General features: G+C 34.5%; 5 protein-coding genes, 2 non-coding genes and 7 pseudogenes across 10 annotated transcripts; 7 read left to right on the top strand and 7 right to left on the bottom strand.

The window, feature by feature from the left end:
- Window positions 1-20801: 20801 nt before the first annotated feature.
- On the bottom strand, window positions 20802-29288 carry LOC145567307 (uncharacterized). The gene is made up of 4 exons (XM_081626565.1): window positions 28896-29288; window positions 28399-28714; window positions 22917-23076; window positions 20802-21476 (listed from the first exon to the last, which is right to left on the bottom strand). The coding sequence occupies exons 1-4, from the start codon at window positions 29085-29087 to the stop codon at window positions 21023-21025; spliced, it is 1122 nt and encodes a 373-aa protein (XP_081482691.1). The 5' UTR covers window positions 29088-29288; the 3' UTR covers window positions 20802-21022.
- A 7834-nt stretch (window positions 29289-37122) lies between these two features.
- Window positions 37123-39458, top strand: LOC145567306 (large ribosomal subunit protein eL34-like). The gene is made up of 4 exons (XM_081626564.1): window positions 37123-37276; window positions 37517-37596; window positions 38995-39104; window positions 39225-39458. Exons 1-4 carry the CDS (start codon window positions 37198-37200, stop codon window positions 39313-39315), a joined length of 360 nt encoding a protein of 119 aa, XP_081482690.1. The 5' UTR covers window positions 37123-37197; the 3' UTR covers window positions 39316-39458.
- Window positions 39459-41187: 1729 nt separating this feature from the next.
- On the top strand, window positions 41188-42947 carry LOC145566201 (glutathione S-transferase U9 pseudogene; annotated as a pseudogene).
- A 1916-nt stretch (window positions 42948-44863) lies between these two features.
- On the top strand, window positions 44864-45059 carry LOC145569804 (small nucleolar RNA U3). The gene has a single exon (XR_014096333.1). It is a non-coding gene; the product is annotated as a small nucleolar RNA U3 (small nucleolar RNA).
- A 1262-nt stretch (window positions 45060-46321) lies between these two features.
- Window positions 46322-47711, top strand: LOC145567300 (glutathione S-transferase U9-like). Its single transcript, XM_081626561.1, has 2 exons — window positions 46322-46734; window positions 47139-47711. The coding sequence occupies exons 1-2, from the start codon at window positions 46417-46419 to the stop codon at window positions 47523-47525; spliced, it is 705 nt and encodes a 234-aa protein (XP_081482687.1). The 5' UTR covers window positions 46322-46416; the 3' UTR covers window positions 47526-47711.
- A 1984-nt stretch (window positions 47712-49695) lies between these two features.
- LOC145567304 (glutathione S-transferase U9-like) lies at window positions 49696-50823 on the top strand. Its single transcript, XM_081626562.1, has 2 exons — window positions 49696-50069; window positions 50272-50823. The coding sequence occupies exons 1-2, from the start codon at window positions 49752-49754 to the stop codon at window positions 50644-50646; spliced, it is 693 nt and encodes a 230-aa protein (XP_081482688.1). The 5' UTR covers window positions 49696-49751; the 3' UTR covers window positions 50647-50823.
- A 1616-nt stretch (window positions 50824-52439) lies between these two features.
- LOC145567301 (glutathione S-transferase U9-like) lies at window positions 52440-53796 on the top strand (annotated as a pseudogene). Its single transcript, XR_014095547.1, has 2 exons — window positions 52440-52861; window positions 53395-53796. The product of XR_014095547.1 is annotated as a glutathione S-transferase U9-like (transcript).
- A 2545-nt stretch (window positions 53797-56341) lies between these two features.
- On the bottom strand, window positions 56342-68712 carry LOC145566199 (glutathione S-transferase U9 pseudogene; annotated as a pseudogene).
- A 2082-nt stretch (window positions 68713-70794) lies between these two features.
- On the bottom strand, window positions 70795-73779 carry LOC145566198 (glutathione S-transferase U10 pseudogene; annotated as a pseudogene).
- A 5192-nt stretch (window positions 73780-78971) lies between these two features.
- Window positions 78972-80485, bottom strand: LOC145567305 (glutathione S-transferase U10-like). The gene is made up of 2 exons (XM_081626563.1): window positions 80145-80485; window positions 78972-79432 (listed from the first exon to the last, which is right to left on the bottom strand). Exons 1-2 carry the CDS (start codon window positions 80460-80462, stop codon window positions 79058-79060), a joined length of 693 nt encoding a protein of 230 aa, XP_081482689.1. The 5' UTR covers window positions 80463-80485; the 3' UTR covers window positions 78972-79057.
- Window positions 80486-87941: 7456 nt separating this feature from the next.
- Window positions 87942-88826, bottom strand: LOC145566197 (glutathione S-transferase U9 pseudogene; annotated as a pseudogene). The gene is made up of 2 exons (XR_014095380.1): window positions 88432-88826; window positions 87942-88309 (listed from the first exon to the last, which is right to left on the bottom strand). The product of XR_014095380.1 is annotated as a glutathione S-transferase U9 pseudogene (transcript).
- Window positions 88827-92071: 3245 nt separating this feature from the next.
- Window positions 92072-96244, bottom strand: LOC145567299 (pentatricopeptide repeat-containing protein At1g74600, chloroplastic pseudogene; annotated as a pseudogene). Its single transcript, XR_014095546.1, has 2 exons — window positions 93424-96244; window positions 92072-92342 (listed from the first exon to the last, which is right to left on the bottom strand). The product of XR_014095546.1 is annotated as a pentatricopeptide repeat-containing protein At1g74600, chloroplastic pseudogene (transcript).
- Window positions 96245-96386: 142 nt separating this feature from the next.
- On the top strand, window positions 96387-96467 carry TRNAL-CAG (transfer RNA leucine (anticodon CAG)). The gene has a single exon. It is a non-coding gene; the product is annotated as a tRNA-Leu (tRNA).
- Window positions 96468-97229: 762 nt separating this feature from the next.
- On the bottom strand, window positions 97230-101314 carry LOC145566196 (cation/H(+) symporter 13-like; annotated as a pseudogene).
- Between the last annotated feature and the right edge of the window lie 12894 nt (window positions 101315-114208).

The raw sequence follows: 114208 nt of genomic DNA, 5'->3' as shown, positions 1-114208 counted from the left end.
CATCTTTTCAAAGGCATTCAACTAGCTACAATACTACATGCTTGGGCAATTGTATTGCTTGTGTTATTTACGTTTTATTTAATTTTAATTTTATTTTTTACAACATAGGGAATCTAAAGTTAAAATCTATAAGAATAGGGGTTTTTAATTTGTTTGCGACATGTCCGACATCCTAATTTTCGAATTAAAAAAACTTTTAAAAGAAAGTATTGTATCATGAGTAATTAGGTATAATTATTATTATATTTCTGATTTTAATTTATGAAAACTCATTCAGCAAGATAAATAACTTTTTTTTTTTTTTTTTTTTTTTGATAAAAATAAAGAGCAATATTTTCATTGTTTTTCTTTTGTGAAAAAAGAAACATGTTTTCTTTACTTGCATATGTATACAATTAGAAGTACCAGTAATAAGATAAGGAGAAGATAAACCCTAGCCGCTCCTTTTCCTATCATCTTCCTTTTATCCCTCTAGCTAACAGAGTAACAGCTATATATATAGTCAAATTTCTTCGGAAATATAGCTATTATTGACCTTTTTTTTCCTTAGTAGTACAAGTAATTTTACGGATAAAGATTTATACGGAATTCAAAATGAGGTTAATATTTCAATCAAACAGATGAATATCAGACGAGAATTTCCTTTAAAGCTATAACATTTCGATAGACCCCTCGCATAAGAAAGTTGTTAATCACAACTATATGAAATAGAGCATGAAAGATTGTAAAATTTACAACAACAATTGATATACATACATGTATATAGTTGCCAATGAAAAAAAAATCCTAGATCTATCTTTGAAGCTAGGGGCTATACTCTGCTTATTCTCGCATCACTCCTTTTGATGGGTACGGCTCCTCAACCCACATTCAACATTGTTGTGCATTTCGTTTGATCGAGTTGGGTTGGATTAAGTTTTCATATATTCAATTTTGAACAACTCCAGTTCGGACTTGATCCTTAACTTTATCATCAGTTCTACTTAAATTATTACTACATCATTGGAACACAATTAAATAAAAGTATGTAGCTTCCGTAAGGAGTTTGTGCATGTTCAATCTTAAAATAAATGCATTACAACGTACATTTTGGCTCAAATGCTCGAGGTAAGATGAACCAAGTTTTCACCCTTTGTATACTTTCATACATATAGTATATGTAATACTAACTTTGGATACAAAATAATAAATTGAGTAAAAGTTTACTTCAACCTATTACTCCAATTATGCATGCAATACTTTATAAAGTTGATCTTCTCTTGTTTTGTAGCACACATTTTAGTGGCGGGTTCTATGGAGACTTGAAACAGAACTCGCGGCTATATTAAGACTATATTCTTTCACAAGTGATAGAAGACAAATTACAAGAGATGTAAAGTGTTTTTATGTTTGAATCTTATGTCACATTCATGTGACTATATCATGAAAACTTGTGAATTGCATGCTTGCACTACTCATTCACACTTTCCTCACTTCCATCGATCTTTTCCAAGGCCGATAAGATCACTATCAAACTAATAAGAATCTATTTCGAAATATTTGCACCCCTTGGATGACTTATGTATTATATACACTAATTTTAACTATTAAGGAGTCTAAAAAGTGCAAACATGATATATAATACGTATATGTGAAAAACTATTGAATTATTCTCAATATATATTTTATAATGTCTACTTTTATGATTTTATGAAAAGATTGATGATACTTACAATGAAGTTTATGAATTGGCGGCAAACTTAAAAGTTAAAGTATGCAATTATATATATCTAGAGCATTATAAGTCTAGCATATATAAGTGGAACCACAAATGATAATGATGGAGTATAAAACATATTCATGGGGTTTAACTATTAGTTTAAACTTTTAGTTGATTTGGTACTTTAACATGGTATTAAAACAACAATCTTCTTAGAGGTTGGACATTTTATTGAGCTAAATCCTTATCCAATATTGATTAAAGACCTAGTTTAGAAGAAACCTACAAACCAAGCTCTGATACCATGTTAAAAGTTTGAGATGATATGAAATGGGCCTTGGCAAACCAAATAAGGAGAGAGATAATTCGGTTTACAAACCTCTAACATGGACATAGTATCAGAGTTAACGTGACACAAATGTCGCATGTTCGAATCTCATCACCCCGGCCTTTTCAAGTGGAATATTTAGCGCTGAGTATAATGAGGCCCATGCTACATCCATACTATAAACCCAATGGGCCCTAGTGTGAGGGGGCATGATAATAGAATATGAAACATATTTCTAACTAGGCTATTTCTAATTAGGCTTCAACAATTAGCTTAATCTTGTGATTGAATTAGGGCTTTAACAGATAAAGATGTCTGTATGTATGATCCTTAAAATTATAGGCGTATTGAAGTCTTCAAATGCTCTTCACATAAGCTTTTTTTTCATGATCCCTAATCCAAATGAATTAAAAGCAAGTTGAATCGAAAAGACGATGAATGAGCCAATTAGCCTTTCATGAGTTCCCTCAATCCAATCTCTCAGATGACGCAATTGAAAGTTAGGAGAGTGGTCAAAAACGATAAGAGGATCTCCATTAAATTCCCAGTTTACCACGCTTGATAATGTACGTAGCTAGTGAACCTTAAAGCTAAGTTTTTATTTTATTTTATTTATTTATTTATTTAACACAAACCTTAAAGCTAAGTCACAGGTGTGAATCCACCACCTACAATCCTACATAAAGCAACCATAGTTTGGTTCTTTTAATATTTTATTATTTTGAGACATTGGTTATTCTAACTTAAATCTTCATGTCACAATGTAACATACTCTACTGACAAAAAACACAACAATTTTGGTATAATATATGAGTTTTCCTTCCCCATGTAACTAAAGGTAAGTTACATTTATAGAAAATAGTCCTTCTATATGACTATATATGTGAGAAACTCCTAACATAATCATATTAATACCCTTGTCAAGCTAGCCTAAAGATGGATGTATAAGATTCCTTCAACTACAAAGACCTAGATTAGATATATTTACGATGTGTTCGGATTGAAGGAGATGGAGGGAAAGGAAGTTAGGGAAGGGAAATGGAGAGATGAGGTATCATTCATTTGGATAACAAATGAGGAAAGTAGGGAAGTGGAGGGGAGAGAAATGGAGGGATTAAATTGCAAGAAATTTATCCCTCCAACAAGGGAGAGATTTGAAAAGAAAGCTCACCATTCTTGCTTCCCCTCCCTTTCCCTCCCCTCCTCTTCTCCTCCCTCCCCTTCTTTTCCTTCCCCTTTATTTATCCAAACACAGTGTTAATGAGCAATTATAGAATCTACCAATTCAATTGGGTAAAGTTTTTTTTTTTCTTTTTTTTTTTTTGAGAAGGAAAAGACCATAAAATAGTTGAAAACGTTTTGGGTGAGACTAAACTATGAGTCCATATCTACCATCATTAATAATCGAATATCTGACATTAATAATGTAATATCTAACATGAGAAATTTAATATCTGACATTAATAATCTAGTATATGACATTTATATTAGATTATTAATGTAAGATATTAAATTATTAATGTCAGATATATTGGACTCACCCCGAGTCCGACTCACCCATTTTAGTTTCGAAAAAAGTTTGGAAATGGGGCTTAGGAGCACAAACCCAGACAAGGAGTATATGAACACAATCACAAACTGTTATATGTGGCTAGCCACATGGTGTGACCACTTCACACAATCACATACAAGACAATTAATTAAGTAATAGGGGTTACGGTGATGAGCATATGGGGTTACCTTAACGCGTATGTAGGTTACGTAAATGAGAAATAGGGGTTACTCTTTTAAATAAGTAAAATTATTCTTTCATTTTTTAAAACAAAAGAATAGAGGTTACTCGAATGAACAAATGAAGTTACTTATTTCTAATTAAATTACTTGAATTCACTCGTATAATGAATTTGGGTTACTTTTTCGGACAACATGAGGTTACTCTTATGAAAAATTGAGGTTACTCATACATATAAATGAAGATTACTCTTATAAACTAATGTGGTCACACCGTGTGACTAGCCACATACAAGAGTTAGCCGAATACAATTATACAGTAGTCGATTTTAACACAATTTATGTAATAAAATGAAATTGTAGAGTTAAAAATTAAATTTAACTCTAGGTATAATATATTAATCACACTCCCTTTTTTTTTTATAGAATTTCTCAAGTTTAGAATTGGCATTGAGGGAATTCTTAGGAAAAATCAAGCAATAATGGTGATGATCATGCTATTTTTTTTTTTTTTTTGGGTGTTTAGAGAGCCACATGAATGGAGGTGAGAATCGATCTCAGGATCTCCTAGAAAAACTCTAACCACTTGAGTTATCTCTCACTCTCTATTTTTCTTTTTATTTGAATGGTTAAAAATTTGTAGCTTGATGTATTTTTTTTAGCTTCTTTTTTTGGTAGGTATAGTGAAGTATTATATTGTCGAAGTAGATTAAGTATATGAGACATGTCCCTGTATGCTGACCTAGATGTGTCTATAAGAATAAGAAAAAGAGCTGGCATGTAGTGTGATATGTTAAGGATGTATGTATCAACATATATTTCAAACGTGTCAATGTTTGGTACATGTCGTACACCCGTACATGGGACATTATTGGAACTTTGTAACTTATATGGAGAATTCGCGTAGTCTAAATTTAATTACTCCACTCACCTAGATTAATAATTAAACATTTATGGGTTTTTTCTTATTTCAATAACACTAAGAATTGTAAACAGTCGTTAATTAATTACTTCCTCCGTCCTTAAATGATAATCTCTTATGGGTAAATTTTAGTCTCAAAATGTTCACCTCATTTGCTTTTTCCAACAACCATTAATATTAATTTTTTACCAAAATTTTCTCCAATTTGCAACAATATTTGTGCAAATTTAACTTTCTCATGTAAATTTTGTTTTCCCATGTACTTTTATTACTTTCTCTTATCTACTGTTTTGCATACCCAATGTCAATTTACCTTTTCAATGTACTTTTACTATCCTTATTTATGTTTATTAATTTCCGTAAAAAATGCCCATAAGGGAGTATCAAAAGCGAAGCACTTCTTAATGAGTGAACATTTTATAAGTCGCTAATTCTAGCTACTTTTGTGTACTATATACGGAGACATAGAGTATATATGTGCTATTCATTCATTGGTTGTTATAAACACTATACCGCGATCTTACTTTTACTTAAGAAGTTTGTACGATTTAATCCGCATTTTTTTTTTCAAAGGTAAGAAAAAAAGAAAAGTGTTAGGCACCCTTCCTCACGAAGAGAGTACGATTTAATCCACATGTCATTATCATATCCATGTCATTACAAGTAGATACATACTCAAGAAGTCAAGATACTGTAGGAGTATTATAAAGTATGAACCACCAAAATTGTGTATTGGATTATACAAAAGGACGTACAGTACATTGAAACAAAGGATTGAAAAAATCGTTAGTCCTCCTCACTATCGCACGAAAATACAAATGAAAACGCACTGTCTTAAAACCAAAGTAGCTGAAACGTACACTAAATGACAATAGTTAATAAGGAGAACAATTCTGAATACTGCATTAGATGATAGTGGAAAAAGGAGTGTGACTGCAAACATAGGTCAAAAGATGTAGGCTTTTGTCAATTGTCACACAAACTTTGACATAGTTTATGACATTAACTTCTTTGATCATGACTAATCCAATTGTTACATATATCTATATTGTGAATGAGAAATCAACATAATTATATAATTATCTAAAAAATAACTAAAATATCACTTGTATTAAAATTAATAAATTTTCCTATCAAATGGTGACCATACTGTTGCGTTTCACCAAACCAATTTTTTGTTCCCCGCCTTTCAAACAAAAAAAAAAAAAAGGTTTTTCAGTGCTTATAAAACATCGTACATACCATTAGCAACTTCTTCTCATACGTTAATAACCGTTTGTTGGGCCATGGTAAGACTCGCTGCAAGAGGAGAGACAACCCACATACAAGTTAAGTAAGTAACCTACAAACCATATATATATTCTAATCATCTTTGAATCAAAATTTTGACGTGGGACTATAGTTCTTCACACATTTACGACGTGAGAAATTCTCAACAACCTTCCCTTTAAAGGAGTGATCCATCACAAATCCCCTTTAATTGTTACACCATGGCTCTCAAGTTATAGTATATATTGAGAGTTTACAACACTTCTCATGACCATCATGAGAGCTCAGCTCACCAATACAAAGCCACAAAAAGAGACTTCGCTTCTTTCTAGTACATCTCATCTTGCTAATGCACCATTCCCGAAGTCACATGCCAAGCAAACAAGTGAACAACCAACATGCATGGTTTCGATTTGTTTCATGCTTATAGATTGCAACTAGTATGTTTCACTCCTCTACCACTAGTTTTTACAATAACTAGGGTTGATCCATCGATCCTTAAGAACCATACAAACTCAATCAAATAATAATAAACCCACGCCATTTAGATCCAAGCTAATACTAGGGTAGACCAGTAGAGTATGACGTTTACATGTGTTTGCTCTCATTTCCTTGTCTAATTGTCATGTCCTTCATCAAATTTATGATCGATCACATGCTACATGCACGTGATGACAATATAGGGAATACTAAGGCAATTCATTCTTAACCAGCTCTGATACCAGTTGTTTTGCCACTATAAGTCTAGGCCCATTATAGAATGATAAGTAAGTTACATACAAGTTAAGTGAGTTTTAAGCTAAAACTGTAAAATATTGGGAGGAATAGCCTACAACCTTATATACTAGTCATCTTCCTAGTTGGTGACAATATTTCTTCAAACACACATGGAATTTTTAAAGACATTAATTAAATAGAGACGTATAAATATATTCTATTATAAGAGATAACAAGTCGTGGCCATTAGAAGAGAGAAATTTCATTTTGAGGAGATCGAAAACATGAAATCTTTACTATTTGGTATTGATAAAAATATGACTAGATGCAAAAATGTTTATCTCTATCACATTTTTCAAGTCAATGTTTGTATGGTGGTTAACTGGTTATATCGTGTGTTGTCAAAGTGCACACAAAATTAAACCTTGTCTACTTACCTAGGGCAAGTAACAATCGATTACTCTTGAGGAAGATATCAAGTCACAAATATATAGACCTAGCAAATGGGTCATTTGGGTCGGGTATGGTCGGGTCATTTTGGGTCGGGTCAAGTTCGGGTCAAAAAGTTATCGGGTCACGTTCGGGTCGGGTCGGGTTTCGGGTTGATTTCAGGTCAACTGATAATCGGGTCGGGTCGGGTTTCGGGTCAACATTTCGGGTCGGCTCAATTTTCGGGTCGAGTCAATTCGCGTCGGGTCAATCTTTGGGTCCAATTTTCGGGTCAACTTCGGGTCGGCTCATATTCGGGTCGATGCATTGGGTTAAATTCAATTCTATATACTACCTCCGTTTCATATTATTTGCAACCATTTGACATATAGTATAGAGGAAAAATGTCTAATCGTTGAAAATAATATGAAACGGAGGTAGTATACATTTATATATTTTTTGACGAGAAACTCACTATATTTATTAAGGCTACTTTTTTCATGGAATATAGTAATTGTTTGACTTTAGATTATTTTGTAATTTCATTTGGTATTGAACATTATGTTATGTACGCATTATTATTGTACTATTTTTTTTTCTAGACTTGTGAGAATTGTGACTTTTATTTCGAGCTTTAAATAATTTTTTTAATCTTATGGACAAACTCCGTAGAATAGTCGTTAAATTTCAATCTTTTTATGATTTTTTAATAACTTACAGAGATAAAAGGCCGAAAAAATCGAGAAAAGTAATGCTCAAAATATGTAAATTACTTACACATTACAAATTAATAAAAAAAAATTAAGTTAGTTTGATTGCGGTTTTTTCTATTTCGGTTTGCTTAGTTCAAGTCTTTAACTTAAATAGATTCTGGTAATTTAAGGTATAAGATAATTTTGGTTCGGGTCACTTTGGCTTTCGAGTCTATTTGCGTCAATTAATTCAAGTTAAAGGTCGGGTCACTTTGGGTATCGGGTCAACTTCGGGTCTCGGATCATTTCGAGTTGGGTCATTTCGGGTCTCGGGTCAACTTCGGGTCGGGTCATCTCGGGTTGGGTCCTTTTGGGTCGGGTCATTTCGGGTTTCGGGTTAAGGTCGGGTCAATTCCACTTCGGGTCGGGTATGGGTCGGGTCGGGTTGATTCGGGTTTTGGGTCAATTTCGGGTCATGGGTCGGGTCATCCGGGTCGGGTCATCGGGTCTAGGTCAGAATTGCCAGGTCTACAAATATATAGTTCCTACATATAAGCAATACAAATTAAGGGAGAGGAAAATATGAAATCTATACTAAAAATAACTAATAGTATTAAATACTAAACTGAAACAATTTTAAAAAGGGACAATCAAAGGAAAAACACCCAAAAGATATTAGGACTCTATGTGTTAATAATTAGTTGTATTATTGATGACACCTTAATTAGTCAATCTTTCGGAACATCTTACTTTGGTTGAAGTACATATTACCATGTCTTAGGTGTTCGTAATGATCTTAACATTAGGTCTTATAGTTATGATCAAGTTTTGTTGCATATTACAATTAATCTGGTGTTTAATTTCACAAGCAAACAAAACATTTTAAAATGAATTGTTACTTTGATCGGGATGAGCTACAACAAGTAGGGGTGAGCATGGGACGGGTACCCTTACCGTTAGTACTAACGGTTCAGGTACCCAATAACCAAAATGCCTAGAAGTGATATCCATAATTCGAACCGATAAGTTTGGGTACCCGGACTTCGGGTACCCGGATTTTCGGATCGGTTATCGGGTACCCAATAAGATATCCAATAATGATAATTAAACTTAATTATGTAGTTATTATGATATAATTTACCACTAATTAACAACAATATCATATAATTTTGACCCAATAATGATAATTAAACTTAATTATGTAGTTATTATGATATAATTTACCACTAATTAACAACAGTATCATATGATTTTGACCAAATTAGTAATAATATTACTAATCATTGATATTATAAAGTAATTAAGAAGTAAAGTAAGAGTTTTGATTTTAAAAAAAATAGATTTAAGTAGGGAAAAAAAGCAAAAAAATGCTTATCGGATCAGATCAAATTATCGTTAATTTTAAAATGATACCCAAAAACCATACCCGATAACAAATTATCGGAACGGATACCCAAACCGTTATGATTATTGGATCGGGTACCCTAATTTTCGAAACGGTTTTTCGGGTAGTTTTGCTCAGCCCTAACAACAGGACACTATTGCTAATTCCTTTAATTGGATGGGAAATCAATAAGATGATGATAGTAGAACACCTATAGACTATAGTAATAAGCATAATTAGCTTAGATGGGACTACGAGATCTTCAAGGTCCAACTTAAGGGCCACGAGTAGAGCATTTCCAGTAGCATTGTATTGTAATTAGGAACTTAGGTGTATTGTCTTTTTGCATATATATTTTACAAAATGCATTTGTGTATAGTTTTCTAGTCTTACTTAGCTTCTTGTCCAGGGTATTTGTTAAACTAAGGCCCTGTTCACTTAACCCTTAAAACGTATTTCTTTCGTTTTAAGTTAGATGACATAAGTTGACTTTTTGCGCTATTTACATATCTTGTTTTGATTTCGTTTTGTGATTTCGTGCTGAGTAAAAACATAGGCATTTGGGGTTTTGTTAGATTCGTCTCAACATCAATTTTTCAAGGGTAATGATATATATATAGCCCTTAGGGCTATGTATAAGCATTAAATATACATCCTAAAATGGAATTAAGTTAGTAATTCATGACAAAATCACGCGCAAATCGGTGTAATTAGTGTGAATTTAACCTTAATATTTCCTTTTTTAGCTCCTTATACATAGCCCTAAGGGATATGTTTATCATTTTCCATTTTTCAAATATAAATTTTCATAATTTTTGCTAATATATAATCAAAGATATTTGCATTAGAAAGTATGCATTGAATAATGTGTCTAAATGAAATGTGTCATCTAATATGAAATGGAAGAAGTAATATTTAGTAAAAATAATTTCAATTCAGTAAAATTAATTTCAGTTTAGTAAATATAATTTCAGTTCAATAAAAATAATTTCAGTTCGGTTAAAATTAATAAATTTAATTTCAATTTAGTAAAAATAATTGAAATTTGCAAAAATAATTTCAGTTTATTAAAAATAATTTCAATTCAGCAAAAATAAAATAAAGGGAATTAATATGATATAACCGCATAAGTCTTATATTGCCGGTGGTCATATAAGTTAAGAAAGATGCAATAACAATTATTTTCTTGCCTTGTGAATGAATTATGATCCTTTGTTGCATTCACTTTTATAATTAAATTGAATTGGTCTAGACTTCTAAGTTGCTTGCCTACGCAATCAAGAGATGGCCCATCAATCTCAGCTGCTTGATTGGTGAAAATAGTAGATCAAGTAGCAAAAATATAAATAAAATTAAAATAAAATGAGAGAGAGAATAAGAGACATGTGTAATTTCAATGATGGATACAAATGTAAATGAACATCTAGATGCATTGCTGAAGTGACCAAGAGTTAAAAAATTACTATGAAATACACTTAGTAAACTACTCAAAAAAAGTCTTACTAGCTTCTATGGTACAAATATTACAAATAAAACTACACAACATCATCCTTACAATTCAAAAAACAGCCAATTTATTTGAATAACCAAGTATTAGCCGTCAAACATGCTTTAAGAGGATTGTTTTACATTAACTACCTACTCTTCAAGAATCCCAACCGAAATTAAAGACAGCAAAATGAAAATAGCATACCAAAGCTTAAGATACTTCTTATCCAATTTGAAGTGAAACAATTTATCTTTCAACAGTTAAAGTAATTTTTGTAGTCTTTTTCAATTATCCCTAATCTTCCCAATTTAGATAACATCAAATGTTTCCCTCCAAATATATATATATATATATATGATAACATCAAATGTATGCAACCAATTATTTGAATTATAATTTTTAAAATTATTATAATTTGGTGTATAATTCTATATTTATTGGGTGGTCGATGAAATAGACATGCCTATATTTTTATATACAATTAATTTTTATTAAGATACATGTTCTCTTGTCATTCTTTGAGCAAGAGTCCATGTAATATCTTCCACGTTCACACTTTATATTTAATATAGTAGTAATAATTAATTCTAAAGGTACAGGAAACATTAAAGGGTGTTTTTGGCTGTATGTTATACTAATTCAAAAAAAAAAAAAAAAAAAATCATTCTAACAAGATAATATAAAAAAAAAAAAAAATTTATATGAGTTTGATTTCTTTGATCAATCAAAATGAGTGTATTTATAGTTTTTTTTCTTAGGTGTCCTTATATGATTTGTGTTTTTGTTGTGTAACACAGTTTGCCTGTTCATATAGTATACCTTATTCCAGTAGCCAACATCTTCCTCAAAGTACATTCATATTCACATCATATACAAGAATTTTCGTGTATCAATCTTTTGACAGATTTCGTCGGGTGGTCCATATCTATGTATGACATGGAAGTTGGATTTAATATATGGTGCACGTTGTCCTACGTGAAACATAAATGAACATCACATTCTGATTAAGGGTAATTCTTATGTGAAATGGGTGTATGAAAAATTAGAAAGAAACTTCATGATCGATAAATTTGTGGATAATGGAGTAACATTTATTGAGTAATAGGGTTACGTTTTCCATGTCATGACATGCATGAGACATCCTCAAACTAGAAGATACTAGTCTATTACGTGGCCTGGTATTACATTTTGAAACTCTTGTACTGCATTAGATTAGGAATAACGACTATGAGTGAATGTTAATCTGAATCTTAAATTGTTTGGTCTAGACAGTGATACCTAAGATTTGAAATTAAATTAAATCGAATCTAATCTACATCACTATTAATTGTTTCTCTTTGTTTAGATAAATTTCGCTCAAATCTCAATTCATCAAAAAAGCATGCAAACCAATGAAAGAACACTAGAAATGTCGATAACAGCGATAAATGTCATGGCTTACAAAAAGAAAATTTTAAACTAGATTATTATCCAAGTTGTATGATATCTTGATTATTTGAGATCTTGGATAGGATATTTTCTTTGATTTCTTTCCTCTTTTATTGATCTTGATTGATTCATTTAACTCTATTATTGGCTTATTGCACAAGATGAGTCTCTCTTCTTTGATTATAGTTGAGGCTGACTCACCTTGACCTTTAATTAGGGCTTAATGCATCATATTCACTCTCCAGATTAAGCAACTAACCATGCTAATTATGATTAAACCTTTCTAAAAATATACGTATTTGTTTAATCATTTCAGATTAAGCAAAGGAATGTTCTAGTATTCAGCTAAAAGATCCTAGACCCTAGCTCATTGATGTCAAGCATTAAGTGATATTGATTATGAATGATTTAAAACGAGAGAAAGTTTTGATACCACATATATACGTTATTATATTAACACAAAAAATTGATCTACATCATATAATTTAATGTATATCAAATTTAATACCTGTGGTCATTACATTGTCTTTATCATTACTTAATAATGGTCACCAAAATATGTATAACTAGTGTTTCCCCATTAGCTAGCTTATCAAACTATTGACTTATACATCGCAACAATTATTACATACCTATCCAACTTTTCATCAATTAATGATTTTAATAAGTTTTGTATGTTCTTTTAATGTGAGGCTAAGTATGAACATAAACATCTTTTCGTAAAGAAAAAATTATTAGCTAATGGAAGTACGGAGCATTTTTACAACTAGATTAAATTCATAAACCAACAGTCATACAACTTCTACTATGCAATTGATCAAAATGTATCAAATAAAAACTATGATCATTGTAGATGAGATTGCCACTTATTACAACTTTAATTACAAGCTAAGGACACTTAAACATTATTGATGTTTCATGTAGCCTTAGGCCTTGTTTAGTTCACCTTATTTTTACTTATTTCAGAAAAAATAATTTTAAATAAGATCATATCAGAAAAAATAAGTTTAGATCAGATTAGAAAAATATTAAGTTCAGATCAGATCATCGTTTTATGTGCAGTTTTTTATCGCTAAATATCTTTAATTTCGTAATGAAAAAAATTATGAAAATTACATATTTATAAAATACACATTATTACGAATCTAACAAGACTCCACTTGATATATTTTTTTCGTATAGATTATCGTATATTTAAAGTCAAAGTTTGGTCAAATTTGACATTCAGACCATACCAGACCAGATCAGACCAGATCGGATAAGTTCAGATAAACACAAATAAGGTGAACCAAACACGGTCTTAGTCTTTTAGAAACATATAAGCTTTTGGTGGGTGAACTTGTAGTGAAACAGACTGACTCAATACTTTTATAAAGTTATTACATAAAAAATTCTCTTGATCGAATGAATTCACAGCTCAAGAATACGGTCAATTATGGATCAAAGAAGTAATATGCACTGGGTATATAGAATCACTAAGTTGTAAATTTGTAATGCACTAAAAAAATTTGTTCTTTTTTGGGAAAAAAAAAAAAAGAAAAAAAGGAAATAGAAATGCGAGGTAAAGAATACCTTGGAAATTTTGACTTATCAACTGAATATTTCAGTGTTTATTATTATTGTCTAAGTTGTTAAATGAATTGCATAGGAGATAGGACACATTATTGTGTCACGAAATATATTTGAGAGGCCAAGACAACTAATTAACTTTTGGCCCCATTTGTTAGCCTCAAAGCAACATCCACTTGTAAAACGTTTACTTGTGTAAACCTTTGATTAGGTCTATTAGAAAATATCGGTACGTATTAACTACGAAGTACAACTTCCTTCCTTTGTATAATTCGAAGTACTACGTAATATTTTAATACCGTTTGTACTCAAGAAAATACATACATGAAGGGAGTATTTATCTAAATACTCCTTCCATGAAAAAATAATGGTTACGGTTGGTTTTTTTAGCAATGAAGGCAATCATGTTAAGGAAAGAGGAAAACTAAGTCAAAGAAAATAAAGTACTTCCTCGATTTTTTATAGTTAAAATTCAATTTGATTCTAGTTTACTACGGAGTAGCGGAAGATCAACTTTAACCACTTTAGTTATCCCCCGCCACTCTCACAACTTTTTTATATTCTTACTAGTGTGTAGCCTAGACATTGTACCGAGTTACTAATTTAATTATTCCTTGAGTTTATATATATGTAATTGATATTTATGATGTCTTTTTTTTTTCCTTTTTTAATTAGATTTTGTGATTTGCAATTATATATATTTATTTTTATGTTAATAATACGATTGATAATTAGCTTAGATGGTTAAATAATCATCATCCTACTTACTTGTATAAGAGGTTGGGTGTTCAAATTTGATCTCCTTATCCTCATGTTTTTATATGGAGTAATGTTAATTGCTTGGGTGACGTGACATGCATAATGATTAAGGTTGATTTAGTGGTGATGTCTCATAATAAGAGGTTGATTTACTTTTTTTTTTTTATTGCACTTTATTATTGAGATATTTCTAATTAAATCTTATTGGAACCTATTATCTCTTATCACAAAGTCTTATATGTGGCTGGCCACACCGTGTGGCAGGGGTTATTTCGTAGTGTAATAAGGGTTACTTGATCAGTGTTAAAGGGGTTACTTTGTCAGTGTCATGGGCTACTCGGTTAGTGTAAGGGGTTACTAATCAGTCAGTATTATAGGGGTTACTTAGTCAGTAGTGTATATGGGTTACTTTGTTCTTTTATAAGCGACCACACGGTGTGGCTAGCCACACACAAAACGGACTGATCTCTTATTATATGTTGTAAGAACTTTTCAATCTTATATTATACTTTGTATATCTTATCTAAACTTATTAGCATTTATCTTATTTTACTATAGTTTATTTGAATTGATTTGCTCTTATAACTTATTTTAGTTGGACTTGTTTGAACTTATTAGACCCATAAGTGAAAATGTGGTGAACGGATCGAAACAGAACCTTAGGGTATGTTCACATTTATTGAACTGAACTGAACTGAATATTTTATGAGAGAAGGAAATTAAGAGCTGAACTGAACTGGAATGAACTGATTGGAGCTGAACTGAACTGATTGAAGCTGAACTGAATTGAACTAAACTGAACTGAAATTAAAGTGAAGTGAAGTGAACAGACCCTTAGTGTTGGCCGTCGTTTCTTAATTAAGGCAAAGCAAGATAAAGATTCCAAAATTGAGCGGGAACATGCTATTTAAAGACAAAAAAATAATTGTCATGTAGGAATACAGTCGGTATTACAAGATTTAAATCAAATATGTAGGGAAGGATATCGAGACTAATTCTAAATTATTTTGAAAATTTGCCAATCGCATTAGGTTAATTGTAGTGATTTTCTTTTTTTTTTTTCAAGGTATATTCTAGCTTAACTTTTGTGCTATATTTGTCAATGAATTCAGATTTGTTTTGTTTGCCATTTATGGGAGATTTATTGTAAATTGAGGGTTTGGAATTGTTGTGCCCTCACTTAAAAAAAATCCCTTTTAATAAATATATTGATTGACTGATACTTTAAATTTGACACCTCAGATTTAAAACCACGAACCCGCAAATGAAATTGGCCTTGATTTATAAGTGTATGGCTAAAACACAAAACACTTGGTTTTGCACATCATCTCAATTGTTAAGCAAGATTCATCATTTATAGCCCTTAAAAATACAATTTGTACAAATAACTTGAACACTATTCTTCATGATGCGATATCTATTGGATCTTCTTTTGCTAGCCTCAAATGGATAAATATCACTATGTAAGAAGAGATGGGAATGTAGTAGCTCACACAACTTAGTAAAATTTCTTCTTGAGCAAATTTGGGAAAATTTTATTCCTTCTTAAATTGACCCTTATGTATCCATGGACCCTCTTTAAGAATGATCAAGTTGCTCTTCCTTTCAAAAAAAATAAATAAATAAATAAATAAATAATTGAACACTTCTTTAGACACAGAGTTTTAGGTACTTCCTTCTTTCCTAATTTAGTGGCCTGTATTCTATCTTTAGGTAACCAATATTAGTGGCCTATTTTTATTTAAAGAGTGTATTTTTTAACAAAATTACACTCTTTTTGATCGGTTATCATCATTTTTTTTATTTTTATGTACGTTTGACATCATTTTTCAACACTTTCTCTGTCCCTCTATTCAATAATTACCAACTACCTTTTTTTTTCTCTCTCTATCTCTCTCTAACCTCACATGCATATTTGTACTCTCAGTTATTTATTTTAAGGATTCTACAACTTTTTTAATTCTCGTGAAAACAATAAAACAAATAAGTCACTAACTAAGGGACAGAATCAGTAATAAGCTGTTAAAAATCGTAAAATGTTATCAACTGTTATCTGATAAAAAAAAAAAAAAAAAATAGATGTGATAGGATATAGGAGATAATAAGCCGTTATTTTATTAAACAATTAGTTGTCATAGAAGATAGTGGTGTTCTGTGCATATGTGTATGTGTGTGTGCGTCCGAGCGCATGTTAAGTAAAGAAAAAATGGTATTGTAACTTTTTAGTAATGAAAGAAGAGATGTATTAAAATATTAATACAAAGTACGGAGTAATATTTATCTTGATTAGAAATTGTTCAAATTAATCTGAAGCTGGTAAATTAAAAAAATGAAATAAAAAAGTGTTCGAACTAATATGGAATATGAGCTTCAAGTTAAGTTTGGTCTAATAGATTAGATTGCACCTTTCAACCTAGAAGTAAGGGTTCCTACTAAAAATACATTGAAGGATAAGAAATTGAGAATACTTTACTTTTTCCCCTCACTTTTAAAGTGTTTGTACAGCAAATATTATTAGACCAAAATAACCGCGAGAGTTGAGTAATTAACATGAACCATCGAAGCCTTGGGCTTTTGGTAGGTAAGACTGTGGGCCACTAGGCCAACCCTAGCCCAAATCATAGAATCGGTTGCAAAAACCAAAAATTAAGGGAATCAAGCCTTGAATTAAGGGTAAGGGACAACAAGGTCCCGGGCCTACAAAATTAAGAGAATTAACACTTCTATCAGTTGCTCTTTTCATTTTAAATTATACTTGTATTTAAGAGGTAAATAATTAAAGTATTTTGTTTGTATTAGGCAATCAGATTTATCTCTAAATCAAAGACAGATGTCAACAATTAAGGTACACTGATTAAAAAGGAAAGAGAGTGGAAGCAAATTTCTTGAAGATCACATGTGGGCCACGTGACTAGCACACACCTGTGCCACTATGTGGGGGTACCAAACACAACATTGAAGGCGTTGACTTATTAAGTGTTACCCTAAACTATATACATCAATACAGCACCACAGAGACACAAATATACTCTCTTCGTCTCTTTTTGTTTAACCTGTAAAATTATTTATGCAGTGTGTATTTGAAATTGTTTTGTTGTATTCTTTGATAAATCTTCTTATTTACAATCTTTTATTCTCGCTCTCTCTCATCATATAAAGTGAACTTTGATCTATAAACAATCAAAATAAGAAGAAAAAAGGATACTATTGTTTTATATGGCCAGGGTATATTCTATATTTGTGGTTTAAGTTAGGTCAATTATGTATTGGGATCAATCTATTGAGCAATTGGCCAAAGATTGGTGGTAACCATCAAATCAACAAAATGCATTTAATTGGAGAAGAAAAAAAATTTTATGATATCAAAGTTGCCTAATTCATATAAGCTTATGAATTCATGATACTTTAATAATAAAATCTTATATAAAACGATCTTACATTAGAAAACCATTTCAATTAAATCTTATTAATGATCTATGATTAATGAGCTATACCACCAAAGTTTTAATCATGCAATAACATGTGTATTTTGTAGGAATTTCTTAATATTTGTTTAGAATAATGTTAATTAAATAATTGTGGCCTCGAGGGTAGGGATTCCCTTATCTTTTCTCCCGCTCTTAAGTGAATAATCCATTTTGTGAGAAATCAGAAGTTTCAAACTAGTATGATAATTTTTCTTACCTTCTAATAAAAAAATGTCATTTATTATTAGATGTATGTATGTAGTGTAAAAATGTTGTTCTTGACATAGCAATAAATTTAAGTATTCATCTCCTACTAATCGATTTCAAGCTTAAAATGTTAGTTGAAGTTTTATAGGGACATCCTATCATGTAGAGTGACTAGTTAACTAATGAACGAAGTAGACTTAATTAATGAGTATTATGAGATCTAAAAGTGACAAAATTACACAAAAACTTCATTACTATATGCATTGTTTCAATACGTTAAATCAATTTAGGGCTATACCATTTATTCAATTTGTGTAACTAGAGTTTCATCATGTAAGGTAAAGGCACGTATTTTTCGTCATTAAGCAATATAAGTTATTAGGTGAAAATAAACTCTTTCAAGGTTCTTTATTTAGACACCCTTTAAATTAAGATTTTTACACTTTAATTAAACTATTAAAGTATTTTCATACACATAGTGCATCATGCATTTAATTTAAAGCTCATATAGTCTATAAATTACTATTGTTTAATCATTTTCACAATTAATGTAAAAGAAATAGTTTTCAAACTAGTACGGGAAATGTTGGAAGAAAATATTGCGAACAAGTGTAAGTCTTGATGCCATATAGTTGCTTTTACATACCATCAACTTCAAAAAAGGAGGTGCATTAGTGAATTTTTCTGTTTGTTATTAATTAATCGAAAGAAGATGCATTTAGACTAATTAGATTTGACATAACATGACAATTTCATTTATTTAAGAATATGATAAGATTTGAAGAAAACGTTACCTAAAAATGTTTTTGAATGGGTCTCCTTTTCTTAATAACACTCCTAATAATATTAATTGACATTAAAAAAATATGTGACTTGAATGATGCGTCAAGTTATTACTTTCAGAATCATATTGCACTATTAATTAATTAATTATTAATACGTGTTGAATAGATGAGTTCGACTTCTTTTGTTTATCGTGAAAACCTTTATTAATCTAATTTTGCTTGTTTTGTAGATGTTTTATATGTTTAGGTTGATCATATATATAAAGAAACATAGCAAACTCTTCTATGTGTTTATTCAATGACGTATTAAAATTTAAATTAATTTGCAACAACAAGCTAGTTGAAATTAGCAAATAACATAAGAGCAAAAGAAAAGAAATTTGGACAAGTGATGTTTAATTTAAAGTGATTTAATTTAGCTAAGATATACTAGTGTTTCAGAAAAAAGTAGGATGTACTGGTAATCTAGAATCTAGTATGTACCTTTTTTTGTATTCATCATCTTTTTCAACCACTATTGTATGATGCTATACACCAATAATAGATTCCACATTATCATGTTTTTCTAATGGATAAATATTAATTCCACTATCGTATTCATCATCTAGTACTAGTATTCTTGTTTTTTTTTCACCATAAGAGATTTTAAGTTTGTTAATGCATTACTTTAACTATTAATATCTTCAATTATATTTTTATAAAAATTATAAAAAAAATATTGATATTTAAAAAATAGATTTCGAGACGAATTTAACTAGCTCCCACATGACTATATTTTTCTAATGGATAAATCACAAATGATGGTCAAAGAAGATTAAGTGAATAGTGTAAAAGTCCTTATGATGCAATAAAAGAAAAACGGAAAAAGATCTCATGATTTTGTCAACCAAACAATTTCATCTTATCACGCTTCTTAGCAATTCTTACTTCTGGTGAATTTTTATTGCAACCAAACAACCACTAGTAGTGTACTAGTGTTTACTATTTGTGCATGGTATATCATCTAACCACAACCGAACAAACACTTAGACCTGGCAAATGGATCATTCGGGTCGGGTCTGGATCGGGTCGGGTCAACTAACATTCGAGTCAGGTATGGGTCGGGTCGGGCCGATCAGGTTTCGGGTCAACTCCGGGTCAGGAATCAGGTCCAGTTCGGGTCGGGTCAATTTCGGGTAAGTATGTTCGGGTCATATACGGGTCAGGTCAAAATCTAGTCGGGTCATGTTCGGGTTGTTTTATATTTTGTTATTGTTATAACAAACACTATCAATTCAGATTATGAGCTTATCTACGATTAAAGATGAACAATTTGAATTATTTTTGGTACAAGACATTTTAAGTTCAATTATAAGGTAATTTTAGTTCAGGACATTTTGGATATCGGGTTTGTTTGGGTCAATTTCGGGTATCGGGTCTATTCGGGTCAATTTCGAGTTGGGTCAACTTTGGGTCGGGTCAGTTCGGGTGTCAGGTCAGGATCGGGTCAACTCCATTTTCGGGTTGGGTCAGGTCAATTTCGGATTTCAGGTCATTTTCGAGTCAATGTTTTTGGGTCAATTTCAGATTATGGGTCAGGTCATCGGATCTGGGTCAGGATTGCCAGGTCTACAAACACTACTAGAGTTTACTACTTGTGCTGTTGTGCATGGAATATCTCACCACAGCAATCATGGCATCACTGCTTTGAAAAAAAAAAAAAAAAAAAAAAAAAACATTAATTAATAACATTTGAGAAGAATCCAAACATAACATTTGAAACATATGATTCCTGTTAAAATTAAAATAAAAAAAACATTTGTAATATATGATGGATTGATGGGTGAAACCAAAAGGCCAAAAGCCACATTTTTAATAATGGGCAGTCTTTCATAATTAGTCCAATGAAAAATGAACCCAAAATACATATACCCATACGAGTACTAGTGTATCAAAAACGATTTAATTCCATTTCGATCTACTTTTTCTTACTTTGTACTTGTATATTCTTACACTGGTATACACTTATACGAAGTACATACAATAATGTATTGATTATATAAAACTGGAAAAGAAAAGAAAAGAAAAAAAAGTAATACAAAGTATAATTTTACATATACCCCTTCTTAACCGTGCTCTAAAATTAAGTTTCAGTTCATCTTCGGTTTTTAAATCTCTAGCAAGAATTTCTGAATTTCCTCAGCAACAGCCTTGGGGTACTCTTCTTGAGGCAAAAGAGCACCGGGTACTTCAACAAACTTAGTGACCCCTTTAGCTCCTCGGAGAGCTTCCATCTCAGCCTTTGACCTCTTAGGAGCACCAGAAGTTGAGACTACTAGAACAGGAATGATCCCCTCCATGGATGCAAAAGTATCAAGAAATTCCTCTCGAGATTTGACAGGATCTAGGAGGCCTGTCAAGAAAGCAGCAGGTACATATCGAGCTCCTTCTTTCTTTGTCAAGGCATATCTGCTCTGCACAATTTCTGGGGTAACATTTGCAGGATCGGCATAAACATGAGACTTGTACTGGGATTGAATCGCATTTTCGTTACTGACAAGAACATTATACATCATCCAACCCAAAGCTGGGGCCCTTAAGGTTCCCCTGAGAAGCCCATACCTACAGTTTTACAAGAAAACCATACCTAAGTCCAGAGTTGAAGAGAGAATAGATGGTACAATGCATGAAAGATCAGGAGCTGCACTATGGTTTCATGTAACACAATATACAATACCCATGTCTTTAATTGAAAGGTCACGTTTCTGTTACATACTGTATGTCTGTACCAAACAATATACCATTTTTAGATTAAGCAAGGTAAAATCTTAACATTCCTATTATCCTTAATCATATACATATATATTCACCCAAAAACTAAAGAAAATATCTATACGATGATGATGTGAAAAATTGAATGGTGATAGGCAATTATATATTTATGTCATTGTCCCCGTCAAATGAGGGATATACCAAGGGTCTACAAGAGCACTGCATGAAAACTTAAGATTATAATTATAAATGATAACAAATGCTGATAGATACTTATGCTCTAATTTTTCAAACATCAAGTTGATCATTTCACGTGATAGATAATTATGTCATTAACTCTATTTCTGTCAATGAATCCCGGTCAAATGTAGCATATACTAAGGGTCTAAAAGAGTACTGCATGAATACTTAAGATTATAAATGATAACAAATGCTGATAGATACTTATGCTCTGATTTTTCAAACATCAAGTTGATCATTTAACATTAAGAGAGACCATACCTAACATCTAGTACTCAAAATGTCTAAAGGAACATTGTAAATGAATAACCCTCACACTGCCAACCTCTAGTATCCCTTATCTCATGAAAAAAGTTGTCTATTATGTAACACGTGAAAAGTAAAGACCAAAAGAAAGGAAAACTCCGTAACGCATAATAATCGAGACAATTTTTATACGGAACACCCCCCACCCAAAAAAAAAAAAAAAAAAAAAACCCAAAAGAGGGGGGGGGGGGGGGGGGCGATGATGTGAAACTTAGAACAGTGAGATAATATGAAAAATTGCCATTAATACTAATGAGTCCCGACCATGTGTGGGCTTCATTCAGGAACGACCAGACGACAGGATAAATACATGTAAACTTAGGATGATCATTGTAAAAGATAACGATAGCCACTTGTGCTTCGATTATTCAAGCATCAAATTGATCATTTAATGTCAGAGAGACCATACCTTACATCTAATATGCAAATGTCTAAGAAATTTGAAAAATGAATAATTCTCCTAACCCTATTCATAAATTATTGTGTCTATAAATATTTTGCACGAAGGAAGAACTACAGAAAGGTAAAGATCAAAAGAAACAGAGGGGATATACACCTTAAGAGAAGGTAAGACTAAAAATTGTGACATTTTTCTGAGGGGAAAAATATTAATGTAACTTTCAGCAAATATGTAGATGTCAACTGCATATATGATATTAGTCATATTACAATCCTTGTAGTGACCATTTGACAACATTTTTAGAATCTGTGAGATGTTTCGGAGAATTATTGAGTATTTATTACCTGGATTCCATATTGGTATCACGTCCGAAGACGATTGGAAGAGGACCAGCCCAGGTTGGAGCTACAGCTATGATGGCTGCTGGCTTCACTAAACCCTTCTTAGCAGCTAGGACTGTCATAGTGGCAGCATGTCCACCCCCAACAACCACCAAGTCATTGCCTGTCTTTGTACCAGAAAAGCATAAGAAATATAAGTAGCCACATAAATTTTTGATGACGATAAAATTAGTACTCTTTAACAAATAGAACCTCAATGCATAAATAGAAGAAGTTCAGAGGAAAGCTTGTAGTACAAGACATTAGCAGCAATTAGCTTCAAAAATGTAGGGAAAAGCCACAACAGCAAGAATTCCACACAAAACACACTATCAGAGACTAAAAAAACTAGCAGCTTATATCAAACAATATAGATGTAATACTGAGATAACTAATACTTCCTCCGTTCCACAAGTATTGCAACAATTATCATTTTTGGAAGTTTCACAAATATTGCAACATTCCCTATTTGCACATGTTTTCTCTCTTTCTCTCTCATCATCACATGGGTGCCTATCTTTATGCCTTTCTATCTCCTCTTCTTAAAATCCGTGCCCCAATCCCCATGTTACAATATGGTCGGCCAGAGTAGGCCATAATAAATGTAGCCCACATAGCACAAGGATTAACAAGGCTAACAGCCCAACATAATAGAAGAAAACGAGAATATACAATTCTTTCACAGAGAAGGGCAAAAGGCAACTTTCCACAGCCGTCTTCAAATATCAAATTCAAATTTATGCCAAGGTATTGGTGCTTTTTATTTGGTGATGCTGTTAAATTGCCAACAAAGTCTAAAGGAAATGCTCCCATTTACCTCTGTTCTTAGAAGATAAAATTCCCACGTATAGAAAGAAGACAATCTCGTAGCATGCATGCTTTTCAATTTGTTGCTATTTGGGGTCTATATGGCTTCACAAGGGATGTATTCAAGCAAGAGAACCCAACCCCTACCTGAGTGATGAACATGTCATAAAAAAAAAATAAAAAAAAATAAAAATTGGTGAAGAGTAGTCAGTGGTGAGCTAAAACCAAATTATCACCCTAAGACTTCATACATTCAACAACCCAAATCCACCCACCCTACCCCGCCCCCCCCCCCCCCCCCCCACCCCCGCACGGCTATTTTCTTCAAAGCCTATGGACAGAGGCAACAATTTTAAACTGATTCATGGTGTGATTGAGTTTTATGGCAGTGTCACTAGTGTAACATAAGCTTGATGCTGGTGGGTCAAGAGTTTGTGCTTCCTCGGCACTGCAAGCTGAAGGATTTGCAATTCAGCAAGGTCTGCTCAGTTCCTCATAATAAGGTATTCCAGGGGCAACGGTCCTAACAGATAGTTTGCAGCTCATCCAGAGCCTTCAGAAGCACGACTTCACCTATTAGATTTAGCAAATATTAAAAGGACATTAGGTTTTTATGTAGTATATCTTCAGTTTGCTGCATCTCTAAGATTAGTAATCTACCCTTAATCCAGCCCATGAAATGGCTATTATATCCCAGAGGAATGGGCTGCCTATCTTCCACTGTAATATATATACTGGTGTGAAAAAAAAATAAAATTATATCAGTTCTATCTATTTTGACAAATAGAGGGAACGTCAATATAAGTATAGTTTGTCAATGAGATGTAATTCAGAAAAAAGAAACCTTGTTATCAGAGACTAATTTCCTGATGTCATCAGCCAGCAAACACACTACTTTCTTGAGGGATAAATGGAAAGCAAGCCAAGGCACGCTCAAACTTCCATGAAGGAATGCTCATATATGTAGCATATACTCCGTATCTAGGATATAATACTATCAATTTCAGGACAAGAAAAAAAGAAAATGAACAGATGGAAGCAATCGAGTACAGGCATACATTTAGCAGCTATCAGCAGTTCAAGCAAAGAGAACGACATAAAAATATGCATGATATATAAATCTCTTGTACTTGAGGAAAAAGTGTACACGTCTAGGACATGAGCAAATATAACAGCAAGAACATTTTAAGAAGACAAAAAAGTAGGTATTACTGTATTACCACTTACTCGCAATAAAAATGAGAAGCGCAAAAACAACATGAACAATAGAGATTGTTCAGAATTAGGCTTAAGAATCATTGATACAGATGAGCCATCCTAAATTTTCCGTAACACCAGCAAAAAGGGCAGTATACTGATATCAATCACATCATACCATGATAATGAATCACATCCACTAGAGTCTAGACACTTCGCATTGAACATAGTTTTGTCACATTTCGAACCTATACATGTTACCTTGACAAAAGTAAAAAGTTGGATACAGTCGCACATTCGAGTGACAAACAATCAGACTCAAAATATGTTCCATGGGAACCCTATTATAAAAGTGGACATGAGTGCAGGGACCAGGGGTTTATGAAACGATTATTGACTGTTGAAGACGTTTAGAAGTGCTTTTCATAATGCATTGATGTGAAAACATGCATACACATTTCAGTTTGACTTCTCACACAACTCTCTTCTTTGCAGCTCTCCATATTCATTTCTTTGCAGCTCTCCCATTTGTAACACACACACACAGTTTAAAATTTACAATGAAAAATTTGTCTCCAAATAAGGGCACTTCAAACTTCAAGAAACCTTGACCATGAGATACACTGGTTACTCTCAAAAGCATGCTTGTTCTCGAAAGCAAAAAAAAAAAAAAAAAAACTATTAATTCAAAAAGGCAGAGCGTGGAATCTTAAGTCTACTTCAAAGGATGAAGGAATCCTTCCTATGTGAGGTTCCGCAGTGCCGATGTTAATGCAAATAGGAGACCATCATGGAGACAAGGCCATGAATAATACAAGAAGTAATGAGAGAGGGAGGGGAGATGGAAGTTGAAATGAAGGTGATATGGATGGTGTGAGGAACAAGAGGGGAAGAGGTGGGATAAAGGGTTCGAATCCCACTTAATTCCTTTGTAAAGCATTAAGCATCTTACAACTTTACAAGGGAATTAAGGCCTTGTTTGGTAATTAGCGGAAGCTGATTGATAGAAGCTGATTACATTAGTTAGTTTGACTAGCTAGTTGTATTAGCTTGTTTGACTAGCTGATTGATCTGTTTGTCTAAAGTTGTTTGGTAAAATTAGCGGATTAGATATAGCGCTGAACATATTAAATGACAATTTTAGACATTGACTTTTTTTTAGGGCATTGACATTTTATTTATACTTGTAAATAACATAACCATTATTTGAACTAAATCCATCGCTGAATTTCCTATATATATATATATATATATATATAAATGACAAAAATAAAAAATAAAAAACTGCTAAATATGTTAACACAGTAACAAACACAAATTATATATTCTAAAAAATTTTCAAGGTTGCAGGCTTCTAAGAAATTAAAAACCCAATTAACGTGAATATTCTAAAGCTAATTTACGATGTCGGCGGCGGCGTCTAGCCACCATCAAACTAGTGGTGATACAAACTATTGTCATTAATCATACATAAATTAGCTTATTTTAATGAAACTATGATGATGATTTGGAAGAAGCTTAAAATATACGGTAGCCCCAAGGCTTCAAATCCTTCAATAGATCCATGGAGGAACGGAGAAATGGAGTTTTATTTATTTTTTTTAAAGCAAAAAAAAAAAAAAAAAAAAAACAAAAAACAAAAAAAGAAACAACAGTTAGATACATAAATTGGCTGGGAAAAGAAATTGGGAGGGCAAGAATGTAAATCAGAGTAACTTTTTAGGATAAAATTGTCATTTGACAACCATATCTCAATTAGCTAATATGAAAAAGCTCTATTTTTTAGCTTTTTACAAATTAGCTAATTTGTCCCAATCAGCTCTTTAAATAAGTTCTTTTACCAAACAACTAAATTAGATGATTTTGGTAGTCAAACCTCTAACTTGGTCAAATAATCTCATTTTTGGTCAAAACTCTAATTACCAAACATGGCCTAAATAGGATTCAAACCAAACATAACAATGAAATCCCCTTTGTGATTCCTTTCCCTCAATTTACCTAAGGGGGCCGTTTGGTTAGGGGTATTCATCAAAGGGAAAGGGAATCAACTACCCTGATTCCCTTTGTTGTTGTTTGTTAATCGTTTTTTCCCATTCCCTTTATCCCCTCCATTCCCCCAAATTCTTCTAAGTTCATTCCCCACCCCTCTCTAGGTATTTCCATTCCCATTCCCTACCACCACCACATCACCACCTTCCTACCTACCCACACCAACGGAGCCCCTCCCCCGACCCTCGCCGCACCTTCCACGACGATTCCGATCAAGCTTAGTAACATCAATGGTGGAAATCAATTTATCACTGCCATTATCGTCGTAAATAACGGCGAGGTTCGTCGGAGTTGTCACACTTCCCCCATCCCTCGAAAACCTTCATCACCGCCCCTATTTCGATTGAGCAATGAAGTTCAATTTCGATCTAGGGTTTTTTCGGTGCTGAGGGAGGTTTTGCGAGGGGCTGGGAGAGCAGTGCGAGGGGCGGGGATGGCCGGAGAAAGGAGGCGAAGGGTGAGGGAGGTGCGGCGAGTGGTTTGGTGGTGGTTTGGCGGTGGTTTGGTGGTGGGAACGTTGGACAGTGAATGTTTCAGGTGGCTGTGTGGTGGTGTGGTGGTGGTGGGACTGGTGGGTCTCATTCCCTTTGTTTTTAAAACAAAAAACACCCCAAATTTTAGGTATTTTCATTCCATTCCTTGTCTTTCCCTTTGGTCATTCCATTCCGATTACCCCATGCGAACCAAATGGCCCCTAAATCCCCTTCTATTCCTCCATGTAAACTAATCAACCACCAAGTATGTAACAGCTACGAGATTATTTTTTTTTTTTATTTTTTTTTTATATCTACAACAGAATCAACACTTACCCCTTCACCTCACCTCACTTTAATATACTTATATTTCAGCAAACAGTAAATAATTTTACAGTCATTTCAATATTTAAAGCAGAACAAATTTATGATGTGACTACTGACTGAAAAAGGATAGTACACAACATGGATAGAAACCTCATCATTGTAAAGCCAAAGTATTTTACAATGCAAAATCAGGAGCTTCGGCAACAAAATGATACAAGTTACAAGAGCTCATCAGTCTTCACCCTTCATTACCAAATAACTTGTTTTCTAAACAAACACTACGACAAGGGTATGATACTTTGAAGGTTTGAAACAGACCATAAACACAAAATGTTTAGAGAGATAATGAGTACAGCCCATAGATATGGATATCTTCGGTACTTCAAGTCCATCTATCACAGCATTTAGCACAATGCAAATCACATAACAGATGGTTATAATATTTGACAAAAACAATATTATGCAGCAAATCTCATCAAACTTCAAAAACACACACATACATTCTATAGCCAAAATTTATTACACACATGATCAACTCGTAACCTATGAATATGAAATGTTCATAACTGTATGAGATAGCCATTTGAGCACACCTGGTTTAAACACAGGACTGCCAGGAGAATTAATCAGATCAGCCAGGAACTTCTCCATGACATCCGCAGTATAATCTAATTTCGGCCGGTCCGAGTTCCCGAGACCAGGCCAATCAACAAGAGTAACCTCAAAAATTTTATCAACATCCTGCTCCAAAAATTCTGATACCACCAAATTCCATTCTTCCATTGTACTAACATCAGAAATTGTGGGTATCATAAGCATATTCTTACTAGGCTGAGAACCCTCCTTTTCATGTTCCTCATAATATATTTTGATTGATTTATCACTGAACTTCCATGGCCAATAATCATTCTGAAAACAAATTCAACAAAAAAACTAATGAAAATCAGAAAGTAATTCTATACCCACTTCCATAGATCAACAACTTATAAATACAATATTATCATAATAAATAAACCCAGAATTCCTTATAAATGACATAATTTTACAAAATTCAATGGAAAAATAGACAAATTTCCATTTAAAAAATTACCTTTTTTAGAGTAGAGGGCTTATTAGCAACGGATACATTAGAAGAACTGACCGAGGTAGAAGCATTAACTCGGAAATGCTTGAAATTAAGGGTTTTTGAGAAAAGAGTTGATTGAGATGATTTAGGTGAAATTAGTTGAAATTGAACTGGGAATTTTAATGGGGAAAATCGAATTGTTGCTGGAAATGCCATAATTGAATGATCTACTGATTCGAATAAAAAATATTAGGGGTTTAGGGTTTAGGATTTAGTAGAAAATTAAGAATTTTGTTAATAATATATCGCGTAAATTATGAGATAATAATCGAATGATTCTGAGTACTACGAGTACTGGGTACGAGAGTTTTGACCTTATTTGACTTCAATTTTTTGTGCCCACGATTACTTTGATTCATTCCTAGAACTTTTGTGATGCCAAGATTGCCAACAAGCTTAAAGATCTCCCATTAAAAATTAATAAATTTAAATAAATAAGTAAGTAAAATATTATTATTATTATTATGAAATTTCAGATTTTAGATTTTTTTTCAGATTCCATCCGAGTTGAGAATCCGTAAAGTGGGGTCTATAGTGTCACATGTCGCTTTGTGTGTGATCAATAATATTAAAAAAAAAACAAAAAAAAAATTAAATAAAAAAAACCTTAAACTACCCAGCCACTCCTGCGCCACCACCACCGACATGTTTTCCGCCCTAACCCAGCTTAACTGCCGCCCCACGCTCCATCGCTGGCACCAGAACCTCTCCCAACCTAACCCAGCCCCATCGGAACCCAACCACTCCCTTTCTCGCAGCCAAATCCGCCGCACCATTGCCATATCGCAGCCCCTCTTCCCCAAATATCGACCACGATTTTGGCCATAGTCGCTGAAATCGACCAGTTTAAGCTACTCAGCCCCAAAACCGGCCGATTTCGGCCAAAACTGGCATATTTCATGTCCGTTTTAGAATTTAGGGTTTCGTTCTACGGAAGCGGGAAGGGAAGGGGATGAGTTCCGGTGGTCGCGACTGTGAAGGAGGGTGGGTTCCGGTGGTCTGGGTTGGGGAGGGGGTGGGTTACGGTGCCGGCGGGTTGAAGCCGTGCGTGTGGGGGTGGGGATGTGGTGTTGGTGGTGGTGTTTGGGAGACTGTAGATTTTTTTTCTTTAAACCAATAGTATAAAAACGCGTGACAGCATGGACCCCACCTAACGAATTCTTGGACGGAATCTGTTAAGTGGTGGTAAAATCAATTTTCTTAAAAACATTTTGGTGTTAAAATAAATTTTTTTTTGGGTGTTAAAAAGCATTTTCGAGTTTTTTTCGGGTGTTAAAATCTAAAATTTCCTTTTAATTATTATAAAAAAATAACCAAAACATTATTATTATTATTAGGAAAAATTGAAAAAAATAATCTCAACTTTTGCCCGTTCGCTCAAAATAATCCCAATTTTGGATTATTTTTAAATAATCCGAACTTTAGGGGTCATTCGCTTTTAATGAACCCAGGTGACCGGTAACTTGTTAGAGAGTTTTATTATTATTATTATTATTATTATTATTATTATTATTATTATTATTATTATTATTATTATTATTATTATTATTATTATTATTATTATTATTATTATTATTATTTTACAGTTTTAAGTGACACGTGTAAGCACATAATAGGTTGAAAAAATTATTTTAAAAAATCAAAAAAAATTCCACAACCAACACTCACTCAACCTTACCGGCCGGACACAACCAATCCGGCAGCCCCCAAGCCCAACTCTGCCCGCCCAAACTGCCAACCACCACCATTTCAGCAGCACCTAACCTCGCCCGCCCCCAACCTCGACGACGCCCAGAAACTTGTTCAACGGCAACCCGAAACTCCCTACCCAATGAACCACCACCCAAAATGTGTTTAACGGCAACCCAAAATCCCAAAAAAAAACCTTCTCCCACTGCATTAAACCCCCAAATTGGCCCTCCCCCACCCTCTAAACCCCTAGTTGTAAGGGTACCCAGGGTGGGGAGGGCCGATTTGGGGGTTTAATGCAGTGGGGGAGGGTTTTTTGGGGTTTCGGGTCGCGGTATAAATGGTTTGTTGGTTCAAAGGAGGGGCGTCGCTGATGCTTGTATGAGGGAGAATCTTCTAGGCGACAACAGGATGAGTGTTCCGGCAGGGGGTCATGGCTAGGTGGTGGAGAGGGTGGTCGTGGATGGGAGGTTCAGGCAGTTGGGTGTTTTTTGTTTTTTATTTTTTATTTTTTCAGACAATTAAATAGTGACACGTGTCACCTTAACCTGTTATGCAGGTTAAGTGACCAGTTCGGATCATTTTGATCGAATGACCCTCAAAGTATAATCCAAATTTGGGATTATTTTGAGCGAACGGGCAAAAGTTGGGATAATTTTTGTCAATTTTTCCTTATTATTATTATTATTAAGGAAGAAAAAATTGTCGATTGCAACCTAAAAGTTTTGCGTATCAAAAAATGTATTGTTTTGTGTACAACTATTTTTTGCCGTGAAAACAAGGCACTTACATTAAATTTTTGTCAATTCCGAGCTTAATTTGGACCCTTAAGAGCTAAAATGACTCCTAAAAACTTGACGAAATATTTTTCGACATGCAAATCGATGAAAAAATTGAATTGAATGACAACTTATTAGTACTTTTCGGCTGCAATTTTTTTAAAATGGCTACAATTCGCAAAATACAAACTTTAAATGACTGCAATTGAAAAATTTTTACTTAACAAATATTAAAAAAAATAAAATTAAGTTCTCTAACTTATCGATATAAAGTAAATTCTAAAATATACCCCTTTTGTTTTTGGAAGAAACTTAAAATATACTGTACTTTGTATGTACTCTTTTCGTTTCATAATAATTTTCACATTTGAAATCTTGACACTATCATTTTCATATTAGTAGCAATAGCAGTTTCTAGGATAGAAGGATTAGTATAATAAAGTCTTAAGGGATTACATAGCAATTTGTCTAAACACAACAAATTAGAGCTCAACCATTCAAAAAAGGTAGCCCCCCTCAAATTTCAAAGTAGATTTGGACCCAAACCTTATTTCCAATCTTGATCTTACTGTTGATACCTTTATTACAGATGACAACTCTTGGGATGTTCCCTTGCTTCTATCTATCCTCCCAGTTGATTTGGTTCAAAAGATCCGAGGTATCCCCCTTTCCTCCTCTGCAATGCCGGATGAACCTTGTTGGGGTTTATCAAAAGATGGTCAATTTATGGTGAAATCTACTACATGGTTAGGTCACAACTACTCTGCTAGTTCTCCTAAATGTGAATTTCATTGGATGTGGAAATTAGATATTCCCCCTAAAATACAACTTTTCTTATGGCAACTTCTTCATAATAGTCTCCCTATCCGCCAAATTAAACTTTAGCATTACGGAATATAAATATTCCTCCTCACTGTGTCATTTGTAATAACTTTCTTGAAACTCAAGATCACCTATTCCTTCATTGTTCTTTTTCTTTTGATTTTTGGTCCTCGTCCTCCATTAGAAAGTGGTTAGGAATTCTCCCTCCTTCATCGTCCCTCCTTGATCTCTTGTCTTCTATGAAAGTTATGTCTCCTCGTCTTCTCCCTAATTTTGCTATATCATTATGGAGTATTTGGAAATGTAGAAATGCTACTATTTTCAAACACTCGACCCCCTCTATTACTAATATTTTCTTCCGTGCTTTTTCGCTCTCCCAGGAATGGCAGGCTAGGAATTTTTTGGATTCCCTTCAAAAATCCAATACTAATCTCCCTCATACCAACCAAAAAGAGGCAACTACAACGACTGTCTCATGGTCCCTTCCCCCAACAGGTTACTGTAAGTTAAATTTTGATAGGTTTGCGACTCAAAACACTTCTACAGCAGGTGTTGTTATTAGGGACTCCCTCGGTAATCATATTGCCAATCGTACTTATAACTTGGGTTCATACACAACTTTTCTTGCTGAGGCAATCGCCCTTCGTGATGGTCTTCTCCTAGCAAAAGATCACAATGCTTTCCATATTTTTATTAAAGGAGATAATTTGACTATTATTAATATTTTGCAGGGTCATTATAATTGCCCGTGGAAGCTTCAACTCCTAATGGAAGACATCAAGACTATCTTGAATTCCTTTTCAGGCTTCAAATCCCAGCATATCTTTCATGAAGAAAATAGGGCAGCAGATTATGTGGCCTCTTTGGGTAACTCTACTCCGACCCACCAAGATATCGATCCGTTCATGGATAGCAAGTTTTCTTATTTTTTACTACAAGATAGATTAGGGCATGGTCTCGTGAGAAGACGTTCCTAATCTCTTTCCCAGTATCTTACCTTTCCAAAAAAAAAAAAAAAAAGGTAGATTAGGTTCTTCAAGCACCTATCTAGGTTGCTTCCCCGGTAGATGGGCTTGCATGACCCCTCTCTTTATTTACCCCCTGTCCTTTGTGTAAACTCCTTGTAAAGATTAGTACTAGTAATATGTGTCTACAAAGAGAGGGGGACATGCAAGCTCATCTACTGGGGAAGCAAGCTAGACAGACATATATAGTATGTAGTATATGAATGATATACTTATATTAAATGAATTCCAACTTTTCAAATTCTTGTTCGACAAAACTAGTGTTTACGACCACCTTTTAGCTATTAACTAAAGATTAAATGTTAGTATGTAGTGTTTACCAACTAGAAGTGCTTGCCTAAAAGGTTAAGTGTTGATGTAGTCATTAGTATCAGTAAAGATGACATTGGGCCGGGCTAGTCCGTTGCCCCCGTCGGGCCCAACCCAGCACAAGCACCTTGTTTGCCTGACACAATTCGTGTTGGGCCATAGGCCTTGCCTATGCCTAGTAATTTTGAACATAAGTACGACACAGTCCATGTCTCGTTTTATTGCCCCATATAAGAACTTAAAAGGGCCACAAGCTGTAAATAGGTCGTGGGCCTGCCCAACTCCATTATATAACAAAATATCCTAATACAAATATCAAAAACATTAAACTAACTATTAACTAAGCAAAATGAAGAATAACAAAGTTTTATAAGCAACCATCATTCATTGGATATATAGCCATATCATAACTTACAGAGTGCAAGAAATTTTGGATATATTGAGGAAAGTTCATGGGCCTATGGGCTTTATCATGGGCAAGCACATAGGTGGGGCCAACCTGCCCATAAAGGCCCATGGGCTTGGGGCATGTTTGGGCCATGTTTTATGCAATTTTAGGCCTGGTAGCATGATCCATGGATTTGGGCCAGGCTACCGGCCCAAGCCGGCAAATTATAAGATGCACCATGGTGCATATAGTTTTATGTGAACCATCAATTAAAATATACTCTCTCTTCTCCTTCCTCCTCTACTTTCCTAATTTCTGATTTTTCTCTCTTCTCTATTTTCCTCTCTATTTTATTTTTCTTTCTCTTGAACTCGTTCATCATCCTTTTAATTGAATTCCTTCATATTTTTGATCACCATAGAATGAATTCCTTCATTACAATAGATTAAATTCAAATTTTGTTTTCTTCAATTTTCAATTTGAAGCTTTGTTAATGGAGTTTTTACAATGAAGTAGTGAACCTAAAAACGGCGTCGTCGTCGAATAAAAGGTGGTTAAGACGATGGTTTGATTATTTTCCGATGAGATTTCATTATCTAAATCACCATGGCTAGGTTTGAGTTTCGAAATATGTAGCTTTCATATTCTTTGATTTTTTTAGTGATAATTGTGTATTTTGTTATGAACAGTTCTACATTTGATTATATTTTAGTATTTTGAACATTTTAAGTTAAAAATATGAACGTATGATACGTTTTCTGTAAATACATAACATGTATTTTTGGAATTACGAATATTTTTATTATAATTCTGAACATGCAATACATTGCTTATGAACTTATTTTTGTTTTAGATCTATGTATTTTTAATTTTATTAAGGCATTCTCTACTTTATAATTTATAATTCTGAACATTTGGCATTCTGAGCAGTGTCTTCAAGTGCAGAAGTTTTTTAAGGGTGTTCAGTGGTTTATGGTTGGGGTTCAGAAGTTTTTGTAGGGGGATAAGAGGTTTTATTAGGGTGTTCAGTGGTTTGTGATTGGGGGTCAGAAATTTTTGTAGGGAGTTCAGAGGGTTTTGTAGGGTGTTCTGTGATTTATGATTGGGGTTCAAAGGTTTTTGTAAGGGTTCAGAAGTTTTTGAAGGGTGTTTAGTGGTTTGTGGTTGGAGTTCAGAAGTTTTGTAGGGGGTTCAGAGATTTTTGTAGGGTGTTCAGTGGTTTGTGATTGGGGTTCAGAAGTTTTTTGGGGTTCAGAAGTTTTTGGGGGTTCAGAGGTTTTTGAAGGGTGTTCAGTAGTTTGTGGTTGGGGTTCGGAAGTTTTTGGGGGTTTTGAGGTTTTTGAAGGGTGTTCAATGGTTTGTGGTTGAGGTTCAGAAGTTTTTGTAGGGGGTTCAGAGGTTTTTGTAGGGTGCTTCAGTGGTTTGTGGTTGGAGTTATAGGGGTTTCAGAGGTTTTTATATGGTGTTCAGTGATTTGTGGTTGTGATTCAGAAGTTTTTGTAGGGGGTTCAGAGGTTTTTATAGGATGTTCAGTAGTTTATGGTTGGGGTTCAGAGGTTTTTGTAGGGGTTTAGAAGTTTTTGAAGAGTGTTCAATGGTTTGTGGTTGGGGTTCAAAAGTTTTGTAAGGGGTTCAGAGGTTTATGTAGGGTGTTCAATGGTTTGTAATTGGGGTTCAAAAGTTTTTAACAATTTGTTTTTTCTTAAATACATCATCTAATTTCTTCTTTTTTGGTGTTCTGACGTAGAACATTTGACTAATTGTACTGTTAAAAAATTTTAGGGTTCAAGTTAGTATTCAATTCTAAAATTTAACAATTTAAAATCAAATTGCGAATTTAAACAGTAAATTACTTACACATCTTCATCCTCTTCAGTATGAGCAGATAATTTTGATTTTCTACCCAAAAAAAAAAAATAAAAAAAAAATTAATTTAAAAAAGTCAAAAAGACAATTATATGATAGAATATAGTTTCAATTTTACAATTTGTTGAATTATTTTAACAAATTTAACATAAATGTAGGAAAATCAAAAAAGTTTAAGTGATGTTTATCTTTTTGAAGGTGTTTTCGTGTGTTTTTTTGTCTTTTGCCATGGTAGATTGCAGTTTTTAGAGAGAAAAAAATGGTGAGAGGAGAGATTAATTTTTTAAAATGATATAAAAATAGATATGACATTTTTTTTTTGAATTTAAATAGATATGACAATTGGAGAGAGGAGGAACTATTATTCTTAAAAAAAGAAAAAAAAATACCCTAAACTTCGTGGGCTTCTTTTGTTTGGGCTTCCTCTGTTGGGTGCGGATTGGGCTAGGTGCACTTATTTCTAGGTGCATCATGGTGCACATAATACTAATTGTTCTGAGCCTGAGAAAAGGTCTTAGGTTAGCAGGTCAAGCCCATGGCTTAGCCCAACACAGCTTAAAGCCATCTTTAAGTGTGTAGCAAAAACAATTGATGGAAAAATGGAATACAATAAAAGTCATGTCTATACGTTTTGGAATAGTAATTATAAATTTATATTTTGACAAGTTTTAGTCAATACTTTTTAAAAGGTTAATCGTAACTCGTAACATATACACTGTGACATTATATTTATTCAAGGCAAGTATTGAAGAATTTGATTTAGGCAAATCAAATTCTAATCGATACCCAAAACACTACAGAGAACTATTGAAAAGACCCTATATCATATTAACCTTCTTATGCCTATAAGATCAACCCAATTTAGCCGTGTACCAACTAATGTAAAAAAGCAAACCCATTATACATTCGAGCAACCTCTTTGCTTTTGTTTTAGCCATTATATGTAAAGAGATAACCCCACTTGTTACAGTAATCCCATTTAAACATTGCGATAAGCTCTCTTTTGTCAAGGTGATCCTATTTAATTATTGTTAAACAGTTTTTGTGAAGCGACTAATAATGTGATAGAACACATATAAGTGATTTTTTATTCATTTATTTTTTTCGAGGAAATTTCAATTTACTACAGCGAATTGTAATTTGTAAAAAATCCCTCTATAATTACCAAAAAAAAACAAAAACCAAATAAAACGAGATGACGTGGCAACATCTACTTCGTCAAAGAGGGTTTGACAACACAAACCGTTAGATCTAGGTTTACCACAAACAGATTAGGGTTTTAATTTCTTCGCCTCCTCAAACCCATCAAAACCTCTGCTGCCGTTGGAGTAAGAGAGAGAGAGAGTGAGACGCAGAAAAGGAGGAGAGAGAAACTAAACAACTCATCAATGGCGCAGCGTCTCACTTACCGTAAACGCCATAGCTATGCCACCAAATCCAACCAACATCGCATCGTCAAAACCCCTGGTATTCCTTCTTTCTCTCTCCTCTCTTTTCAATTTACTCCATTTCATGGGATTCTTGTGTTCATTTCTGGGTTTTGATTGTAATGCTGCATGATGTTGAAGTAAAGCTGTAATCTTTTTTATTTGATTGATGTTTTGATTACTGGGTTTCGATTGTAATGGTGGGATAATGCTGAATTGATTTTGATTTGTTGGTTTTTGTTTGGATTGATTTTTTGATTATTGGGATTTTGATTAATAGGTGGAAAGTTGGTTTACCAGACTACAAAGAAGAGAGCTAGTGGTCCAAAGTGCCCTGTTACTGGAAAGAGAATTCAAGGAGTATGTCTCTTTTTCTTTGTTTTTCTGATTCAACTTGCAAATGCAGATTGTTGATTATCTGTTTATGCACTTTCTGAATTTGGCACTATTAGTCGCATTGATAGTGTAATTTGAATTAGTAGTATGACGGCGAAACATGATGGAGTATGTTGTATGATCTTGTTATTGGTTGATACTAGTGGAATGTGGTATTGGAATTCTGGTTATTTTTGAAAGACTATCATTGCAAATTTGCAACTGTTATCAACTGAATAGTTTATTATGTTAAGCAATGAATTGATTATTTGATGATTCTGTGATGGATGATGTAAGCTGAGGGAAGGCATTTCGTTGATTATTGCTCATAGTTGCGTTGCTGATAGAAGTTGTTGTAGGAAGCTGTGTCAATAGTCCTCAATACTTATTCCGTGCATGGTGTTCGTTGCTGGTGTTAATCTGGGATTGATATTGTATCTTATATCTCCATCTTCAATTTCTTACTCCCTCTGTTACGGTAGAATTGAGAACATTTTAGTGTTAGTTTGTTAGATAACTTTTGAACCCTGCTACTTATATGAACCTCTAATAGAAGTTCCAAATTCCAATTAAAATTTACATGGGGTGAAGCTGTGAATGTTTGTATAGCGAAGGATTTCTGTGGCTGTTTTAGAAAGTGGCATATACTATAGTGTTCACAACATTAAGGTGAAGTGGTTATAGTTCATATTGTGCATTTCACTGAAGTAAGCCTAAATTGAAGGCATCATATTCATATATGTATCGAGGACTGAGGAATATTAAAAGAACTGTGTTGCTTGATTGCTGCAATTGCTACCACTTGATGTGACTTGTTATCCTAGCATTGTGATTTTGGTTATAATGTTTAACTTGTGATTATGGGTAGATATTGGCTCTATCCTAATTGACATGGTCTTCGGATACAGTTTGTGCCATTGCTCTTTGTTTATGGGTTTGTTTGGACTAAAATGTGGGACTTCCAAACTTGTTCACCTTTAGAGATACTTTATTATGGTCAAGTCAGTATTCAATGTTGCACTGTGCGGTTCTTTTAGGAATTATGTTACATGTATGAGGATGTTATAACTATATGTTGCTACTCGTATTTTAGGCTTGGTCCTGGTGATTATTTAAATCTTGTCACTGGGATGTATTTATACAAATGTAATTAGTCATCGTTCCTTTATTTATGTTCCACTTTAAACAGGTTTTCAAGATAAAAGTATCCTAATTAAGCTGCTTTCATTTGTGTGTAATTTTTGATGTATCTTATATGCTTATGATTTCATTTGACAATGGCAGTTTCACTGATTTCATCTGCTAAAGTACATGTTGTTTGTCCTTGTATTATATTCATTCTCAGGACATATTTTTACTGGTTCCTTGGTAATTGTTTTGCAGATTCCTCATTTGAGGCCTACTGAGTACAAGAGGAGCCGATTGCCCAGGAACAGGCGTACTGTCAACCGTCCTTATGGAGGTGTTCTATCTGGCAGTGCTGTCCGTGAAAGGTTTGTTGACTATGTTCTCATACTCTGTTATGCTAATCACTTCTGGAATCTAGCTCACCCCATTGTTTCATACCATCCAGTTTTAATGCAAATTCCTTCTTTTGCTCATTGTGTCTTCAGAATCATCCGAGCTTTCTTAATTGAAGAGCAGAAGATCGTGAAGAAGGTATTGAAGATTCAGAAGACTAAAGAAAAGGCTTCCAAGAACTAGAGTGGCTGTGAATTTTTTTTGTCTTAGTTTCCTCAGAAGAAATTTTGTTTTTAAGAGAAGATGATGATGACTTAGGAAGAAACCCTGTTTACGGTCCGTACTTGTGCCTATTACTACATTGAGGTGATTGTTTGCCTTTTGAATGAGCATTTTTGGTTTACTACTTTTCACGCCTGGTTTCTCAAATTATCATATGAATTATTAAAGCATATACTCCGCCATGGTATCACTGTTTTTCTTGGTTTGCATTTTTGCATCATTCAAACCATGGCAATGGTAACTTTTGGTGTTCTATGATGTTTGTTTATGATATTTGACTTACGGCTACAGCTCAAGTACTACCTTGATGAAGAGTTGCTGCAATTGGCATGTGACAATCCTATGTCCATAGATTTGGGTATTGTATATTGAAAAGTCAGAATCACTAGTTAGGATTCATTCCGTCTTCAGCTACATCCATATCTCAGCAATTTATCCGACCCATAATGTTATAGACACATATCTATTTTGAACTAAGGGCCCGTTTGGTTTGATGTAAAATACTTTCAATGAAAGTTTTCATGGAAAATATATTTTCAAGGTAAATTACAATTGTAAATTAGTTTTTCATTGTTTGGTTGCATATAAGAAAAGTAAAAAATAGGAGTGGGAATGTGAGGAATTGAGGATGGATGAGAGGGAAATAAAAAAGGAGGTAAGGAGGAGGGAGGAAAATGTGGCTTTCCTTGTTTTATAAAGGAAAATGTTTTCAATTATTAAGAATGAAATTTTCCAACCTTGGAAAAATTGTTTTTCACCTCTTCACAAACCAAACAAATGAAAATGGGAAAATCATTTTCCATGAAAATATTTTACACCAAACCAAACGGGGTTTAATTACAGTACTTTTTCCTCCCCAAATTCTAAATCTATTGTGTGATTCAAACCTTTTTGTACCTACAAATTATCTACCACCTCAATTAAGTTCTTGACAAAAAACAATATACTTCATATAAGTTGTAAAATTGAATGTGAAAATTTTAGATTTAGAATTATATAACACGACATAAAATAAATTGTTCCTATGACATTCTTGATCCCCCAGCAAACTTGTGCCCCCTAAATCCATACACAATGAAGTAATGAACAAGTCTAAGGCCTTGTTTGGTTTATCTTATTTGTGGTTATATGAACTTATCTGATCTAATTTGAATGTCAAATTTGACCAAAGTTTTACCTTAAATATACGATAATCTATGCGAAAAAAGTATATCAAGTGGGGTCTTGTTAGATTCATAATAATGCGTATTTTATTAATATGTAATTTTCATAATTTTTTTCATTACGAAATTAAAAATATTTAGCGATAAAAAACTGCACATAAAACGATAATCTGATCTGAACTTATTTTTTCTGATCTGATGTGATCTAAACTTATTTTTTCTGATTTGAACTTATTTTTTCTAAAATAAGTAAAAATAAGGTAAACTAAACAAGGCCTAAGTTCACCAAAAAAAAATGAACAAGTCTATAAGTAGATCTTAAATCATTTTACTTTGGAGATGTGCAACACGCCCACACCCTCATTCTTTAAATTTAACACGAACGCGAGTTATGATATTGATAGTGTTGTTTGAACTAGTGCCACTTGATAACTACACCCCATCCTGCTCTTGCAAATCTTTAAGTGGAGTAATAGTGTTATTTGGACAAAGTTGACTATAGTGAAGCTTCGCTGATACTTTGATTCCAGAGAAGATGTTAACCTAGTTGAATGTCCTTTACTAATTTTCAATTTTATAATTGGCTGTTAAGAATGGAAAAGGATCAAGGATTAGCAATTGAGTTGGGTGAGAAAGAAGAAGAAAGACGAACATCCGAGCCATAGTTGTAATGGAGGAAGAGCGTGCAGTAAAGCTACACGGATTATGGGCAAGTCCTTGTGTTTTCCTACATGGATTATGGTAAATTTCAAAAGCAATAATTGTTATTAGTCCTTGTTACTAAAACGAGAAGAATAGTTGGTGATTTCCAAAAAATTCCTAAAATATATTTGTTGTTAGAATATTAGGAGAAATTAGCCTCAGTATATATATAATACAGTGTATGTGAACTTAATTTTTTAACCATAAATCAATGATACTTTGAATTGAATCGGGATAAGATTTCAACCAATTAGAATTTCTTTTTCTTAAGAATTGTCAAAAATGAAGGTTACATAAAACCTTTACCACACATCCACTAGAATGGCTAGTACTTTGAATTGAAAGAAGATTTAAACCAATTGGCAATTCTTTCTTTAAGAATCGTCAAATATGAAGGTTACAAAAAAATATGAAGGTTACAAAAACCTTTATATATAACACTTTCTCTAGAATTTAATTTGGAAATAGGAGAGAAAGAAGAAAAAAAGACACACATTCACAAAACTCATAATGGAGGAAGAGAATTCGGTAAAGCTACATGGAATGTGGGCAAGTTCTTTTGTTTTGAGAGCTAAACTCAGGGCCGTTTCTGAGATTTCGGTGGTCTGGGGCAAAAACATGAATTGGGCCCTAATTCACATATACTGATATAAAATTTTAAAAAATTGGGTATGCAAACGCAAAGAAATTTTACTGCCTGACAATTGTAATGAGATACATTGAAAATAAAATTACCAAAAAATTTGATACATTAATTAATGACATTTTTTTGGCTAATCAAATTCACTAAGGAAAGTGAATTAATTTGGGTAAAAAATTAGGGAAGAAAGAAGTTGACCAAAAATGCCATTTGATATTTTGGAATTATATAGTACTATAGTGTTGTACTGTACACACTTCTTGTTTTTTTTTTAATTTTTTTTTAAATTTAATTTTTTTTTTGAATTTATATGAACATGTACGTAGTAATGTAGTATTATAGAGTACGAAATTCCCTCAAAAAAAAAATTTAGTACAAAGTATATCTTTTGGGGCCTTGTATTGTATTGAAGTTGGGCTTTTAAACAAGGGGCCCAGGGCAGCCGCCCCAGCTGCCCTGCCCTTGCTACGGCCCTGGCTAAACTTGCCCTTATTATTAAGGGCATAGATTTGAATACATAGAAGAGGATTTAGCAAACAAAAATGACTTGGTGTTGCAATACAACCCTGTGCATAAGAAAGTGCCTGTTCTTGTGCACAATGGTCTACCCATCGCGGAATCAATGATCATCCTCGAATATATAGACGAGACTTGGCCTGATCCCCCGCATCTCCTCCCTAAGGATCCCTACCTTAGAGCCAAACATCGATTTTAGGCTGCATACTTACAAGAGGTAAGCTCCTTACTCTTTGATGATCTTCTGTAACTTGAGTATTGTGCTCACCGTAGTACTTGGTACGTATGGTCACAACATTTCGTTTATAGTACGTAGTTAAATTGGTTTTCATTTATTAAGGAAAATGATTCTATGTTTGTTACAGAGTACATTTCATTAATAGTTAAATGTGTGCTGGTATGTTAAGCATATCACTGTAGAAAGGTACCCGTTTTTGGCGTCTTGGACCAAGGCACTCAGTGAAGTTCCTGAAGTTAAAGATGCGACTCCATCAAGTGTTAAGGTCATTGAGATTCTTCATGCTATGAGGAAGAACTATCTCTCAATTAAAGGGATAAATGATCATTATTAAGTTTAGTGATTGATACAAAACTATTTACGATTCAAGCAGGGTTAATCAGGTTTCAATTCAGTGTCGATTTCACAATTTATTTGGGGTTTTAGTGCATTATTTATCTGAATTTGCATTTTTTTTTTGATAAGGTGGAAAAATTTTAATTAATAAATAAATGAATATGTGCTTTTGGACTTGAACTATAATTTACTTATTTCTCGAAATATACATGTAAAATGGTATTTGATTTTCACATTGTTAAATGGGGCTAGGCTGCACGGCCACGAATGTCTACTTAATTTTAAATCCAAGAAGATTTTCACTCAAAATCAAGCTATGACTCTATGAGTGGTTGAGGGGAATAGTCTTTTAGCTTTAAATGAATACAATTTTATCTTTTTTGAATGTGGGATATATATTTCAATACTTACTTTAGTTTCACTCGATTAATGTAGAACAACACATATTAATTAAGATTGTAATGAAAACTCCCTCCATTGTGTTCATGGCGTGTAACTTTGACTTTCAAAATTATCTACCGTCTTATTATGTTATCCATGAAAACCTTTTACATTAACTTTTTGTACGTAGTAAAATTGGATATGAAAATTTTAGTTCAAGAAATCATATCCACATATACATACTCACAGTAGACCTTGTTGGGAATCGAGTAACAGATAGAAATAATAACGACAGAAAGAAAATAAAGAAAAATAAGACACAATATTTTTACGTGGAAAACCCTCTTGAACTAGGGAAAAACCACGGTCCCAATCTCAAGGTATGTAACGTCACTATAATATTTTTGGGAGTACAAAGGATACTACTATAACTACAATATTAGACAATATGTGTTTAGGACAAAGTGTTACTTAGTACCCTTCACAATGGTACTTCCACTAATTAATCCTAAACACCCTCACACTAATATTGTGTTTAACTCACACCAATTACTCTCTCTCACACTTGTGTTTGTGTATTTTTAAACACTAATACACTCACACTAATACTTCTTTTCATTCCAAGTTTTCTTCACTTCTCCCTTCTTGTGCACATACGTCAATTGCCAATTATATAGGCAAAAGATACTTGCCCTCCAAGCCTCTACATTAATGTTAGTGCCAAAAAGTCAAGGCCTATTTTCCTAGCTTAACACCTTGAAGGCCAAGGTAAAAATACACGTCACTTTTCATCCTCTTCATTTTTTTTTTATTTTCTTTTACAATATAATAAAACAATTATACTACTAATATGTGATTCGGGGAGATTAACCCAATAAACCTTGCATTCTTAACTTAAAGAAGAGGTCTATAACTAAATTTTACATACATTCTTTCTTCAGAAATTTACAACTCTTTCACTCTCAAAATGTAACACGAATACGAGTTCTAGTATTGATAGTGTTGTTTGAACTAATAAAATTTGTTAACTAATTGCTCGATTACTATCCACGATTCTTCAAACTACACCCTCATTTCTGTCACGGACATCTACAATCTCGACAGTGTCGCGGCCGCCAGCATGGCCCATTAGTAAAAGAATCGAAATTGCCTGTTAACTTCAGAGATTGAGTATGATAAAATGTGATTAAATTTTAAAAAAAATCAAACAAAATTGCACTTTTAAACTATAATCGAGATACTAATTCAATTAATTTCACTATTGATTTCAAGAAAGAAATTTTGTAGTATAAGGGTATCACGCGCAACTTGCAACTTGCAATGTTACAACACACGCAATGTTATAGTGAAAAAGAAATTTTATAGTGAACAACACACGCAATGTTACAACTAATCAAATACTACTTCTATAAGAATAATCATATTATAATATGGAGTAGATCATTAAAAATAAAAAAGTAATAACGAATCCCACGTTGACCGCGAAACTAAATAAAAAACAATATTTTATTAACCGAATACAATCTAAAGGGTATGACCACACTTGTGTAGGATCACTTCTATAGGTCGTATCTTTGTATCCTTGGTCACTAAGGAGACAAAAAAACCAAGTCTGGGTGATGATTTAAGGCCGCTATGATATGAGCGTGACTATCAGCTATATCATTGAATCTCATCGATGACTGGCAATTGAAGATCGTTCCTTGTAGATCGTTCGTTTTCTTTAGCTTTGTGTCGTTGCAACTTGCAATGTCCCACGTCGTGATTGGATTTTGGGATATATTTTTCACTTAAATAAATGTTAAATCGTAACACAACGTCTATTAATTATTATTAAAACAGAGTTAGGCAATGTTAGCCCAAAATCGTAACACAAAATCGATGTTTTGTGTCGTTGTAACTTGCAATGTCCCTCACAGACCTTATACAAGGGCCGCGCCTAAGAAACGGATTTAGGCTGCACTCGTCATGAATGTCCATTTTAAATTATGACAAAATTTCCTTTTTTTTTTTTTCAATGTGGGATATCCATCTTAATATTCAATTTACTTTCATTCGATTAATGTGTGACAACACCCTCACATGTGATTTTGCTCATGGGCTCAACATACATGCCCTAAGATTTACCGTAGCTATAGTTGCCTCCTTTTTTTCCCTACCTTATAAAAAGCATGAGAATTCTCTTATGAATAGTGTGAAGACAACTATATCCATCAAAATGTTTGTTTACCAATTTACCTCCAATTAAAAAAAAAGTCCCAATTAAAAAAAAAAAAACAAAGGTAAGAAGATATTAGTACCTCACTAAATTAGTTTTTGTGGAATGATAATAGTTTTTTTTCCTTCTTATATTAATTTGTACTTATAAATACTCCGTATTTCGTACTATTTACATTATTAAATTATTTAGATGTTACAAATACTTTTAGTTTTGTACAGTATTAGCTTAGTTAGAGTATATTTCCTGTCGTAGAATGGTAATGGTTTTTTTTTTTTTTTTTTTACTTCCAAAGTTATTTTTTATTTTTTTTTTTTAATTTTTTACATCTTCCAAAGTTTTGTCATAGCATAGTTAGAGTATATATCCTACCGTGAAATGGTAATAGTTTTTTTTTTCAATATTAATTTTTACTAATAAATAATATTTACATTATTGCATTATTTAAAAGTTACAAAAGACTTGTAGTAGCTTAGTTAAAGTATATACTTTGAGTAATATGTAAACCTTAATCATAAACAAAAAGTCATCTTTGCAAATAATTACAACAAAATAACGTATAAATAGTCATAAAAGATTAATATGCATACAAATGTAATTATTCTTCTCAAACGGCTAACCATATAGCGCGTGTTAGGACCCGTACTTTCAGGAAATATACCACATTACCACTTCCTCGGTTTAAAAGAATAATAGTCAACGAGTAATATTAATAGTGTTAAATAACTACAGTAATAGATCGATCACTTTGTATGAATATTCAAATTACACCCCCAACTACTGCTCTACCAAATATAGAGATTTAATCCTTATTACATGTTCTACTTAGAGAAAGAGAGCAAGACCAGGCAAAAGAGACACGAAATCGATGGCGGAACAGAGCTCAGTGAAGCTACATGGAATGTGGGCAAGTCCTTACGTTATGAGAGTCCAACTTGCCCTTAAATTTAAGGGTGTAAAGTACGAGTACATAGAAGAAGATCTACAAAATAAGAGTGAGCTGCTGTTGCAATATAACCCTGTGCATAAGAAAGTGCCTGTTCTTGTGCACAATGGTCTACCCATTGCAGAGTCAATGATCATCCTCGAGTATATTGATGAGACTTGGACCGATCCCCCGCATCTCCTGCCTAAGGATCCTTATCTAAGGGCCAAACATCGATTTTGGGCCGCGTATTTACAACAGGTTAGCTCATCGATCACTACTCTTTCATCTTCACCTCAACTTGTTTTCTTAGCTTGTATCAATGAAAACAATTTGTAACTCTAGTTTATTAAAAGATATCAAACTTGTACAATTATATGTTCAATTTCATTAATAGTTACGGTTTGGGTTGAGTTTGTTGATGAATGAGAATTGGATGGCTTGTAATTATAAGTCTAGGAGATTAATTCAATCCTAAATTAAAACTAATTGTTGATAGGAGTAATTCACCAAGCAAATTGATTTTTCTCAATCTTTTCTATTCATTTTTCAATATGTTGAGTCAACGCATAATAGGTTAATAAATTCATGTCATATCCTTAATTACGAGACAACTGATATGATTTGGATAAAGGGAGTATAGTATTATGATATGGTATGTGCAGGTGGCAGAGGAATTGGGTAAAGTGCTGCAAAAGGAAGGCAACCCATCAGAAGACATGACGAACGAGTACCGGAACAAGATGGACATGGCAGAAGAATTGATCAAGGCTGAGCTATTCCCTAATGGCTGTCCATCTTTCGAGGATGCGAAACCCGGATACTTGGACATAGTGTTGTACTCCCTATTAGGAAGCTTTGATTATATTGCGGAAGAGCTCTTTGGGTTTAGTCCTTTCACTGAAGAAAGGTACCCATTTTTGGCATCTTGGATAAAGGCATTGAAAGAGGTTCCTGAAGTTAAAGAAGTAACGCCTCCAAAGGCTAAGGTCATTGAGCTTCTTCGCGCCAGGCGACAGATCAGAGCGAGTAACCTCCAAACAAAGGCGTAATTAATTGATTGAAAATTATTGTGATTTATAATGTTTAAGGGATTAAGTACATCAGCAATGGGCTTGGAGAATAAATCATGTGTCCTTAATTTGAGTATTGTAATAGCTAGACAACTGAATGTTTGTAATAAAGGTTTTCTAGACTATTGATTAATTAATGAAGTTAAAGTGTTGAGCACTACTGAATTAGTTAGTTTGAAACATATTTTGTTGGAGAATTTCTCAGAGTGGGGGTGAAAATCAATCTCAAGATCTCCTATAATCAAGAAGGAAGCTCTAATCACTTGAGCCATCTCTCACTCCCTTGATGTCCCATTATTAATTATATGTCGACTCCACTTACACTAAATGTTACTCGTAAAAAGTTTGTAAGGTCATTTTTTAAGGATGCATGTAGACAATTTTTATGTATTATTCGTAGCAACATATAGGATAAAGATTTTTAAGAGAAGGACCATTATTCACGTATGTTGTCATGTTTACTTTTAGGAGGGGAGATGCAAAACTGAGCCTTTTGCTTTTTAGATGAAACACTTTTTAGTTTTTACTTTCTAACTCTTATCTAAAATCTTTTTATTTCTTAGAAATTTTTTTATTCATTTGACGTCTTACCAAATTGATCTCGACCTATACTTTTCAAATATGGCTAAAGAAAGGGATGTCAATTCGAATGATCGGATCGAGTCTGATATGGTAGGGTCGGGTCGGGTCAATTTTTAAAGTTAAGTCATACTAAATTGTTATGTCCACACGAGTCCAAATCTGAATCGGATATTTTTCGAATCGGTTTCGAATCGAATAGGGTCGGGTATGCTTTTAACACCTCTAGACTTCCTAAAGATATGTATTAGTAAATGTGAAACAAGAAGCATCTTCTAAATAAAAATGGATGAAGTTAAAGACTCAATACCATCAAATGTTAAGGTCATTGAGCTTCTTCATGCTACGAGGAAGAACCATCTCCAATTAAACATTTAAATGATCCTTATCTATTTTTGTGATTGATAAAAAAACAATTTATGATTTAGTTAGGCAGTTAAGTTTCAAATCATTGTTGAATCGGTTTTTCATACTCTATTACACCCCTTATAATATGAGAGCCCTTAACGCTTGAAGTGTGGATGCGTTATGAGCTCTGTTATAGATTTGAACCTATACCTTTGTGTTATACTGACTTTTGATATGATGTTAAAGGACCAATTCAATCAAAGATTAAGTTGATAGCTAAAGCTCATAAATGATATGGTGATCCAATAATTGCCTAATTCAGTGATGGGGCTACGATGACGAAATGCTTATGGGGCGCTGTGTAACTTTACAAATGGGACCGTTCAATCATCAATTCCATCTTAAAATTAAAGATTTAACCGCTAAAATAAGTTAATTTTGAAAAATGAAGGATTTTGAAGATTATTAATTGACTAGAATAGAAATTTTGAATAAAAAAAAGTTGTTAATAAGGGTTTTTTTTGTTTTTTTTTTTACTTAGATTGTTATTATGTTTGGGTGACAGAGAGATTTTAAAAATTAGAATAAGATTTGATATATTGTGGGAGAAAAAAAATAAAAAAAAGTAAATTAGAAAGTGAAAGTTTAGAATTCCTTTCCATAAAATTGAAATATGCACGGAGGTGAACCAATAGTACTATTTACTTACTACTACTTAATGCGATACAGTACACTGAATATTTAATGGTACTATTTGATCACTTAATAATACTAGTCTAAATTGAGAATAAACATTTGCTCATGTGTACGTGAAATTACTCATACTACCTCCGTTTTATATTATTTACAACAATTTGACATAAAATAGAGAGGAAAAATGTCTAATTGTTGCAAATAATATAAAATAGAGACAATATATCTCTTATTATGTACCAGCAAATGCAGTATTTTACTCCCTTTAAAATGCCTCAACGGGTCAATCTCCCACAATAAGACTTGTTCTTGCACATCTTTTTAAGTGGAGTGTTCTGATTGGAGTATTTTTTGTTGCAAATCTTTTTAAGTGGAGTGTTGTGATTGGAGTACTATTGCTGTACAAAGTTGACTTATAGTCGAACTTTGAATTGAGCTAAGATGTTAACCTTTGTTTTTTCGTAAGACTAAGTCTTGTTAATTAAAGGCTAAATCCAAGAACGAACATTATATAAGGATATAGTCATTATTAGATGTTATACCTTGATAAAGAGAGCAATACCAAGCAAAGGTAACACGAAATCAATGGCGGAAAAGAGCTCAGTGAAGCTACATGGAATGTGGGCAAGTCCTTTTGCCTTGCGAGCCAAACTTGCCCTTAAAATTAAGGGAATAGAGTATGAGTATATAGAGGAAGATTTACAAAACAAAAGTGAGTTGCTCTTACAATATAACCCTGTGCATAAGAAAGTCCCTGTTCTTGTGCACAATGGTCTACCCGTTACAGAGTCAATGATCATCGTCGAATATATTGACGAGGCTTGGACTGAACCCCCTCATCTCCTGCCTAAGGATCCTTATTTAAAGGCCAAACATCGATTTTGGGCCGCGTATTTACAACAGGTGAACTCCTCAGCTCTTGATTGATCTTCTGTTACTTGAGCTCTAGTATCAATAAAACCAACTTGTAACTCTTTAGTTTTCTAACATATATCAATGAACATATATATCAAACTTTATATCATCAATCTTACTAAAAGATAAGGTTTGAACTAAACTTACAAGTTAACAAACAGTACATCTATACATGATGGTATATGTGCAGGTAGCGGAGATATTGGGTAAAGCACTGATAACAGAAGGTAAACCATCAGAAGACATGACGAACGAGTACCGGAACAAGATGGACATGGCTGAAGAATTAATCAAGGCTGAGCTATTCCCTAATGGCTGTCCATCTTTTGAGGATGCGAAACCCGGATACTTGGACATAGTGTTGTATTCCCTTTTAGGAAGCTCTGATGTTGCAGAAGAGTTCTTTGGGTTTAGGCCTTTCAATGCAGAAAGGTACCCGTTCTTGGCATCTTGGATAAATGCACTGAAAGAGGTTCCTGAAGTTCAAGACGTAACGCCTCCAAAGGCTAAGGTCATTGAGCTTCTTCACGCCATGCGACAGAGTTACCTCCAAACAAAGGCGTAATTGATTTAAAATTATTGTGATTTATGCGTAAGGAATTAGTACATGAGTTTGTAGAATAAAACATGTGTCTTTAATTTTACTACTGTACGTAATCAATAATTGAATGTTTGTAATTTGATGTTGTAATTTTGTTGAACTTAACTTATTTATATTTAGCATAAAATTATTTTTACCAAATCTTAACTTATTTTTTCAAGGTCAGAAGAACATGACCTAAGTAAATTGTCAAAATAGTATGTAGGAAAATAAAATTTAAATGATAGAGTTGAACATATGTTAAGGTTCGTTCAATTCTGCCCAATTTATTTTAGACAACAAAATAAAATTAGATAAATTAGAGCAACTCCAATGGTTGTAGCTAGGGACTTGCTTGCAATTTTAAATAATCCCTAGCTATTAGCTTGACCATTGGAGCAAAAATATATAATTAGCTTAGTCAAGCAAATTTGCTTTGCCAAGCTAATTTGCTTGAAAAAAACTTGCCAAAAAGAAAATGCTAAAAGTCAATTAGTAATTAAGATAAAAATAATAAATTGATAATTTAAATAGTAAGCTAATAGCTAGCCATTGGGGCTCAAACTAGCTACAAAGATAATTAGCTTAAAAGTTTAAGTGGCATGACAAGCTAATTTGATAATTAGCTTGCCATTGAAGTTGCTCTTATAAGTCAATGATAGAGTTGAATGAGATATTATAAGGGTAATACTGTCATAGACTCATAGGATGAAAGATGTCAATATGTCATCAATGAGCTCATGCATCCTTAATCTGGTTGAAAATTCATAAAAAAGTTGTAGTCGGTTAGCAAGATACACGTAGTATATGCTTTAGTGAAATCACACAAAATTTGTAGAAATGTAGAGGTGGTACTTTATAAGAAAAAGTGAAAATATAGATGAATAATTAAGAAAAAATAATTATGTTAAATAAAAATAAAAAATACTACCTTTGTTTTAATGACGGTTACTTAATTATTGTAGCTATGCAAACCAAGAAAAAGTAAAAATGAGAATCATACATACATGTGGTTACTTTTAAATTAAAGAGGGAATAGATAAAGAGTAAGAGATTTAATAAATAAAATTGATGCAGTGGATGATAAAAAATGAGTAAAAAATATCATCAATTAAGGAATTGAATAAAGTAAAAGTGACTAGAACTTAGAAGATGAAAACAAAAAGGAAATAAGGCTTAAGAAAATGGAGGTATTATTAAAAATAGACATAAAGTTTTTGATAAAGAAGCATTGGCAACTTTAGGCCTTGTTTAGTTTACCTTATTTTTACTTATTTCAGAAAAAATAAGTGCAGATCAGATTAGATTAGAAAAAATAAGTTAAGACCAGATCAGATCTGAAAAAATAAGTTCAGATCAGATAATCGTTTTATGTGCAATTTTTTTATCTCTAAATATCTTTAATTTCGGAATGAAAAAAATTATGAAAATTACATATAATAAAATACACATTATTACGAATTTAAGAAGACCTCACTTGGTATATTTTTTCCTTATAGATTATCGTACATTTAAGGTCAAAATTTGGTCAAATTAGACAATCAGATCAGACTAAATCAAACAAGATCAGACCAAAACTAATTATTTGGTGGATGAAGTATTAATGGCTGATATGGATCACATTAAATATTATCGGAGTATTATAATGCCGCTACACAAAGTTGACTACGTTGATTATTAATGAAGTTTACTACAGAGTATATAACAATATTTATTTTTTATTTTTTTTATTTTTTTTATTTTTTTGGTTGTAAAGAGTATATAACAATATATACATTAATACACACTTTTTTTTTGAAGGCACATTAATACACACACTTTAAAGTGATTGACATCTGCATACAATTTAATTCGGCGAGATAGGCAGATAGCTCAGTAATTAATGGGGGAAGAGAGCTCAGTAAAATTACACGGAATGTGGGCAAGTCCTTATGTTTTGAGAGCCAAACTTGCCCTTATTATTAAGGGCATAGATTTTGACTACATAGAGGAAGATTTACAAAACAAAAGTGAGTTGCTCTTACAATATAATCCTGTGCACAAGAGAGTGCCTGTTCTTGTGCACAATGGCCTATCCATTGCGGAATCAACAATCATCCTCGAGTATATTGATGAGACTTGGCCTGATCTTCCGCATCTCCTCCCTAAGGATCCCTACCTTAGGGCTAAACATCGCTTTTGGGCCGCATTTATACAACAGGTTAGCCGGCTTAGCCCCTTTGCTACGATTTTGTGTTATTTTTGCTTGTGTTGACTCTATTTTATGGTATATTAATGAATTGTACTCCGTACTACTCTTTCAGTTTCAGAATATATACTTGAAATTAATTGAACGCATTTTTGCCAATATACAAGTTTAGCTACTCATATAAGCATACGCGGTTAAGTACTCTTATTAAATGTCTAAAATATTCAACAATATATTGAACATTTCCATCAAATTTTAACACATCGTATATATATATATATTTTATTATCAGTATATCTTGAACAATTTTCCGTATTAAGGAGGTAAAATGAACTACACACGTCATTTAGAATGAAAAAAAAAAAAAAAAACTGTCATATTTTATAATTTTATAAAATGGGGATATGATTGAAATAGCATAGCACTTTTATTGAGGTTTGAGAGATTAAATCTATTAATTCCGGACAAATAAAGTGCTAGGCTGTTATCTAGATAACTGATTATTGCAGTCGACGAACTAAGCACGGTTTCATTGGTTTGGGCAGGCAACAGAGATATTGGGCAAAGGGTTAATAACAAAAGTACAGGGTAAACCAACAGAGGACACAATGAAAGAATACTGGAAGAAGTTGGATACTGCTGAAGAATTAATCAAGGCCGAGTTATTCCCAAATGGCCTGGCTGTCCATCTTGAGGTGAAACCTGGATACTTGGATATAGTGTTGTATTCCCACTTAGGAACTCTTCCACGTTGTCGAAGAGTTCCTTGGCTATAAGCAGTTCACTGCTGAAAGGTACCCGCTCTTGGTGAGTTGGACCAAGGCATTGAGTGAAGTTCCTGAAGTTAAGGACGCGACGCCGCCAAAACCTGAGCTCATTGAGCTTCTTCATGTTATGCGGCTGAAGAACCTCCCTCTGAAGGCATAGAGATGATCATACTGTATTTTCCGACGATTTAACGTGGCTGTCAAAAGCAAGTTATCAGTAATCCCGTGTTTTCTTCAAGTGCTCATTTTCAAATTGATTAAATGTAGGAAATTTTGATTTTTACCACCTTCAAAAAATCACTTATTTGCTTTTACCACCTTTATAAAAAAAAGTTTTATTTACCACCACTTTAAAAAATAAATATTGGCTTTTACCATCAATCACCACCAACTAACGGATTCCGTCCATAAATTTGTTAGTGAGGCCTACCATGTCCACGTGTCACCATATTATTGGGTAAAAATAAAATAAAAAAAAAAAAAAACTTAATAATGTGGTGACATGTGGACAATCCGTTAGTTGGCGGTGATAAGTGGTAAAAGTCAACTTTTATTTTTTTATGTGGTGGTAAAATAAAACTTTTTTTTTATGAAGGTGGTAAAAGCAAATTTTTCATTTTTTGCAGGTAGTAAAAGTCAAAATAACCTTAAATGTATCCCCTCATATTAGTATTGTAATAGTCTGTAATCTATATGTCATCATTTTGTTGAAAAAATAGACTTTTCAAATATCACCACATGTAAATGTTCCACATTAGTTGAAAAAGAGAGAGTTAATCATTTTATAAGACTAAGAGGCTATTCCTCCTATTGACATGTAATTTTGAAATGGAACCTCCTTTAAAATTAACTTCACTTTTTTTTTTTTTTTTTTTTTTTTTTTTTTTTTACGAGTGTAGTCTAGACCCGTATTTATTATATTTCAGTTATTGAACCTACATACATAGAAAATTAGAAATCTCTATGGTTCGGTTCCCTCAATTAAACTATTAAAGGTGGAAAACGGACCGTTTAGATTGGGTCTTGTCTAATTGAGTTTGATATGCTCTTCGTTAATATATTTGGGTTCAATTTGTCACCATGGTACATCAAATTTGTAATGGGCCTATGTACTTTGGAATTGGGAGTGTTAATTTCCCAAAAGTTCAATAAAGTTAGCCCATAATTAAATGAACTGCTAATCTACTCCTATTATTCAATTCAATATTCCGTTGTCATCCAGCGGTTAGGATATCTGGCTTTCACCCAGGAGACCCGGGTTCAATTCTTCGCGACGGAACTTTCTTATTTTAAAAAGGCGTTAGTTTGGAGAAATATATGTACTTCGTCTATATTAGAGCCAATCACAATGGATTCAGCTTGTTGGGGCCTAGTCTATCTCCTAAGCCCAGTGCACTTAAAATGATGAAAATACCCCTCTATAATCTAGCCCATCAATACTTTATTTATTTTTTTATTTAATTTTTTTTAAAGGCCCATCAATACTTATCTCAAAGTATGGATTTACCCCTAATTTGTCCACTCAAGTACAAGTCTGCCACCTGAAAAGTCACCATTCATTAATAGTGGGAACTAAAGATGGGCAACGGGCCATGTCGTGCCGTCACGAGCCGTGCCGTGCCGTCACGAGCCGTGCCGTCACGAGCCGTGCCTGGCCGTGCCGCGGTGGTGGGCGTGCCGTGCCGTGCCTAAATTTGGCACACCCAAGCCCGCGGCACGGCACGGCCCACGTGCCTGGCGGGCCGTGCCGTGCCGGGCCGCGGGCCAGACTGTGCCACTTTTTAGTTTTATTTTTTATTTTTTTTATAAAAATGTAAATAAAAAAACGATATATATATACATATATATATATATATATATATATATATATATATATATATATATATATATATATATATATTTTAGTACAACTTAATTTTATATAAATAATGTTATTAATTTATATTTATGTTAATGTTAATATATTTTGTTTTGAACAACTTTATTTTAATTAAGGTTATATAAATTATTTATCTAATTATGTTTAAGTTTATATAAATAATTTTATTAATTTAGCAAAAAACAACAATACATATAATAAAAAAAAATTATGAGTGCCGTGCCGCCCGCCGTGCCTCGTGCTGTGCCCGTGCCGATTCCCAGATTTTTGTTCACGGCACGGCCCACGACCCACAGGTTGGCCGCCGTGCCGGGCCCGTGCCGCCCGCGTGCCGGCGCGGCCCTTGCCCATCTTTAGTGGAAACTTTTTCCTAGTTCTCTCTCATTCTCTCTTTACTTTCTCACTCTAAATACACTCTCTTGACTCTCTCTAAAAATTACATTTGTTGAATTAAGCATCGAGGAGCTTTCACGAGTCAACCCCCGGGGCAGCTAACCTTCTCTGTTTTGCAGGCCAAGCTCTCAGGCGTCAATGCGAAGCCCTCGGACATACCTTTGCTAGGCGGAGCTAAGGGATACTGGGACACTCGGACATTAGCTTTAGGATATTTTGATAAACCTTGTAATACCCTAACAAATTTAGGAGGAGTCTGTTTCTAGAAACACAACTCGATTTATTTTCAAAGCTTGTCGCAAATAAGTTGGAAAATGATCCACTTGAATAACATATGAATATATGATCATTTATTGAATACAAGGATACATCTCATTCAAGGATATAGATGGATATTACTGTAATATCTAATAACCAGTGACACGTGACAACCTAATTAAGTTTTTCATACTACTATGCCGGAATATGTTGTTTCTGTTGCATAGCTTTGAGTAATTCAAGAAGCTTAGTCTTGGATGGTCTTACTTCTTTCACTTCAAAATTTTCATCAATCGCCTTGACCCATGAGAACAATAGGGGGTACCTTTGTGCAGTCATGAGCTCAGTGTTGAAGAATTCTTCCAATACTTTTGATGTTCCAAGTATGGAATACATCATTATATCCAAGTTGTATGGGATAATACCGACAACATAGCTGTTTGGCCGATAAACACCTTAATGTTACAAATTATATGTACAATTAGCAAACTAGCTTAGCATCCACAATAGCCGGTTTCTCGGCCACGTGGAGAGCAGCTTAAAACCACGCAGGCACCTGCCACCTACAAGGTCGGTGCGTCACCTATAAGGTCGGTGCGCCACCTATAGGGATATGTGGCACCTGCTTGGTTATCCCCCTATATATACCCAGCCACATTTTCATATTGAGGACACGATCTCTCTCTCTCTCTACACGATCTCTCTCTCTCTCTACACTTTTTTTCTCTCTCTCTCTCTACACTTTTTCTCTCTCTTCAAACCTTCCTCCTCAGATTACTAACTTTAGCATCGGAGCGGTTATTCCCGGATAACCCCCGGGCTAGATTATCTGTGCTGATTGTGCAGGTATCAAATTGGACGGTAAACCTTTACCAACCCCAAGACATCTCGGTATCGGAACTCACACGGAACAATTGGCGCTAGAAGGAGGGGTTAATAACTTCTATCGTCCAAAAAAGACCTCCCACAGTCATGGAAGAAGATACCTAAACTACACCCATCCCAGAATCAGAAAACCGGAATTTTGATAGCGGCATCCTGGCAACTGATGGCAACAGGGCTGTAAACACTATACTGGAAATAACGGTGGAGGATGAAACCCACCTTCTTTATAAGGATACGGTAAACGTACCGCTAACACCGGAAAGAACCCAGGCTATCCCGGATCCCTGGGGAGAGTTCACTCCGGAAGAGTTAGAGATAACGGCCAAAGTCATGCAGGCAATGTCCCGAAAAAGGAAAGAGGCCGGGATTGCGGCCACGAGAGAACCACAAAGAAGGCCGACACCGCCCGTAATTATCAACCTTGAAGATCAGTTCAATCAGGCCGAACAGCAGCCTCAGCCACGACCACCACCGCGTGAAATGGTGATGCCCTCTGAACGACAGGTCACAAGAACTGCGCAAAGGGAGGAATCAGAATCATACCGACAGGAGGCCAGTAGCGGGCCGCCGAGGCACTTAGCTAGGGCCATCATTCGACTAAGAACGTCTCCCTTTACGCAAGGGGTCCTTGATCAACAAATGGAAAAAATAAAAATGTCGGCGTGTACCTATGACGGCAAGGGTGATCCAAAGAGGTATGTAGCGGCCTTCGAAAGCCATATGCTGCTATATACCGATACTGACGCGGTATGGTGCAAGGTTTTCCCTACAACGCTGGTAGGGGCTGCCTCAGATTGGTTCACTAATCTCCCACCCGGGTCTATCGACTGTTTGGAGACCCTTGTTGAGATGTTCACAAGTCAGTATGTGAGCAACAGTGCAAGACAGAGAACCTCAGGGGAACTCATGTCTATCAGACAAAGAAGGGACGAATCACTGAGAGATTTCGTTCGGCGTTTCAATAATGAAGCTAATACCATTCCAAAATTACAGCAAGAGATAGCCGTCATGGCTTTGATGAGTGGTCTAGCCGACAGTGATTTTAAGAGATACATGGCGCGGAAGTCCTTCCCCAATCTAGGGATAGCATTCAGCAAAGCTCATGAATATATCAAAAGCGAAGAACTTCTGAAAGCAGGCAACCAGACGGTCTCGGCAGAACCGTCTCGGCGACAAAACACATATGTACCAGTAGAAACCCCGGTGGAAGGGGTTAGAAGGCAGAACCCACAGAAAGCGAGCAGACCTGCCAGAGGTCTGGGACGGTACAATAATTATACCCAACTGAACACACCAAGGGCCGCTATTTATTCAATAAATCAGCACAAGGAAGATTGGACCCGGCCGGCACCAATGATAACGAAGGGCCGAGATATAAAGAAATATTGCATGTTCCACAAAGATGTCGGCCATTATACCGAAGAATGTATCCAGTTGAAAGAAAACATTGAAGACCTTATTAGAAAGGGACACCTCTCCCAATACCGGTCTCAGGGGGGAACCAGCCGACAATCAGCACCATTGGCCCGACAAACCGAATATCGGAAACAAGGAGACCTGTCAACACAAGATGACACCTATCGTCCAGGCCATGCCGATTCTTATCGGCAAGGTACTGCAACCCCTGGACGTAAGATAACCATAGAAGTAATTACCGGAGGGCCCGTGCATGGGGGTTCTGTTAGCGGTGCAAAGAAAAGCTTGTCGGAATTCAAACATGTGGTGAACGCTTTAGGAGTAGATGAACGACCTCGACCCGCGACAATGCCACGCGTATCATTCTCCGAGGACGATGCAAAGGGTATAGTTTTTCCTCATGACGACCCGTTAGTGTTGATATTGGCAATCAATGGATGCGACGTCAAGCGCGGTTGGTAGACGGGGGCAGCTCGGCAAACATTTTGTTCGCAAGAGTGTTTGATGCAATGATGATAGGTCGAAAGTACCTAACGCCGGTGTCATACCCGGTTATCGGTTTTAACGGGTCAACAGTCAGACCCGAGGGAAGTATAATACTGCAAGTAAGAATTGGGGAAGGATCGATGGCACGGGACGTGATGACAGAATTCCTGATTGTAGACGTGCCGTCAGCATACAACGTTATTATTGGTAGGCCATTGATTCATGATGTGCAAGCAGTGGTATCGACATATCACCTCACGATGGTTTATGTGTCCAATGTCGGCAAAACAGAGCGTATCCGAGGCAGTCAAACAATGGCAAGAGAATGCTACGTATCGGCATTAAAGCAACCTGGCCGACAAAGTTCAACGAACTTGCATAATCAAAAAAGAGAGCGATCCCCTTCTACCATTTGGCAATGACGAATTTTGACACAAGGCCCGTAACTGTGCCAAGACCGTTGTCGGGAGGAGAAACAATTGATGTCGAATTGCAGCCTGGAGTTGCTAATCGTACAGTGAAGATAGGCTCCGATATGGATAGCGATATGCAATGCCACTTAATTGAACTCTTGAGAGAGAATGCGGATGTTTTCGCATTCTCGGCCGACGAAATGCCAGGTATTCACCCAGATATAATGGTGCACAAGTTGAATGTTGATAGGCGAGCTAGACCGGTACGACAGAAGAAAAGGAACTTTTCAACAGAAAAAATTGAAGCGATACAAGCAGAAGTGAACAAGTTGTTAGCGGCAGGTTTTATAGAGCCATGCACATATCCGGAATGGTTAGCCAATGTCGTAATGGTTAGAAAGCCATCAGGAAAGTGGAGAATGTGCGTTGATTTTACCGATTTAAACAAGGCTTGCCCAAAAGACTGCTATCCATTGCCGAGAATAGATCGACTGGTTGACTCCACGTCAGGCCATGCACTTTTAAGTTTTATGGATGCCTTTTCTGGATACCACCAAGTCAGCCTCTATCAGCCGGACCGAAACAAAGCGGCATTTATCACAGATGCCGGAGTTTACTGCTATAAAGCCATGCCTTTTGGGTTGAGGAATGCAGGAGCAACATACCAAAAACTGGTAGATAAAGTTTTCGCCGACCAAAAATGAAGAAATGTCGAAGTTTATGTTGACGACTCCATTGTAAAAAGCCGTCTAGCTGCGGATCATATTGAAGACTTAAGGGAGTCGTTCGATACTCTACGACAATATCGGATGAAGCTGAATCCCGAGAAGTGTGTGTTTGGAGTCAAGTCCGGAAAATTCTTGGGCTTTATGATTAGCGAAAGAGGAATAGATGCTAATCCCGACAAAGTAGAAGCTATCCTCAGCCTTCCGCAACCGAGATCAATTAAAGATATACAAAAGTTAACGGGTCGAATGGCGGCGTTAACGAGATTTATCAGCAAATCTGCCGACAAGGCTCTGCCATTTTTCGTAGTTCTACGACAAAACAAGACTTTTGTTTGGGGACCAGAGCAGGTCAAAGCATTAGAAGCTGTTAAGAATCATCTACGATCATTACCAACAATAGCAAGGCCGGAAACGGGGGAAACACTACAACTTTACATCTCGGCATCCCCCAAAACGGTAGCAGCATTACTATTAGTGGAACGGAATAAAACACAGATGCCTATATATTTTGTAAGCCATGTGTTAAATGCTGCAGAACGACGGTACCCCCTAGTAGAAAAAACCGCATATGCCGTCGTAATAGCGGCAAGAAAACTGCGACCGTACTTTGATGCACATGCCATTGAGATTTTAACAAATCAACCATTAGAGAAATCTCTTCAAAAGATGGAAACCTCTGGCCGTCTGCTAAAATGGGCAATTGAGTTGTCGGAATATGCGCTGATCTATAAGCCCAGGGTGTCGATCAAGGCCCAGGCCCTGTCAGATTTTATAGTCGAGACCTCTTACAATGAAGAAGAAGAAGAAATCGGCATCTGGAAAGTGTCCGTTGACGGCTCTTCAGCCGCAACCGGATCCGGGGCCGGTATAATCCTTACTTCCCCACAGGGAGATACATTCGAATATGCAATTAGATTCAAGTTTAAGGCATCCAATAATGAGGCTGAGTACGAAGCAGCACTGGCCGGGGTCCAATTATGCATAGCGGCAGAAGCAAAGAAAGTAGAGCTTTCCATGGATTCGCAGTTGGTACCAAGCCATTTTGATGGGACATACGAAGCACGTGAGCCGACAATGATGGCCTACTTAGAAAAGCTCCGAAATGCGACATCAACACTTAACCAATTCGTGATCAATCTAATACCACGTGGGCAAAACACTCAGCCAGATGCTTTGGAAAAATTGGCAAGTTCAAGTTTTAATAACTTAGAACGCACAGTGATGGTTGAGGTTCTGGAACACAAAAGTATAGATGAAAAAGAGAAAAAAGAAGTAAATTGTGTGACGCAAAGCCGAGAATGGTATGATGACATTCTGGCATATAAGTTGCAGGGTGTACTTCCGACAAATAAAAGCGAGGCACAAAGGATCAAGAAGGATAGCGTCTGGTTCATTATGTTTCGGGGCATGCTGTACAAGAGAGGCTTCTCACTGCCATTGCGTAGATGTCTAACGGCATATGAGTCAGCGAGACTAATAGAAGAAATACATGAGGGTGATTGCGGTAATCACTCAGGCGGCAGGTCAATGTCCTTAGAAGCAATGAAAAGAGGGTATTATTGGCCGACAATGAGCTCAGATACTCTATCCTACGCCAAGAAGTGTGATAAGTGTCAGAAATTTGGTTCAGTAATAAATCAACCACCTAACGACCTAACACCTATCCTCAACCCTATCCCATTCGCCCAATGGGGGATGGATATTGTCGTACCTTTTACTTCGGCAACGGGAGGCCGTAAATTTCTGATAGTAGGAATAGACTACTCCACGAAGTGGATCGAGGCGGAGCCGGTTGCGAAGATAACTGCTAATGAGGTGAAGAAGTTTATCTGGAAAAACATTTTCACCAGATTTGGGTTGCCGATAGCAATGGTATTTGATCACGGTTCGCAATTTGATTGTAATCCGGTAAAAAATTTCCTCAACATATATAAGGTGAAGTTCGCATATGCCGCAGTTTGTCACCCTCAATCCAATGGCCAAGCTAAAGCCGCTAACAAACAAATACTAACCGCACTAAATAAGAAGATTGACGACGCCAAAGGACTTTGGGCAGACTTGGTGCCGGAAATATTATGGGCTAACAGGACGACAACAAAAGAGACGACAGGAGAATCACCTTTCAATTTGGCGTTTGGATCGGAGGCCGTCATCCCTGCAGAAGTAGGGTTACCGACATTTCGAATTCAACACTTCTGCGAGGACCAAAATGATTTGCTATTACGACAGCAGTTAGATTTCTTACCAGAAGTAAGGCTAACGGCTTCCATTAAGTCTGCAGCCTACAAAAACAGAATGAGCCAAGCCTACAACAAGCGCGTCAACCATAGGCCGTTAGAAGATGGAGACCTGGTTTGCGTAGAACAGCTGCAACGGGAAAAGGAAATGCCGATGGTAAATTCACGGCAAATTGGGAAGGTCCGTATCAAATATACGAAACAATACGCCAAGGCTCCTATCGTCTTATGACATTAGAGGGAGCCCAGTTGAAAAATGTTTGGAACGCAGCTGTCCTAAAAAAGTATTATGCTTAATCCTATGTATTTTGTACTAAGTTAGCTAAATTTGATATGTATTTTGTACCAGTAATAGTCTTAGATGTCGGCATAACTATTCCGTATGTGCTTTGTACTTATCATTTCTAAGGACTGCTTTGTACGCAAATTTTATTTTGGCGGAAAGCCGTTAATAAGAAATGCGAAATAATCAGCAATAAAAATGAGAACCATCTGCCCACTTTCGATATGGACTTGCAAACGGCCTAGCTAGCCGTAACAGCCATTCAAGTGCCGAGATGGTTGGATAACTATGCACCTAAAGGTGAGTTGAATAGACGGTCTGATCCACTGTCGTTGCTCAGCCTGCTAAAGGTCGCAACACAAAAAAGAAAAGAAAAGGAAGAGCGGATTTATTCAAGAGGAATAACGGATTTTTGTTCTCTTCAAATCCATCACGGAAGTGTATTGTTCAAGGACAATACTGAGTTTCACGAATAAATGCTAAGGCATTTACCCGTAAAACTGCGGGGCAAGCGTATTATGAATAATAAACAAAATTAACTAGAACAAGCAAAATTGACAGCTAACAAGAGCACAAGCGCAAATATCACAGACAAAAAATATAAGCATGGTCATCAAAAGAGAACGGATTATCATACACAGCCGATAGTAATTAAAAAGTGTGCTAATAAAACAGTTAGATAAGCAAAATACTTGTCCCTTATCGGACATAAATATACAGACATAAGTTCTTCAGTAACTAAGTTAAAACAGAAACAGATGGATGACGGCCCAAATACTTCAGTTCTCTTTGGACTCGGACTCCTTCCCTAAACCATCATCATGGGGAGGAGTAGCAAGTAGTGCGTCATCAAATTCCTCTTCAGGAAGGCCGCGAGGGTCAAGATTCTTCATTGTAGCAAGGCTGGGAGGATCATCAAAATACTCCTGTTCATAGCTAGTAGGAGATAGATGTCGGTCAGAACCGTACGCATCCTCCACTACCTGCCATTTCTCCTCGTCCCACTCCTCGGCCTTACAAACGCACCGATGCGCAGCAACCCAACCGCCGGTATAGCGATCAACCAACTTGTTACGGTACAAGTCCGACCGTAAAAACCGATTGACAGCTCTACGCTTTATGGCCGGCTTTTCCGAACGCAGTAGTTCAAGGCTATCCTCGGCCCTCTTCCTGCCGCTCTTCTCGGCTTCCAATTGCTGCTCAAGATCAGTAATTCGAGCCTTTAGCTGAGTCTGGTCCTCAAGCTTCTTGAATAGCTCATCACGGTCAGTGGCCTTGCCCTCCATCAGCTTCAGCTTGCCCTTATAACCTTCAATCTCAGCATTATGGGCCTTGCGTTCATCATCAGCCTTTTTCAGAATAAGCTCCGCCTTATCTGCCTGCCTCTGATAATGCCTATACATATGAACAACCTCAACAGCAGAGTTGACGGTCTTTAAAAAAAAATAAAAAATAAAAAAAATAAAATTATGAGGAACAAATCATGATAAGCATATGACTAAAAGGACGAGCAAAACCAGAAAAGAGAAAAGAAATAAAATAAAGAATTAAGTGACATACCTTCAGTAGGCTGTTCATCATCTCACCACAAGGAGCCACAACACGGCCAGTAGGCCTGTCGGCAGGAGTGGGTAGATCTTTCAGCATTCGCCAGCCAAGGCTGCCCCCAGATGACGGATCGTCAGAATAAACAGACTCACCTCTGTTCACCGTCAGCGTTGGACGCCAAGACTCACTGGCGTTACCAGCTGGAAAGGCCGAGAGCTCATCTGCTACTTCTTGAGGAATTTTTACATGTGGTACCTCGATGAACTCCGACACAGAGGCAGGAACAAATGCGTTCTGGCCGCTAAGTCCAGATAAGCCGATGTTAGCCTGAGTGGTCACCTTGGTAACAGTAATGACCTTCTCGGCTTCAGAACGGGGCGGCTGCAAGGACGACAGGTCGATATCACCGACATCATCCTCGTCCAAATTCACAACGCTGAGCCCGGCAGCGGAAGCTTTTGGCTGATTTGCTTGTTGGTCAGAAGCGGGAGTTGTTTTTCGCTTCTTAGACTGATCACGGTCGCTGGTTGAAGTGGTCCTTTTGGACCTACCGGCACCACCACCCCTCCTCAGGGGAAGAACAGCTGATCCCGCCGGTTTCGATTGGGAAATAGCCGTCATGTCTCTCCTATCTCTTCGCCTACCTGTCTGAGCTCTGGTAGCAAACTTGGGAAGGTTGTCGAGCTTTTTCTGGGGGTTGGGAGGGCACTGATGCTTGACGCTGCCGTAAGGATAAAGACCGAGTCGGGCGTTGTCTAGTTTGTCAACACCTGTTTAAAATCATGACGGATGAACGGTTAAACCAACGATAAGAATAACGGAAATATCAGACAAAACAACACGTTGTAATAAAAATGACACATCAGGGAAAAGTTAAAAAAAAAAATAATTAAATTAATTATTATTATTAATATATATACAAAGTTAATCACGGCACGGGTAAAACATGCAGGGAAAGAATTACAGTATAATTACAAAACACGAAAACTGTGTGCAAATAAATGATAAACGGTAAAAACAACAATGATGACTTTAAATCATACCCATTGCATCAGTATGGCATAGACCGACATGAGACAGGGGAGCGTTGCCCAGGATATAATTACAGTTGGGCAGCCACTCCCTTGGAACGGCCTTAACTTGTCTACCCTCGTTAACATAAATACACTCAAAAAACCGAAAGGCTTTTCATTCAAGCTTGCCTAAACTCCTATCCCTAAGGGTATCAAACCAGGTATGAGGAAGATAGAAGGTCCTTCGCAAAGCAAAGTTATCAGGAACCTTCAGAAAATAAAATTGATTCTGCCAATTCTTACAACTGGTCAGCTTTGGCCACACTGTAATTCTACCGCTAGTAGTGAGAAGAGACCACCAACCAGGTGATTGACTGTCTTTTTTAAGACGGTGAATCTTACGCACAAGATTCAGAGTTAGCGGAAAATCCATATAAATCATCGTCCATACTAAAGATACAATATTGCGGACGGCAGGAGGAGTTAACTGGGCAATGCAAATATTCCAGGCCCTAAACATCTTTTCGATGAAGGGATGAAGCGGAAAGCGGGGTCCGAACTCCAGATGTTTAGCATACACGGCAATATGCCCAGCTGGGCAGTCAAACACAGTGCTACCAGAGGGCGGTAAAGTAAGAACATAGTCATCAGGAAGCCCGAAAAACCTCTTCCCAACGCCACAATAATCCTTCTCGGCAGCAGTTGCCAACCATTTGTCGTCAATAACGACAGTCTTTACCTTTAGTGTGTCGGCCATCACTAGAGGACGGCGGTGTTGCTCATCATCATCTTCTGAATTGTAACCCTCATCTAATGCTTCCTCGGCAATGATTTGTTCGCCGATGTTAATGTCATCATTTATATCGGAGTCAGTCTCTTCGTTATCGGATCCAGACTGCCGTCCACTTCCGCCAGCTTCTTCTTCCTCTCCCTGATTTTCACTATCTCCGCCTTCCTCATCTGAAATCTCATCCCTACCTGACGCTGCGCTGCGTTCAGTAGATCCCATGTCTTCTTCATTAGGACCAGACGCTTCGGCTTCAGGATCAACAAGGGGCTCTTTACCAGGACGCCTATCAGCGCTCTCGGCCTGGTTAGGATCAACGCTAGGACGTTTAGTTCTCGGCATTTTCTGGACGCCGATTTTACCGAGATTAGACCCGTATTCGTCGAGGAAGATATATGATTCAATGTCCTCAATAACACTGATAGATTCAAGTTCAACAAGATCAATGTCTTCTAATATACCAATGTTAACAAGCTGAGAAGGCTTTTCAGCTTCCTTTTCTGACGCTGAGGACAAGTGCACAAACGGGTCAGCCTCACAGGCCTCACCCGCAATAGAACTTTTTATAGAATCACGCATAACCAACTCAACACACACAGAAACATCAAAACCCACTACATACAAGTCACAAACATCGAGCAATAAAATTAAAAAGAGAAATTCAAAGTTTTTTACCTCTACGCGAAGCGAACAACTTCGACGAATCGCAAAAGTAGGACGGAGCAACTAAGTCTTGAAAGTAGCTAAATTCCGTCGACCAAAGTATGACCCAAGAAAATCTTCGCACTAACAATCACTCGGAGTAGCAACAGAACTGTTTTTTGGGAATTTTTGAGAGATTTTTTGGGAATTTTTTGAGAAATTTTTTCGCAAAAGTAAGATGAAATGAAGAAACTGTTCGTATTCCTTATTTATACCCCCATTGAACAGTAGTTTGATTTGACATTTGGTGCATGAAATCCAACGATGAGGATTAAAGCACCTCTTCATCAAGAATCGCTAGACGTCTGACACGTGCCCCTATATATACTTTTTGCTTATTTTCAATTTTTCCCGCCCATAAAAATTTCCAAATAAAACATACTTAAGACAAGTAGCCTATCGGTACTTTGCTCACCTTGGGGGTAAATCAGAGATTTTTTATCTCCAAGCACTTATCTTTGTGTTGAGCATAGCACTATCAGTACTTTGCTCACCTTGCGGGTAAATCGGAGATTTTTTATCTCCAAGCACTTATCTTTGTGTTGAGCATAGCACTATCGGTACTTTGCTCACCTTGGGGACAATTCGGAAGTTTTTAATTCTGTAAATATATATTTTGCCGTTAAAGTGCGAACATTGACTCCTTATCAAAGTCCCCACTTGGGGGGCTAGTTGTATGGGATAATACCGACAACATAGCTGTTTGGCCGATAAACACCTTAATGTTACAAATTATATGTACAATTAGCAAACTAGCTTAGCATCCACAATAGCCGGTTTCTCGGCCACGTGGAGAGCAGCTTAAAACCACGCAGGCACCTGCCACCTACAAGGTCGGTGCGCCACCTATAGGGATATGTGGCACCTGCTTGGTTATCCCCCTATATATACCCAGCCACATTTTCATATTGAGGACACGATCTCTCTCTCTCTCTACACTTTTTCTCTCTCTCTCTCTCTACACTTTTTCTCTCTCTTCAAACCTTCCTCCTCAAATTACTAACTTTAGCATCGGAGCGGTTATTCCCGGATAACCCCCGGGCTAGATTATCTGTGCTGACTGTGCAGGTATCAAATTGGACGGTAAACCTTTACCAACCCCAAGACATCTCGGTATCGGAACTCACACGGAACACAAGTAGTCAGGTTTCACATCTTTGAAAGATGGCAAACCATTTTGGAACACTCCAATGATTTCCTGTTCAACCACATCTAGCTTCTCTAGCAGCTCCTTTTTGACATCTTCGTGTGCTTCTCCTTCTGTCAACAATGTTTTCTGCATCGTCTGAAAGACCTGTGGCACGCCAACATTTTATCACACGTACACTTGAATTTAAATAAGTGATTTGATCTTATTAAACCTTATTAAAATCTATTAAATAAACTAGATCTTATTAAATTTGCCACATTGTTAGTTTGCGAATTTCTAATTTTCATAGGATTGTTTTGATAGATATGTAAGAGTGATCACAATTTTTAAAGGAGGAAAAACTGTGAGAGATTAAACACTACCAATAGGCCCAATAACGATGATATATTAATGATAGGCTCAAAGCCCAAAGGCTTTTTATGACATAATGAGGGAAGAGATCAAAAGTGTTACTAACAAAATAAAGTTATATTGCTATAATAACTATATAACTGCACGTCTGCACAAGAAAAATATTGTGATTATTCAAAGAACGAAAGAAGTACAGTAGTAACGCAGGAAGAAACAAAAAATAGCAAGATAGGGAGAAGTTTTCTTACCAATTGGAAGTAGGCGGCCCAAAAGCGATATTTGGCCCGTAAAAAAGGATCCTTAGGCAAGAGATGTGGGGGATCAGCCCAAGTCTCATCAATGTATTCAAGGATGATCATGGACTCCGCAATTGGTAGCCCATTATGCACAAGTACAGGCACTTTTTTATAGACAGGATTATATTGCAATAGTAGCTCACTTTTTTTCTCCTAAATTCTCTTCTTTGTACTCAAATTCTATGCCCTTAATTTCAAGGGCATAATTCACCCAAAGTGCATAAGGGCTTGCCCACATTCCGTGTAGCTGCACCGAGCTCTCTTCCTCCATGGCCTAAGTGTCAGGACCGGAGACGAGGGCAGCAGCCGGATGAAGGGCCTTGGGTTGGCAAATGTGAGATTGGGTAAAACTTGTGGGAATGACTAGACTTATATAATGCTTTAGGCTTTAGCCTTGTCAATGTCCTTACATTGCAAGACTTTGAATTACATGTATAAAAATAAAGTCAATCTCTTAACACCTAGATCAATTACAATTTGGAATTAGTTTAGTTATTTTATTACATACACAAGAAACCTTCTCTAGAAATGACTAGTGAAGCTAGTAATATAATGTGGTAGAGAAAGTATTTCGTTATGATCAAGAAACTGACATCAAATGTGCTTCTTTTTCAAGATAATTAATTTTAAAAAAGAGGTTTAAACTTAATTTTCTTTAAATTTTGCACAGAAGTTAATTATTTATCAACAAGGGGTTGGATAAGACAATGTTACGTACACTTCTTTAAGGCGAGTTTCTGACTAAAGAATTGCTTGTAAGACTTACCAAATGCCGATTGTGACAACTTTCTCACTATTTTAACCTTGCAATTTGAGTATAATATACGACGAGAGTTGAAATCAAATTAATGTATATAAAGTAAGGAAATTTTGACAATTACCACATTTTATTAATTATGTCGTTTTTAGCAATTACCACCTTCTATTTTTTTTTTTGAAAATTACCACCTTCTATTTTGTAAAACATCAAAAACTCTCACCTTCTTGCCTCCCAACTACCTAATGACGTTAGCTGGGCCCCACTCTTTATCTTCCCTCCCAATTTCCCTCCCATTTCTCATTCCTAACTCGATTTTCATCTCCCCTTTCACTTTTTTTCCCTCAAAGAAATCAGAAACACTTCAATTTACTCCACCAAACCAAAATTCACGAACAATGTTTGGTGTTGCTGCAACATGACAATGATTCCACGAAGAAAGGTATGTTGTTCATCTTAATTTAGGGGGTTTCAATTGATTTTAGGGTTTTTGATTTTCAATTTGGGAATTAAATCAGTGTAGTTGAAATTAGGGTTTTGCAATTCAAATTAGGGGTTAGAGTATTCAATTGGTGAACTAATTAACAACAATTTGTGAATATAATACCACATTACACAAATTTGTATGCAATTAAAGTGTAACGATTTCTAGGGGTTTGACAAATTCACTGTTTAAAGTCAAATTACCTTGCTTTTTTACTCCCTTTTGCTAATTCCAACAACCAAATTCCTCCTAGCTTGGTCCCCCCTTTAACACTGTCGTTTTCCACCCAATTCTACTATCTTACAACGCCTGGAATAAGGTACAAATTTGGGACAATGCTGCAACTTTTTTGACCAACAATTATGGCAAAGAAAAAGGATGTGACGCAAGGGAGTAAATTTTCTGAACAAATGAGGTGGGTGAAGTTGGATTAATTGATATTAATGGCGAAGGAGAAAGAAGAGAGACAGGGGAGTTGAAAATTGAGTGAGCATAGAGGAAATGGGAGGGAAAAAGAAGAGGGAAGATAAAAGTGGGCCGCACATGACGTCATTAGGCAGTTGGGAGGCAAGAAGGTGGGAGTTTTTGATGTTTTACAAAATAAAAGGTGGTAATTTAAAAAAAAAAAAAATAGAAGGTGGTAATTGCTAATAAAATGGACATAATAGAAGGTGATAATTGTCAAAATTTCCATAAAGTAATTAAATTGTAGAAGAAATAATACTTAATTGAGTGATAAAACATATATATAGGGATCGTACAAATTTTGACAAATTTACCTATATGTAATGTTTGGCTCACGAATTCTTTTTTTTGAACAATTTGGTTCACGAATTCTAAGTATGAGGTAACTAAGCAAAGTTTGGTCTTCCAAACATGAGGTTGTGGAATTAAACCCCATTAGAGGTACTTTAGGGTATGACGGACCTGTGAGAGGTTTCGGCCCATTAGGACCCTTCTCCTTACCAACCAAAAATAAAGTAGGAGATATGAATTTAAAATGATATAAATCCATGTCAATTACACATATAGAGTATACAACATACCTCGGCGGCCCGCCCAAGTTAAATTTAAACAATTGTACAATCAAGTAGAATACAATCCAGCAGTACAGAAAATCAAGGTTCGTAACATACTAAAGCTCCATTTACACCTTTGGTGTTACAAAATTTTCTCTAAAATACTGATAAAATTCCAAAAGCTTAGCCTTTGATGGAGTGACTTCTAGGAATTCAGGAACTTGTTTTAATGCCTTAATCCACGAGATCAACAGCGGGTACCTCTCCGGTGTTAAAAACTTAACACCGAAGATTTCGCTTGCAACTTCGTGGGTTCCGAAACGCGAATCGAACACTATATCTAAGTATCCAGGCTTCATATCATGCGAGTATGATGGAATAACACCATTTGGGAATATCTCTTTCATTCCTTCCTCGACCACATCCAATTTTTGTAGCAACTCATTCAGTGCTCTTTGTTGAGATTCACCTTCTGTTAAAAGCGCCTTCCGCATCACATCGAATACCTACTCGTATCACGTAGTTACTATATAAGTACTAATTATCAATTCGTTAATATAGATAACTATTGTAAACTAGCTACGGAGTAATTAGTTTTGTATGTGAAAGAACAATTTCAATACTTATGTATGTAAAAAGAACGATTACAATCCTAATAATAATTTAATTTCTAATCATATTCTAACACTTGGGTGGTATAACCATATTTAAGCATGTATATCTACATATGAGTAGGGGTGTCAATTCGGGTAAATAGTTCGGGTTTGGATTGGATTTATCAGTTTCGGGCTATAATGGGTCGGTTTATAACGGGTTGAAATAATTAGCGGGTCGGTTTTGAAAATTATCGGGTCAATTTGGTTTGGTTTTTTTAATTGCAGTTTTTATTCGGATCGGGTCCTTATCAGGTCGGGTTCTAGTTGATTCGGGTCATAATCAATTTGGGTTGAAGTGGGTCGGTTTGAAAACGGGTTTAACCCGTTCAAAGTGGGTTTCGGTTAAAAACACTTAGGATCTTAATCAGGACGGGTCGTAATTGGTTCGGGTCATAATCAGTTTGGGTTAAACTGGGTCGGTTCGAAAGTGGGTTTCGGTTCAAAATAGATCTGGTGAAATCGGGTCCAATTATTATCGTTTCAAGTTATAATCGGTTTAGATTGAACTTGGTTGGTTTGAAAACGAGTTTACCCAATTTAAAGCGTGTTTCAGTTCAAATCATATCGGGTTAAAATTGAGTCGGATGATTATCGAGTCGAATTAGTCAGATAACGGGTAGAAACGGGTTATGTTATAATCAAGTCTAGTCATAAATAAGTTTGGTTTATCGAGCAGTGGGTTGAAACGGATTAAATCATAAACATATTGGGTTACAGGTTGTACATGACTCAGTTATAATGGGTTACGGGTTTTAAACGGTTTGGTCTCAACGGGTTACAGGTCATAAACGGTTCGGTCACAACGGGTTACGGGTTGGAACGATTTAGGTTTATCGGATTTTTCGGGTTCTAACGGTTTTCTGTTTAAAATGGGTTGGGTTATTATCGGGTTTAGCCGTAATCGGTTTGGGCTGCTTTCAGTTTCGGGTTGTAATGGTTTGGCTTGATAACGGGTCAGGTTAGTAACGGTTCGCACAAATTTGGTTCACTTTAATTTCGGGTTGGAAAAAATTGGGTCGGGTCAGTTTTTGGTTTTCAAAAAACGGGTTTTAAACAGTTCAGTTCCTTTTCGAATCAGTTCGAAACAGTCGGGTTAACGGTTCGGATCAGAAACTGACAACTCTACATATGAGTAATGGATATTCAAATTAAACTGGTTTTATGAGGTCAATTGACCCCATTCAATTTAAAAAGCATCAAAACAAATCAAACAAACAAAGATCGAATAAGTGCTTACCAAGCGAAGCTTAATATAGTGGTAGGGATTGAACCTTGAGGTTGAAGGTTCAATTTCCACTAGAGACACTTTAAGGGTGGAGATTTCTTACCCCTACCCTTCACTCTTAAAGTGTTTGATCTTCAAATATCGAACCTAAAAAATGGTAATGGTTGAGATACGATGAGGATTTTCTCCTGACCTTAAAAAAAAACAAGGATTAGTGCTTACCGGCTGAAAGTAGGCAGCCCAAAAACGGAGGTTAGCCCTTTCGTAAGGATCCTTAGGGAGTCTCATCAATATACTCGAGGATGATTGTTGATTCTGCAATGGGTAGACCATTGTGCTCAAGAACAGGCATTTTCTTATGCACAGGGTTATATTGTAAGAGTAACTTTTGTTTTGTGGATCTTCCTCTATGTACTCGTACTTCACTCCCTTAAATTTAAGGGCAAATTTGACTCTCATAACATAAGGACTTGCCCACATTCCATGTAGCTTCACTGAGTTTTTTTTCTGCCATGGCTTTCGTATCAATCTTTATATGATGACTACAATCTTTATAGGATGACTAATATCCCATTTTATCTATGTCATAACATTATTTATATAATGCTCAGTCTTGGCTTTCGCCCTCATTATTTGAGTCATTTCACAAGACTTAAGACTCATTATAAAAAAAGATATACTAAGGCCCTGTTCACTTCACATTAAAAAAAAATAATATTCAGTAAAAATAATTTCATTTCAATAAAAATAACAAGTATAGTACCCATGCAATTGCACGTTTTAAAAGCTCTAAGTATCAAATCTCACAAAATCAAATAAAGTTAGCTTAATGCATAATAGTGAAATACTTTACATTAATTTATTATTCATTACAACAAAGTGTACCCATTTTATCACAATATCCTGTTGTAAATATAATTCAATGTTGAATAAAAAAGTTAAGAAAAAAAAAATTGTTTGACATTTACAATTTTTTTTTCTTCTTCTTCTTCTTAAAATATACTTCGTATAAAGTATAACTTTTCAAATAATACTATAAATATTATAAAAATTTTATTTAAAGAATATATTATACCATACTTATTAATTAGCCTTACTCGTATTTTCTATTTTCCAAACAACCGTATTGCATACCTGTTTCGTGTTCGTACTCAATCCCGTACCCGTTCTGATGCAACCTATTATTTCATTTTCCATTGGTACTTCTAATGATTATCGAACCTGTACCGAACACGGAATACGCACCTGTATCCTTAGGGGTACTAAGTACATTGATATATAGTTTTATTATATTTTAAAATTATTTATTTTAGACTTTACTTAAAATTTAATAAATCTGATGAATTTTTAAATAATTTTTTTTGTCTTCTTAAAATATACATTACTTCGTATAAAGTAAAAAATTTCAAATAATATTGTAAATATTATAAAAATTTTATTTAAAGAATATATTACACCATATTTATTTAGCCTTACCCGTATCCTCTATTTTCATCCAATCAATCGTATTGCATACTTGTTTCGTGTTCGTACTCAATTCCGTACTCGTTCTAGTACAACCTAGTATTTCTTTACCCATTGGTACTTTTAATGATTATCGTACCTGTATAGAACATGCAATACGCACCCATATTCTTATGGGTATTAAGTACATTGATATATAGTTTTATTATATTTTAAAATTATTTTTTTAAGACTTTGCTTTAAATTTAATAAATTTGATGAATTTTTGAATGAATTTTTTGTCTTCTTAAAATGTACATCGTATAAAGAAAAATTTATCAAATACTATTGAAGATTTTATAAAATATGTTTTTACATAATATATTATATCATACTTAATTAGTCGTACCTGTATCCTTTATTTTCTAAGCGACCGTATTGTGTATCCGTACTCGATTTCGTGCCCGTTCTGGTACAACCTATTATTTCATTTCCCATTTACATGCGTAATGAAAGTACTGATTCAATTCTTGGTAAGGTAAGTATTTTCTCTTTGAAATTTCTTAGTATTGAATTGAGATTTAAAAATGAACTAGTTTTTAACCCGTGTGATGCACGGAATCATCTTTTTATCTAGATATATGTATTTAGACTTAGCTTTTTTTTAAAATTAAAAACTTTTTTAAAAAATAAATAAATAACATTTAGTAAATTAAAATGTAATACTATTTATGTAAATGTAATGTAAATAATACATTATATCATATGTAACATTAAATAATACAAATTACATCAAGCAAAAAAAAAAATCACTCTGAAAATAAATAAAATTTTATTTCGCGGATTTATTTCAAATTCTAGCAAAATTAATATTATAAAACACCAAATAAAATGGAAGACCAACAAATATTCAATTTTTATAAAACAATAACATCAGTTAGTCATAAATTTTCAATACTCCATACAATTCATTTAATTTATCACAATATTTATAATTGAAATTAAAATTGTAAAATTGTAAATTGGATAAAAAAAAAAAGAGGGAGTTAAACATAGAGAAAACAAACGTTTTTGTGACAAATTTGATGAAAGTATGAAACCGTTCGATACAAAATTTGGCCAAATTGTCTTACAAAATTATAAAATCGATTCAATTGTGGTGTAAGGTTGTATAATATAAATCAGAGAAGTACTTTGTAGAAATGAAGGAAATCAACTTAATTGCGGTGTAAGGTTTTATGATTCAAATTAGAAAAATAGGAAGAAAACTTAAGACATGTAAAAATGGGGAAAAGGAGAGAATTTTTAATTTATAATAATGACTTTCATTTGGGATGAGAGTTAGAAACTAAAGATTTCAGTAACTATTATTGGAGGCTATGGAAGTATGGAGTATTAAGATTCATAATAGGCATTGAAAGAGTACATTTATCGAATAGAAAGGCATGAATATGATGAAAAGGCATGAATGAAAATGTTTGCTTTAAACTTTAAAGTAGTTAAAAAAATATGTAACTACGAATGGATAGTAGGGAAATTAGGGGGAAATGCCACATGGCATATTGTATGACTTGTAAAAGTTTCTATTTTAAAATAGGGTTTTTTTTTGTCATAAACTACCAAATATAATCTAAAATTTGTGAGAAACTACCTAATAAAAAAAATGTTGTAAGAACCTACCTTATAAAAGGTAAAATGTTGTAAGGTACTACCTTTAGCCGAATTTCCACAATTAATCTAATTTTAAGGTGTTGACGTACCTCAAAACACCCCTGAAACCACCACAGGGTTGCTTTTCAAGGTGGTAAGGTTATTTTGGGGTGGTTAGATGATATTCCAAGTTGGTGAGGGTAGTTTAATTTCGTGATTTGAGATATTTATTTTTGGGGTTAGAGGTGGTGGTTTTGGGATTGGAGGGTGGTTGTTTCGGCTTGGTGAAGACAATTTCAAGTAGGTTGTGTTGGTTTTGGGGTGAAAGCGATGGTTTTAGAGGTGTTTTGAGGTGGGTCAATAGTGTATTCCCTGCGGAGGTAGTATTTTAAAACAATTAACATTTTGTTGGGTAGTTTTTTACAACATTTTACCTTTTATTAGATAGTTTTTTACAGCATTTTTTTATCAGGTAGTTTCTCACAAAATCTGGGCTTTATTAGGTAGTTTTTGACAAAAATTCCTTTAAAATATAGTATAAATATGTTATTGTTTTTTTTTCCTTAATCTATAATTATTATTAATAAATTTAAAATTAAATAATAAAGACATACTACAGTACCACATACATACTATATGTTATAGACTATTGATAGATTTCTTTATTTTAGAATTATTAAAATTATATTATCATATTCATATATATGATTATTTCATAATAATAAATGATTCGCCTAGATGCAAAAAAATTTAATATCCAATATATGACTTAATTTTCCATATTTTCTTCAAAAAATCATATTGACGTTATTGTGGAATTATTCTCCTAGATGCAAAATATTTAATATGCAATATATGGATGAGTTAGAAACTCATAATTTAATGGGTCAAAAATTTATGCCTGTGCTATAAGGAGTACTTCTAGTCAAACGTCCTATGGTAAAATAATATCTTTCACATCTTGATTTTTTGTCAGGGATGTAGATCAGTAGATGTTAGCATTAATAGTAAATTGTAGATATTGTGTGAACATTGATTTTTTGTCAGGGATGTAGATCAGTAGATGTTAGCATTAATAGTAAATTGTAGATATTGTGTGAACAAAAAATCCTATACTACTTTTTTTTGAATAGAAAAATCCTATACTACTTTGTACTGTTATATATCGAAATATTGAATTTTGTAAGAAATATTGCTATCATATACCAAAGTATTTTTTTAACCAAATATAATAGATTAATCATACTTATCGAAATAAGTCAAAACATGTAAAAGATATTATTTTAAGATAAAAAACAATAATAAAATGGAATAAATGGTGTCAAATATATTGCAATATATAATTAAAAGATACCATAAAAAATTTCTTTATAAGGAGTTTGTAAATGAGCGGGAAAATATTAAATGACAGAGTGCCATGTGTTAGCTTTGCATCTAGGCGCCCTTTGTTTTAGTATAGATACTAGCATAGTGCCCGTGCGATGCACGGTTTATAAATCAAATTATTAATTATTAATCACGTAGAAAAGAAAAACAAAGATAATTCGATTAGTAATAAATGGCTCATTTACTAATGGTCCATACAATAACAAAGGAATCTAATTTGAATAGTATTTTAAGTTATTAGTATTTTTTTTATAATTTCATTTTATTAATTGAAAAATAAATGAATATTGCTCCACATAATTATATAAGAGAAGTTGATTCATTCATTTTCCATCTCCCGTAGAAAAAAAAAATTAAAATTTTCTTGTCATACATTCTGCTTCAATAGCTACAATCTAATACGAAGTATATATTTTACTCGTCGTATTCACCAAAATCTTTAATTATTATTATCATTATTATTGATTTAGCATAAATTTAACTTGGAAATTATTTTTTTTTTACTTTTAGATGTATATTTTTAATCTAACTTAATTTAATTTTACTTTAGGTTTGTATATTAAACATTTGAAAAGTCTATATTTATTCAAAATTACATTTAATAGTAGTCTTAAATTACACACCTAAATGGAAAATATTAATTACGAAAATGGAAAGTATATGAATTAAAATAATCACAATTATATTATATGATTTGGTGAGTTTTTGTGTATAACTTATAATAGGTAATTAATGGCATTAAAAAAAAAATCATTTTGGAGGGAAAATATTTAACCAGAAGATGACATGTGTCACTCCTGGTCTCAGTATATAGTACTAGTTATTTACCTGAGCAATGCTCGGATGTTAAGAGGAAAACAAAAATTATATTTATACAATTACATAATTATATAAGCTTGTATTTATTATAGATTTTGTATGCATTTAATATTTTATTTATTTAAAGTTGTTATTGTTCTATTATGTAGGCTTTATAATTTTTTTTTTTATAAATTATCTTATTATTTTTTACGGAAAAAAATAATTTTGGCGGGAAATTTTTTAATATAGTCGCGACACGTGTATGTCTAGAATAATCCTGGTGATTACTTTAGTATATAGTATTGATAAATTTCAGTTCAGTAAACTTAAGCACATACGACAAAATCATGTATCAAATAACATTTATCTATACAATTTTTTTTATTAAAGCGTTTAAGGCTCCCTTATTTTCTTAATAAGGGACACTTTCCCCTCAATGTAAAGTACCTTAAATTTCGCCATCTAGGCCGCACTTGCAAAGTAAGAGGGAGTCCACTTCACAAGTATAAAGGAAGTTCTATTCCAAAATCATATACGAAGTATATAGTAATAGGAAAAGTAACCCCTTCGCTTTATAAAGTGTTTAACTCTATTTTCTTTTCTCGATGTGGGACATTTACATGTGTTTGTTTGAGAAGTTGATGCTTCAACAAATAATGAGATGTAATGCTGGTTTAATATTACTTCCTATTAAATTTGTCATAATGAATATTTATAATTATCACATTTTTATGATTTTTACTTTTACCTAATTAACTATATTGGTGGTCAAAGTTATAAATGTACCTCGGTATATCGATTGTTGATTTCTGTTAGTATAATCAATTTTAAACCAAATTAATTACATTATAAAGTTGTTGATCTCAATTAGGGGGCATAATGGCATTCCTACAACATTATTTTATGAGGTTGTTGATCTCAATTATTGGGCATAGTGGCATGCCTACAAATTAAGGAGTAATTATTAGATCTAAAACACCTTACTTGGTTATCCTTTCGCTGGAAAATCGCACGTTAAAAAGTTGTAACAATCATTAAGGTAGATATAACTAAAAGTAGATTTAAATTTCAAATCAGAAAAGAACATACTTGATTACTTCATGGATAACAATAACAATTTTACAATCAAAAGATTCAAGAAAAATACATTACACTCCAGAAATTCAAGATTTATACAAAACTAAAGTTCCATTTATTACGCCTTAGGTGGTACAAACTTCTGTCGATAGTACTGATAAAACCCCATAATCTTTTCCTTTGGTGGTGTGACTTCTTGGACTTCAGGAACTTGTTTCAATGCCTCAATCCATGACACCAATAGCGGATACCTCTCCGGCGTTAAAAACTTAACGCCAAAGAATTCATCAGCAACTTCGTGGGTTCCGAAAAGCGAGTAGAATACTATATCTAAGTATCCAGGCTTAACATCTTGTGAGTATGATGGAGCACCATTTGGGAATATATCCTTCATTCCTTCCTCGGCCACATCCAATTTTTGTAGCAACTCATTGAGCGTGTTTTGTTGTGTTTCACCTTCCGTTATTAGGGACTTGCGCATCAGGTCGAATACCTGCTCGTATCATACACATCTAGTTATGTATTGATCGGTACTATACTAATCATCAATTCGGTGATAATAATGATAACAATCATTTTATAGATTTTGTAGTTAAATTATTTCAATCTTATTTTAGTAATCTAGTTTATAAATTTTATCGATACAAATCACAAATAAAGTTATATGGTTAATTGATTGTGTTATTTATATATAGACTTTTTGTGAAAAAATTACCTTATACAAGTTATTTTTTGCGAAAAACTACCTTATTAAAAAAATGTTGTAAGAAACTATCTTTTAAACAATAGATGTTGTAAGAAACTACCTTATAAAATAATTAATGTTGTAAAATGCTACTTTTGCCGAATTATTGCATGGAATAAGACATGTTTAATGACACATTTTCAATCATTTTTTCTCCTTTTTCCACCCAATTTCTCCATAGCCCCCTTATAACCCCTAATTCCCCTACTCTTTCATTGTTAAATTAAGCACATGGTAACAACTTACAACATTAAGTTTTTATAAGGTAATTTCTTACAACAATTTTTATACAAGGTAGTTTTTCACAAAAACTTAAGTATATAAGGTAGTTTTTCAAAAAAAATCCTTTATATATCTACAGACATGGATAATGGCACGACCCCATTATAAATTAAAATTTAAAAATAAAATAATTATTTGATCAGAGTTGAAACTAATTTGATAAATAAAGGGTACTTACTGGCGGGAAATAGGCTGCCCAAAAGCGGAGTTTGGCCCTTTCGTAGGGATCCTTAGGGAGGAGATGTGGCGGATCAGTCCAAGTCTCATCAATATACTCGAGGATGATCGTTGACTCCACAACGGGTAGAGCATTGTGCACAAGAACAGGCACTTTCTTATGCACAGGGTTATATTGCAACAACAATTCACTCTTGTTTTTTAGATCTTCCTCAATGTACTCATACTCTATGCCTTTAAGTTTAAGGGCGAGGTTCGCCCTCATAGCAAAAGGACTCGCCCACATTCCATGTAGCTTCACTGAGCTATTTTCTGCCATTGATTTCGCGTAACTTTTGCCTCTTCTTCTTCTTCTTCTTCTTCTTCTTCTTCTTCTTCTTCTCAAGGTATAACATCTAATAACGACTACATCTTTGTATATATAATGTTCAATCTTGGCTTTAGTATTTAATTAATGAGACTTAAGACTTTAGTTAAATAACATTCCTGTTAGAGCTATTTATTGATTTAATTATTGTAATAGAGTTGGTGATCTGTGACAAAAGCTCACGACCTAATCAAATATCTAAAATTTTGTAATTAAATGCGAACCTGGTTTTTAATTGGAATCAAATACGGAGTAACATGTTGAGCCGTTCTTCATTTGTGTCACTTTAGTTGTTCAAAATTATGTTTTCCATTATTTATATCATAAAATTGGCAATTAAAATTTGCATTAATCGATGTACGACTCGTAATGAAACAATTAAAAAAATTATAAAACGAAAGGAGTATAATATTCATCGTCACCCAAATACTCAATATTTTATTTATTCATTACTAGTTTACTACCATTTGAATTCAATTTTTACTCAAACATACTCTTATGGTCTTAACGCTATAAAAAAGCATAAAATTAAATTATGTACTCACGATCATATGTACGTAAAACATACATTTCTACCGAATCTATGTGTATCTAATAAAAATGAAAAAAAAAAAAAAAAAAAAATTGAAACTGATGGAATATATTTTAACAAACAATTCAAAACAACTGAAAATGACCTAAAGTTTATCCGTTCAAACAAATTGTTTGTTTTTTAGGGGATGAAGTCTATTGCTGTTTCAATATACGAAGCAACCCTTTTAATTTAATTAACAAAATAGTATGAAAGAACAGAACTGAGAAGTTCAAACTTTGCATGTTGGATATCCTCCATGAATCAGAATATCCAATATTTTTCTAAATATTATAGTTTATTTGCAAGATTTGTTAATCATATAAGCTATTTTCTTAAAGATTGGTTAGCTTGATTTGCAATAACTGGTCGTTGATAACCTTAGATCTCATGAAATCAATACATCATTATCAATTTTTAACAATATTAAAAATAATGAGGTTGTTCCATACATGTTGATCTCAATTAGTGGCATCCCTACATGTGGAGTAATATGGTCTAAAAACCCTTGCATAATTTATTTATTTATTATTTTTATTTTTTTAATACTATACGTATATCAATTGAAATTTACACTCAAAATTAATGAACCGTGACTTTACAAAAAAAAAAAAAAAAAAATGTAGCAAGTTGTGTGTAGAAAAGATAATGAAATTGGTCCAAAGTTTAGTAATAATAATCTTATATTGTTAACTATGCAAGGGTTGACAAAGATCACTAACAAACAAACTAAACAACCACTAGTAACTAAAAGACCAGCAAAGGAAATGACGATCACGAGCACGGACAGCCAACCAATGAGCAGGAGCCACCCAATCCCGAGGCACCTTACATAGTTGACAAGTAGAAAAACGAGGCAGGACCTCCTGGAATTCCTGAAACAGCCACCAACAGGAAATATCCGCAGAATCGGAATGCCTGAGCAGAGAAACCAACTGAGCGCAATCCAAATAAATTAGGAGCCTAAAACACAACTGTCGAATCGCCATACGAAGAACCCAAACCCAAGCTCGTAGTTCTGCCTGAAAAGCAGAACCCGCACGTGCCCCACCTGCAAACACCCTATCCGAAGAGACCCTGCGAAGAACCCAGCCAGCACCTGCACTATTATCATGACTAAGCCAAGCACCATAAAAAATCAGACAATAATCGAGCCGATCCGAAAGTTCCCCCGCAAGCTCAAGCGCGCCGGGTCATGCCTCATATTTGGAGAACGCCTGCCTAAGGATAAAAGATGACGTTGAAAAACCTGAGCCTGAACTGCCCGAGTAGTCCAATCCTGAGATAGATGAATTATCAAAGAAGGAGACCACACAGCTTGCCTAAAAACACAGCCATTCCGCAGTGTCCAAATCGCCCAAAAGAAGGAAACAAAAGATACCAGACCATCAAAATCCTTAGACCTCCTGAAGAACGAAACCGCATCCACGATCCAATCCGAAAAGGAAGAGAAAACTGGCAACGCACTATTGAGGGACAATAGGGTCGAAGTCCAAAGAGGACGAATACAAGGACAATCCCCGAAACAGGTGAGAGGTCGTCTCAGAGCTGACACGACAAAAAATACACTGTGGATTGACCGGGATATTCCTGGAAAGCAAAGTTGCCAATACAGGAAAAGCATTGTGAAGGATTTTCCAGCAAAAAAGCTTAAACCGGGGAAGAAGAGGGAGACCCCAGAAGCATTTCTACCACCAATCAGGAGCCGGAATACTAATCATCGAAACGACCGATTGTTGCACTAAGAAGGAGTAGGCTGAATTGGTAGAAAAGCGGCCATCCTTGGACAATTTCCAATGGACAAAATCATCCATAGTATTAAAAAAAGTCCTATTGATACGTAGTAAATTTTTTTTATTGTTACGTAATATAAAATAGAACATAGTCACCCTGAAATCTAATAATACAAGTATATAATCCTCTTAGCTATGTTCAATTGATCGATTGTTATTAGTTAATTAATTAACTAACCCTACAGATTTGTTGTGATGTTGTCATCAAAAAGTCAAGATTAGAAGAGTTTGCTTATTATATACTTGTAGCCTTGTAGTTTGTTTCTAACTAAATACTGCTAACAGCGCAATAGAATTATTGTTTCTCTTTTGTGTCCCTCTACCGAATATGAGTTGTGCACTTTGTTGATTAATCATTAAATTATATTCGAGTCATCTCCATCATATTGACCATACTTCTTTTCAAACAAAACAAAATAAAATACACGGAGAGTACTTTGTTTTTTATGACCCATAAGATAAAATTAAAATCAAGCTTATGAAATCATATGTTTACACAAGGGTGTTGACAAATTAGGGGTGAAAGAAATAATAAAATAGCTTGATTCATTACGTGGAAATGCCGCCCTTGAATGTCTAACTAACGCCCGCAAAATAAAATAAAATTATAAATTTACCCTTATTTTATCAAAAAAAATTACCCCCCTCAAACTAAATTTATTCCCCCAAACTCTCACTCCTTGTTCACTCTCTTAAACATAATTCTCTCTCTAAACAATAATAACCACCACCACCTCTTCATACTACCCACCACTACCATCACCACCTCTTCATACTGACCACCTACTACCCACCACTACCACCACCACCTCTTCATACTACCCACCACTACCACCACCACCTCCTCCTCTTTTAACCACCAACTCCTCTTACCTCCAGTTTCATGATCTACGCATCCGCGGTAATGACGAGGAAGGACAAAGGGAAGCCGGTCGCCGGAGAAAAGGTTTGTTTTTATTTTTATTTTTTTTTATTTTCTGAAATCGCAGGCAAACACCCGATTATTTCGAACGTCTTAGGCTCAAACGCCCAGATTTTTCGAACAACCGCACGGTTGTTCGCACGAACTAGGCGTTTGAGCCTAGGACATTCGAAAAAACTAGGCGTTTTCCTAGGTTTTAATTTTTTTTTTAAATTCGTTTTTTCTATTTTTCGCTATTGTTGTTTATTATTATTGTTTGTTTTTTTTTAAAAAAAAAAATTCACAACTTTGTTAGTTTGTTTATTGTTTAGATTTGTACTAATTTGTTTTTTTTTGGTTGAAAATTGAAATCCAGGAAAACGCCTGGGGTTTTCGAAAATCCTAGGCGTTTTCCTGGGTTTTGAATTTTTATAAAAAAATTATCGCAACGTACCGAGTCCGTACGGTTTCAAATTTAAAATATTTGTTTGATTTTGAAAATCACGGTGGTTGGGATGGTTGACCGATGAGCGTTGGTGGCCGTTGACCACTAGAGAGAACGATTAAAATTTTTGTGTGCGGTAAAAGTGTGAAATTGAGGTAAATTTAATTATTTTTATAATCGTTATTATAAGGATAAGTACGTAATTTTATTTTATTTTGCGGGCGTTAGTTAAGAGAGCTACATGATTTGATCCCTAATTATAAGTACCACCTCTTAAAACTTAATCAATTAACCTAATTGATCATCTACATGTCCTCCTTTGTTTGGCCTTTGAACAAATAATTTTATATGTAGTTTACGTGTGTGTGTATATATATATATATATATATATATATATATATATATATATATATATATATATATATATATATATATATATATATATATATATATATAATTGTTTTTAAATAGCAATTGACCTCTCCAAAATGGCCGGCGACTTGTTGGTTATTTTCTTGACTCTTACCCCCTCCTTGCTTGTTAGCGTCACATGGGTCACTACTTACTAGCTATAGGCCTATAGGGCAACATTGTAGCCTAACCGTTGCCCGGCTCATGGGCTGCCACCCATATGACAATAACATAATAATGCGCCATTGAAAAACCAAATAGTCTTTGAATGAAGTAAATCTTGGGGTCTATTGTTTTTGGGCCAAAGAACACAATACTGCAATAAGACTTTCGACATGGGACTCACTAATACAAACTCATGCACAAGTACACAATATAGTTCTTGAAAATCTCAGGAAGACTCTAGGGATGTCTAGTGCATCTTTGTACATAAGTAGGATGCTAGAATTGTACTCCCTCCGCCCCCAAAATTTCAACCTTTTTGACTAATTACAGTCTCAAAATGATCGATCCATTTGCATTAAAATACCCACCAATTTACAACAATATTTGTGCAAAATTAGTTTCCCCATATAAAATTTTGTTTATTCATGTATTTTTAATACTTTATCTCTCTATTTTTTTACAAACCCCATGTAAATTTATCTTTCCAATATATTTATATTTCTTTTTATTTAACTTTCTTAATAATCATGAAATCAATCCAAGGATCGAAGTTTTGACGACAGAAAGAGTATGAGATATCCGAAAACCTGTTCATATGAGTTTGTATCCGATTTGTATAGAAGTTTCTAGGGCATGGGTATAGATCACTTTTTGCATGGAAGTTGGTAAAGTATTCTAGAAATTATAAAGTTCGGGCTCACTTCATGGAGGCCTATAAATAAAGCCTCTTATTATTTGTACAATCATCTGTACACCTATAAGCATTTACTCAAGCTACAATATATAAGCATAATCCTTGTTTTAATTGCTAAGTAATATAGTTCACATGTGACAATATGTTCTTTATGACAATGGTTGAGTAAATTCTTAGAATATCATCTAAATTCTAGTTTTTTTTTTTGTACCACTAGTCCGTGTTAGCAAATAAGGTAAACACAGTTCTCTTGGACAAATTTATCAACAATTCTACAAATGCTTTGACCATTTTTTATTTCTTTTTAGGCATTATAATATCATTATAACTTGAATTTCTAGTGTATCTCAAAGAAATGTTTTCGAATGATGTAATATCAAAATGTGTAAAACTTTATAACATGTAAGATACCATATCAGAGTTGATGTGGTCCAATTTAACAATTAAATTTTAGTGATGAGTTCATCAATCTCTTAGCATCATAGGTAAAATACATTATTGACCATTCAATAAGATGAATAGTTTTCCTCAATACATACTCTAATAAATATTTCATAAACCTACTAAACCTGGGCTAACATTATCCAGCTTTAAGGTAAGGCGACACTCACACATAGCCCCTCTATTAGATGGTGAGAGCAGATGACACTTAGCTCTGATACCAGTTTCTTATAACGAATAAGGGAGATACGAAGGAAAGAAGCCCGAAAGCTCAGAAGCCCACCAACCAAAGTCTAAAGCGAAGTTCCAATAATAAAGTTGCACCCAACAAATTGTATATATTAGTTATATCCAATTTCTATCCTATTCTTTGTATGAGTCCTTGATTAGGTAAGGTTGTGGTACTAGTTTGCTTGTTTGATTGTTTTTCTTTACAATCAAATAAGAAAAATAATAGGAGAGATTCAAACTAGTTACCCTTTCTTGCTGCAGGGGAAGGATATGGGTCGCCTCTGCTACTTTACATCTCTTTACTTTCTTAATTATTATTTACTTTCTGGTGTACATCTTTACTTGCTCTCCCACTTGTTTTATTTCTCTTTTCGTGGAGTTTCCATCCTCATAAACTTTTAAGAGATCCAAGGAGTCGATCAGTAGCTTAACGTTTCTCTTGGTGAGGTTGAGATTTTCATCGCTTTGAGTGCTACAATTGCAAAGACTGGAGCTTGGTCACTGTCAATAACCACTCCTTTCTTCTTAGTTACCCACCTTACCGCAACCCTATGCTCTTTCAACTATAATGGTGATGGTCTCTTGTTTAGCAGCTTATAGCATTCGAGCTCCGATTCAGCTTTGCCATGCTCCTCTAGCACTCCTCCATCTTCTTCAATTTATTTTCGGGTCTGAGGTGTCTCCCTTGAGCCCATCTTTTCTACCATAGACAAGCTAGTGATAAAATTGAGTGTGGTCTTGCTGTTGTATTCTTAAAAATAGCATTGTTTTGTGTGAGCCAAATGCTCCAAAGAATGCTTACAAAGTCATGATCTTATTGAATCATTAAGGAGAAGAGATAAGTGAGGAAGTTGGAGACCTAACGTTCTTTGTTAAAGACAAACGGATTCAACCAACAAATATATGGTTTTTCGATATGATGGGTTGATGAATTAATATTTGAACACAGGAATATTTGTTACATACTGACTCTTGATACGTACCATGAAAAACTGATGATTAGAGTATTGTATATAAGATGTCTATTGTTGGATTCATTGAAAAACTAATGATTAGAGTATTGTACATAAGATGCCTCTTATTGGATTCATTTCAATGTATACTTTTTGTGTGTCAATGTATAAGTAAAGTAGTCTGCATTAATGATGAAAAATGAAAATTTTATGTGTAAGTTGATAGGGGCTCTAGCTAGCACCAATTTAGAACCCTTCGCTAGGGCCTAGAAAAGTATCATAAATCGATACTGAACATCCCCTTATACGTACCTATAAAGAATTCAACCGTGTCATCAGTCAGGACCTACGGGCCAAGGGACAGTCTCAGGTAGACAACTTCTATGGTGTGTAGGCCTCCCAATTCGGTCAGGAGAGAAGATACAGAAATATGATTTGTGGGGTCTTTTTTCTCTGATTTGACTCAATGATGATAAAAGTGTTAGTCAAACTATTACAATTTAAGTAACAGAAGGATGCTAAGTATAAAAGCCTAAGCCTTAGATATTTTAATCACCAAACCTCTGCTATTAGCCAAACATAAAGAATTTACAATCCTAATTGATAATTAAGCTTACTATTCATAACCAATGTATAACAAACTGATCGATCATTCATCGTTACTCAAATTGACAACCATTACACAAAACTAGTCAAAACAAAGTATAACACAAACAATTTTTTTTTTTTTTTTTTTTTTTTTTTTTTTTTTTTTTTGTTGACAACAGCAAATAACACAAACAATTATACGTAGTATATTAGTAACTAGATTTCACTCTATTTTAACTCAAGTGCTTGCTTGATTAGTGTTAACAAACAACTGAAGCAAAGCCACCAATTTGCATGAGAAGGGGTGTTTCCTTGTACCACAGGCAAGTTCATAAGTGCATTCACCCATGAATAAATGAGAGGATGTTTTTCTTGGTCTAGTACCATCTTGCCGAGCACTTCTTCTTGAGCTTTGTACGCGCCAAATATTGCTATCAGTTGGATGTCTAGAAGTCCTAGGCATTCTTGCTTGATTGAATATGCATCTTTTGGGAAGAAATTGATCATTTCTTTCTCCATTATTGTCATGTATTCATGCAATTCACTAAGGGCCTTTTCACGTGCTTCTTCATTGCATATGAACAGATTTCTTATACTTTCCAGCATCTACAAAATATCAAAGGTTGATATGTGATTTGTAAGATCAAATTAGGCGTTAACTGTAACATTTATTAAAATAACGTGTTATTTTATTTAAATGGTGTTATATTATTTAAACATACACATACCTGGTTATGCAGGTAATTAGCCCAAAATCGAACCATAGCTCGTTCATACGGGTCATCAGGCAGAAGCCTCGGGGCATGATCCGGCCATGCGTCATCGATGTACTCTAGTATGATGAGCGATTCAGCAAGAGGCTTACCATTGTGAACAAGAACGGGTACCTTTTTATGTACCGGGTTGTACTTAAGCAAGGCCTGACTCTTATTTTGGAGATCCTCTTCAGCATATTCATAAGAGATGCCTTTAATTTTAAGGGCTAATTCTACCCTTTTTGAGAATGTACTAGCCCACATACCATATACCTTTACTTGGTTTTCTCCCTCCATTTTTGTCCTTTTTTCTTAGTAAAATGTGTTTTTTCTGAGCTTAAGAATGGAAATTTATGGGTTTTTTTTTTTTTTTTCAACGACCATAATCACACCTAGTATTTGATTCGGTATATGTTATAGTATATCCTTTAACTAACCATTAAATTAAACCATAAGTCATGTTCATCGTATCATGTAATCAATGACCTCATGAGCTTGATTATCCAATTTTCTTTTCCATCAAGGAAAAGTCACAACCTACATTTATTTATTATTTTAAATTAAAGTAAGAAGCATCGTGTTATCGCCTTATCGGGTTAAAACCATACATGGGTAACTCAACCCGAATTATCTAGTCCTAATTTTCCTTTCTTTCCATGATCAAGATGCAATTTCCATTTTAATGCTCTCACTTTCCTCTTCGACTTATGTTATAACAAATACATAATTACAAGTTTAAGTCGAATACTTCAGTTAAAGTCTTAAATACAGAGGTTACATCAGATCAACTTTCAAAACTAAATTTTCATTTCCACCAATTATGTCTTCCCTCTAAGTATTTGATTGGTGAAAATATGGTAAATGTCTATATGATATACGAAGTATTTATGAAAGCAGAAGGGACTTTTGGTCATGTAAAGTATATGAAAAATTATTTTATTAGTGCCAGACCTGCCATTTAATACTATATATAGTACTATACGGAATAACCCACCTTAAAGCATCGAAGTCAGGATGGCCGAGTTAGTCCAGTTTCAGGTACTGGTCCGAAAGGGCATGGTTTCAATCCCATTCCTGACAACTTTGTTTGTTTTTCCAGTTCCTACAATATGATATTAAGGCCCAAAACACACCATTGATCAATGATAATCATGTGTAAAACTATACACGATACTAAGTATCTTTGGGAGAAAAACATTAGTTCAGTTACTTTTGCTGCAAGGGGTATATGTGGGTGTGTGCGCGGGGTGGGTGGTGGCAAGATTGGGGGAGCGGAGGGGGGGTGGGTTGTGGGGAGTGTGGTGTGAGAGTAATGGTTTATGTTCCTGGCTTCCTGCATTCCTTGTGATCATTCCCCAGATTCCCCACTTCTCTTTCTCCACCTACATGTTTCTCGATTTCTTGGCAATTCTACAATCATAATCTGTAGTTAGCTCTGACAACACAAGCAATTAAGGATTCTGGGAATTCATGATTCATCAATTTATATGTGCACACCTGGGGTAGAGTGAGCATTTCAGAATATCAGAGTGTCATGCTTGATTGCTTGAATATAATTAATCAGATGTGAGATGAAATGTGTTCCTAAATGAGGTTGTTAATAGCCTGTACCTGTGGGCTGTAGCATGTTTTCGTTATAAATTAATACTCAACTCAGAAACAGATTGATGCCTGAGATAGTCTTTGAGTCAGCTCCTGTATAGTTGTTCAATTAATTCAACAACAGCAAAAGTTCCAAAATCAGATTTTTCTTCAACGAACATCTTATTTGGGGCTGGGTTGGAAATCTTATATTCAGCTGCGTGTTTTTCATTCTTCATGCAGACCTACAAATAAATGAAGAATGTCAGTCTCACAGCTCATGTACCTGCACAGAAATGTATAGAAGACCAAATGAACTTTTGAACACTTAAATTTCCTTTAAAAGAAAAAAAAAAAAAAAAAACTGGTTTTTTAGCACCTGAAGGTAAAGATCCTTATTCGAAAGGAAGTCAGTTGCACCAGCTCAAAGTCAAAAAAATTTATTTGAAACGAAATCATATAGCTATTGAACAGATATTGATCTAGTGTACAAAATTTTATGTTGACTACATGACAATCTTCAGTAGGACAGCAGCAAATTATATTATTTACAAGCTCCCATTAAGACCATAAGACCCGACACCAGAAAAGTTCACCAGTAACTCCCACACCTAAAATTTCTAATCCAAATTGCATAAACTAACAACAGAAAATTATAGCATCCCTTTATTACATAAACTTATCATCTTGTTAGATTCAATCATTGGGATTAAGATTACCAATAAAACACAAAACGATCCCAGTTAAACTTGGTTGAACGTGACTACTGGGTTCAGGTCATCATGTTTAGACAGACAACCAAAGTGCATTAAAGATGTTACTCCTGAGTTTATACAAGTAGATGCACAGATGAATAAAGACATTTATTCAATAAATTTACACGATAACTTCCAATCACTGCTCACACAACATAAAAAATCAAGCCATATGTGTTAGTTAGTTTGAGAGAAGAAAGGTAATTCAAGGCTTATGTGTAAAGGGATATAAATGTGCGTTCTGGTCTGATACAGCTACTTTGTACTTCAGAAGAGGTCTTATATGGATGAGAAGATATAAATCCAGCTGAGCTAAGGGACTTTGTAAATCTGGTGTGCTACTCCTGCAGTTGACTACTCTAGACTGTTTACATGGATCAAACAGAGAATATTGTCACCCTATAAGAAGAAAGTTGTTCTGGCTGTCATTACAGCTGTGGTGTATCAAGTATGATTATATGAAAGGTTAGAAAACAAGGCTTTGAGGGATTTGAAGGTTACTATGATTGACACAGTTGTACAGGAATAATGAATACTGTCAAAAGCAAAATCAGAGGCATCGTGTAGAGAAAGGTTCCAAAGAGTGCATTACAAAAGATAGCTTGTTCCCCACACCACCCCCCCCCCCCCCCCCCCAAAAAAAAAAAAAAAAAAAAGATAAACCTCATCGATGTATACTATATTATTCTTCTTTGCTTAGCTTGGTATATGGTTCCGCTAAATTGACCTATCTGTGTACTGTAACCTATTTTCAATTGATCTCAATTACTTTGGTACATATCTTTTATTCTTCTAGCCAAGTGACTTACAATGTTGTTTGACAAGCCTGTACATGGTCATTGTTTAGAATAATGTTATTACAGACCTAACAATAGAATAAGAAAAAATATCTACCAATAAAAAAAAAAATGGTAGAATGAATGCAGCAGTTCATAGTCCTTAAAACACACAAGTATGTGTACATGACTTTCTGCAAGTTGCAGTGCATTGAGCCATCGAGGTTGAACTATGAGAATTTGCTGCATATAGAATACAAAAACTAATAGTAATAATAATAATAATAAGCCTTACCAGAGTCTATGAGACTTGGCATCAACAAATATGCCATTCTCAATCGGATGATCTCGCTGCAAGGCCACTGCGAAGATAGGCTTAGGAGTGACAAGAATCACGATACTACACCTTACCCTTGATTCTGATGAACAGAAATATTGCAGTCAGTGTTCTAAACCATTTTATTTAGCCAATATATTGAAAGAAAATAATCTTACCATATTCCATGCCAGCCTGCCAGGTATCTTGCAGATATGGGACACTGACAGTCAAGCAACTCTTCATTTGGGCCAAGTAATTTTGCATGACCATATTTATCTCTTTCAAATTAAAGTCTTCCCTCTTTACTTTTAAGTGCAGCTAAAATGCTAGGAGCACACAGGATGTACCTTACACTTCTCATCTTTTCCAATTGAAGTTACCTCTTCACATATGTTCCCATTCCAATTTGACACCATTAGCTACACAAGCATCCCAATTCCCAGAGAACTCTTCCTACAGATTGAAGGAAAAAAAATCAAGTAATGCAATAGTAACTGATATATGCTCACAAAATATCCATGACAGTCAATGCACACAAAAGAATATCATCTCAATAATCAAGCAATGGCCCATAAAGCCCAACCCAAGATCTTGTTCAAAGCCCCCTCCTCTCTCTCTCTCTCTCAAGTTTGATGTGATGCATCATTTATTCTGTCCACAAAAGAAACTGGTTGTGCAGCTGTCTACAGGGATCATAACGGTGATTGGATCAAAGGAATTCAATGGAAAGGGTTCACAACATGCTCAATCCATGCTGAGATCACTGCAATCAAACTAACACTAGATTGGATACTTGCACGACAGTGGGAACAATGATTTCATAACTGATTCTAAACAGGCAATCACAGAGATTATATAGCAACACCAACATTCAAAGCCAATGTCTACGGTAATTTACTGCAGGGAATTGCTTAGCAATCTACCAGGAGCCAGTATTACTTTTGAAGGGAGGAGTACCAACAAACTTGCTGATCTTTTGGCTAAGGAAGCGCATTTAAACTGCTCTCATATGTATCAAACTTTCTATTTATCAGCCCCTCCCCTGGTCTGTATAAATTTGCTACTTTCTGAAAAACTAGCTAGTAACTCAGGCACTGCTGATCATGTAAGCTATTTTCCTACTAGGGAATTAAACTCGGACCAGTAAAATAAAAAAAATAAAAAGTAAAATAAAATAAATAAATAAATAAAGCAACGCAGAAATTGAATCTAACACTGTGGGAAGCCAGGAACTACGGAAAAAAACAATTTTAAAAATATGAAATTAGTTAGATACCTATTGTCCCATGTAAATACCATTATTCTAAGCTTGGGCAATATCATAATAATGTATACTAGTATACTACCCTTTCAAATAGAAATCATTTATTTTTAAATTCCTTTAAGCCATAATTTCTTCAAGGCGTTATATAAGTGACTTAATTTGGAAAGGTGACAAATAGACAAATCAGTATTTTTTTCCACATAGTTTAACTGACAGGTCATTCAACCGTGACAAAACTTCGTAAAAATTTAGATGTTTAAAATTATATACCTCATTGATTTGGAATTGTACTAAAGTCAAGCCTTTTTATGTGGTATTGGAAAAAATGGAGACAAGAATAAGAAACCAAGAAAAGGATCACCAGCTAGGTTCAACTGAAGCATTACAGAAACCAGAACAGCGAGTCACACGAGGCTCCACCCAGGTTCCTTGGTTAACCTAGTTCCTTTCATTATATGTCTAATATCTTCCACTTCATCCCATTGCCCAATATCAGCACACATGTTTGATAATGATACATAAGCCCCAGCATTAGATGGCTGCAATTCAATAACCTTTTTGGCTGCTAGCCTTCCAATATCAACATCACCATGTAGTTTGCAGGCAGCCAACAATGTTCCCCAAATCAGGGCATCAGGTTTTATTGGCATGTTATGAATAAAACATTCAGCTTCCTTTAGTCTTCCAGAGCGACCAAGAAGATCAATCATACATGCATAATGACGAAGGTGAGGTTCAATCCCGTAGTCTTTGGACATAGAGCACAGATGAGAATAACCCTCTTCCACCAAACCAGCATGACTACAAGCAGATAAAACTCCAACAAATGTCACAGCATCAGGTTCCATGCCCTCGCGTGTCATAGCTTCATAAAGTTTTAAGGCCTCCGTAGATCTTCCTTGTTGTGCATAGCTTACTATCATAGTTGTCCAGCTAATCAAGTCGGGTTTTATTATCTGGTCAAAAGCTTTACGACAATCATTGACAACTCCACATTTTGAGTACATTGTAATTAGTGAACTACCAACAGAAACGTCAGACTCCAAGCCTATTTTTAAAATGAGGGAATGCAACTGAATCCCAATGTTGGTCATTTTTAAAAGAGCATCAGACCCAAGAATAGATGAAACTGTATATGAGTCAACTTGGAGATTAGCCACAAGCATTCCATGGAGAACAGACAATGCTTCTTGAATGTCTCCGGTTTGGGCATACCCTGAAACTATAGCAGAGCACATAACTTGATCTTTTTTAGAAATCATGTCAAACACCCTCCTTGCTAAATCTTGAGCGCCACATTTTGAATACATATTTACAAGTGCACCTCCAATGAAACTCTCCTCGCTAAGCCCTGCACGGAAAATGTAGCCATGAACTTCCTTACCAATTAAAGGAGTAACAAGTGAGGAGCAAGCGGTCAGAACTCCCATGAAAGTCACTTGATCTGGCTTGCTCCCTGCTAACAGCATCTCTCTGAACAACTTGATGGCTTTATGAGGATATCCGTGCTCAGCAAAACCAGAAATCATTGAAGCCCATGAAATGATGTCTCTATCAGGAAGCTGTAGGAAAACTTCATAAGATTCAAGCAAACGACCACATTTTGAGTACATGGTAAAGAGTGAGCTCCCAACGCAAAGATCAAATACCAATCCGGTTTTAAGCATGTAGGAATGAATCTGCCTCCCTGTGTATAGACAGTCTATGATGCTCAAAATACTTCCAATGGCAAAGCTGTCTGGTTTAGAACCATTCAACAACATTCTGCAAAAAAAGTTTATTGCTTCCTCGATTTTCTTATTTTGAACAAAAGAAGATATCATAACATTCCACAAACATTCATCATCATAGTTATCCTGCTCTAGATACAGCAGTTCAGATAAATGTATTTCTCCAGCTTTGGAATATGTACTAATCATAGAAGCGATCACAGCTGAATCAGCAGCCAAACCAGATTTAATTATCCATGAGTGCATTTGCATAGCTACATCTACCATGTATGACTTGGCACATGCACAGAGTATGCTAGTGATAGTATACTTGTTCACCTCAACACCAACTTTTCTCATTTCCCCAAATAACTTAATAGCAGAAACAACATCACCTTTTTGCACATAACCAGAAATCATAGCTGTCCACGAGACTACATTTTGAACAGGCATTCTGAAGAAGTTTTTTATGGCCTCATCCATAAGTCCACACTTGGAATATAAATCACTAATGCCAGTTCCTACAAACACGTCTTGCTCTGCACCATGTTTAATCACCAAAGCATGAATCTTCTTCCCCATATCATCATTTTCAAGTACAATACAAGCACCTAAAGCACCAGAGAATGTTATACTATTAGGAATTACAGCAAACCGTCGCATTCGATGAAAGAGCTCTATGGCCCTTCCATGATCCCCACTTTTCACAGCCCCATTTATCATGTTATTCCAACAAACCACATTCTGTTCATAAGGCCAATCATCAAACAACCGAAGTGCATCATCAAAACGACTATTCTTCGAAAAGAGTTCAATCATTCCAGAACGAACATACCCATTAGAAAAATACCCATCTTTCAGAGTCAATGCATAAACCATTTTACCATACAACAAAGGCCCTAAACCACTACAAGCAGAAATAACACTCCCATAAGTATACTCATTGCTTCCATTACCCATCGACCTCATACGACAGAAATATCTCCAAGCAAAATCATACAATAAATTATTATTATATCCCGAAATCATAATATTCCAAGAAATAAAACTTGGGCTAGGAATTTCATCAAACAGTTGGACTGCATCATCAATAGCAGAGAATTTCATATACCAATTGAGCAGAGAATTTGAAAGAAACATATCTGAATGAAAAAAGCCGATTTTCTTAAATGGGTATGTAAAATTCTTACATCCCAGATTGTATTCAACTTTGATTTGCCCCATGAAGCAAAAATCTGATAAGGGTCGATATAATTTCTGGGAAAAACATCAAAATTTGCAGGAAAATTTAATGGGTTTTCAAATGCAGCAATAGAGGTGATAAATTTGGCAGAAAAGAATCGTATTTTGGGTTTTTTGGAAATTTGATGAAGGGAATTCATGGTTAAAGCAACCTGCATAGTAGGCAGTTCATAATTTCAACTATTCATTGTGTTCATAATAATCCTAAAATAAAATAATAAACTTGATTTTTGTAGTTTATTTATTATTAAGATTATAAATTTTGATAAATTGGGCATAAAAGTCAGGATGGACGAGTTGGTCTAAGGCGCCAGTTTCAGGTACTGGTCCGAAAGGGCATGGGTTCGAATCCCATTCTTGACAATATAATGATTTTACTTTTTTATTTTTCTTTATTTTTGACAAAGTAATTGTTTAAATTATATTCCTAATGTTACTCATTCAATTTTCTCAAAACAAAGAAGGAAAAAAAAAAGGGGGGGGGGGGGGGGGGGGGGGGGGGGGTTGGGCATTTTACAATTTGAGCACCAATACATTACATAGTTACAGCATTTATTCTAGATTTGTTCATTGAATCATTGTAAAAGGTGTAAAATATATCTATATATATTCAATGAATCAATTCAACTATACAATATTTGGAAATTGGAATGTAATTTGATTTCTCATAAAGTTTGGAGGGCAACTCAAACTCCAGGATGCTCACTACAAAATGAAACATAATTACAAGATAAATCACAATCACATTTTAGCTTTTCTTTCACCACAAAATTGGTGTACCTTTCTAAATTTATCCGACCTCTCCATAATAACTTTTTCTACTAGGGTATGACTTCTTTGAATGTACACGAAGTATCATGCAATGTACGCCAACAATTTGTTTATGATTGATAAACTCCTCACTTGAAGTTTGAAATCCACTCAACTCCTCGATTTTTCTAGCCAAATGTACCAAAACCAATCGCATCGAATTACCTTCTAACAATTCAAAACCCAAAAATGCTCCCTTTGTTTGGAATCAATAGGCCAAGTAAGTATAACCTCTATGGTGATTCGTGTATCCCGTTTGTAAAAACTAACGCGATCAAATTTCTCCAAGAGATCGACATTAAACACTCATTTTGGTTAATCATACACTACTTGTAAATCATCCTTCGGTTCTTGTTGAACTACTAAAACTGAGAACCTAAAATCCGGAGTAGCTAATAAGTCACCAAGAATCCCTAACTCTGGATATTCACAAAACCCATCAAAAGAAAGTCCATATAGTGGTGCACATTCAAAGTCATGGTGTCTTCCTACCACAACTAAATCAATAACACCATTCATTGAGAGCAAAACATTAGTGGTGTCGGCGCCATCATTAACAATCACCTCCTTCAATGTCATTAGTCTCTCATTCTCCATTCTACCGGAAGCTTGAAAGTTCTTAATCACCTCATGATTTAAGGCATTATACTTATCTTGGTTCGGAGATTTTAACCAAAGGACAACTATCTTAACATGTGGATGATTACCAAATAGTCTAGTAAACGCGAGTTCTTCCAAGTCACCTACCCCTCCTATGAAGATAATAGCAACTTGATAAATATTTGTATCGATTATACCTAAGTGAGGATCGGCCCTATCTAGCAACAAGGCAACCGAGCATGGTGCCTTTTCGAGCACCATCTTATTAACTTCCCTTATAGATAACGAAGAGTCTTCGATTATTTTCCCTACCTTAGTCCATTGTACTTGCAAGTGAAATGGTAAAATTAGTAGGCTTGCCTCTTTCTCATAAGCAAGGCTACATATATCATTGTGCATTGTTTCATAGGAAGAAATGGATATGTAGTGCTTAAGGCGTGTGTAGCCTTTAGACTCACGTTCGAGGTTTAAGAAAGATTCAACTATCCGATTTGAAAATGCAATCTTTGAACGGAACATAGGCAATGACTTGACATGATCCAAGGGTGCCATGATAGGCATGGTGCAACGGCCGGTTAATGGCATAAGTTGGACAAAATCACGGGTATTGGCCTTGTTCGTGTAGGATGAAACGCCTCGATGAGACGTATAATTCCAGGCAAATTATCTTCCTTGTAAAGACATGTTAATGTTTGGAATGTATTGTTGTTGGTTGAATTTGTCACACTTGGTCTAAAAATTGAAGTGTATAGACTTAATGGTTCGTAGAATTGTCTAACTAGTGGCAATAATGCTCCAGATAAGATCAAAAAATGAAATATTGCTAATGTGTACTCTTCAACGTTCAACCACTGCAAAAATCAAATTAAATTTGTTAGCAAATCAATGATCAACCTAAGTACAATATACTAATAATAATATTTGAGCCTAATATGTTAACTATATTAAACTTCTTCGTTTCAAAAATCTATTTTAACCAGTAAATAATGTGTATATTCACGTACTAATTAATGCATTTAGTAAAAGTAAGATCTAAAGAACATGATATCATCACGACAAATAAAAGAGAAATTAGAGATTGATAACGTACGCCTTTGTCTCTCATAATCCCAATTGCAGCTACATCCAATAACCCTTTAGAAGATATGATGAGAGAAAGGGCCAAAGAGTTCCAAAAAGGTACCCCATATAGCCTTGAAGTAAAGCTAGTTCCCAAAAGCTTGCCAATATAACCAACAATCAACAAAAATTCTAACTCATAAGCTCTTTTGGTCAAAGAGAAAAAATCCGTTTTAAGCCCTTGCATTGCACAATACAAAGGGAAGAAAACACAAGAAGTAATAGCTTCCAATTTCGCTGAGAAAACAGACGACAAAGGATGTTCCGGTAAGGTTAAAGAAAACAAAAAAACCGGTAGCAATTCATCGAGCACTTCACCAATCCAAGCTACTATAAGAACAATAAAAAAATGTACATGAAGTGGGAGTTCCTCAAATTCCTTCCTTCGGGTGTTTGACTTATAATGTACAAAACAATTGGCCTAAAAACCAAGAACACTAGAATATAGTATCCTAGAGTGATGAACGCCTTTCTCGTTTCAAGTTTAGATCCATTAAAAAAAGGCGGTACAATAAAAGTCATGACTAAGTTTGTCACCATTAGAACAAGGTCCGGGATCAAGGCTATCGATGAAGCCATACGACCGATATCAAAATTACTTATGCCAAGGTCGTTTAGGTTGTGACATGTGACCATGAAGAAGGTTTGTGCATTAAGAGCCACCAAAATGAGGAGGCTTATGAAAGGTTTTTCGAGTAGTCGAATGGCTTTGAACTCGTTTGTTGCAAGGATTGCAAGAGCACTGAATACATAAGCGAGTGCTAAGCCAGATAAACTTATGATTATAGATTTCAATTGTAATCTTCTTATAATCACACCCATGTTTGTTTCTAATCCCACCATGAATTATTGTAATACGAAGCCTACCGATGACATTGTTTCTAGTACGTATAAAACTGTAGGTGGTAGCAGTTTGTGGTACTCGAATAATCGATTTGAAAATAATAGTCCCATTACAAGCACGCCACCCTGCCATAAACATAATTTAGAATTAATATCCAACTATTCTTGAATAATTTATCAAAACAAATCAAGAATTAATATAGAAAATGACAAAATGTAACATTCCGACCCCAAACAAATTAGAGAGGAGCCTATTGTCACGAAATGCGCATCAAGGGCCAACAACTATCCTCACAGACTAACACGAGTCCTTGCATTTTATCCCAAGAGGTCACCCATCCCAAGACTACTCCCAACCAAGCACGCTTAACTGTGAAGTATCTTGGCAAATGAGCTCCCTAAAAAGAAGATACACTTTATTGGTATGAATAGTATATTAAACTCCTTTAAAGCAATCATAAGGGTATTACAGAAAATGTTTCCAAGAAATTCCAATGTATATCTTCCAATCAAATTGGATGGTAAATTTTAAACAATTGAACGTTGTCGTGTCATCATCAACATCTATACTTATATATTAAAAAGCGTTCCTAAAACAGAATATGTTCCACGTGTCACAAAAAATGCTTATAACAAGAGTTGAACTCAAGACCAACAAATCTTAAGTTAAGAGTCTTACCATCTTAGCCATTTATTAAATTTGTTTTTTTATCCAACAAAATTATAGTTAACTTACATAAGTTAATTTGTATCTTATTATACTATTTGTTTCCATTATGTAATGATTGAGTTTGACAAATAAAAAATATTTATAGCAAGACTTAAACTCGAAACCAACAAGTCTTACTATCTAAACAGTTGAATTTGATTAGCAAATTAAACAATTACAAACTAACAATGCGGGACATCGCCCGGACCACACACTAGTTTTTTTTTAAACCACGCAATGATTGCCTTATATCAATAAAGTGTCCCTGTCATCATCAACATTAACATTATATTTTTCTAACAAACGTATGTAAACCATTATTTTTTTTTAGCTACATTAATAACCGCATACCAAACAAGCTAAGACGTTATAATTTGCAAAATTGATATGAAGAGTGTAATTTGTGGAATTCAAAATTGATCAGATTAAAATTTTGCGCATTCCAATCTAAAATAACTTGCATTATAGGTTTTTATTCCGTCCGTTTTCCTACTAAATTTAAATCAATTTTTAAGGTGACAAAATGCCCAATAATCTACAAACAACATTTAGAACATTTTAAATTTAAATCATTCAATTCATTTGCTGATTATACACCACCAAATTCTTATATGAGACGGCTTTATGTTTTGAGACTGCAAAAAGTCGCTATTTCAAAACAAAAGTCACCCATGTCTTACCTACGACCTGATCATGCAAGCCAAGCTACCATTATTTACATAGTATACATACCATTAAAAGAGGATTAGGCGGCAAATTAAAACAACATAGAAGAAGACAACAATAAAATTATCATCAATATATTGAGATATCATCAACATATATACATAAAAAAAAATTGAACAAGAAAGCTATAATAGAAGAATGAAGGTCGAATTTGAAAATGAAAACATACAATCATTTGAAACGTTAATGGCGTTTGAAGAGGCTTAAGCAAGTACCAAGTGAAGGTAGTAACACCCAAGATTATAGAAAGATTACACAATATAGTCGATGTGTACGTATCTCTAAGATATAATTCATTTTCCCAAAATCCTTTGTAAACTTTATGTGGTTCGACTTGTTCGCATAAAATTGTTGTGTCATTCCATGTACCTTGACTCCACCATTGTTCTGTACTCTCAGCCATTATGTGAATTACATTAACTTCTGCAATATTGTAACGCCAAATTCCTTTTCCAATCTCAAATCAAACTTTTTTTTATTTTTGAAATAATCCCAAATTGATTTTTTTTTTTTTCAGCCAAGAAATATATTTTTTAAGGTTAAAAAAAAATGAAATGATTAGTTTTGAAAAAAGAAAAATGATTAAATTGCTAAACTTGGGACATACTATTAGATATTTATATATATGATGGTTAGTACGAGATCTTTGTGAAAATAATAGCCGTCCAAGTTTTCTAAAGAAAGAAAATAAATTATGCTCGATCATGTGCCATAAATGGGTTAGGAATTTAAAAATAAAATTAAAAATTAAATAAATGAAACTAAAAATTGAATAAATAAAAAAATGTTGATGACATTATTTATACCGAAAATTAAGATATATATATATATATACTTTATAATTTGAGAAAAATACATTAATCACGGACTACATAATCATTATACGGTGCCTTTTTGGTGCAGCAGGCCACATGGTGTGGCCTGCTGCCATGTCAGCCAAAATAACGGAGTGGACGCGCTGAACTAAATGACTTTAATAGAATTTAACGGAGCATCACTCTAACACATACACGCACTCACTCTCACATATAAAAGCAATGACACACTTCCCAAAAACAATAAAACTGGAAATGGAAATCAACAAATTGCAAGGTAATTTTATCAAAATTTATATTTATACTGTTTATTATGTATTTCATCATTAAAATTTACAAGTAACCCCAAAAAACTAGCAATCCTAAAATTTACAAGTAACCCTGTAAAACTAACAAGTAACCCCTATAAAAATAATAACTATCCTTTTAAACTAACAAGTAACCCCTAAAAATAATAATTAACCCCTGTAAAATTAACAAGTAACCCCGGTTAAACTAACAAGTAACCCTTAAAGTAAACAAGTAACCCCTAAAGTAAACAAGTAACCCTAACAAAAATTAACAAGTAACCCCTATAAAATTAACAAGTAACCCCTGTTAAACTAACAAGTAACCCCTAAAATAAACAAGTAACCCTAACAAAAATTAACAAGTAACCCCTAAAATAAACAAGTAACCCCTGTTAGATTAACAAGTAACCCCGGTTAAACTAACAAGTAACCCCTAAAATAAACAAGTAACCCTAACAAAAACTAACAAGTAACCCCTAAAATAAACAAGTAACCCCTGTAAAACTAACAAGTAACCCCTTAAATAAACAAGTAACCCCCGTAAACCTAACAAGTAACCCCTATAAAACTAATAAGTAATACCTATAAAACCAACAAGTAACCCCTAAAATAAACTAACAAGTAACCCCTATAAAACTAACAAGTAATACCTATAAAACTAACAAGTAACCCGTATAAAACTAATAGGTAATACCTATAAAACCAACGAGTAACCCCTAAAATAAACAAGTAACCCCTGTAAACCTAACAAGTAACCCTTGTAAAACTAACAAGTAACCCCTATAAAACTAATAAGTAATACCTGAAACCTAACAAAAATTAACAAGTAACCCTCTAACTTAACAAGTAAATTCTGTAAAACTAACAAGTAACTCCTAATAAATTACGAGTAACAAGTAACCCCCTAAAACTTTACAAGTAACCCTTCTAAAACCAACAATTAACCCCTATAACACTAAAAAAACCCTATAAAACCAACGAGTAACCCCTAAAACAAGTACACTGTAATTTTTAAAAGTAATCCCTACATAATGAACAAAGTAACTATGTTGTATCTTCTACATTAGCAAGCTCCTCCAACATCTTCTTAGCAGCCTCCATTTCATCTGCCTTTTGTTTCTTTTCATTCTCTAGTAATTCTTCATAAATTGCTTGATTTTCTACTCACGAATTCTTTCACATCATCCAAAACAATCTCACGAGTTCAAATTGCAGAGCATAGATGACAGGAAATTCGAAAAATTACTAAAATTAGGGTTTGATTTATATCAGAAGTAGGAAAGTTCAGCGTATATGTCGATCCTTTCCTTCCCTTGGGGAAGATTATCTTGATTTTAGTCATTATCAACGAAAAGAACAATTTAGAGGAGAGAGAATCAAGGAAATTAACGATGAAAGAAACTGAGAACAAGGAGAGAGAAAGAAAATTAAATGTGAAGAGCAGAGAAGAAATGAAGGAGAAAGAAGTGAATAGAAAAGACTGGAAGTTTTTTTAAAAAAATTGATGAAGCGCCTTACGCCGTTAATGGCTCGTTAACGGAGTCCGTTACATGTATGGGCTACGCGCGTTTGGGCCTTATGTATTGTGGCTGGCCACATGGTGTGGCCAGCCACATATAAAAGTTTGCAATCATTAAAATAGTCATTTTCAATCAACCACTATAGAATTTTCATCTTGATACATGTCTTTATTTATATCTTCCTTCAAAATAATATGTTCCAAAGTTGCATGGTTTTAAAGATGGACTACTATATTTGACTATTAGTTATGTATTATTAATAAAATTTTATAAAAAAAATTGATATCACAAAACTATAAGTTGAGACTATATACTTATACAAATTTTTGTCAAAAATTTTAAAGTTTAATACTAAAGAAAAGTCAAAACAAAAACATAATTTTGAGACAGATAGAGTTCTTTTTTTTCAAGGGAAGAAAGAGCAAGTTTTTAGATATTGGTCTAGGTGTGGTTAAACTCTTTTTAGTTTGATTTGTGAAATTTGAATATTTATTCTTATATGAAATAATCTGTATTGATATGATTTTGTCTTCCCCAAGGCACGTCTTCACTCTCGAAGAAAGAAATCAAAGAAAGAACTTTTTCATCCTCTATAAAGAATTCTTCAAAATATTCTGAACCTAATCTTTTCAATAAAGCACGTACAATACTTTTGTTTTTGTTTTTACGAGACAAAGTTCTAGCACAAGAAAATCAAAGTAGAAACATAGTCCCAATAAAGGGAATTCAAGGGTGATATTCTTCTCCAATTTGAGTTTTGCTCATGTCTCGGATGAATTCAAGGACATATTCAAAATAATTTTGATCGCTGATTTCATGATTATAAGTTCATTCCATACCAGACCAGAATAGGGTTATATACATACTTTTGATTCTAATAAAATTGAGTAATGCTGCCTATAATATCCTACCTTACTTTAAAGACTCAATAATACTCCGTATTAATTAAATGTTTTACGTACTACTCTCTATATTTCTCCAAAAAAAAAAGAGTTTTAGCGACTCTCCATTAAAAGTCTACTAGTTTAGATCCCGTGTCACGTACGGTAATTTTTAAAAAATAATATTCCGTATCAACTTTAAAATATAATTGGTTATTTTATAAAAAAATTAAAAATCTTAAAAAAAAATTTAATAAATATACACACTACTTTGATGTGAATTCTAATCAATAAATGAACATCTATTTTTATTAAAGAAAAAATATGAATACTTCCTTAAAGTAGATTAAAATATGTCACAAATTATGTTAATATTTTCTACTATAGTCATAAATGTTTGTGTGGAAAGATATATCAAATCTTTTTATTTAAAGTATTTATCTTTGTTAACTTATATAAGAAATTATTTTTGTATAAGATTTTATACTATAATTAAATTTCCTTAAAAAAAAAAAAAAAAACTAAAGACACATCAGGAGATAACACATGTCATTGCTGGTGTGTCTTTTAGTATATAGTTATTGATTATTAATGGAGTTGTTTGGTAAAGAGTGTATTGGGGAAAAAAATTGTTTATTTGACCACTATTGATTGATCATTAAATAAAGCTAAGCTAATTTGGAGTGTTTGGTGGTAAGCTGATTTAAAGAGTTTATTCTACCAAATAATCTCTTTTTCAATAACCTCTTGAGAGAAACATTTTCAAAAGCTAACTAAGGTAAAATTACAATTATACCCCCCATTAATTATCGTATTGGTCATTTTGCATACTCAAATAGCTTTAAGAAATCACCTGGTATTTACCAATAACTTTATACAATCAACTAATGCAAAAAATCACAACACGCACAATCAACTTCATCTTACATAAGGAGGTTCGTCGAACCCTCAACCACTTATACCAAAGATGATTATTTAACCATCTAAGTCAATTATCAACTATGTTAATAATTTGTAAAAATATAAGGAGTTTTAATATATATATATATATATATATATATATATATATATATATATATATATATATATATATATATATATATATATATATATATATAACGTTGTAATCTCGCCATGTATCGTCATTATATTACATGACAAATAATGTAGTGTCATATCATACTATTGCCAATAACTGATCATCCATCAATGTTTTCACTCGCAAAAACTTATAATAACCCGAGACATCATATCGTCCTGGCCAAAAACTAATTTAATCAAGCAACCAACGCCAACAAAGTAAAAAGAAAAGGGTAAGTGAACAATACTTTTTTTCACTTTGTTTTTTGCTTGTTATTATTTGACGACATAAAAATACTTAGGACGACATTATTAATGACCTATATACCCCATACCCGTGCTCCATAACAACACTACCACCACCTTCATATTCACCCTCTACACCACCATGAGTGGCACCATCTTCTTCACACTCTCCACACCGCAACCACCCTCCACGACACCACAACCTTAACGACGGCAACCACCTTCATGATGGCAGCAACACTCCGATCCACAACACCACCACCGTCTCGGCCGCAACACCGGATAAGGACCATCGGCCACCACCATCTATCACCACCGCAGTGTGCCAGTATAGTAAGTCTTTTATTTTATTTTTTTTACGTTACAAATGCCGTCGGAGACGGCAACACCACGGTAAAGACATCTAGTGGAGATGTCCTATCCATGGTAGAGACATCTCTCCCACAGTGTGGAGTTGTGGACGTATAATGGAGATGTCCTACCCGTGGTAGAGACATCTGTGACAGACATCTCTACCATGGGTAGGATGTCTCCAACTGATGTCTTAACGCTTTTTTTTTTTTTTTTTTTTATTTTGAAAATTTTAAAAATCCGAAATTAATTCTTAATGTAAGCATTTGAATTAGAAATTAGTCAATTTATTAGTTTTTTTTTATCTAATTAATAAATGTTAAATTTTAAGTAAATGTTTAAGAAAATAATAAAAAAAAATAATCACAAAAACGTATGGACGTTTGCATAAGATGTTCGTGCCACGGTATGGACATCTATAGGAGATGTCCATACCACGATAAAGATGTCTCCTACAAATGTTCAGTCCGTTGTGTGGACATTTGCAGGAGATGTATGTACCACGGAGTAGATATCTGTAGGAGATGGGCATCTCTCACAGATGTCCATATCGTGGTGTAGACGCCTTCAACAAACATCTTGATTAGAATTGAAAAATAAAGGAGGGTGGTGATGGTGTGGTGGTGGTATTGTCGTGGCGGCCGGTGTAATTTTCCGTATTTTTATACGTATTTTATTTTAAATAAGTATTTTGTGGGGTATTTAAATAATTTGAAATGAATTATTTATAGCATTTTAATTATTTATTTTAAATAAGTTTGGAAATATTTTATAAAAGGAAAGTTTTATTTAATTAATTATTTATTAAGTTGGGATTTAATTTAGGAAAGTTTTATTTTAGTAAAGTTTTGTTAGGAAATGGATTAGGAAAGATTAAAAAGGGAATATTTAAGTAAGAAGGGTTTCTAGAGAGCGAGGTATGAATATTCAACACTTGGGCAAATTAAATTTTGCCCAGAGTGGAGAATACCCAAGGTAAATTTTCTCTCCCTTCTCCTTTATTTTCTTTTTCCTTTTTCTTTCTTTTTCCCCATCCCCTTTTTCGGCACTCACCACCGCTGGCCACCACCAGCAGCAGCGGCGGCGCCACCAGCGGCCGGCTGTGGTGCCGTGTCTGCTGTCCGGCCTCCTTTTTCGAAAAAAAAAATTATTTTTCTTTTGTTTAATCCTAGATCTAATTATAAATTTTGAGTTTTGTGATGGTTTTATGATGATTGATTTTAAGTATGAAGTGAATTAATTTTTAGATTTTAAATCTAATTAAAAAGCCCCAATTTTTAAAACCCTAGATTTATAAATAATTGATTATTGAAGGAATATGATTTAGGGTGGTTTAAACCTTTAATTTAACGGTTTTAAAGTATAATTACAGCAAGTTTTCATTAATTAATATTGTTGGAATTTTTGTTAGTATGCTAAAAAATTACGTTTCTTGAAGGAATTTTTTACTACCCATTAATTGGGATTAAAGTATGAGGTTTTAAATTAACTTTCAGCTTATTTTAATTAAAGTATGAGTGGTTTAATAAGAGTATATATTGTTTCGGGGTTTTTTATGAAATCCTCGGATACTGGTCGCGTTCTTCTGACAATGAGACTTGGACACCTGCAAAACAACGAATATTCCGTTTATCGGAATATTCGCCTCCGACGATCAAGTTAGAGATCGGAAATCGGAAAATCTAGAGAGAGAAAGTAGAGAGAAGTTGGAGCTTTTTAATGCTCTATATTTATGTTATGTCGTAATCCACCCCTCCCATCATAAATGATTGGGGTATTTATAGGGGCGGGAACATGTGCCCCTCTAAGGTTTATACCCTAGAATTTCGTGACGTGATTGGCTGCGCAATCAGGGGTCGCCACGTGTCATGGGGGGCGCCGTTTTACGGCAGTCAAGGTTTTTCTCGGGATTTGGGCCTGATGTAATCAAAGCCTTTTTCTCTTTCTGATGTTGTATTGTGTATTTAAAGGTAGCTGACATGTGTCACCCTGTCAGGAGGACACGTGTCACCCTGTCAGGAGGACACGTGTCACCCTGTCAGGAGGACACGTGTCACCCTGTCAGGAGGACACGTGTCACCCTCTCATAATGCCACGTGTCGCCTTCTTATTGGGCCACGTGTCACTATGAGATTGGGCCACGTACTTGGGGTATTTTTACCCTAAACATATATTGCTTGAAATTTTTATGGAGTAGATTTTGCCATGTTATGATTTTGGTTTGTAGGAGACTTTAAAGTGAGTGATTTCTATTAGTCGTGGCGATTTTAAGATTGTATTCAAGGTACGTTCGAGTACTTAGTATATTTTTGATGATGTAGTAACATGTTAGGCTTGATTATTTAATCCCAAGTAGTATCATGCTAGATTATGATTGGAAATTGTGAATTGGTTGATATTGGTGATTGAATTATGAAGCATGATTTATTTGTGATGGATAAATGATTGGAAAATAATCGTTGGCATGTTGTATATGAGCCACACTTTTATTTATGGCATTATAGATTTATAGATTGCATGTTTAATTAAACTACATGTTTAATTTGGTTTGGATTATTAAAAGGGAATTTTTTTTTATGGTTCATATAATTTTTATTGATGCTATAAGCATGAGAAAGGAGCTATGTAAGTGTCTTTGTACACGAGGAATAAATTATATTTTGGTGTCTTAGTGCACTTAAGGTGTTTCTAACACCGAAAGATAGGAATTGTGGCGCATTACGCGTTTAAGGTGTCTTTGACACCGAGGTAGATTTAAAAAGGGGTTCAACAATAAATATTATGTGGTCACTAATTATTCAAGAATTAAATTGGAATGTTTAATTGTTTGAATAATTATTATGATTGAATGATTTTGGTTTGAGAGTCATCACCAAGTCTAATAATAAATAAATAACGTAAAGTGAAAGAGATTACACACCAAAACTCTTGGAACGTATATACCTTGAGTATGAACATATGGGAGGGGGGAGTTATGGGGTTTTATATTTAACCATAACTTCTACTGGGAGTACAGGACGCTGTATTTTCCTTTTATTATTATGCGCAGGAATTCCGCCACTTACGAGTGATTATTTTATACTGACATGGTTAGCTCCCGTGTTAGTACCCCTTTACTGGGGCAGGTTAGGGGAGAAACCCGTTCGATGCGTAATCAATACTAAATAAATTATTTAGTTACTTAGTTGAGAAGTTTTGTTGTATGTTGCGTGCTTGTAAACAGGTGCAACGAGGTAAGTTGTGTGTAGTGGTGGGCATGGGCCGTGCCGGGCCTGCCGTGGGCCGTGCCTAGGCGGGCCATGAACAGTGTCGTGCCGGGCCGTGCCGGCCCACGGTGGAGGCGGGCCGTGCCGTGCCGTGCCGGCCTTCAAGGTTTCCCTGTCCACGGCACGGCACGGCCCACCGTGCCGGTCGTGCCGTGCCGGGCCGCCCGTCGTGCCGGCCCACGGTGGAGGCGGGCCGTGCCGGCCACCGTGCCGGCCCACGGGCCACGGCTTACCCTTTTTTCTTTTTTTTTTTTTAAAAAAAAAATTAAAAAAAACTTTAAAAAAACTTGAATTTTTTTTATGAAAGAAAAAATTGAATTGAATAATTATACAATTTAATATTTGAATTTAATAATTATTAAATTTTTTATGGAGTTAAGTTATATTAAATATTGTTTAAATTATATTAATATTTATTGTTCATTCATAATTTACTATATATCATATTATTCATATAACTATATAAGTATTAGACAAAAATTAAATAACAATATAACATATTCCATAAAATTAAAAGTTGAAAAAATTCATTCATAAAAATTTATTAAGTAAAAGATAATATGAAGTACAAGGGTACAACTAACAATAATTGATGAATAACTTATTTTGTTATTTTATTATACGGCTAATGTTAATAGAGTACATAGCCAACATAGGAAATACTAACATTTTCACTAATTAATAGAGTACATAGGAAATACTAGAATTTTCGCTAATTAATATTAATTCTCGAGTTGTTGGTAATCTTCAATCAAGGTCTTCATTATCTTCTTCGTCTTCATCTTCGGCTTCATGTTCACTAGCTAATGCGGAGGAGCTAGTTGAACCAGAACGATCGGAACAAATTAAGATTATTAACTAATAAATAATAATTAACAACAATATTAACAATTATAACAAATTAACAATTATAAGTTTATAACACTAACAAAGTAACAAATTATAACAAATTATAACAATTAACAAGTATAAGTAAGTTTTTTTTCTTAATTATTACTTAATTAGTAAGTTAATAAATTTTCAAAAATAATTATAATAATAGTAGATTATCTAAATCAATGAGATCCCAGGTAGGTTATGGTTAGGATCGACGTTGTCCAGAGCCCAAATCCCGCCTTAGACAGATTTCAACAATCCAAATAACCCACAATTAAAATAGAAAGTAGTTTTTATGTAATTAAGTAGTTCCAAGTATACAACAATAATAATAATAATAATAATAATAATAATAATAATAATAATAATAATAATAATAATAATAATAATAATAATAATAATAATAATAATAATAATAATAACAATAATAATAACAATAACAATAACAATAACAAATTAAAATAAAGTTGAGTTAGATCTTACAATGACGCTTCAATGCTTTCCCAAATTTATAATTTCTCGAATTTATAATTTCCCGAAATTATAATTTCCCGAATGTAAATATAACAATTTTTTTTTTTTTTTTTGGTAGTAGACTAATAATATTAAAAATGTAAAATTTATAATAGAATAAGAGATTAAGAAATATTAAGAGATTATAATTTATAAATTATAATATATGAGAATAAGAGAGTAAGAGAGTAAGAGAATGAGATGAGAAGATGAGTATTGAGTTGTGGAAAGAATTGGAAGTTGAGGGTGGTATTTATAGGTGAAAATAGAGCCGTTTATAGCCGTTTATAGCCGTTTATGGCCGTTGGAGGGAAAAAACAAGAGCAGCGCCAGTTTATAGCCGTTAGCCCGCGGGCCGTGCCTGCGGGCCGTGCCTGCGGGCCGTGCCTGCGGGCCGTGCCTGCGGGCCGTGCCTGCGGGCCGTGCCACGGGCTATTGGCCGGGCTCGTGCCGTGCCGGGCCACTTTTGGGTTTTTTTTCACCGCAGCCCGCACGAGGCACGAGGGGCGTGCCATCGTGCCGGGCCGGGCCTGCCGTCGGGCCGTGCCGTGCCGGGCCATCCTCGTGCCGTGCCCGGGCCGCCCGCGTGCTGACCCGGCCCATGCCCAGCTCTAGTTGTGTGTTGATAGGTAAAAACATGTTAGTGTGTTCAACTACACTTATGTACTCAGCTTTGCTGATTGTGTGTTTGTGTGTTTGTTGGCCTTGTCTTTACCTTGGCTCTATGATAACCCATTTTTAATGGAGAGTGATGGAAACAAGTAGAGAGAAGTTTTTCAGGTGATGAAGCATATTCATGATGGGCATGATTGAAGAGCGAATCATGCTAGTTTCCATAAGTTTACGATGTGTTTTATTGCTTTCATTATTTTATTATATTATGTTTGTGAGACTAACACAAAGGTTTTGAATTGGTTCGGTTTTGTTAAGGGCATACAATGGTTTCAAGTTGTAGGTTGACTTTGTTTTACTTTGGTTTGACTTTACTTTCGTTGGTTAACTTTTAAGTTGAGTTGTTTTGAATGTTTTTAAAGATAGTCTTCCGTTGTGTGTGTCTTTGATAGTTTCCTTAGTCGTTTTTCACGGTGGCGGTAATGTCTTAGATTTTCCTATTTTGAGTTTTATAGAGCAAAACAGGTATTTTTTAAAAAAGGAATTTCTAGGGTGTTTCAGCCGGGGTATTACTCGTGGTGACAATCTAGATGATGTGTGGTGGTTTGAAGGTGAGTAGGGATGAGAAAGTAATAACAATTGAAAAAAGGGTAAGATGGTCATTAACAATATATGCCTGAGTAATATTTTGTCGTCAAATAGAAGTAGCAATTTATTAGTTATAAATAACATTAAATACTAATAGTACTCCACCTTAAATCAATATGATACATCCGTACAACTTAAAAAATTGAAGAAGGTTTATCAATATTTTTCAGGTGCTTAATTAGTGAATGTAAGGTAATTGTGTGACAGGTACAATGACCATACATTACAAAGCACATTATTTTTAATGAATGCACAGACCGTCGAGTACGAAAATTTGTGAACTAAAATTCTCAATCATGATCACCATACAAAAATTTTAGGGTTTTTTTTTACCTCGATTAGAGATACTAGCAGTCTACTTTTTTTTCTTTCTTTCTTTTTTTTTTTTTTTTTTTTTTTTTTTTTTTTTTTTTTTTTTTTGGTAATCAACTAGAGACCTAGAGTGTATCCGTAATAGGATAACATATTTTTTTTTTGATGCCCATCCGGTTTACTGGAGCTTAGCTCTGACTACGACATCCGAATCCGACTCAAGAGTTTCTGCATATGGTGAGACTCGAACCCAAGACCTCCCTTAAGCGACATCAAGTTGCTTACCACTTGAGCCAACTCTTATCAGTACATAAGATAAAATAATATGTATGTTTAGATATAAAAAAATTGATAATTTCTCAATATCAACTTTTTATAATTTTTACTCTTACACAGTTATAGATATTTAACATATAAAATGTGATTTGGGATGCGTAATTTCATCCTTATTGCAATATTATTGGAACGTAGGAAGTATTATTAAATTGTAAGAGATTTTCAAAAATGAAACTCTAACTTATAAAAAAAACGGGCGAAAATAATAACTCTAACTTATAAAAAAGACACGGAGGGAGTATATATGAATTTATCTATGTAATTATTTTTACATTATCTATTAAATTGAAAAAATATTTTGACCCTATACTGACCCTACCTAATAAGAACCCTTTCCATTAAAAGTCATTTAAGCTTAAAAAAAAATAAAAAATAAAAAAAGTCATTTAAGCTTGGCTCTGACCCCGAGCCTATTATCAATTTATCATTGGGCTATCCTACCCAATAACCAAATCTACTTGTATTTGTTAACACATACAGGGAGTAGAGGGGGCAACGAATCGAATTCGATTGGATCGACATCCAGATCCGTTTTTGTACCCTGGATCAAGATCTGATCCGAATTCATCGGGTCCAAATTTTACAAATTCATATTCGTAAAAAATGGATATGGATCTACGGATTCGGGTCGGATGTGGATCCATTGCCATCCTTAATAGGGAGGGACGTAAACCCTCCAAACTTCCTGGCAACAAGGCAAATGGTAGAGGAGAGAAAGGGTGGTTTTAATTTATTCTACAGACTCTCTCTCTCCTTCAATGTCGAAGGCAACAAGCAGGGTTCTACTTGTCGGCGTTTCTTACGGAAGCAAATGCATGTCTTTTGACCTTACAATGAATGGGCTTTGGAGAATTAGTGAACTGTAATATTTTACTTATGACTAACTCGGAATTACTGGTTCGTGTGCTAGCTACATAGGATCTTGGCGACATTTTTACCATTTGGACGATTAAATCGTTTCGGCAAATAGGGAAGGATTTTATTTACTGTTCTATTATTAAGGTAGGAAGGGACCAAATGCAACAAACACATGATCTTGCTAATGTTACTTATGTTTCTTTTCTTGTTATTCAGTTTTTACTTCCTCCGTCCTAAAATATTTGACACGGTGAATATTACACACATGTCAATGCATTCCTTTGACTTTATTTTTACATAATTAAATATGAATAAAAATTATTTTAAAAATTTTATTATAAAAACTTTATATTAATACCTATTTGACAACATATTTTATAATAAGATATTTTTTTTTAGGTTATTAAAAAAATTATGATCAAAGTTAAATATATAAATAGTAAAAAAATTCAAAATATTCTATAACAGAAGGAGTACTTACAAAAACCCTTCCTACAACACCGACAATATCAACAAATACAAATAAGTGGTTCGTACATATAATGAGACAGTTTATTCCCTACAATAGCAACGGAGTAAAAGCTATTAAATTTTGTACTCTTAGGTTCTTAGCACCAACATCATTATACGTGTGTGGTTCTTAAGCGGACTAAGTGGAATCTTACTAAAAATACACACAACTATTTACAAATA

Source organism: Chenopodium album, chromosome 11, assembly GCF_948465745.1.
Source record: "Chenopodium album chromosome 11, dcCheAlbu1.1, whole genome shotgun sequence".
NCBI classification, from domain to species: Eukaryota; Viridiplantae; Streptophyta; class Magnoliopsida; order Caryophyllales; family Amaranthaceae; genus Chenopodium; species Chenopodium album.
Note: the sequence above shows the minus strand (reverse complement) of the source record. Positions and strands in the feature narration are given on the sequence as shown.

Bases quoted from the DNA above. Each gene is read 5' to 3' on its own strand.
- LOC145567307 (XM_081626565.1), bottom strand. From the start codon at position 29,087: ATGGCATTTCCAGCAACAATTCGATTTTCCCCATTAAAATTCCCAGTT. The intron at 28,715-28,895 runs GTAATTTTTTAA...ATTTGTTTTCAG, and splicing joins AGCCCTCTACTCTAAAAAAG to AATGATTATTGGCCATGGAA. The intron at 23,077-28,398 runs GTGTGCTCAAAT...GTACAAAGACAG, and splicing joins CAGTCCTGTGTTTAAACCAG to GCAATGACTTGGTGGTTGTT.
- LOC145567306 (XM_081626564.1), top strand. From the start codon at position 37,198: ATGGCGCAGCGTCTCACTTACCGTAAACGCCATAGCTATGCCACCAAA. The intron at 37,277-37,516 runs GTATTCCTTCTT...TTTGATTAATAG, and splicing joins TCGCATCGTCAAAACCCCTG to GTGGAAAGTTGGTTTACCAG. The intron at 39,105-39,224 runs GTTTGTTGACTA...TTGTGTCTTCAG, and splicing joins GGCAGTGCTGTCCGTGAAAG to AATCATCCGAGCTTTCTTAA.
- LOC145567300 (XM_081626561.1), top strand. From the start codon at position 46,417: ATGGCGGAACAGAGCTCAGTGAAGCTACATGGAATGTGGGCAAGTCCT. The intron at 46,735-47,138 runs GTTAGCTCATCG...TGGTATGTGCAG, and splicing joins GGGCCGCGTATTTACAACAG to GTGGCAGAGGAATTGGGTAA.
- LOC145567304 (XM_081626562.1), top strand. From the start codon at position 49,752: ATGGCGGAAAAGAGCTCAGTGAAGCTACATGGAATGTGGGCAAGTCCT. The intron at 50,070-50,271 runs GTGAACTCCTCA...GTATATGTGCAG, and splicing joins GGGCCGCGTATTTACAACAG to GTAGCGGAGATATTGGGTAA.
- LOC145567305 (XM_081626563.1), bottom strand. From the start codon at position 80,462: ATGGCAGAAAATAGCTCAGTGAAGCTACATGGAATGTGGGCGAGTCCT. The intron at 79,433-80,144 runs GTAAGTACCCTT...TGATACGAGCAG, and splicing joins GGGCAGCCTATTTCCCGCCA to GTATTCGACCTGATGCGCAA.